This window comes from Ailuropoda melanoleuca, chromosome 2 (genome assembly GCF_002007445.2).
Source record: "Ailuropoda melanoleuca isolate Jingjing chromosome 2, ASM200744v2, whole genome shotgun sequence".
Lineage (NCBI taxonomy): Eukaryota > Metazoa > Chordata > Mammalia > Carnivora > Ursidae > Ailuropoda > Ailuropoda melanoleuca.
The window spans coordinates 31,327,166-31,455,979 of record NC_048219.1 but is presented as its reverse complement, the minus strand read 5'-3'; the positions used below and the strand labels follow the sequence as shown (position 1 = coordinate 31,455,979).

The window sequence follows — 128,814 nt, the reverse complement described above, 5'->3', positions numbered from 1 at the left end:
TTTCAATCCATGAATAATAAAGACTGTTTTGACAGGGTTATTACCGTTCTTACCAACAAGGCAAGATCAAAACAGGACTTCTCTACAAGTGCACAGGATCTCAAGTGAATAAAGACGTGACCCCTCCCCTTGAAAGAGCACACAGGTGGAGGAAGATGAAGGAACAGATCACTAAGGAGTTCCAGTCACAAATACTGTCCTAGAGATAGTGCTATGGGGCCAGAAGAGGAAGTGGTTTCTTTTCTTGGAATAGTCAGGGAAGGCTTTCCAAAGGAGATGACATTAGAGGTGGATCTTGAAAAAATGAACACGAGTTCCCCAGACAGAGAGTGAAGGTCTGAATAGAAAGTCCATCCAGACAGAAGGGACGACATGTACCGAGTAACACCAGTCAGGAGTAGGGCTTATCAACGGAGACGCAGGATTCAGGCCAGAAGATAATGCATTTTCTCATAGAAGGAAAGAAAGGGAGGGGCAGGAAAAAGCCCTTTGATGCTGGGGGTACATTCGGTTCTGTCTTACCTACATTGTTGAGTAACCTTCTGGAGCTGATACAGAAAGCCCTGGAAGAGCACGGCAATGGATTTCAGTTCTGGAGCACTAAAGCCGCAGAATGTGAGTTCTGGAAAAAACTTAGAAATCAGCCAAACTAACATTTCCTAACATAAGCATTTCTTCTTTCTTTTGTGCATCCTTCTCCTGCTGCCTTCTTCCCCCACCCTCATTTCTGAGATTGGAAATGCGGGTCTGGAATTTAAATAGTTTTTGGGGCTTTTTGGTTTTGTGGGGTTTTTTGTTTTTTGGTTTTTTTTTTAGTTTCCAGCTAAATTTGGGCTAGGAAACACAAATTACAGGTGAACGCTCTCATTTTAAACAGGAGAAAGCTGAGGCCGGCGTAAAGGAAATTACTTTCTCAAGGCCTCAGTACTAGTGAGTGGCAGGGCTAGGAAGAAAGCCTCAGTCCCTCCACTTATGATCCTCATAACTTCTCCAGGCTACAGTGAGAACCTCTGCATGCCCCATCAGCCTTTCATGAAGAAGGACACAGGTATGGGTAGGATGAGTCCAGGGTCTGGAACTGTACCACTGTGTGCCAGTTCCCTGACCATTGTCTGGAATCCTGCTCTAGAAAGATTCCAGGGTATTGCTGCCTATCCCGTGGCTCTTGTTCCTTACCCTCAGCACCAACGGAGACTTCCAGGTGTTTCCCTGAAGAGCCTTTGGTTTATCGTCATTCCCTGGGGTTTTAAAAGTTAGGGAAAGAAATGAGAGAGAAGAAAAGAAAAATCAGACTCTGATTTCCCTCCAGCAGAGAACTGAGGTTTGGCATAAAGCCCTTGGCTAAAATCCTACGTTTGTTATATTATTAATTTTATTGTTATTTTAATGGTAATAGCTAACATGTATTGATCCTCTCCTGGTGTCAGGTGCTATGCAGGTGGTTTACCCATATATTCTTTAAGCCTTACAAAATCCCAGGAAGGTTTCATCATCTCTGTTTTGTTTCTGAAGAAATGAATGGACCAGAGGTTGCTTAAATCCCTCAGCCAGAGTTATCCAGTGAACAACTTGGCCGCCTCAGGATTTGAGTACAGATCCCCTGACTCCAAACCTTATTTTTAAGAGTGGTGTGACCTTGAGCTATGCAGGTTCCTTCTCTGTGACACAGCGGGTAATAATAAAAAATTCATGTTGTGGAAAGACTCCCAGAATAAAAAAATCAAAATAAATAAAATAACTCCTACCTATCAGGATTGCTGTCGGAATTAAATGAGTTGATATGGGAAAGTGCTTTGTAAACTGCAATACACCATACAAATTTTATCATTATTATTATTTCAAAAAAATATGGCTGCTCCCATACAATAAAGCAGTCCGTGGCAAATATTTATGACAACATGCCCGAGAAACAATTTCCATTCTGATGGGTTGCCTCCCTATCATATTATTAAAAGGTTAAGGAAAATGAACAACGGAGGATTAAGATTAGATCTTTCACACATGAAACCACAAAATCAATAGAGCCCCCGTAATCCATCCGGTGATAGGAAGAAATATACCCGAGGCACCTGGAACGATTACTCAGAGAAATGTCAACAGGTATTGACAAGAAATCTGGCAAGACAGCCTTGGCCAGGGCGTAGCCGCTGCCTCCAACTCGAGTTCCAGAAGGGGGAGCAGTGAGGGAGCTGGGGGAGAGGGCAATTTTCCTTCTCCCAGAGTTCTTCACAGTTGGTTTTTCTGCAACTGGGTCAGAGCTGCTTGGGGAAAATGACAGCCTGAGAAGCACCGTGGGGACCATGTAATTACACCTTTTTGTGGTGGATGTGAAGCCTCGTTTTTGAAACCTGCTGTGATTATCCTTACGCTCTGATGGTCACTATCACTCTTATTCAGTATTTAGAGGAAACCAGCGCTCTTCCCGGACACCTGTGGTATTGGGGGCCATGGCTGGAAACTCAAAGCAGTGGGTTCTCCTCAGACGGTTTCTCCTTACTGCCCAGCTGGAAAGCGATGCCTGGAGATCTCAGGAGAAGACAGAGTTCTGGTGAGTGTTGTGGTCAGGTTTCTGTCTGAAGTCTGACCTTTGGCTGAATGGCTGGTCAAAGTCTGGCCCTGGGGTGCGCTAGCATAGAATGACCTGTTGATTGACTGTGTGGTTGTATGATTCCACATCCGTGTGAGTCCCCTCCCACCGTCCTGGTCATGGATAGGGCATGGTAGATGGTCATTGAGTTCCATTAGGAACAACAGCAGCATATACTGAATGCCTCCTATGTGTCAAACACTGCACTGGACATTTACATATATTGCCTCAATCCTTTCAACCCCATACAGGTACTGTCCTCTCTACTTTATAATGGAGAGGGTCAGAGAGGCAAAGATAGCTGCCCACAGTCACGTAACTAATGAGTGACAGATCTGCGATTCAAGCTGACTCTGTTGTTCCTTTGATGCCCACCTTCTGCCCACTCTTTGGTACTATCTCTCAAAAGCACAAATCCTCAAAACAGAACCAAGTGCTGTGATTGGGCTTCGAACATAGGGCAGAACCGACCTTTCAGCAAAGGGACAGTGAAGCGTATGTGCTCATGGGCAGTGGAAGTAACAGGAGCAGATGCCAAAAAAGAGCAAAGGCTCAGAGCAGATTGGAAAGACCTGGGATGTTTCTTGAGGGCTTGGAAAGAAGCCCCGCCAGCAAGGTCTGCATGGGAAGGACAGGGAAGACTTGGGGGCTCACTTATTATCCCTTAGAGCCCACTTGCAGTCTGTCCTCCCAGCCTCTGAGAACACAGGCTTTTGGATGTTGGAATACAAGTCAACCCAGACACTCGCTTCTGCAAGCCTCTGAGCACGAGACAGCTGGTGGCCAGCCTCTCTACGTCTTTGTGACCCCTGGGCCCCATTTCTAGTAGCTGGGCTCCAGGCCTCACCTACTTTCAGGTTTTTAAGGGAATCTGGGTGACTCTGGCTTGAATCCCTGGACACTGAGTCTTGCCCCACCTCAGTGAGTCTGCCTGGATCCGAAAAGCCCAGGTGTCCTGTCCGTAGGATGTGTTGTCCGTATTGCTCAGGTGAGAACCTGAGACTCAGAAGGGACACGCACAGGTGGTGTGCAAGTGGCAGGAATGAGTCCTGAGCCCCATCCTCTAGTGTGAATCCCAGGACTTTGGCTCCCACTCAGTTCTGCCTCACTGAAGGATCTCAAATGGGGCTGGCCTCTAGGCATCGAGTGGAACTCCACATCGGCAGAGGGCCCGCTCTCTGCCCCTTTCACACATCTCCAGGGAAGTCCTTGGAGCTCAAAGTCACGGTCCAGACAGGGGAGGCCAGGGGCCTGGAGTAAAGCCCTACATTTGAGGTGGAATTGAATAATAATAACGAATAATGTGTATAAAATGTATTCCTCACGTGCCGTGAGTTGTTCTAAATGTTTTGTGTAATGTTAACTCACTCACCTTCAGAAGGGCCCCATAGGTAGACCCCATTAGCCCCACTCTCCAGACAGGAGCACTGACGCTAAGAAGCATAGCTAGTAGGTGCAGAAGCCCACGGCCATAGACTGAATGTCGTGCCCCCCGCCACAAAGAGTNTAATGTTAACTCACTCACCTTCAGAAGGGCCCCATAGGTAGACCCCATTAGCCCCACTCTCCAGACAGGAGCACTGACGCTAAGAAGCATAGCTAGTAGGTGCAGAAGCCCACGGCCATAGACTGAATGTCGTGCCCCCCGCCACAAAGAGTTCTGTTCTGAAAGCTGGTCCTCAGTGTGATGGTATTTGGAGCCGGAGCCTTTGGGGTGTGATTAGGTCGTGAGGGCAGAGCCCTCGGGAATGAGATTAGTGCCCCTATAAAGGAGACCCCAGAGTGTTCCATCGTCCTTCCACCATGCGAGCACCCGTGAAGCTAGAATAGGGCTGTGTATGATCGAGGAAGGGCCCTCCTCAGACGCTGAGCCTGCGAACACTTGATCTCAGACCTCCAGCCTCCAGAACAGGGAGAAATAAATTTCTGGTTTTTATTAGCCACCCAGCCTGCGGTATCTTAGTTTTAGCAGCCCGAAGAGACCATAACCTGCCCCCCCCCACTTTTGCACCACGCTGCCTCCTGCGGACTCTGTGCATCCCACCGCCCCGTGGTTGCCCCCTCGGGAGACGCGGAATGCCCCCATACCTGGCTGACGTGTGGAAACTGTGACGTCAATGGCCAGGGTCCTGGGAGCCTCTGAGGAGGCTTGCACACCTCAGTGAATGCAGTTATTCAAATGCAGGTCCAAGCTAATAGACTAGTGTACTTAGAAACTTGCAAGATAGTATCTTGCCGTCTATCCTCATTCTCAAAGCCGTCTATCTACATTCACATAGAACTCCTAAAATATCTTGCTTGTACATCCGAACAACATAAAAAAAAAAAATGTCTCAGGTTAGTCAGTCAGTATGACTTAGATACCCAGATGATTCAGCCTTGACATTGACTCTGCTGTTTATCAACCCTGTGCAGGAAGCCAAGCTCACGTTTCCTCTTCAGTAAATGCTGCAAGGTTGCAGACTGGCTGCACGTTGACAGATATTAATGGTCCCTTCTGAAAAGAGGGCTATTATTCTGCTTTTGCCCCTCTGGATGCCAAAATTTTCACGTCAATAAGCAGATAGAGTAGCCCATCCCAGTCAGATATCTAGCTGGAAAGATGTATAAATTGGAAATTATGAAATTAACAATATGAGCAATAGCAATAATGATAGTAATAGTTAACATTTATCAAAATCCTGTTATATATGGTGCTGTGCTAAGCACCTTGGCAATCCTGAGCAGCAAAAGTAACTTGACACAAGGCCACTTATCCAGTGAGTACAAGAGGCCAACTTCACCATCAGACATTCTGGCCGCAGAACCTGTGCTCTTAACATATATAGAAGGGGGGCCTAGTGCCCCGTTTTTTGTCTAGCACACAGTTTAGCAAAAATTTGTAGAACCAACTATGGGGGTGCTAGGCTGGGGTTCTGATGTCAGAGCTGACATCTTCCTCAGCTGGGGGTACAGTCTCTGTCCAGGGGGGACTAGGTCTGCTTTGATTTGCTTTTAATCTGTTGACCCACTTCCGAATGTCCCTGCTCTTCTCTCTCATGCTCTGAATTGGCATCACTTCCATGGATCGGGGTCTTTAAACCCTTTGAAGGAATATCTTGGCCTTTACACCTGCCAGTTCTCAAGGTCCATTGTTAAATCCTGATCTCAAATGAGGCTGGAGACGGTGTTTCCCTGTGGGCGGTGCTATTGTGGTGTATCCAAATCTTGGATCAAAAAGCTCTGGCTATCTCCGTGAGCTGTATTTTTTTTTTAGCAGCAGTAGTTAAAGAAAGGTACTTCCAGACTCTTCTGGGGAGAAAGAGGCTCTTCCTGATTAAGACTTCTGTTTAAAAAAAAAAAAAACCCACCTCACTTTTTAAAAAAGATTTTATTTATTTATTTGAGAGAGGGAGAAAGAGAGAGAGGCAGAGGGAAAGGGGGCAGACTCCCCACTGAGCAGGGAGCCCAATGCAGGACTCGATCCAAGGACCCTGAGATCATGACCTGAGCTGAAGGCAGACACTTAACCGACTGAGCCACACCCCCAAAACCCACCTCGTTAAACAATGCCACTTCCTGAATATGGTAGCTGGTCTCCAAAGATGGTCCCCCGTGAACCACACCTCGTATCCACACCCTTGTATAGCTAGCTCCCTGACACTGAATCTGGGCTTGCCCCGTGTCTCACTTTAACCGGTAGAATGAGATGGAAGCGGTGCCACACCCAGCTCCAGGCTGGAGCCTCAAGAGGGTCTGGCACCTTCTGCGTTTATGCTCTAGGGAGCCCTGAGCTGCCATGGAAGAAGTCCAGCCAGGCTGAGGAGAGGCCTTGCTGAGTGACCGCCTGGGAAGGCTGAGCCCTGGGGAAGACTAGGGCCACTGTCACACTGGGCCAGCCCGCCCTGTGCTGCCCAGCTTCCCAGCGGAGTCAGCAAACATCTGAGTGGCCATCTCGACCACTCCTGTTGTGCCCTCTCCAACTTCTTGCCCTGCGGAACTGTGAGTCATAGTAACGTAATTGATGTTTGCAGCCACGAGTGTTGAGGCGGTTCTGTGTGCCGACACCAGAGAGCAGAAACGCGGAGCGACACTGTGTCACATCAGCAACTCAGAAGTCTGACAGTTCAGTCTCTTCACCCTTTGGTTTGGGGCTTCCAAGCACAGGGGAATTTCCCAGACTGCCTTCCCCTCCCCCAGCCACCACCCCCCGTGTCATCAGGAAAATCTACGTTACTACTTAAAGTTACTCACGCCATCATTACAGGGGCGGGATTCCTGGTGTGCATTTCCTCTACGAAACCGGAAGCTGCACGCGAGCGGGGAGCCAAGAGTTGTATTTCCTTCTGCATCTCCCGCGTTGTCACAGTCGGCAGTGAAAGTCTATATGTTCGAATGAATACATGAGTCGGTGCGAAGTTCAGAGCAGCCGAGGTACGCACGCTTGGAAATCATTCACTTGCCAGGCTGAGGAGTTCGCACGTGACCCACCAGCGAGTGAATGAACAGATGAACAGGGTGGCTTAAACGTCCTGTTTGCCACAGTTAATCCACAATATCAATGCAATTACATAATCCATCGAGTTGTCAAAAGTCCCCCAGGTAATTAGTTGCCTGGCACATTGCCAGGTGGAATCCCATTTCCCCTCCTCACACATCTCTAGCATTCCTGGAAACATCAGACTCAGAAAATGAGCACTCAACATTTTATTTTTAAAGAATTGCCTGCATTAATATCACAACATTTACAAAAATGGGCCGCTCTGAGTTGAACTCGAGATGTTTCCTTGCCTGTGCCAAGAGGTTAACGGGCGACATGAGGTCAGTAAAAGATCCTAAGACGGTGGGAACCATAAAAGGGTTTAATAGAAAATACAATGTGCTCTGCTCCTGTATTAAGCAGGTCATTATGTATAGACCCTGAGAACCACAGGTGACCTGCGACTCACCCACCTTGCCCACTGTGGCTTCATGGTGCATGTCTGAAAGTTTTCCCCAGTTTGGGGACTCTACTAAGAGCATGATTTTCACCACTGTCATGGCCCACCTGTCTTCTACCGTTTCTTCTTTACCGCTTCTCACACATGCTGTGGGGTCCTCTCTGATCAGCATTCTGGTCAATGACCAGGAGCCAAGCAACATGCCCACTCTAGGCCACAGTCACTAGCACCAAATCCAATAGCACCCAAAGTGCTCTCCTCCTGGTCTTCCCAACTGCACTTGGCAACTGCATCCCAAACGACAGAGGCAAAGCCTACAACATCACTTCTCTCAGCATGCTGGCCAACCCTCACCTCGGAGCACGCCACCAGCCTCTTCTGCCTACCTGCTCTTTACAGTGCTGGCCATCATCGTCGGTGCTGCTCAGCTGTTCTTGGCACACTTCCTTCATTTTCCTGAACTGCCTGGTCCACATTTAGTATCCTGTATCTATTCCTCCCTACTTACAGCCAGAGAGAAGTTTGTATCTATACCATAGACTGTATACATATGCATATGCAACAGGAAAAATACATATCCATCCTTACACAGAAAGATATGCATAACAGAGGACACAGAATTCCCATATCTGCTAAAACAAAGGACAGACAAAATCCTGGAAGAGACAGTGAGACCCTCTGCTAAGTAGACGCTGCCTTTCTGCTCCCACCAACACTGTTTCATAGCATTGGCTGCTTGGATGGCTGTCTAGAACCCACGACTCCTCCAGTGAATGCTGGGGTTCCTTGGGGTGGGGAATAGAGATTGTGAGAAGGAGGGTGTATCCATTTAGGTAGTGCTAGCCACTGTCACAGGGAAACACTGGAATGTCAGCAGCTGGAACACAGGAGAAGTTTCTCTCTCACTGAGGCATGCTGTACTGAGCAGGGAGTGTGGAGGATTCGGCTCCATGCGGTGACGCAGGAGCCCAGGCTGCCAGCTCGTCTGCTCTGTAGACATGGGCTTCCAAGGTCACCCTGGGATCCCCGTTCAGCGGGCAGACACGGGAAAGAGAGAGGGTCGGATTGCACATGGGAGGGTGTCATGGCACGCCTCGCTTCACTTCTCCCTATAGTCCACGTGGCTTTCATCACAGGGCCAAGTCAAATCACAAGGGGTGCCTCGCAGGAAGGGGCACAGATCCCTAAACGGTTGTTCTCTTTGCCACAAAACAAGGAGACTCTTCATTCATTTTGCTGTCTTTTTTTCATTCTTATTCTTCCCGTGGGAAATAGAGCCATCTTCTTTTCTGCTTCTGGTTATTCTCCCCCAGTGAGTCCTCCAGAGACCTCACTGCCCATGCAGCCCACCCACACGTCTTTCTGGTCCAGTTTTGAACCGCAGAGGTGCCCATGCCCTCCCATGCAGAAGGAGCGCCAGCACACATAACCTCTTCCAGCGACACGGTCATCACGGGAGTTCTGCCGTGGACTTTTTGAAATCAGGCCCCCAGGCCTAAGGAAAAGCCTGCGGTGAAAACCCTGGAGATCTGGGGATCCCAGACCCTGACTAGCACTCTGGAACAGTAGAACAGGATAAAGCCTTCCAGCCTCCCCCCACCTGGGGTCCAGAGAAGGTGAGCCTGGAAGACAAGGCACTTGAATCCACAGGACCCTGAGTGACAAAGAAGGAAGCTGGTGGCTTAGGAGTGGTGTCACTCCGAGCAACTGCTAAGCTCAGCCCTGGGGACTTCATACACCTTCCTTAACATGGAACCATAATCTCCATCACAATGACCCACCTCGGGCCAAACAGCGCTGTCTCCAAAGCCCTTTACAAATAGTGTGTTACTTACTTCTCTGGACAACAGAACGCAGACATGATGCATGCCCTTCCCTCTGACTCTGCTACCGTTGCCCCGGCTCAGACCCTTTGCTCCCTCGGTGGACTGTCCAAACCGCCTCCCAGCCGGGCTCTCTGCTCCAGTTCCCTCCCTCAAATCCATCCTCTGCCCTGCAGCAAGAAGCAAGAGTAACCTCTCTCCCAAAGAAAGCCGTCCCCTTCCCTCCCCTCCCGGAACCCTTCAGTAGCTGCCGGGGCACTTAGGATACAAATCCGTATCATGAGCACTGCCCATCGGGCCCCCAGTGCCCTGACGCCTGCCGGCCCCCAGTCTCATTTCCTCCCGCCGCTCAGGCTGAGCTCTGTGCTTCCACTTCCAAAACACCACGTGGCTGACGGTCCCCCAAACCCGCATATCGTGAATTTGCTGGCCCCTCTCCCTGTGAGTGCACGTGCCCTTACCCAGGTCCTTTGGTTTGCTGACTCCTCCTCACCCCTGAAGGGCCAGCTCAAACATCACTTCTGAGAAGCCTTTCCCAATGACCACACACATGCACGCACCCACACTCACATGCACACACACTCCCCCACTACCATGCACGTGCACGTCTGTGCCCACATTATACACGCAGGGCTCTAGCACCGCACTCATCACACTGTACTGCCCTGATGTATTACTGTGTCTATTTCTCTCGCCACGTTGTCAGCTCTTATGGGGAAGGTTTATTGCATATTCATCTTCCTACCCGGGCACCTAGCATTGTGCCTGACATGCAGTAGGCTTGCAATAAATGATTATTGAAGCATTATTTCAACAAGCCTGCATTTTAAACTACGGAAACTACTGCTCAGAGGGCTTAAGGGATTTGTCCAGGATATAAACTCATAAATGGGAGAAATGAAATGCTAATCTAGGTCTGTCTGATGCCTCCGACACTTCCAACTGCTCCACACTGCCTCCAAAGGGAACACATGATTCTGTGAGCTGAAAAAGCTATGTCTCTTGAGGGAATTTTTCCTTTTTGTTTTGTTCAGTTTTTACTTCTTTTGAATCTCGGATTTGTTTTTCCACAGAAAACTGTACGTACACACCAAATTTGGTGTGAAACATAGGAGTACAATCAGTCAGAATAGGGTAGTTCTTGCTGCAGTAACATACAAACCACACGGTGTCATTGACATGACGCAACAAAAGTTTAATTCTCAGTCCTAAAGTTCCCTGTGAGTCAGCAGGCGCTCCTCTCCATCCAGCGAGTCAGGGCTATAGGCTCCCTCCATCATAAGACACTTATCTCAGCACATGCTTCCAAATCACAAGGACAGGAGAAGAGAGAAATGAAGGAGGCACACTGGCTTTTAACTGCTCTAGTGTGAAAGTGGCACCTGTCCCTGGTAGACTGCAAAATATCCACAAATTCCTTCCAACCTGGTCTGCACACCCCTTTGCAAATTGACTCTGCTCTTTCTCCTATCAACAGATATGATCTTTGTCTCTGTCTCTTGAATGTGGATTTGGCCCTCACTTTGGCGAGTGGGACATTAAGAAACATAACTCAGGCAGAAGTTTACAAGTGCCTTGGAGCCTGTCCCTTCTTGCTCCTCTTTGAAACCATGAGATCACCATGAAGAAGCCTGAGTTAGTCTGTTTGGAGACCTGTGGCCCACCGACCCCATCCCTTCAGTCAACAGCCAGCACCAATAAACAGAATGAATCCTCAAGGAGGTAAGGCCCTCGCATGTCAGCCAGCCCCCTGCCAAAACACCAGCTGGCTGAGGTTGCATGAGTGAACCCAGCAAGACCAGCAGAACCACCCAGCTTAGCCCAGACCTACTTGATGACCCAAAGAATTTTGAGCTAGTCAATGACCATTGTTTTAAGGTACTAAGTTTAGGATTATTTGTTATGCAGCAAAAGCTAACTAATACAAAAATGGGTACTGGGGGTGGAGTACTGCCATAACAAAACCTAAAATATGTGGAATTGATTATGGGAATGGAGGGTAAAAATTAGTTATCAAAGACTGAAAAAAGCAATGTTCTGTTGGTGGATCCATAGACCTGAAACTCTGGATTTCTTCATACAATTTAAAGGCCTGGAGACCCATATCATTTTTGAAAGCTGTCTCTTGGTCAGAGAAGAGCGGTATGGCCAGAGAGTGGTGAGGTGTGGCCATTGTGCTGGGCCTAAATCCATCGTGGAACTTTCTAAGAGGAGGGGAAAGCCCTCGGAATTACAAACAGAAGAGTTCGGGAGTCAGAAAAAAAAAAAATTATATCTGACTGTAGATTTGCTACTTAGCAACCTTGGAATCAGTTCTGGAACCCCATCTCAGAGGTATAAAAGGTGACACTTAGTTTTTAGCTTATTGTCAAGATCAAACAAGATGATGTATGGGAAAAATTGTGAGATTGCTAAGAACTGCCCATGAAAAATGTTTTATCGCTGCAACCTGAGGCCACCGTCCTCCTGGCCTGACCGCAGGTAAGCAGTGCCTGAAACCACCAGGGGGCGCCATGAGGTAGGAAATCCAGGAGACCTGTTGGAGCCCGCTGGGAACCGGAGAACCCAGGAGAGTCACTTGGGGAGGATTTCTTGAGAAAGTGACATTAGTATGAAACATAAATAATGAGTCCTCTTTAGCCAGGTGGCCCCTATTCTGGGTGGAAGGAACAGCATGCGCAAAAAGTCTGGCGAGGGAGCACCTGAGTCATTCAATACCCGCTCCCTACAGCTTGCGGGTTCCTCTGCGAGCCCATCAGGTCGACGCGGTGGAAGGGGAGCCTTATCTTGTAAGGACGCGGCTTCTCTTATATGCAGGCGGGCATAGAAGAGGACATGGATCTTTCTTGAAATGCAATTTTCTGCTTGTTTACAAGTGATTAACTACCACAATCAATTGTGGCAAAGTTCAGGTCACTGCATCCTTCGGGACAAAGCAAGGTAGTGCCTTGTGCTTGGGGTAATGATAACTGGGATACACACAGGACGGTCTGACAGCAGAGTCTGTGTTCGGTGTTCCGGACCCAATGAATGGGAAGGCATGGCCGCCCTCTGTGGTTTTCCATCCGTCCCCTCGCTACTCTTCCTTGTCTGTGTTGCCAGCCCCAGCCGGGCCCCTCCAGCAGATGTGGTGGGAGGGGGAGCAGGCTGGCACTCAAGAGTACTCCAGCCTGTATCAGCAGGTAGGTTAAAGCCTTAATGCTTGATACACTCAGACCTCAAAACCTTATGAAGTAGATATGCATGAATTATTATCCCAGTTTTGCAGATTAGAAGACAGTCTTAGGGAAATTGGGTAGCTTGTGTAAGGAGATCAAATGCAGTCTCTCTCCCAGCCCATCCTCAAGCTGCCACTGCCTCCCCCCACCCCGAGTCCCCTCGTCTACACCTGCAATATTAACAGCAATGGGAGGGTCATCCACCATGTTTATCCAGCTCTTTACGGGCTGCAGATTGGTTTCGTAAATGCCAGGTCAGTGCAGTTTGGACTTTAATTTGTTGATTCTAAGGATTGGTGATGGTTTTCAGAGAGCTATGTTTGAGAGCCTTGGCCATTTACGCCTTGCCTCTGAGTTTGTGCCATGCTGCTCCCAACCCCACGGCCCCACTCCAGTGCCCCTCACCTCCAGCAGGGCAGGTGCCAGCTGAGAGCTGGGGCTGACCCTGTGTCCACGCTAGAACGGAACATGTGAGGACACCCATCCACATTGGGCCACAGGTCCTCTGGGAGTCATTTCTAGAGGTACCGAGATGCACTTTTGCTTGAATTAGACCATCGCAAGAGAGGCTTGGGTGACATTTTCCTTTAATCCCATTTAAGGTGGAGGCCACATAGAAATGACAGGGCAGTTGGTGTGCTATTCAGAATAAGGAAAAGTCAAAGGTGAAACACTCGTCTAGGCTCAAATCAAGCGGGTTGGTTCACCATACAGGAATGGCACCTGCCTTTGCTGTGTTCAACCCTAGAGGGGAGACAGTGGGTCCCCCTGACCTGTGATGTGGGAGAGGTCATCGGTGAAGGGCAGTAGTGTTTATGGAACTCTTTTCAGGTTGCTACTTCTTGTGTTTGTGTAGGGCTCCTGGCAAATATGGGAGACACGGGGGAAATCTACCAGTTACTAGTCATCTACTGCACTTCTCAGCGAGCTCAGGGAAGCTGTTTCCCCCTAACTACGGCGAAGTTCCATGTAGGTTATATAGTAACACCATGCATTTGGGTAATTATTCTCTTACAGTTATCATTTTTGTAATGCCTACTTGTGAAACATTTTCATATGCAGTATCCCATCTGGCTCCGCGAACTCTGACAAGCAAGCATGGCCCTCCAGGTCCTACAGGTGAGGAAACAGAATCAGAGACGGTCAATAAAAAATACCAGTTCACTCATAAAGAAGGCACAGAGAATATGCCAGGCACTGTTCAAAGTGTTGTAAATATTAAGATTTATTTTGTCTTCACAGCAACCTTGTGAGCTGGGTACTATTATCATTCTCATTTTACAGATGCGGTTAAGTCGGGCTCAAAGGGGTTAATGAATTGTCATGCATGGGGTCACACAGTTTCACATGGGAAACACACAGAGAGAATTGGAACTCAGGTCGACAGGTTCTAGAGCTCTCCAGCCTCTTGTTGACTTGGTCAAAGTCACAGAGCTGGAAAGAGGCAAAAGGCAAAGCTTGGCTGCACTTACAACCCCGCTTTCCACTTGGCAGTAATAGCTCACATACCTCAGGGTTGAGCGTGGGCCCCTTCCCCTCACTTTAGTTCTGTTACTTTACTTAAGCCTTCCCACGCTACAAGTGAGGAAACTGAGGCATAGAGGTAAAGTGACTTGCCCGAGGTGGCAAAGCGAGCAAGTGGCAGAGAAAGGATGTGAATCCAGGCAATCTGGACCTCAAGCCCCTAGTCCTCACTAACAGCCTGTCCTCCTGGCTGCCCCTACCTATAGAGTTTTCCATTGTTCTCCCTGGTGTCCAGAGTCATAGGTAAGTTTCTGTCCGCGCAAAGTCTAAGGGGTTTCCGGTCACTGCTGGCTTTCTGTTTACTTTGCTGAACTGTTTGCTCTATGGGGACAGAAGCTGCTGGCCGTGCTCCCTGTGCAGACCTTTCATGGCCCTAGGAGTCCCAGCAGAAGCTCCGTCACACACTGAAAATGAAGACATCTGGGCTGCAGGCTTGGGGGGCCCCGGCAGAACTGATTCTCCTCTGTGCTGCTCTAGGTTCTCTCGGCTTGCCTGGCTCCAGGTAAGTGACGGTTACAAATGATTCCCCGATCAATAATGTGACAGGGAGTATAAAGCCACATAATGCTGACCGCCTCTTTTTCGTGTGCCTATTGAATAAGGAACATCTCTCGAAGCAATTTGCATGCATTTGATAAAATAATATCAACAACTCTCTTCAAATTGTGGAACCAAGCATCTGACTTCAACAAAAGTTCCCAGAAGAAACTGACATGTTTAAATGTATTTTGTCACACTGAGAAGAATAGGATACTTGTTCTGTGTTCTGAACAAAGGCCTGGTGTGATTCTTTATGCAAAAGACGGTTTGTTATGTATGGAAAAAAGAACCAATTCACGTCAATGATTTTCGTTTATGAGAGGGACCCACTCTACCTGCTCATCAAGCCAAATTCTTTGGGTTCTCAGGTGCTCTTGCTCACTCGCTGGCTCTCTCTCTCTCTCTCTCACACACACACACACTCGGTATGTTCCCAGCAGATAAACGCTAACTGATTCGTTTCATCAGTTTTGTATTGTTAATAGGATATGAAACAGGCTAAAGGAAATATTTGAGTAGAAGTTCAAACTTGGGCTGCAGTAAAAGAAGTGCCAGGACCTGGCAATGGGGGGATCCTCCCCGTACATGACCCCCCCGAGCACGAATGCAGAAGTGCTCAGGTATCCCAGGCCACCGCGTGAGCAGCCTTCTGGGAAGAAGGACTATTAGTGCCATTCCTTTTGTTCATCCCGTAAATGCTGCCCGAGCTCACCTCCCACTTCGTGTGCAGAGCACCAGTACCCACTGGACACGCGCCTTGGTCTCAGCTCTGCTGAGCACTCAGCTGCCATCGGGCACTGCCCCTAAGACCAGGACGGCGACTGTTCACTGCCCATTGGGCACTTACAAATAATAGCTATTATGATTATCAAGAATCTCAACGTGGCCCCAAAAAGCCAAGCTACCCAGGCCTCCCTTATGTGCACGCACTATGTATATGCAGGGAGGGAATAAAGACCCAAGGAAATGCGTCTGGAATGGAGGGTGCCAGGGGCTCATAGCAACCCTACCCACAACAGTGACCCCTGCACAAGGCTCCTTGTCAGGCTCTGAGGATAGAGATGAGTCGGACACAGAGTTCGTGTTCTCATGGAGAAAGAGCCAACATGTGAGCACACGCTATATGTACTGTTGCAAGAGATGATACAGGGACAGCTGGGAACTGAGAGGGGGAGTGACCAGCCCTACTGGGCATGCAGGGGTCTGGAAAGGCTTCGAGAAGAGATAGTGTCTGAATATTTATATATGAATAGGTGTTTGCCAAATGGCCAAGGGGGTGGGGCGTGTTCCAGGCAGAGGAAGCACATTGACAACGGCATAGAAGTAGGAGGAACCTGGTGTGTTCCTGAAGCATCAAGTCTGTTTCAGGAGGCCTTGAGCACAGGCCAGTGTGGGGTACCACCAAAGACAGGATCAAGCGGGAGTAGGCAGGGTCGGAGCAGGGTGGAGTTGAAGAGCAGTAGGGTGCCGTCCAAGGAGCTTCAGCCATACCTTCTAGACAATAGGGAGTCGTTGGAGGGTTCTAAGCCAAGGAGCAACACCAGCAGGTTTATACATTAGAAAGTTCATTCTGACAAAGGATGTGGTGGTAGGAGTGGGTAAGTAGAGTGCCTTGTTTAATCCGCCAGGCATGTCCGAGGTGGATGTTAACCTCTTCTTCACGCTACGTAGAACGGCAAAATGATCCTCAAAGAGAAGATTCACTCCTGTTTCATCAGTCTCAATCCCATTCCCGGATTCAGGTTGGGCGTTCCCGCCTCTCCCCATGATTTCCACCGGGCAGTCCTGAACACAGCATGGATTTGAATTCCATGCTTGAAGTGGACGAATAGTCTTCAGTTCTAGAATGGGAGAAGCTGAGCCACCCCCCCCCCGCTCCTGTTAGCTAAGAAGGGTTTTTGTCTTTATTCTTCTTACGATCAAGTCCGATGGAATCATCACATTGCAGTAAGACCGGTTATTTATTTATTGCCCCTCTGGGCCAGGCACTTAGATACATTAGCTCTAATCCCTCACAGCTATTTGAGGTAAGTGCTATTGTTTACGGTTTTACAGAGAGGGAAACTAAGATTGAGAGACAGTGGAACTCACAAGGCTACTCACTTCATCTGGAACAGAATATGGATTCAAATCCATGTTTTTTCCAGTTCCAGAGCTCCTGTGTACCCTCATCATCCTACTCTCAGGTGCGTTGTTCCCTCTCTGGCTGCATTGTGTGTCTGGCTTGCTGGGCCCCCGTGCTGTTTCTCTATCTCTGGGCCACCCATCTGTTACCTTGAGATGTTGCTTTAAATTTTGTGCCTACAACCGCCACTGACAGAGAGAGAGAAATTGAAAAGCTGCCATCCAGAAGCTGCCCCTGCTAGCGAAGAGGAAGGATGCTAGTTGCAGAGGGGATGTAGCTGCCTAACAAATTGTGTGTGACAAGAAAGTTGTTGTGTCAGGGCATTTCTACAGAAAGCCAAAATATATTGACACACCCCATCTGTATAAGCTGATGGCTTGCAATTTACTGCTGACCTAATCCCGCATTACTCGATGGATCCATCTTTATTTTGAGCAGAGACTCCTGGTAGAAAGAGACTAGGAGACAGGGACCCTGTGAAATATGTCCTGATGTTGGCTGTAGCATTCCATACACTTCGAGCAAAGGCGCATCCCCCTCTAATGGAGAGGGGTATGTTCCAGGGGCTCGTAGGAGTGTGTTTATTGTAGCATTATTTGCAATTGCAAAACACTCGACAAATGTAAATTCCTTCAAAAAGAAAAAGAATAAATCGAATGCAATGTATGTCCTTTGATGGAACATCTAGGTAAAAGAAATGAACTAGATCTCTTTATGAATCTACAAGCATTGGGCTCAGACATAGAGTGTTGACTGCCAAAAGCAACTTGCACAATCCTATGCATAGAATGAGTAAAGCACACAAAAGCAGTGCTCTATGTTGCGCGTATGTATATATGTAAAAATATTTAATGGATCAAGGGATACATGTAAATTCCTGACAATAGTTCCCTCTGAAAAGGAGAAGGAAGTGGAGCTAAGGCTGGTATCACATGCAGATGTGAAACGTGTAGGGTTATTTTTTTATTAAACAAAAAAAAGACTAGGGGCACCTGGTTTGCTCTGTCGGTTAAGTGTCTGACTCTTGATATCGGCTCGGGTCATGATCTCAGGGTCGTGAGACGGAGCCCCGCATCAGGGCTCTGTGCTCAACACGGAGTCAGCTTGAGATTCTCTTTCTCCTCTCCCCGTGCCTCTCGTCCACTCATGCTCTCCCTTTCTCTCAAAGAAAGAAAGAAAGAAGACTTGAAGGTAATATACCAAAATGTTAATAATTGGCAATCCTGGGTTGTATGTGAGTGTTTATTATTTTACTTTCTGTACTTCCCTGGTCGTGTTTTAAGTTTTCAACATTAAAAACATACATTTTGAATGACAGAGTCGATTCAGCTGGTCAAAAGGTTCATCTGGTTTGTTTCTGTAAAAATCCATAGGCGTGAAAGGAATGTACTGTATCCACACACACAGGCTGGAATTTACAGATGCAACTTAATGCCAGCCTTTCTTTCAGATTTGCATTTTGCAGTACTAATAAACCACACACATCTTAACTGATGTAATTTACAAACATACTATTCATTCAGCTGATTACTTCATTATATTGCCACCTCCATAATGAAAATGGGGTGCAAAAATGAGAGATCTGGTGGCTATCACCACTTTTTAACCAAGTTCCTTCTGTAAACGATCATCTTGCCTATTAACAGGCTTTCAAATCTTAGAGAGGAAAATAATCGTAACTCTTAATAGTGTCTGTGCATGCATTACTTACCCACTCAGTCTCAACCGTGGCCCAGAATCAGGTTGATAGTTGCTGAAAACACAGTGTAACTGCTTCTGAGTTGAAACAGGAAGAGGATACCCTGCCGAGCTGTCAAATATATACTTAGCAGAAGCCGAATCGCAGACAATATTGTTTTGTCAAACGTGGGCAAATTAGTAGATAAGAGCACATTCTGAGGGGCGCCTGGGTGGCACAGCGGTTAAGCGTCTGCCTTCGGCTCAGGGCGTGATCCCGGCGTTCTGGGATCGAGCCCCACATCAGGCTCCTCCGCTATGAGCCTGCTTCTTCCTCTCCCACTCCCCCTGCTTGTGTTCCCTCTCTTGCTGGCTGTCTCTATCTCTGTCAAATAAATAAATAAAATATTTAAAAAAAAAAAAAAGAGCACATTCTGAGTCTCCCACTGGCGTGAGGCATCCTGCCTCAAGTAACCATTTTAAAGTATCCACCTGTGGTTTCCAGGGGAGTCTTTGACCTTTCGCTAAAGATCCAACTTTACTAGGCAATTGATTTTTGCTGGTCTCTGGGGCAGTTGTGGAGATGGATTTCACTGTAGTTAATATTATCTTCTTTTTAGGACTTTTGCCAAGTGAGAATGTATTGTTAATGACCTTGTCTGGAGTGATGTACTATGTATTTGAGTCAGTGGGAAATATGTGATGCTCTCCCTAATGACTCAATCTTGGAGACAGGGATGAAAGAAACTTTGCATAGAGAAGGAAGGCACCAGTGGAGAGGGTGCTGGCCAGGTTCCCTTGCAGGCGCCGTGGGGAAATGGATACAGAGGCTCTAGAGTCGAACAGACCTCAGCTCAGACCCCAAGACCACCGCATACCAGCTTTGTGACTCTTGGGCATTTCCCTCCTCTGACCAAGTGGCAGTGTCTTCCCACATTGCTGTGAGGACTCTGGCATGGGTAAAACACCTCTCACAGGGCTTGACATGTCCTGGGTGCTCAGCAAATCTGTTTTCTGTCTCATCTCTTGTGCCTTGAAAGGGAACACAGATTAAAAGGGATCGTACAGTGTTATATGCTTCTTCCGGTGGAAGAAAAGTAAAATCATAATACACCCATCATGTTATGTGTGGGGAAACGGGAGGCCTAGACAGATTCAATGACGTGGTCATTTATTCACCCTTTTACTGAAAGTCCCACTGAGTGCCAGGAACTCAACAGAAAGTGTTGCCTTACTTTCTAGACCTATATCAGGTCTCATGTCGCTTGACTGCTCTGCAGATGTGATACTATCTGCCTCCGTCCCCCACACCCTGGCCTCACCGACCCCCCACTCACTGCTCTGTGCTGCCCGTGCTCGGGACTGGCAGGACACTGGTCTTTCTTGGTCTGCTGGTGGTGCTAATGTTCCCCGAGGACTTATCTCTGGCCTGCCCCTCCTCTCAAGAACAGTATGACCGTCTGCCATAGCTTTGCATGATCAGATCTGTATCCCTGGTGAATATCTCTCTTCTCAGTATTCAACCCACATGGGAACTCGTGGCTGAATACTCTACGTAGGTGTTCCTTGAGCACCTGGAACTCAGCATGTCCCAACTGCATCTTCCCCAGCAAGCTCTTTTATGCCGGTGTTCCCCCCTCATGCGCACACTCTAACTGGGAACAAGCATCAGCCCGAACCCCTTCCCCTCTAACCCCTTCCTCTTACTTTCTATCCATTCCACCTGAGCCGTGCCTCATGTACCTGTCCTCTCCATGTGCTCTCCCCTAGACACTGCCAGAGTTCAAGTTCACATCACTCCGCGGCGCTACTGCACAAGCCTCCTGCCTGCGTGTCCTACATCCAGGCACTCCCCACCCCTGCCCAGGCACTCCCCACCCCTGCCCAGTCTCCACACTATGGCCCCCAAAGCACAGTTCTGGCCATGGAGCCTGTGTACTTAAAAACCTTGCCTACTGGATAAAGTCCCAAATTGCTAGACATGAGACATGTTTCTCTTTTCCTATCCTAAGACAAACTGTGAACTCCAGAAGGCAGAACCTGTGTTCTGTATTTCCCTGTGTCCCCTGTAGCACAGTACCCTGAATGTTGTTGGTTCTCAGCAAATGTTTCATGGACTCTTAACTTGAGAGGGTGCCTTATAGACCATCAAGTCCAGGGGCATCTGGGTGGCTCAGTCGGTTAAGCACCCAAATCTTGATTTTGGCTCAGGTCATGATCTTGGGGTTCTGAGATTAAGCGTGCCATCAGGCTCTGTGCTGGGCATGGAGCCTGCTTAAGATTCTCTCTCTCTCTCTCTCTCCCTCTGCCCCTCCCCTTCCTCTCTCTCTCTCAAAACAAAACAAAACAAAGCAACATCTAGTCCAAAGTCTCCATTCCCAGGACATAACACAGAGGCCCACAGTGAGGGGGGAATTGCTTAAAGTCCTGTATCCAGCTGTGGTTGTATTCCCTGCATATTTACAGCAGTTTAGAGTTTATAAAGTGTTTTTATATGTACTTTCTTAGTTAATCCTAGAAATAACCTTGTGAGACAGGTGTGATTCTCCCATTATATAGATGTGAAAAGTGAAATTCACACAGGTGGAAAAAGCAGACCAGGATCCCCCAGCTGCTGATGGACTGTCTTCTGCTCTGAGTGCAATGCTCTTTTGACCATAGCTAGCCAAAATGTAAGCCACTTATGGGTGTTCAATAACTTTGGTGGATGCATTAACCTATACTTGAATGAAAAACTACCAGCCTCGCACAATTGAGCAAATGTATATTTATTGAATGGGTAGGTGGGTGGTTGTATGTATACTTAATTCTCTTCTGACGCTTGACTCTGTTCTCTCATGATGACCCTTTAGAGGTGAAAGGCCACACTCTCTTGAGTCGAACGCAGTCAATGAGAGCCTTGCCAAGAGCAGACAGACGCGGAGTGTGGGTGTCACACTGATGCCTATTGATTGTGAACTGTCCAGCTGGTCCTCCTGGACCACCTGTGATCCCTGTCAGAAGAAAAGGGTAAGTACGCTGGCCTTGGGCGAGCTCTAAGCTTCCAGAAGCCCTAACCCTCAGTAAGATTGGTTGAGGCTGTGCTGACAGTACTTGGCACATAGTAGGACCACCGATAAATGTTGGCTTATTTAATTAATGAATTCTATTCCTCTGTGCTGCCAAGTAGTAGATCCTTTCTTCGATCTTCCAGTTATTTTCCTTGCGTATCTCTCCTTGCTCATGTTAACAGCTTCCTAATCCGACTTCCTGCCTCCAACTTTGCTCTTTCAGTCCATCTTCATGGTGCTACCAGGGAGCTATGAAAAATGCACGTCTGGCCTGTCTTTTTCCAGCTTGAAACCATTTGAAGTCCACACATGGCCCTTAGGCTCAAATCCAGACTCACGACATTCAGGGCTCCCATGATACAGACCTGGCCAATGTCTCCATAAAATACGCCCCACTCCAGCACACAGAACACCTGTCTCTCTCTGACCATTTCTTATTCTCTCTTTGCCTTTATTCATGCTGTTTTCTCAGGCTGGAGTGACCTTTCCCACTTCCATCACTGGCCACCAGCTCCTCATGATTTGAAACTCTGCTTATAAACCACCTCTTTTGAGCCCTCCCTTGACTTCTCAGCCCTCTGCACAGTGAAATGGGCAACGTTCTGCGAGCCATAATAGCTCTCTATTCTTCCTGTCATTTACTTTTCCTTAATGTTTTACCTTCCCATGAAATGGTAAGCTGTTGAAGGTTTATTCAATTCCATATCTTCAGTGTAGTCCAATCTCTAGCACATAATAGGTGCTCCATAAATCTGTGTTGTTTGAGCTCATGGTATTTTCTGACACCTCTGTAAGGAAGTGAAGACTGCTGTGCCACTTTGCATGAGGCAGGTGGGTAAACAGACTCAGAGCGGGTGGTGTATCAGATGCACCTGGCAGCAAGTCACAGGCCTTGAACTCAGGCTTCTGGCTTCTTGTCTAGTGTGCTCCCACAAAACAAAAAAAAGAAACGCATGGTCTCTGCAGTATTTATCCTTCAGGTTCCCTTGTCCTAAGAGGGCTGGCCCAGGATCTCAGCGCTAGCGCTGAGCAGAGCCGACGTGTCAGAGAAAAGAGAACGGCTGCCATTTCCCCAGCTCCTCGGGACATCAACGCAGCCATGGGCTAAGACCCGAACGAGGCTGTAAAAGTGGGCCCAGGATATTTACACAGTTAACTGGATCTTTGTGGAGAGCCACGCAGGATCCTTCAGTTCCCAAGTGAGCTTTATTGCTGAAGTTATCAACATCGATCCAATTATCTGTAGAATTGCTTCATCTGCACCATAAACCAGGACGACTCAGCATGAGCCAGCCAGCCAGAGCTCTTCACTTGGAGTTCGCTGTGCACTTGCCCTCAGAGGATGTCATCGCCCTCTGCGGGGTCACTGGCTGGGGGTTTATCAAAACCTTTCAACCAGAGTTTCGAGATGTCTCTCTTCCATCATTTCCACACTCCTCAAACCCATTTTGTCTTTGGTGCCTGGGGCTGGTCTTCTAGCAGTCTTCTTTACAGACTTCATCTCTGTCCTGCCAGCCTCTGCCTTGCAGCAGGAAAGACCCTCTGGAAATGCAAAGGAGCATGGGTGAATGGTTGTCTGTATTTTGCTGGGTGGTGGAGGGTGGATTTCCGGATGCCATGCAAGTCCAACTGTGGCTGGTGAACAGGGCATTCGTCAGAGGGCTGCTATCCTGGTTTGTGTTCTTTTATTGCACCAAACTCTCAGCCTACAGCTAAGATGTGAAAGCCACCAACTCTGAACATTTTCCCCCCAAAATTGTTTCTCATTGTATCATAGTAGAATACTAAATCTAACCTAACTGAGGCTTGGCATTACCTGCCCCCTGGCCATATCTCCCTCCAGCTCTGGCCATCTGCCCTCTTGTACTCTCCTCTCCTCTCCTTTCTGGAACCAGGCACACTCTAGTCTCTCAGGTTTGGTATAGCAATTTTTTCTGCCCAGATTACTCTTCTCTACCCTCCTCACACCGCCTCTTCCTGTTTGCCTGACATCTCTACTCATCTTTTGGGTCTCAGCTTAGTTGTGACTTCACCATCTCCTGAGTTTGCACCAGGGATGCCCCTGTCAACTTACAGAGCACGCCGTCCTTCCTCAATCATGGTGGCCATCACACCATGTTGTCACTGCCTGGTGCTTACCGTCACCATCACCACCATCTGCGATGACCTCCTTGAGGGCAGGCTAGAGGGCAGGACTATGATTAAAAACAGATAAGCAGTTATGAAATGAATGAGTCATGGGGATGAAGGCAGAGCATAGGGAATATAGTAAACGGTATTGTAATAGTGTTGTGTGGTGACTGATGGTAGCCACACTTGTGGTGAGCAGAACGTAATGTACAGCGTTGCGGAATCACTGTGTTCTAGCATAAACACCTATCTTTTTCAACATTGGGTGGCTCAATTAATGTTCTGGAAGTTAAGTATTTTATTATTTTATTTTTTTTAAGATTTTATTTATTTGACAGAGAGAGAGACAGCCAGTGAGAGCAGGAACACAAGCAGGGGGAGTGGAATCACTGTGTTCTAGCATAAACACCTATCTTTTTCAACATTGGGTGGCTCAATTAATGTTCTGGAAGTTAAGTATTTTATTATTTTATTTTTTTTAAGATTTTATTTATTTGACAGAGAGAGAGACAGCCAGTGAGAGCAGGAACACAAGCAGGGGGAGTGGGAGAGGAAGAAGCAGGCTCCCAGTGGAGCCCGATGTGGGGCTCGATCCCAGGACTCTGGGATCACGCCCTGAACCGAAGGCAGACGCTTAATGACTGAGCCACCCAGGTGCCCCTGGAAATTAAGTATTTTAGAAAAAACAAACAGGAAGTTAGAGAAATGTTGACTGCTAAAAATTATTAATAATAATAAAGAAAAATAAGTACAAGAATTTGTGTGCCAAACTAGGTACCAGACAACGTAATGAGATTTCATATAGAAATCATATATGTAATTGAAACGCCATCACTATACATGTAGGTAATTCATGACCCCTATTTTGTACACGAACAAACGGAGATCACAGAGGTAGATTAACGTGCCAATATCACATAACTACAAAGATTCAGAGGTGCACCTCCTTTTTCATTTGTAAGATACCGAGTAAATAAGAATACTTGAAACCACCCATTGGAGTAATCAAGCTGAGAGATTGTGGTTTTTTGTCATTGAAGTGGTTACATTAGTCTACTTACCTTTTGACTCTGAAGCCCAGGCTTTTCTCACATTCAGCAAATCTGCATGGATCCCTGCAGATGCAGACATCAAAGGCAAGGTCTCTGCCCTCAGAGAGCTCATGGTCTAGTTGAAACAGTCAAGCAAACAGCCAATTGCAACATGGACCCTTGAGTGTACCCTCAGTTGCTGAGGTCCCTGCGGCTGTGCCCTTGGTTCACCTTGCTCTCCTCTGCCATAGTACAGACACGCCTACTGGCTCCGGCCCTCTCAGTTCTACGGGGAACCATGTAACTTCTCCGACAAGGAAGTTGAAGACTGTGTTACCAGCAGACCCTGCAGAAGTCAAGTGCGATGTGAAGGCTTTGTGTGTGCACAGACAGGTATAAAGGGATGCAGGAGTGGGAGGGGAAATCTAGCACGTGAGGTGATGACCCCCAAGGATGGGGGAAATGGCCATTACCTAGTGCTCAAGGTCAGGGTTATGTGTCCGGCCGGGAGGCCTCCTCGTCCTCCTTGATCTCTGTTTACAAAAACAGCCCTATAGAATAGGTATTCATATGATCTGCTTTTAATGAATTAGGAACTTGGGACTTGGGGAAGTTACTTGCCCAGGATCAGACGGCAGGAATAGAAGAGCTTGGTTAGAAACTGGGGAATGCGAGTTCCGTTCGCTGGCATGAAGGACACCAAAAGCATGTGGGCTGGAATCGGTGATCCTGAGTCGAGGCTGCTTTTGACTTTGTGACCTAGGAGAAGTCGCTTAACCTTTCTGCGTGTTGGTCCTCTCAACAGAAAATTGGAAGTGATGTTAATACCTCATAAGCATGCTCTCAGCATCAAGTGACACAGTGGGTGTGAGCGCTCTTTGCAGACCGTGAGCCCGGCTGGCTCTCTCAGAGGCTGGGGCTCAGTACAGTGCGGAGAGCCTACAGCAGTTACGTAGGGTGGTTAGATCATTTATCTTGACTTTTGCATTTCTGCATAACCAAGTACAGCATAGCCCCTAATGTGTGATATAGTCAGTAAAAAATTTTGATTAAGGGAAAGAAGGCGAAAAAGGACAGATGGATGGAAGGAGGGAAGGAAGGAGCATACAAATGAATAATCATCTGCTGCAGAACTAAGTAAACACTTGTCTTTCCAACGTGTCCATCCCGTGAATTCAAGCAAACCCACGCCTCACTGTTTCTCCAAGTCTCCAGCAAAAATATAAGTATTTTGACCCAAATTATCTAGATGGGAGTTGCAACTCTTTACATTCACTGCACCCACATGGACTGTGCTTTGGGATTTTTCAAGAAAGAGTTAGAGATTTTTAGAGCCACTTCCAGGGCTTATTGCAAATGCAGAATTCTACGTAATAAATCTGAAAGACTTTTACAGTGTGTCCATGGACTCATTATGGCCAGTGTTCCATGATTCTGACCAAAGCCATAATGGTTATTCAGGCAGACTTCAGTTTAAGTGCCTTGTAAGAAACATTTGAAGACCAGATTGATATTCTTCTGCTTTTAATATTGGTTAAAAATGGTCAGACACATCTAAGGAAAGAGGGTCACCTGTCTTACAGGCTTTATCTCCCATGAATATACAAGTAAGAGAGGGAGTCAAGTTGGTGGCGGGGTAAGCATTTAAAGGAAACAAAAGTGCTGAACATAGAGTTCAAATATTTTTAGAGTTTAAAAATAATCTAAATGGCTATGGTGTTGAAGGCAGTGCTGTTTAGTGGGAAGAATTTGTGGTTAGAAAGTTAGTTTCCAGTCCTGCTGCAGATATTACCAGCTTTGTGCATTTGGCCCACCAAAACACTACTAAGAGTAGTAACACTTACCTAGCACTTACCATGAGCCCCTACTGTTCCGTTTATTCATTGAAACCCCCAAGAACCCTGGGTATGATGACCTCCCCATTTTACAGATGAGCAAATTGAGGCAGGGTGGTCAGGTAACCTGTGGAAGGTCACACAGCTAGCACTACTTGCAGGACCCACCAAACCCAACTCCCTTCACCAGCCTCAGGGAAAGAAGTCTAGACTTCTCTCCTGTCTGGCCACTTCAATCCCAGCCATGAAGACACTTTCCCTTTCCCCACCCTTAATAATCTCCCCTCCAAGTGCATTCAGAAATGCAACACTGGCTTCTTTGGGGGAATAAGCTGTTAATGCCATTACTGACCCACCCACCCTGACACACGATGACTAATCAAAATGGCCTTAAAGGCCCAGCAAAATGTCTGGCACACAGTAGGTGCTCACGCCATGTTTGTTCCCCTCTTGGCAGCCACGTGACTCTGGGTAACACCCTTTCTCCTTCCAGGGAGGTGTGTAAACCGCAGACTTCTCTGCAACGGGGACAATGACTGTGGAGACCAGTCCGATGAAGCAAACTGTAAGAGGATTTACAAAAAATGTCAGCATGAAATGGACCAATACTGGGCAATTGGCCGTCTGGCCAGTGGGTAAGTCACTGTCCTCCTGTTGTGTACATGGGAAGGCACGAAATTAAATGTTAAGTCTGGAGGAGAGGAAGGGAGCTGATATTAACAGAGTTGCTGCTCCTTTCTTCCTTTCTGAAAAGAGATTGTACAGAAAGTGGGTGCTTGTAGCTGCTCTCTGAAGAGGCTCCAGGGAGCTTCAGGAGCCCGTCCCGGGGACAGGTAGAGGCCACACGGAGGGCTGGGTTAGGAGCATCAGGGACGGAGCTGTGCATGGAGATCATACCGGCTTCACGCCAGGGCTGGGGGTGAACGTTTATTGAACACCTGCTACGTGACTGTGTTAGGTGCTTTCTAACCATTACCTCTGAATCCTATTGACGACTTGTGGGGGAGGCATTTTGTATGTTTTTTTCTAAGATGTATTTACTTACTTTAGAGAAAGAGAGCACATGCCGTGGAGAGGGGAAGAGAGGGGGGGGGAGAGAGAATCTTAAGCGGACTCTGTGTGGAGCCCAATGTGGGATCCGATCTTACAACCTTGAGATCATGACCTGAGCCAAAACTAAGAGTCAGACACTCAACTGACTGTGTCATCCTGACAACTTGCAGGGGAGGTCTTCTCTGTGTCTGTACCTCGAGGTCCAGCACAGGGTCTGGCCCAGCGGCTAGGCTCCTAGGGAGGTGGTGAAGAAATGGACTTCTGAGATGGGTCTGTGGTCAGTCTGTTTCAAGCTTCTGGGCACCTCTGAGTTGATCAGTCCTCTGGAGAGATCAGAGGGGCAAGGTCAGATGGGAGCAAACCAGCCTGGTGTTTGCTGTACCTGCCACATTCTGCAGCTGCTTAGCCCCCAGCAGGAAGAGTGAGAGCCTCCGCTCACACGCACTGGAAACCACTGTACAGGATCAGTGTGGGGAAGACATCACCCTGAGTGGGATTCACTTTCTTCCTAAACAAAAATCCCATCTTGCTGCTTAGAGGTTGTCGTCAGAGAGAGAGAGACTCCTCCTACGGGGAAGACCTGCTCTCAGGACCACCTTATAAGCTGGTTATTATAATCCCCACCTCCTCAGTAAGGAAACCGAGGCCTGGCAAAGTTGAGAGAGTTCCTAGGGGTCACGTGACAGAGGGTGATGGAGTGGACATTCCACCGGCAGTAGAGCCAGACTGGAGCATGTAGGAGGGGACAGAACGACAGCTCACTGGCCGTGGGACCTCGGGTGAGGACCTCGCGGGGCTTCGGTTTTGTCATCTGTAGAAGGAAGCCATTAATACCCTCCTCTCAGGTTCTGTGAGGATCAAATAAGCTAATGCGATTGTAGCAGACAAGTGAGAGGCAGCTTGCGTGGAGGGAAAGGTGCGGCCTGGCAGTGAGGCCTTGGGCAGGTCCCTCACCCTCTGTGCCTTACTTCCCTCCTCTGTAAAATGGGAATCATCATCATAATCACTACCTCTTAAGGGTTAATCCTTATGAGGAGACAATATGTGTCCGTTGATTACGACGGCAGCCTCCACAAAGCAAGCACCACGTTCTACTGGTTAAATAAAATAAACGTATAGACATTATTACGAGACATGAAACTGTCACAGGAAAGAGCACCTACGACAATTCTGCTAGGACTGGAACCGTGGCCAGTGCACAGAAGCTGAGGGAAGACAGAGCTTTCAGTAGTAGTGAGAGCTGGTCAGGAATGGAGGCCTGCCGTAGGAGGCAGTGGGAAACAAGGCTACGGACTCGATTTCTGTCCCTTCAAAACAGACGCAGTGATACCTGCTGCCCTGGGCTGGGACTCTATAAGGTGACCCGTACGTAGCGTCACCCACTGCTGTGTCTGTTTCTAGTTAGCGCCTCAGTAAATGATGATTGTGCGGTGTCTTGTGATGGCGATCGTACAGAATTTCAGAAGGAAACCTCCACCCCAAGGGCAAATTCAGTGTCATGGGACAGAAGACACACAGATAATATCGAAGATTAATCACAGACCGAGCAGTGTTCGAACACTTAACAAACATGGGCATATGCAATCCTCACAACAGCATGAAGCAGAAATTGTCCTTGTGCCCATTTTACAGATGAGGAGACCAAGGTACAAAGAGGTTAGCTGGTTTGCCTGAGGTCACATTACTAGGAAATGGCAGAACAGGGATTTGAGCCCAGGCATCTGGCCCCAGAGTCCCTGTCCTTACCTTTTTCTCATAAGGTAGCTATACAAGGACAGACTGATAACTGCTTGAGGGGGCAAGCACGGGGTCTTAGGAGGCCTCTAGTTTAGCTCCGCCAAGTGTTGGTCAAGGCTTCCCGTGAGGCAACGACAGAGCTCAATCTTGAAAGGCAAGGAAGAGATAAAACAGTGAGTGGCTGGAAGGGCATTCTGGGCACAAGGAACAGCACTTCCGCAATAGAGAAGGAGCAGAGAAGATTGGAGGACGAACAAGCATGTCCCAATGGCTGGGACTAGGGTATATGATCTTGGTCTGGAAGGGCCACAGATGAAGCCAGAAAGCTGGCTTGGACCAGAGACTGAGGACCTTGAATGCTGTACCAGAGAGTTTGGGTTTCCCTCATTAGGGTCTGCCAGTGAAGATGACCTAAACAGATGGCCCTAACCTCTCCCCGCTTTCCATGCCTTCCCTGCAGGATAAATCTGTTCACCAACAGGTTTGAGGGCCCGGTACTCGATCACAGGTATTATGCCGGTGGATGCTCCCCCCATTACATACTCAACACGAGATTTAGGAAGCCCTACAATGTGGACAGCTACGACCCACAGGTATGTGCCAGCCAGGAAGCCTCTGCAGGGCAACGGGGGGAGCACACACTAGGGAGCCCACCAGCCTGGAGCTGCGAGCTGGGGGAGCGGGGACGCATCACTCTTTCTCTTTGAGCTTCCATTCTTTATGTGTAAAGTGGACAGTTCCTTCCTCAGGACAGAGTGGCAGGGCTGGCGTGCCACGGGCCGTCACAGCGAGGGTCATAGTAGCAGAACTACGCGAGCGACGGCGTCAGAGCCTCCTTCCTTGGAAGATGGAAGTAAGCCGCAGACTTGGAGTCCCACAGACGGGGGGGCTCTGCAGCACAGCGTCTGAGTCAGCCTGGGTGCTCTGAGCCTCAGTTTCCCAGCCTTTCAGTGGGAGAGGATTAGTGAGACCACATGTGTCAATGCGGAACACAGACAGGAAGCACGTGGCTCCATGGGAGGGGACGGCGTCCTTGGGACGTAAACCACTTTCCTGTGGTTACTGCCAAGTCCCCGCCTACCAGAACCAGGCATTCTGCTAAGCTGTTTCGTCATCACATATTCCACCATGTGAGCCCATGTTCCTACAAACATGCCAACTTCCAAGCATAGCTCACAGAGGGTGGGGTTTGGGACAGGCTCTGACCGCGCGCGCGCACACACACACACACACACACACACACACACACACACANGTTCCACCATGTGAGCCCGTGTTCCTACAAACATGCCAACTTCCAAGCATAGCTCACGGAGGGTGGGGTTTGGGACAGGCTCTGACCGCGCGCGCGCGCGCGCACACACACACACACACACACACACACACACACACACACGAGATCCAGGGGAAGGACGTGGGGTCCAGGCCTGCTGTGCCCCACGTCCCAGTCTTACTTTAGGCTGAGGTCCTTCTCCATGCTGGGCCCCAGCTTCCTCATCTGCCACATGAGCGGGCTGGACTGCGTACGAGGGAGTAGTTGAGGAGAGTTTCTACTTTTAAAATTATGCTCTCCTGAGGGTTGGGTTACTACTTGCTCCTCCTCCCTCTCCTCTTCTCCCCGCACATCCTTATGGGCCAGAAAAGAGACATGGACAAGCACAGCCTGCCCCACCAGGCCCACGGCCACCCCCATGGGCTCTCCTTTCAGGGGAGCATCTCAGAGCAGCCATTTATCATCCTGGCTAAAATAGCCCCGACTCGGCAAGACACACGTCGTAAGTCTCCCCTCTGCAGAGCCAGTGCTTTCTGAGGGCCGTGTCGGGCACTGTACATGTCTTCTCCATGTGGACTCAGTCCTCAGAACAAACCCAGTGGGAGGAACAGCCATCGTCTCTGTGGGACACAGGAAGAAACTGAGGCATACGGAAGTCAAGTCGGTCATCCAAGGTTGCTCGACTGGAAAACACGTTCCACCTCAGGCCACACTGGGAATCCCTCTGCTCCCTTCCTCAGCAGCTGAGTGTTATGCGACCCGCAGGCAACCAGAAGCCGACGTGTGGGGGTGGAGACCACTGGGGACAGGTCCCTCCAAGGCCATCAAGGCAGTATCTTTGGCAGCTCCCCTATGCACAGAACAATGAGCACTGATTTTTGAGCAAATGGCTCTTCTCAGTCCTCTGGAAGGCACTTTCCCTCCGTGTCACTTCATCCCCACTGCACCAGCTTTGACCAGACCTGGTCAGAGGTCAGCTGCTCTCCCCTTAGAGCCTCCTCCCTGGCCTGCCTCTCTGACCCCAGATTCATCCCTTCCAGTCCAACCCCTGCGATGTCCCCAAATGATCTTCCAGAGGGTCAGCTGTGCCCATGTTGGCTCTCTCTGGATTGAATCCAGATTTCAGAGCCAGTAATGCCAACACCTCAGCATTTTGATGCCAGCACACTGTTGCATCTTCTGGGCCGACCGCACTGGAATCCCTGCACGTTGCCGAATACATTTCTGTTCTTTTCCACCTCTGCGCCTTTGCCTAAGCCGAGTCCCCAAGTCCCCAGCTGAGTCCAAGTCAAGTCCCCACCTCTGAGTTTTGCCCATAGTCTGTCTGTCCTCCTAGGTTGGGAGCTGAGGGGCTGGGGAACACAGTCGGCCCTGAGGTTCCTGTATCCAAAGCCTCTAGTCGAGAGCCCTACACACCGTACGAATACAGTGGATATCTGTTGACTTGTGTGGAACTGATGTGAGTCAGATAAAATTCGAAACATTTTCTTTTTTCCTCCTCTAGACCCAAGGCAAATACGAATTTGCACTGACAGAGTATGAATCGTACTCAGATTTCGAACATAACGTTACAGAGACAAGAGCAAGCGTGTCTAGTTTCGGCTTTGGTTTTAAAATACCTGGAATATTTGAACTTGGTTTCAACACGGCAAGTGGTAATGGCAAGCAGTTTATTAGCAGAACCAAACGATTCTCCCACACTGTAAGTACCCTTTGCTGGTCTTTGGTTTCTGCGTATCCATTTGAATTTTCATGCCCAGATGTGTCTGTGCACCCCGTTACTACCAGGCCTAGCAACCAGTTATATCTCTGTTGTCCTGAAAATCTTCTCGCAAAAACCAGCACGGTCTTACATGGACTTACTTCTTAGAAAGGCCAGGCAGTGGTACATACTTAGTTATTTTCTTCTTCTGTATTTATGTTCTCACACTTTCTAATGAGCTTTATCCCATAGTTTTCTTTTTTTTTAAGATTTTTAAAAAAAGATTTCCTTATTTGAGAGAGAGACAGCACAGAGGGGCAGAGGGAGAGGGGCAGCAGACTCCCCACCGGGCGTGGAGCCCCATGCGAGATCCTGACCTGAGCTTAAATGAGCCACCCAGGTGCCCCTCTCCTGGTTTTCATTATGCATGAGATCGTAGCTTTTCCAGACCCAATCATCTCTGGAGGCATTTCAGCCCCCAGCCGTTTAACTTCCCATCCTAAACATTGAGCTGAAGTTCCCCTCCAGAATGTCACCCAAGACCTCTTCTTCTCTGACTTCGTGGGACCTTGGGTGGAGTCGACCACCCCATCACACGCCTGTTCCTCCTGCTTGTTTGCCGCTCCTCATCGCTTCCCCTTCTGGATTCTAATCCCCCCACCAGCTCTTTATTTAATTTGTGGCCATCTTCTCTTCTTATCCCTCAACCACGCCGGGTGACCTCTTCTGTCCCCGCTGCCCCACTGCCACCAGGGCAAGCCACACGCCGTTGTCACTGCTTCGACCTTCTGCTATGCTCTGACCTGCATCGCACCCTCTTATGGGCATCATTACCTGACTGCCTCACGGACACTTCAGAGCAAGCTCTTTCTCCCCAGTTTTCTGTGTTAAATAGCATTTGTTTCCTTCTACTTTTCCAGGCGAAGCATTTCAGAATCATATTTTGCTCTCTCTCTCTTCTCCTCCTTTCCACATTATCTGGCCACCAAATCCTTCAGGGTCACTCTCCAATATTTCTTAATCTAACTTTGATTTTATCTTAAGTAGCCCGGACCCTGGCATCTGTTGCTTGGCCCCCCGAGGGGTCTCCTGTCTCCCGACTTGCCCCTTCAGACTTACGTGCTGCCAGAAAGACGTTTCTACGATACTAATCTAATCATGTCACCTGCTCCCCCTTGCCTGTGAGATGAAGGTCAAAGCCCGTGAGTTGGTGGAAGAGGAGTAATTGGACTGGGAAGTAATGGGATATGATGTTGGAGAAGCAGGTGACAGGCAGTCTTGAGGAACCTCAAATTCCTGAGCGAGGAAGGTGCATTTTATTCTCTCATCCCTGAGCATTTTCAGCATGAGTGCGATGTGTTTGAAAATTGCTCTGAGTGGAACACGGAGGAGATCAAGTCACCTATAATGATTCATATGAGGAAAAAGTGGTGAGGGGCTCAGAAAGGTCTCTGCTGCTGAAATACCGACCAGCAGAGAATTAGTAGTAAACGTTAGCGGTAATGTTACAGTCTTTGTGTGTTTTTCCTTATCTTCTAGGCTCTGAGCCACTTGGGGGCACAGGCTGTTTCTTTCATCTTCAGACTTAGGATGGCACTTAGTAGGTGCTTAAGGCTGAAATATAGTGATGAAGGGTGGGACTCATGAGAAGGAACGTACTTTGCTGGAGAGCAAACAAAGGGTGCCATCCATTTACTCCTTCCCTTTCTCCTGTTCCCCATCCCACCTCCACCTCCCTGATTCAAATAGCCGGTTATAGAGTGCTTACGGTGTTCTGGGCGCTATAGTAGACTTGGGGTCTAGAGACAAATACAGCCTGACTCTTGCCGTCAGACTCACAGTCTAGGAGGAGAGGCAAATGTGTATGCAGATAATTAATGCTTAGTTTTTTGTATCAGCTGGAATACAGCATGGTATGTGCTCTAAAGGCAATAGAAGCAAAGCGCAGTGCTATCCCGGAGAATGGAGTGGGTGTCTGGGAAATTCAGGGATGGTGTCACATAGGCAGCAGCAGCTAAGCAGGGGGTTAAAATATAAGTAGATGGGCATCAGGCAGAAAAGGGAGGGAAGAGCATTTAAGGCAGGAGGAACAGCATGTGCAAAATTGTATTATGAAGAGAAAGGCAGATTCGGGGAACAGTGAGAAGTTGGATTGATGCTGATGTGTGGTGTGGGTGGCGGGAAATAGGAAGGTATGGGGAGGACCACCTCACCACCAGGGGACGGAGTGTGAGTTCTTATGTTCACAGGAAGGGAACGGAGTTTATTCTGGAGACAGTAGAGGGCCAATGCAGGGTTTTGTTTGAAGCCCAGAGGGCCATCATAACACAGGCATGCCTCGGAGACACTGCAGGCTTGGTTCCGAACCACTGCAATGACGTGAATGTCACAATAAAGTGAGTTAAGTGAATTTTGTGGTTTCCCAGTGCACACACAAGTTACGTTTACACTATGCAGCAATCTCTTAAGTGTGCAATAGCATTATGTCTGAAGTAACAATGGACATACCTTAATTAAAAATTCTGCTAAAAATGCTAACCATCATCTGAGCTTTCAGCAAGTCATCGTCACTGATGACCATAACAAAAATAAGAAGAAGAAAATGTTGAAATATTACAAGAATTACCAGCGTGGGACACAGAGATACGAAGTGAGCCAGTGCTGTTGGGCAACGGTGCCAATAGCCTTCCTTGATACAGCTTGCCACAAACCTTCAATTTATAGAAAACACAGTATCTATGAAGCACAATGAGACAAGGCATGTGTGTAAGACTCTCAGAGTTTTAAGAAGTCAGCTCTAATTGGAACAGTGAAGGCAGGCTAGAGAAAGGAGGGAGATCAGTGGGAAGGCTTTTATCAGCATCCAAGCAAGAGAGGAAATGTACAATATTTAGAAAAATCACCAACAGAGCACTGCTTTGCTTGGAAGGGTAAGGAAGAAGGGAGAGTCATGAGTCTGTTGGACAGGACTAGAACGAGGTGAGCGTAAGGCAGGGAGCAATGAGAAGCCCGGGCAGTTGGCACCATGGGAGCTGGCATGGCCTTCTAGAACTGATAGGTCAAACTGGCTGTAAGTTTTAAGATTGGTGCAGAAAGTGCCTCGTGGACATTACCCACCCTCTTACCTTTTCCTCCGCCTACACGCCAGCATAGGAGCTTCTCGCCTCGGATTATACTAGTATCTCCTGGATGCTTGCAGTTCACCTGGCGTCACCCTTTTTCAGTCTGGCCCCTGCACTAGGGGTCCCCAAACATTATCTGTAAAGGGTCAGAGAGTAAATATTTTAGGCTTTGTAGGGCCCTAGGGTCTCTGTCACAGCTACTCTGCTCTGCCGTTGTGGGCGACAGCAGCTATGGAGAATGCATGAACGACAGGCCATGGCTGCATTCCAGTAAGACCCCATTTATAATACCAGGAACCTTATGCGGGTGCAGGCTGTAGTTTGCTGACTTGTCGTACGCTACAATGTGTCGCCTTCCTAAAGCACCACTTTGTCTCACTCTTGAGTGGCCTTCCTTCAGAATTCGAAAAGCATAAACAAAGAGACTGCCTTGGCAGGCAGGCAGGCCCCGTACCCTGCCAGAGCGGCCCCGGGTGCACCTGGGCTCCCTGCCACGTCTGCCTCTGGCTTCCTACCCTTCTCTTTCCTGCTTTGCCGCTCTGAGGAGGTGAGTTAAGAGCAAGTTCTCCCAAGCTGAAAGGACACTGGAATATTTATGAGAAATGAAAGCTTGTCAAGGAGGCCCGTCTTCCCTCAAGCATCCTCAAGGAATCATAAGAGTGATGACCCCAGGCCAAGAACGTCGGATGGTATTTGTAAAGTTCATCTTCTCGTTCCAGATTCCTAACTTTAAAGGTCTGGTTTTCCCGTGTTGGTATTTCATTTAGAAAAGCACATTTCTGCACGCGCGGTCTGACCTTGAAATAGCACGTTACAAGCTGAAACCCAGAAGCCTCATGCTCCATTACGAGTTCCTTCAGAGAGTCAAGGCGCTGCCCCTGGAGTACAGTTATGGGGAGTACAGGGATCTCTTCCGTGATTTCGGGACCCACTACATCACAGAGGCTGTGCTGGGGGGCGTTTACGAATACACGCTCGTCATGAACAAGGAGGCCATGGAGAGAGCAGGTACACAGCCCAGGGGACCGTGGCTTTCCCGCCGGGGCCCACGTGAGCTCTGTGAGGTGGTGGGGAGAGGCTTCTCTTCGTTGGTAGGAGAAGAGTTATAGGCTCTGTTCCTACTTCCTGTCTCCCTCCCTGGCTACAGTCTCACTTGCAGATCTCCCCTGTCCGTAACCTGTTAATGCGGGTCCCCCTCCACCCATCCCTCTGTCTGGGCGGTCCTCTTTTCTACAACTACTGTCTCTAGACAACAGCCCCCAAGCTCATGGCTTTAAATGCCCCCAACGTGTGGAGAAATTCCCATGTCTTTTTCCACCCTGGCTACTTCCCGGCACCCAAGAGCTTATGTCCAAATGGCTCCTTGACATCACCATTGGGATGTCCAACTTCCAGCCCCACCTTACACGCCCCAAAAGTCAACTTTCACTTTTCTTTCCCAAATTTGTGTCTTCCATAGCCACACACATCTCAGAATGGTTTCACCATCTAACCACTGGCTCAAGCCAAAAACCTAGGAGTCAACCTTGACTCTATTTCTTTCCTTCTAGTCGATTAGCAAGTCCCATCAGTAAGTTTGAGGTGAAACTCAGGATTCTGCATTTCAAACAAGCTTTGATATGATGTCCATGCTGCAGATCCCTAAACCACATTTTAAGTACGAGGTCACAGATTATTACAGTAGCCTCCCAACTAATATTCACCTCCCATTGCCCCCCCCCACACTCTCTTCTCCCTACACTGTAATTACAGGACTCTCGACCAACGGCAGGCCTAAGGTGTGACTCCTGCTTCCCAATCCCATGTTCTTTCCTCCAATGTGGCACTTGCCAGGTGACCTGCCCTGGGTCACATTGTTCACAGTGGCAGAGCCACGGCTTGATTATAAGTCCATTGTACTTGCAGGAGGACACATGGTTTGTGATGTATGTGGATTTAAGCCAGGGTGGCCTCAGTCTCACTAAGGTCGAGGAGAGCTTCCTCCATCCCACTAGTTTCAAAAGCGCTTTTTATATTTCCTCAAACCACTTCCTGCGAGGGACTCTGTTATCAAATAAATTGGGGAAACATATAATGGATCCCACTTTTAGCCTAGTCAGGAGCCTACTGCCATAAAATGACCTCTCCACGTCCTCTGACACAGCATTGGTCACACGTACTTGACCACAGAAGCACTTTTTCTTGTAATACTCACTAGTTCACATATTACAAGAAATGCTATTGTGAGATTTGTATTTCAGGGAACATGCTTTGGGGGAATACACTAACACCACTGGGACAGCCCAGGAATCAGAATTGTTCTCCTCTCCTTGCCTGGCCTCAAAGTGCCGACAAGTCACACCCGAGGTTTCAGCAAGCCCCGGAGGGGAGGCTGCCTTGAGGAGAATTAGGGAGGAACAAATGGGAAATGAGCCAAAAATGAAGAAAGAAAGAAGAGGAATTGGCCCCTTCTCTTTGCCAGGTCCTCGACCGACATTTTAAATGCATCACCTCAATCAATTAATGAATAAGCTTTCTTCTATCACCAAAATTAAAGAAGAGTGGGTCAGGGGAAGGGGGACACATGGCAGGAACCTCGACTGACGGGATCAATCCCTAGAGGTTTTTGATAAGGAGCCACATTTTTAGAAGGCGACTCTGAGCACTTCCTCTCTTTGGGGGGCAGCAAAGAGCCTTAGAGCCTCTGAGGACCCTCAGGGGAAGTTGCTGTCGATCTCTCACGAGGTCTCCACGCTGATGTCAGCAGCCACCCCTATTGCGGTCACCAGGCTGGCCACCCTTTTATCTGAACCTGAGTTCCTGGGGGACCCATGACATCCAGGAAGGGCAAGGCCTTTGGAATCGATGACGGGAAAAGGGACAGGGTGAATTACCTCCAGGTCATGGGTCTCTTTCTTGCTTCCTTCAGATTACTCTCTCAAGGATGTCCGAGCCTGTGCCCAGAATGGTTTTAGAATTGGCATCGGCATTGAGGTGGTCTATGTCAAGCTGGGTGTGTCGGTGGACATATGCCGGGGTATTCTGAACGAAATAGGAGGTGAGTGGTAGGGGCATGTGACTTCTGTGCTCATCATCTCTCCCTTCCTAGCATCCCCAAAACTGAGTCTCTCTTTGGGCCAAACACCGGATATTCTAAGGCATTTCAATTAAAAAACTAATTCATTCAATAAAAACTTATTTAGCTCCTACAATATGCTGGGCAAACAAAAATGAATAAAATTGTACTCCTATCCTCATGGTGCTCACACGAAACAGGCAGACAATTAAAGAAGCAATGACGAGGCAGTAATAAGCACCAAACCCTGTCTGGAGCATGGAGGGAGGGAACGTGGCGATTGCCGCTGGAGGAGTAAAGCAGCAAGGTTGTTTTTAAGGCAGGAGGAAAGTGACAATGGAAATTGACTCTGGGGGGTGAGAGTGGGCCCGGCTGGAGGTAGGGGGCCGGGGTTGGGGGCAGGTGGAGGAGGCTAGTCCGCATCTGAGACAATGGGTGGGACGGAGACTAGAAGAGCAGCCGAAGCCGTAAGTCATGTAGCGGAGCCCGGACGGGGAGACCAGACCGGAGGGGGTATGGAAGCCAGGATGTAGCTCCAAGTGTCTGGGAGCCGGAAACCTGGAGGTCATTCAAGGGAACTGGGAATCGCTGCAGCAAGTGGAGTAGGAGAGAGAGGCCGATCAGCAGGGACCCAGTCTGTGACCTCTGCGGCAGCCCACGCAGCAAGCCTCTACCTGCTTCACTTACTGAGCTTGAACCTGGGATGGGTGGAGAAAGAGTTCCCCAGCTGAAACACAACAGGAAAAAAAAAAAATGTAACTGCTGGTCTAGAACACTCTTGCACTTGTCACTGCTGTGTGGTTGATACTGTTTCTTTGTTCATTCTGGTGGCGCTGGGTTGCAAGATACATCCTGCAAGAGAGGCATGCGTAGAACATAAGTGCTCTTGGAAGAAGACTCATAGGGGCACCTGGCTGGCTCAGTCAGTGGAGCATGCGACTCTTTTTCTCAGGGTTGTAGAGAGATGACTTAAAAATAAAATCTTTAAAAAAATTTTTTTAAATTAAGAAGACTTATAAACTAACCCCCCATGCAGGTCACTTGATGGAACATTGCCCAGACCCTGGAACCCTTGCCAACTACAACTCCTCCCTTCCTTTGGGTGAAAACACCATCCTTACTTCTGTATTAAACACATCCCTCCTTTCTTAATAGCTTGACCACCATATGAATCACTAACCAATACAGCTTAGTGTTGTTTGCCTTTTTTTCGTATGTTTTAAAGATTTTATTTATTTATTTGACATAGAGAGAGAGAGACAGTGAGAGCACAAGCAGGGGAGGCAGCAGAGGGAGAGGGAGAAGTAGACTTCCTGCTGAGCAGGGAGCCTGATGTGGGGCTCCATTCCAGGACCCCGGGATCATGACCAGAGCTGAAGGAGACACTTAACCGACTGAGCCACCCAGGCGCCCCTGTTGCTTGTTTTTGAACTTTATATGGATGGAATGTAATCTATTCAGTTCTGGGTTTTGGTTGTTTTTCTTTCCATTCAACGTCATGTTTCTGTGTATAACTATAGTTAATTTCCGTCGCTGCACAGTATTTTATTGTATGAATGTAACACTTTGTCCATGCCGCTGTTGAATTTGGGTCACTTCCTGTTTTGAGCAAGTACAGTCACTGGGGCTGTGAACATTCTTACGCAGCCATCTGGTACACTCGTGCAAGGGGCTCTCAGGGAATGCACCAGGAGTGGGATTGTTGGGTTGTGGACTATGTACTTTTTCTGGACTAGTTCCTGCAAAGCTGTCTTCTGGAATGCTTGTACCTCTGAACCCCACTACCAGCACGTACAAAACTCCCTCTCCACAGTCCTCAGGTGTTGCAGGCTCAGGGCTGAGTGGTCACTTGACACCACCTGTTTTGGCATTTGGTACGTGGAGAGATTAGAATGAGAAGGACTTGTGATGTGATTGAGGGCTTTCTGGGAAGTTCCACGGGAAGTCAAAATAGTAATCATCTCATAGTAGACACACTTTAGTGGGTATCTATCCCATATGAAGCCCAGCTGTTACAAATGTTCCCACCTCTGTTATCCCACACAAAGAAGCACTATAGTCTAGAGCGTCAGCGGGGCTCCCCAGATAAACCTTTTCACCCTTAGCGCCTAAGATTTCTTATCTGCAAATAAGGGAGTTAATACATGTACAACAGATTACTGGCCGACACATTAATGATCAACAACTCATCTCCCTGTCAACCTATTTACCTATCTATGACTTATCTATCCACACACACACACACACACACATATATATATATTTATCTGTCCATCAGCTCTCTGTCTTCCATAGACTCAGTGATTGGCATTTATAGATGTCCCTTCCTCGTCCTGCCCCCAACTTGTGTCCAAAAGATTGAGAGAGCTGCCTTTCTCCCCTTGCGCCATGACTTCCTCACTGGCAGGAACCCATCTCGTCCCCTGGCACCTCCAGAATGACTTTAATAAATATTGTGGTAATTACGTTGTTGGTTGGGTGGCAGTAAATTCCAAGGTGCTGAAGTGGATCCCTTGACATGCCAGGTCTCTGTGTCCATTCCAGACCGAAACAAGAGAAACACCATGGTGGATGACTTGGTGGTCCTTGTGCGGGGAGGGGCAAGTGAGCACATCACCACCCTGGCATATAAGGAGTTGCCAACGGCGGACCTGATGCAGGAGTGGGGAGACGCGGTGCAGTACAACCCAGACATCATCAAAATTAAGGTACAGCTGGGGGGCGCCTGGGTGGCTCAGTCGTTTAAGTGTCTGCCTTCAGCTCAGTTCATGATCGTGGGGTCCCGGGATTGAGCCCCACATCAGGCTCCCTGCTCAGCGGGGATCCTGCTTCTCCCTCTGCCTCTGCCCCTCTCCCCCTGCTTGTTCAGTCTCTCTTTCTCTCTCTCTCTGACAAATAAATAAATAAAATCTTAAAAAAAAAAAAAAAAGATTGCCAGGGCGTGGGATACAGAGCTCAGTAAGACCCACGCCCTAATCTCCAGGCACACACATTATAGTGGATAATGTATCTGGAGTGGACTGATTACAACATACTGTTCAGCACCAGCTAGAGACCCTTGAGTCCCTCCCACTCAGGGCCCCCAAGTTGCTAAAGGAAATTCACCACAGCTTCTAATTCCAGCCTTCTTAAATAGATATCGTTTCCATTTCATCAGAGTATCTTTCCATTATTTATTTATTTTAGCTTTCATTCATTCAGCCAACAAATAGCAGTTAGGTTCCTGCAATGTGACAGGAATTAGGACACTGGAGGAAAACACAGGAAACTGTAAGGATCAAGCATANAATCACTCTTTCCATTACTTATTTCTTTTAGCTTTCATTCATTCAGCCAACAAATAATGGTTAGGTTCCTGCAATGTGACAGGAATTAGGACACTGGAGGAAAACACAGGAAACTGTAAGGATCAAGCATATGGTCTGTGCCGAGCAAGCAGTAAGACACACCCAGGCACGACCACCTTACAGGACAGGGTGAGGCCGCACGGTGACCACGAACGTTTCGAGCACCTACCATATTGCTGACACTCTGCCAGGGGCTCTAGGAGTGTTATTTCGTCGAGTCCTCCCAAGTCTGCAGATCGCAGATGCTGACCTCCATCTTGTGGCTGCTGAAAATCAAGGTCACGGAGGTCGCATCCATCCTGCTCAAGAGTCTCCGTGAGGTCTGGACCCGAGACCTGACCTCTTCCCTCTCCTCCGGATTTTCCTGTGGGCTTGGTGAATAAAAACTTATGATCCCAACCACCTGTCACCCACACAAGAGCAGTTTTGCAATCTTAAACTAAGAAGTTTGCTCGAACTGGACTGTCATACACATCAACAGTAGGGGGTCCTTGCCTGTGGGGACTTCTGCATGGTGTCCGCGTTCCATCCTCGGCCATCCTCTTCTCGCCATGGTCTGTACGTCATTGGTTGTCTGGCATCCACCCCCTCCCCCCGCTGCCCCCAGAGATTTAGTCTGGCCACCAAGGAGGGGCGATGAGGGACTGGAGCTCTTGACGGGAGGCTCTGCAGTTCCCAACCCCGGCAGCTTCCCACAGTGTCTTTACTGGTATGTCAAATGCATGGTTTCTGCAGAACAAGAAGGCTGCCATTCACATCCTCTCCTTGGCTTTGTGTTCAGTAGTGACACTGAGGGTACAGCTGTTGACAAGCACTGAGGAGACTAAAGTCAGCCGTAGGTTGTAGGTAGCTCCAGAGAAATCTGGGATTGGCTGATGGTGTGGTGACATTGCTTGGTATCACAGATGGGCATGGGAGTGAACAGAGCTCAAGGCAAAAATAGATCCCCAGCCTCTACTTGTCACTTATATTTTATCTGCATCTTTTTTCTAAAACTGAGAATTACTGGAATTTTCCTTGGTTGCCCACCTAAATAGGTTGGATGTGCCAGACTGGGCATGGGGAATGTCAAGTGCCAAGCATGTGATGTGATATGGTGTGTGTGATTGTGTGTGTGTGTGTGAAAGAGAGAGAGGGAGGGAGGAAGAGAGGGAGGGCAGGCTAGTACACTAAACATCTGAGTCCGGCCTGCAAATAACCTCAGTGGTACAGCAAAGGCCAGTGCTTCCCAGTCTGTGCGTGATGTCATGGAAAGCATCACATACGCTGTCAGCGTAGTGCTGTGAAGAGCTGTGTGGGCTGACAGGGGCAAAAGAGGAAAGACTCAGAGATGTTTTCAGGAGCTGGAGAGGCAAGAGATTACTGACAGTTCTTAAGCCCTTCCTTTGTAAGCCCCGGACCGGAGTTGGAAGCATACGTTCTGGGCATCCCACTCTTGCACGCACTCTCTCCGGCAAGAGAAGACTGCAGACGGCTTCACGTCAGCTCACCATAATTCTCTGCAGAGTCAGCTCACCAGGGAGTTGGAGCAGCGATTACTTTCCGGGACCGTGGAGGCCACTGGATCAGCAATTCCTAGACACAGAGGGCTGGCCGGGGGTTACACCCATAAACCATCCTTGAACATCGAGACCTGAAACACGATACCATAAGAGCCAGGTGGACAGGGAGGAGGAACACTGAAGAGCCTGCTTCCACTGTTTACTGGTAAAATCCAGACTCAGAGAAATGGCTCTTTCCGCAAAGAGCTAAGAAATAGCAGTGACATGTAAAGAGTGTCCCGAACACAAAAGGTTGAAATTACATTCAAGATACAGAAGACAAGCCTCCATGGAAAAGTGGAAAAACAGAAGTAAATTTTAGAATGCGTTTGCTTTGTGATGAGAAGATTTAAGGAGGAAGTCAAAAATAGGAGCTGAGCTCTTGCGTACTCATCAGATGAGAAAGGAAGTGGCTGACTCTGGGAAACCGCAGGAGCCGGTGAAAGCCTACATTGGAAGCTGTAAAGAACAGAATTGACACTGCAGAAAATTGAGTCGGTGATGTGGAAGGTGCCATAAAAATATTCTCGTGTAGAAGCAAAAGACCTAGGGATTAAAACGATGACGTAAGCGAAATAACGACGGGAAGAGAGTAGAGAGGGAGAGATCGAAAACTCAAGGACTTCTTCTGAGAAAGAGACAAGATTAAATTTGAAGATGCATTAATTGTGGACATGACAAGAGAGACTTCCCTGAGCTGATAACGCAAAATGGAGAACTCCTTGAAAAGTGGGCAAAAGTACTGAAAACAAGACAATACAATACTGAAACACATCCTAATATTTTTTTTTATTTTTAGAAACGTATCCTACAAAAATAAAAGTTGTCCTGGTGTTAGAATTCTTTGCAACACTAAGTGCCTGAAAGACAGTGGAGTGACAACCACAGTGTCTTGAAGGAAAAGCTCAGGGCCCAGCGAAATGGTCACTGATGGAGGAAAAATCCCAAAGACATTCTGAATGGATAAAGGAGTCACCTAAAGATTTGCCAGATTTGTCAAGTGAAGATGCAGGATGTCCAGCTAAATTTGAATTTCAGACAAATAATGGATAACTTTTTAGTATAAGCAGCCCCAAATATTTCATGGGACATCCTTATACTCACAGTCGTTTGTTGTTTATCTAAAATTCAACTTCAGCTGGGCATTCTGTATTTGGCAACCCTAGTCACCTACTCTACCAGCCGTGTACATTTCTATAAGCAGTCAGGGAGGCTAGGTTGTGGTCTGAGATCCAGGCTGATGGAGAAGCTATTATACAGAGCTCGGGCATTGCCCAGGGTAGAAGGAAAAGATAGAGTTGTGAATAGTGCCCACGTAGAGGCCAGGAAGGACTTGGTTATGCTGCAGTAAAAAAAAAAAAACCAAACCTTAGTGACTTGAGACAACAAAAGTTTATTTCTCAATCACACAGCATGTCCAAAGCATATTAAGGAGGGGGCTATTGGCAGTGCCCTACGGGGACCCAGGTGATGGAGGCCTTATGTGGTCATGTGCTTCCAAGATCACCAGAGCAGTGGTAAGGGAAGGGGAAATGTCACCTCACTCTGTCCTGAAATCTTCACCCTGGCAAGGACCCTCCCTCTGCTCACTCTCCACTGCTCGACACAAGTCACTTTGCAAACCTACCCTTAAGGATGTCAGGGGATTGCGGTCCTGCTATGTACTCAGAAAGAAAAGCAGCTGATCTGTTGGTAACCAGTGATAATCACACCTAACAGTGTGACCATCATCCCTTTCTAAAGCAGTATACTCGAAGATTATGGAAAAGCAAATGATTCTGACCAAGAGATACAGGGCTTGATCTCATGGCCCTGAGGTCCTGACCTGAGCCAAAATCAAGAGTCAGAAGCTTAACTGACTGAGCCACCCAGGCGCCCCAGGTGATCACCATTCTTAATGATAACAGATAATCATTGCACTGGCAGTAGTGATTAGGTGCTGAACCAAATACATACATGATCTGACTTAATCTTTACAGCAATCCTATGAAGCACGTGGTCTTCTGGAGCCCCATTTTACAGATGAAAAGGCTGAGGCACAGAAACGTTAAATGGACAGACCTGCACTGGGCTCCATGCTGGGTGTGGAGTTGGCTTGAGGAGTCACTCTCCCTCTCCCTCTGCCCCTCACCCCCTGGCTCTCTATCTCTAAAAAAAAAGGAAAAAAAAAGGAAGAAGGAGAAGAAGAAGATAAATGGTGATTATCATTATTAGGGTCCATTACGGGGAACTTCGTGGAGTTTAATAAATAGTGAGCACCATCCCTTTGCCGCAATACGATAAAAAAGAATTTTCACAAGAGCAAGTGTGCTTAGGACCCCAAGGTCAATATGAGTAGGTAAGACTGTATTTGGGGGAGAAATAAGAAAGAGGGAGGGAATAAGCAAGAGGAAGAAGAGAAAAGAGAGAAGAAGACCAGAGGAAAGGGCCAACACATGAAAGGGACAATGATGCCCTACCACCGTCGAACAAAAGGAGCTGTGGAGTCCAGGAGTCGCTGCTCAGTCCCAAGGCAAACTGCAGTCTGCAAAATTTGGAGAATACCGGCAGAGAAACTGGAAATGGGAATAATCAAGCCATTTCTATCAATAATTACCATGAACTAGTAAGAAAAACCAAAGCTTTTGGTTCAGAGTCCTGGCAGTACTATTTAACGAGTTCTTTGACATTGTTCAAGTCACTTAACCTCATCTGAAAGCAGGGCTAACAGTTGCTACCTCGTGAGGATGGAGTGCAATCACGTGCGTCCACCACCAGCCCCGCTTCTCGCGCGCGCGATACACGTCGGAGGTTTCTTCCAGTGCCGCCCCTGACTTGCTCTCTCTCCTGGAGCCGAGCTCAGCGCTGGTAGGAGAATGCCTGGGGGGTTAAAGGCAGCCTTTCAAGGTGTTCCGGCAGGGAAAGCAGATTGTTGGAGGAGCTCATACTGGTGAACAGCAAAGCCCCCACTTCCCTCCCATCCCTCCCCCACGTGTGGCCAGCAGGCTGGACTGTTCTGCAAACCGCCTCCGGATCAATTCATTGACCACAAAACGGTGAGACAATGGGACCACCAAGGGGCCTTGCTTTGCCCACTGGAGCAAAGGTCAGCATCAGATGCATTAAGAAATGGAAGCAATTTTCTTCCCACTGGAGGCTTCTATTAGGCATGATTGCCTGCATTTAGACAGACCCTAAACTCTCCAGAGCTGGATTAGGGCAGGATCACAAACAAAATCTGGAGAGGAACCTGGCCCTGGAGCTGAAACTAGGGCCAAGAGGCTCTGAACATTTTTAACTACTTCTTTGCACTTCGCCTCAGACTTTTCCTAGCCCGTCAGCACCATCACACTCTATGGCTTCCTCTTGTAAAACACTGCCATGCCCACGGGAGACCAGTGACTCTGTCCCAGACTGGGTCTCTGCTGTCCACCCCCTCTTCTCCGGGCCAGTTGCTATTGCGCTGATGAGGCCCCCCCATCCCCCATTCGTTCACCCATCCCCCCCTTTTTTTTTTAAGATTTTATTTATTTATTTGAGAGAGAGAGAGGGCGTGTACACGCATGAACATGAGCAGGGGGGAGCCTAATGCAGGACCCGATCCCAGGACCCTGGGGTCGTGACCTGAGCCGAAGGCAGATACTCAACCGACTGAGCCACCCAGGTGCCTCGCCTATCCACTTTTATTAGCTGTTCTCACGACACTTGGGGCTAGACCCCAGAGACACAGAGCTCACAATAAATATCCCTGATCTCCAGCAGCTTACCTTCTAACTCAAGAAGGAAAAAAAGGAGATTGCAACTCCAAAAAAAAATTAATGACTGCAAAGGAGCAAAGAGATAGAATTGGTCTTGGATGAGCACTAGACTGTTTGCTGAGCACTTCATGGTGGGAAGGTGCTCTGCGAGCTTTGGAGCTCAGGAAAGGCTTCATGATGGTGGCTTTTGCGTGACATGAATGATTTTGCCAGCTTTGGCGGGGGCAATGTTGGGACAAAGCTCCTATAAAGTTTCAAAGAGCGGCTTGAAAATCACCTCCTCTCCCCCACCAAAGACAGCTTAACCAGCTGCTCCTCCCCCATTCGCAGTTTGCACTCAGGCCTGTACCTGCTGTGTTTTAAGTACATGTAACTGTGCTGTAAGTGCATGTAACTATGTTGTAAGTACGTGTAACTGTGCTGTAAGTACATGTAACTGTGTCTGTAAGTACGTGTAACTGTGTAAGTACGTGTAACTGTGCTGTAAGTACGTGTAACTGTGTATGTGTAACTGTGTCTGTAAGTACGTGTAACTGTGTCTGTAAGTACATGTAACTGTCTGTAAGTACATGTAACTGTGTCTGTAAGTACGTGTAACTGTGTCTGTAAGTACGTGTAACTGTGTAAGTACGTGTAACTGTGCTGTAAGTACGTGTAACTGTGTAAGTATGTGTAACTGTGTCTGTAAGTACGTGTAACTGTGTAAGTACATGTAACTGTGTCTGTAAGTACATGTAACTGTGTCTGTAAGTACGTGTAACTGTGTAAGTACATGTAACTGTCTGTAAGTACATGTAACTGTGCCTGTAAGTACGTGTAACTGTGTCTGTAAGTACATGTAACTGTGTCTGTAAGTACGTGTAACTGTGTCTGTAAGTACATGTAACTGTCTCTCTCTCGGGCTTCCTGTGGATTTTATCTTACCCGTGACTTATGCTTAATGCTTGGCATGTAGGAGGCATTCAGTAGGAGTTGGCCTGAACTCGGATGAGTTTATTTGTGGACTTTGGGTAGGATGGGACAGACCGAGGATAGGGCATCCATCTACATACTGGGGCATCCAGCCAGGGTCAGATGAATCCACTTGTCTCATTCCAGGCCCCTTGCTCATCCCTGTGGAACCTTGCTTCTCCCTTCTGTTTGATGAATGTCTTCTGTTGAAACGCATGCCTTTCCGCTCCCCAGGCAGAGCCTCTGTATGAACTGGTGACGGCCACAGACTTTGCCTACTCCAGCACGATAAGGCAGAACATGAAGCAGGCTCTGGAGGAGTTCCAGAAAGAAGTCAGCCCTTGCCACTGTGCTCCCTGCCAAGGGAATGGAGTCCCTGTCCTGAAAGGTACCGTTTCCAGGCAGCTGGCGTCCCTGTGGAAGATATCCTCTGGAGGGGCTGGTGCTGGGGCCAGCACATCATCAGATCCACATAGCCTCCTGGGTATCTCAAGAAGAGTTGTAGGTCAATACCTAGTCCTCTTCCTGAGGCCCCAAGGACCATCATAAAGCCTCTTTATTTTCTCGGAGGGAAAAAAGAGCCCCCGAGGCATTTGGAGCCTCTTAAACTGAGCTTCTCCACCCTGACCAGGGATTAGAACTACCCCAGTGAAACTCGCCCCCTGGAGTTAGGGCGAGACCTATGTGGATAAAGCTGTTGCTCAGGCCCCCACCTGGATCATGTGACTGTCGAGAAGGTTCCTCATCAGGATGGGTAAACTCTCTCCAGGTAGTTCTAATCTGCAGCCGGGGTGGGACTCCCCACTGCTGAAATCCCCACCTCCCTGGAGCACACGAGGTGGGATTGGACGAAGGGGCCCCTACACTCAGGTGCAGCTCTGGGCAAAGAGCACCCTGTTCCTTTAAGGCAGATCGCAGCCCGGGCCCACGTGAGGGTCCTGAGCCTCAACCCGGAACAATTAAAGGGAATTGCTGGGATTGGCCTTTGAGAAAGCCTACCAGGTGATTGCACTGTGGAGTCAGGGCTGAGAAGCTGATCTACGGCTGAGTTCACTGGCACACAGGATCCATGGTTTCACTGGCTTACAGACTAGTGGGAGAGCTAGACGGGACCAAAGAGTTACACTGAAGTGCACCGAGCATTAGAACAAGTGTTAGTCTGACTATTTCCCAAGAAGTCAGAAAGTAGGCAACTAGGACATGCTACTCTGGCCCAGAATACCTAGGTTCCAGCAGCACAACACCGAAGGAGCTGGCTGAGAATGTGCCGTCTGCGGTAAGAGGTGGGGATGGGCTTGGGGAAACTCTCTGGACCAAATAAGAGGCCCTGGGCTCTGCACGTCCTGACCGATACATGCTAAGAAGATTGGGGGCTGGGGGAGCGGCAGCAAGGATGGGCCATTTGAATTTGATTCCTAACTTTAAGGGCCATATTTGGGGCCACTGCAACGGGCAGAGCAAATTTGGGTTTGGCTGAGGCCTGGGATCTTACACTCCTGCGGTGATGGCTGAGGAAAGGTCCAGTCCAGTGTGAAGCCAAAACAAGCTATCAGGAGCAATTGGGTACAGCAGATCCCCACCCAGGGTGGGAGCCCCCTGGAGTTAGGGCGAGACCTATGTGGATAGAGCCAGCTCAACAGAGGGGGCACAGGAGAAGACCCATTCCCAACTGAGACTGAGGAGTATGTATCTAGCTTCTCGGACAGGGTGGGTGGGAGCAAAGCAGAGATAAGTGAGAGCCTAAGGTGGGGAGTTCTGCCATCAGAATGGGGACACTTAAGTGGGGATGTGGTGAGCAAGAAGTGGGGTCAGCCCATCAGCTCAAGGTCTTGATCTAGGGCTGCTGAAATACCCTTGCCTTTGTGTGAAATTTGGACCTAGAAGCTGGGACCCACCTGAGGACGTGCACTGGTGTGAGGAGAATATGCAGCCAGGGACTGGGTGTGCCTGGGCCTGACTCAGGACAGCCCTGTGAAGGAGTTCTGTGTGATCCAGAGGAGAGTAACTCCAGGGTGATAAGTTACAAGTTAACATAAGAAATAACTCCCAAAGGTCAGAATTGGCCAAAAGTAGGATGAGACTTCTAAGGACAGTGAGTTCCCCATCACTAGGAGTGTTCAAGCACAGGCTGAACAAGTAAACCCCTTGGGGTGAAATGGAGCACCAATGACCAGTGACCTCAGTGACCAGTAATGTAGCCTCTAACACTGGAAATTTACGAGGCTGGGTCAAATGTCAGCTCACGAGTAATTTTCCTCAGGAATGCTGTGTGATTCCCCGTGATGGCAATAAACACTCTCATGAGCAAAAGGCCCTCGAGGGAGGAGTAGGTATTCTTGCTCCGGAACCTTCTTCTCTTAAATCGTTTGGCTACATGTTTCTCCTATTTAATCTAATGGCGAAGTGTCACCACTTTGATGTGGGGGGCTGAACTCAAGAGTTCTGTTTCACATGGTATGAGTCACACTCTCTCTGCATTGTCTTTCCAGAATCACGCTGTGACTGCATCTGTCCTATTGGATTCCAGGGCCCAGCCTGCGAGGTCACCCACAAGAAAGGTAAGGAGGCTTTGAGAGTTGGTCAGAAAAGGGAAATCTAGGGAATTTCGGAGGGTAATTCAAAATGGCAAGAAGAGCACTGGGGATGTCGGGCTGGGAGCTGGGCGCTATGCAATTTGAGGTCCATCCGGGCTCCTGATCTTGTATTTCATTGTTTTCACACCTTAGAGGGCTTCGTGTCACAGGACCATTCATGCATGGCATTTGCAAGTCATTTCTTTGAATCAATCTAGAATGCTTACCCTTTTTTTTTTTTAAACTGAACTTGTATTCAGCCCTCAAAATTCAGCACTTTTGTAAAAGTTTTAACCCTCCACCCCTGAGTAAAATTAAATAATTCCTCCTATGCGCTCCTATAGCACTTTGAACATATGCCTGTTCCAGCTCTTAGCATATTCTATTTTGAATTGCGTGTGTCTGTCTCCCCTACATGTGTAAGCAGAGATCATGTTCCGTATATCTCTGTCCCCATGGCACAGCATAGTTGCTGCTCTGTGGGAGGGAGTGAATTAACAAACAAAAGACTAGGCTTTCATCAAGATCATTTCCAGCTCTCAAATTCTTTGGCCAGTTTACTATCTGAGTTCTCAATATGCCCCCACCCCTGATTCCTCCTTCCCTTCCTTTGCTTTGCTTTGCTTTTCAGTGGTACCATTAAAAAAAGGAAATGACACATCCAGTAAAAACAATGTACTAATATGTATCGGGCACCTTGCTGAGTGCTCAGACTCAGCGTAGGTTTGAGTTTCATCTCTATCATTTAGTAACTGTGACCTTGAGCAACTTATGTGACCTCTTGGTGCCTCAGTTTCCGCATCTGTAAAATGGAGACAATGATATTAACTACCTCCTAGAGCTGCCTTGATTTTCTCATGAAACATATATAAAGCCCTTGGAACAATGCCTAACACATTGTAAGAGCAAAATAAATGTTAGTTTGTTTCAGAGCAAAATGAACAGTGTTACTGTGTCTTTTACATACATTAGATCCTTTGGTCCTCACCACATCACAAGGTAGGTACTATCAATATCCCCATCTTATTGATGAAGAAGCTGAGATGCTGTGGATCACTAACGAACTTGCCCAGTGGTCACACAGTAAGCGTGGGACCACAGGTTCAGGTCCAGTGTGTCTGCCGCAGCCTTTGCTCTTGACTCCTGCCTGCACTATTATTCTCCCCAGTGAAATGCTCAGGGTGGTTCTTACCCCCTCCACCCCCTGCCACATTGCAGCCGGGCCCCGCACAGTGCTGTGCCCCCAGCATGTAGTGCACAACCACAGGATTTCTCCTGGTTGGAGGAGACCGTGGACACCTCCTACTGGAGCCTTCTCGTTTTATGAGTGGGCAGGCCCAGAGATACTGAGAAATGCATGTGGAATGAAACCGCCCATCAGAGACTCAGCCAGACACCTGATATATCGTGGTGGATGGAATCAATTACTTGTCAATCTCATCAACAACCAAAAAATCCTCAAGGGAAAAGCAAATGTCAGGGAGGGGAGAGTGCTTTGTTTGTTACTATTTCATGTAACACACAGTGCTCACAGATCACAGAGCTCCTCGTTATACGCTGACCTGACGGGAAGTAAATTACTCAGCATTGTGTAGGTGGGAAGTGACTAAGCTGAGAGCCAGTCATTCACCAGATGTGTACAACGGCCTCTTAACGTGCCAGCTTGGGTGCGAGGGTTCAGTGGTGAGCAAAGCAGGTATAGATCCTGTCATCATGGAGACTGCTGTTTAGCAAGAAAGACCTACATCATTTGAATTGTCCCAGAAATACATTTAAAGTTTCAGTTATAACTGCTATAAAATGCCCCCAAGAGCTTAAAATATAAAGAATTGGTGGGGAGTTAGAGGTCAGGGAAGTTTCCCTGCAGAAACAAACCTTAAATGGAGATCTGAAGGGTGAATGGGATTGACCAGTTGAATAGAAAAGGAAAGAGTATTCCGGGCCAGGGAAACAGCATCTGCAAAGGCCCTGTGGTAGAAGGGAGCATGGCAAGTACAATGGTGTGCAAGAAAGACAGCTGACTAGAGGGAGGAGATAAGAGCAGACTCCCAAAGCCTTTTGGCTTATACACCCCACCCCTCCATAGGGCACCCAGTATGACAAGGGCTAATTCATGTTTGCTGACCTTCTTTCTTCTAGATGTCCCCATTGACGGGAGGTGGAATTGCTGGTCAAACTGGTCTCCGTGTTCTGGAGGACATAAAACAAGACAAAGGCAGTGCAACAATCCGCCTCCTCAAAATGGAGGCAGCCCCTGCTCGGGCCCGGCTTCAGAAACACTTAGCTGTTAAGGAAGAAGCACTTCTAGTAGGTACTAATGTGGGCTGCTCATTGCAAGATCTCTGAGCCCTTAGGAACTCAGGCCCAGTTACTCACACCAGCTCCCACCTGGGGCCAGCCCAAGGGTAGAGGGTGTGCCATTCAGGGTGTTTGAAATAAAGATGATATTTGCAAAATGGACATTGATTGAACAAAGACCGAGTTCAACGTAAACCACAAGTTCCTTAAGGGCTTCAGAATCTTGGTAACGCTCACTTTGCACACCTGTCTAGTTTTATTCCACTCACTCACACTACCAGCCAGGAACCGTGTTAGAAGTCGTTCACAGGGAAGTCCTACCGTCTAGCAGTGATGGGCGCAGAGTAGGTGCCCGGTAATGAATCAGTGAGTAGACGCTAAGTTGTTCCTCCCTTAAGGACGACATGGTCTCATTCGGTGACAGTCGCGGTGAATACGTATTGATGACGATGCCAACTGTGGTGCTCAGTGTGTTCATTCATCCCAGCTCATGACGGCCTTACAAGGCGGATGCCACATCAGCCCTCCCAACAGCCGCCGGAGCTGGGGCTGAGAACGGTGACGGGACTTGTGCGGGGTTGCGCCGTCAGGAGGTGGCCGAGCTGGGCTGCAGACCGGCGCACTTGGGCCCCAGGGCTTTAGGCTCTTAACTGTCATGTTCCCTTCCTCTCAGTAGATGGGCATTTATTTTACGAAGAATTTTTTATGAAATAAAATGTAGAACATGGGTGTGTGTGTGTGTGTGTGTGTGCGCGCGCGCGCGCATGTGTGTGGTATGGACGGTCTCTACCCACTGCATCCTGAGGAGAGTGGATCCCAGTTCCTCAGCTCCCTTTGATGCTGAGCAAAGGAAGGGCGAGGCTGTGCATGTCAGAAGCAGGAGTTCTGGGGCAGAGCTGAATTATAGTGACATGAGTGGGTGCCCAGAGAAGGTCCTGAGCTGGAGAAAAGAGCAAGGGAAACTGATCACTGAGTGAGAGACAGGAAGGAAAGAAGGAAGGAAGGGAAGGAAAGGAGAGAAGGAAAAAAGAAAAGGGAAGGAAGGGGGGAGGGAGAGAGGAAGGAGGGGGGAGGGAGAGAGAAGGAGGGCGGGAGAAAGGGGGAAAGGAAGATGTAGTGGCTGGAAGAGGAGACATAATGAAGTTCAAGTTGACAGCTCTGGGGCAAAGTGCAATGTGTCCCTTCCCCTGCCTCTGTACGTTCCACTTTGCTCACTCGTGCTTTCATCCAAATCCCACCTGGGTGAGGAAGGTGCTTGAGGAGGGAGAATAGTTGATCTTAAGGTTACTAAAAACCAAAATATTTTGATTTTGTAGATTGAGTCAAGTCATCATTCAGGCTTTAGGGCTTTCATTCATTCTGTCACATTGAAAAAGCCCTTCGGACTTCGTTTGCTCTTGGACGCTCCCCGTCTAGTTGCAGAACTTCATGTGAATTTGTTGAAATCAGGTTGGCGGGGGAAAATGGTTGAAGGTGAATTGGTTAATCCTGTTCATTTCCCACCAATTTGTTCTCAGCCGCATCATCTGCTTCTGTTTGCCTCTGGGCTAGATGCTGGGGCCTGAGACCTTCACACACCCACGATGCCACAGCGTGGGCACCGCCACCCACCCGTGTGGCCGGCCCAGCCATCTGGAATGGGGTTGGTAGCACAACGCCGGGAAGGAGCCGATGCGGGCGGCTGGGGGTTGTCAGAGCAGGCGTGCTGGCTCGGCCTGCCCTCGCTCGTGCCCATGGCCCTGCCGCTGAGCTGAAGGCCGGCCCTTGTTTGCCCTGATATTATTGCTTTGCCGTCTGCTGTTATTCCAACAGGCTAATCCAATAATGTTTTATCTCTTTCATTATACCAAAGCTGTATAATTTTCTTGAGTTATAATCTATCTTCTTTTAAGTTTCCCCAGAGACGAGAAAGAGTGGTTCTGTCTTTGGTTGATGGGAGGCTCCCAGGAAGCCCGCGCTAGCACGTGGAAGCCAGCGCCACCAAATTAAATTCCGAATCTCAATCACAGCCACCGCTTCTAATGGGAAATTTAAGTTGATTATGGAGATGACAGCCCAGGTTCACGTTTATTGCATTTAGCAGAAATTGTTTATCCTATTAAATACGGTCTTGAAGGAGAAACAATTGAATTTCAGAGCACCGGTGAATACCCAGGTGACGCCCAGGTACCTCTAAACTGTGTAATAATTATATTCTTATTTGTGGGCTGACTTCCCCTCGTGGCTCTTTCTGCAAACAAATGCATTTAGGAGGAGGCTGAAACATAGTGTAAGAATTAAACAAAATAAATGCAAGCTGTGTTTTTGGCACACCTCGGTAGCTCACACCGGCATACCTGGGAAGGAGCGGGATGTCCGTGGGGTGCAGTCCAGGTGGTGTCGTTTGGCAGTGGTCCTGGAAGTTCGAAGACGCCCCGAGATACCTGGACATGGGAGGGTTTTGCATCCAAGAGCATGAATCTCTGAAATGCCGGGAGCTCTGCTGCTGTGCGTCTGATGTGGGAGCAGGGGTCCCCGCATCTCCGCTTCCTCCCCGCGTGACCTTGGGCTAATCACGTGCCTTCTATGGGAATAATAAATAATGATTTTAACAATAGTAATACTAATAACAGCTGCCAATTAGAGAGTGCTACTCAGTTTATGGAGTCTTTTAACGGACATGATCTCAGTTCCTCTTTATCTGAATGTGATGGGGTAGCGATATTCATACACTCATCGGGTGATGTGTAGAGAAAGGCTTTTATATCCCTTACCGCGAAAGGGCTCACTGTGGAAATCAAGGTGGGATGCCAAGGCTGGGAGAAAGAGCATCTGCTGGCACAGAATCCAGAGGAAAATGCCATCTTTGTTTTAAAGAAGAGATCTTTGGCTTGTTCCCAGGCATTTATTTGAAAAGCCCTCGGGAAGGAGTGGGCCTGCAGCAGAAAGCCCTTGGGACACCAGCCAGATCTCCCTGGGGACCTTCTGATTAGCGTCTTGATGGAAAACTATTTTGTTGTATGGACTGAAGATGTCCTTAATGACATATGTCTACTTGCCAGCATTTCTAGGCTTTGAGGGCATTGTGTTATAATTTACTCATTGACCATCTCCTCTTCCTTCTCACCTATCATGTCCCAGAAGGAGGGAGAGTGTCTACTGCACTTTTCTATCCCGAGGCCCCAGTGCACGGCCTGGCCCAGCAGGCACCAACAGATAACCGTGGCATGAATTCATTACCTAACGAAAAGGAACGTGAATGGGAAGGGCAGGACCTTCCCAGGCCGGTGAGAAACTCGAGTGAATTAGTGGCCCATGATGGTAGCATCGTGAAATTTGGGGTACACCAACCCGGAGTAGTAGGTAACCCCCAAAGCGGTGGTACCTTCAGCCAGCTTTGTGGGCAGCATTAGAAATCAGAATGAAACAAAAGAGAGAGGAAAGACAGCCAGTGTCAGATGGGGGCTGATGGTCCTCGGGGAGGGTGTCAGTGACACCCACTAGGGACCACCAGAAATCTTCAGGGACACTTTATAGAGGAAGAGAGCAGAAAACTCTGCAACCACTGGTGGGGGAACCCTGAGAAGCACATTTACGAGTGGACGCCCAAGCCAAGGCTGCAGAGGGTTAAAAGCCAGCCCAGTCTGTGGCAGAGGTAGGAAAGGAACAAAGAGGAGCCCCCTCCCCCCAAAATATTGTCTTCTGGCATTCTGCTTCCACCCCATTTTTCCATCTGTAGCTTCATTTGCAGCCTGGAATGCCCACCTAAGAACTTAACAACAGCACACTGGAATAGTACGAGGGTAAGCCTTCGAGGCTCCCTGTTTATTCAGTGTTGCCGTCGCAAAATCAGATTCTTCTGTAGAGTGTTTTCCTCTTGGAGTTCTCTTTCTTGAACGATAAGCCAAGTGCCATACTGAGGCATTCAGAAGTTGTGGGGTTTACTGAGCACCCAGGGAAAGTCACAACCTCGGAGGCCGACCTGGAAACACGGATGAAGAGAAGCAGAGTGGTGTGTTCTTAGAAGTGTGTGCTCTGGGGCCACCCTGCCTGCGTTTGTGACGTTGTCTGGCTCTGGGGATTATTAGTGTTGTGGCTGTACGCGAGCGCCACACCCATCTGTGCCTTCACTTCTTCCTCCGCGAGATGAGGGTGGTCACAGTAGCAGCCTCCTGGGGTTTGGGGAGGACGCCGTCACTGTGTCGCTGAGTCGCTGACGTTGTGCCCGGGGATTCTCAAAACATCAACAGGAGCGGTGGTCAGTTGGTTTGTTTGTTGGCTTGTTTTTTAAAAGTCGTTTAAGACTACTTTAAAAATATTTCAGTGTTAAACCCACTATAACCACGAGAACAAGGAAGACTTATAAAATAGCTTAGCTCCTAGGAGATGTCTTCATAAAGGACATGGAAGGCTTTTATATCCCAAGCTCTGGGTTATTAAGGGAAAATGTAACAGCATAATAACTAATATTTGCAGAGGGCATTACCAGCTACAAAGAACTTTCACATACCTAATCCAGCTTAATCCTCTCAATGGCTACAGAGGAAGGATTTATTATCTGCCTTTGACAAGTGATGAGAAGGCGCCTCGGAGAGACTGACCCATTTGCCCAAGACCACACAGCTGGATAGGGGCAGCACCGCTTCAGTCCCAGGGCTGCATCCCAGTTTGCTGCTATAGCAGAAGCAGATCCAGCTTCGTCACACAGCAGACGCCTGCCCGCCTGCCCACTTGCATAGAAGAGGCAGAGAGAGGCCCCCAGTCTGGCATCTGTGCCGCAGGGACGCAGAGCTGTTCCAAAGGGCTTGCAGGCAGACGGATAGAGGTGTAAGACCCAAGGCCACCACTTCCTAGCTGAGTGGTCTTGATCAAGTCACTGATCCTCTTTGAGCCTTGGTGGCCTCATCAGAATATGGAGCCAATCGTCCTCACGGCACAGTGTGAGGATCGAATGACAAGACACATGCAGACGGACTGCTGTCACCCCAAGTGCCTGGCACATGGTAGCTGCTCGACTGTCTTTCCATTCTTGGGTGTTAAACGAACCAACCCTGTCTACCATCTGCTTCTTCTCACCCTGCCTAGCATCTCTCTCTTTCGGGGCATGTAGATTGCATTTTACAGAAAGGAAAAGGAGAAGAGATGGGGATTGCATTTGCAGTGGGGAATTCTTGGAGGATTGTCAAAGAGAGGCAAGTGGCTGGTCTGACATTCACCTCTGTGCAGGAGACCGCCCCAGAGCCCGGGCACTGCCATTATCCGTGGCGGCATCCACCGGTTATCTCACGTCTCCACCTTGCAACCCCAGGTGTTCCTTCATCCATCACTGGCCCTTGTCCGGTATCCACTCCTCCTTCCCCCTGCCGCCTCCTGCCTGACGGGCCTCCTTGTTAATAAGCCAGTTTGTTCGTATCCTGAAAACTATCTGATTCTGGTCCCTTTTATCCCAAACACCATCCATCCATCAACAGCTTGCTCTACATGCTTGGTTAGGAAAATGGGAATGGGGGAGGGAGGCATATAATAGATAAAACTTCTTAGCTGCTATCTCTAAAGAAATAGAATGGATAAATAGATCCATCAGACATGTATCACGCCACTGGACAGCGAAGTCCATTTGTTAAAAACCAGTTAGGCGGGAGGATTTATCTCACATTTTGAGCTGCTAATATAGAAGGGAAACAGTTTCCTTTATCTCTCCCAGAGGAGGAGGGGGAAAACCCCAAAGCCACTAATGCAGAATTTTTAACTGGATTTGATGGGCTTTCCTTCACAAAGGTGGAAAAGGTGGTCTCTCCCTCTTAAGTTTACACAGCCTCTTGGAAGGGTGTGGGCTCTCCGCTGGTGCTCCAGAAATGTTGCAGAATCTGGAAGTTCTGTGAAAATATCTTCCGTGGGGTTCTGTCTCACAGATTTCTGACCCTACGTGTGAAGGCCATTTCACAGCCTTTGCGTCTAGCACAGAGGGACCAGAGAGAAAACAGCATCCCACAAACTTTTACTAGGAAGCTCCTCTGTCTGGGTGCTGTGCTCGGTACTCCAAGCTCGGGGCTCCAAGCGTGAAGATGTGCTTCTGCTGCTCTGCAAAAGTCCTTAGGTGAGGGAGGTAGACAAGTAAGCTACAGTGCTAGGCTGGGAAGTGCTGGAACACAGAGCCGTATGAAGGAGTGGCACCTGACGAACTGTGAGCTAATGGGAGGGGTCAGGGTTGACACCTCATCTCTAGCCTGAAGATGACTGGCAAAGAGCTAGGAGAGAGGGAGCTGGCAGGCAGGGCGCTTCTGGGTAGTATGTGCAAAGACCTGGAGGGGACAAAAAGCCTGACCTATTTGAGGAACTAAATTGGAAATCATTCTTTCAACAGATATTTGTTGACCCCCTATTAAGACCCAATAGTATTCTAGGCACTGGGGATCTAGCCATGAAGAAGTTTGCATATAAATGGGGGGAGGCATACCAAGAAAAATAGAAGAATAAATGAATCTAACATCTCCAGTAGTGCTAAGGGCCATACAAGAAAACTAAATGGGAGTAAGGTCCTCGGAGGAGTAACATTTGAGCAAAGACTTGAATGAAACAAAGGCGGGAGTCTTGGACGAGCTCATTTAAGGGATGAGCATTTCAGGCAGCGGGGACAGCAGACGCAAAGGTCCTGAGGCATGAGAGAGCTCGGCATGTGTAAGCAAGCACAAATAGCTTCTCCTGGCTAGAGCAACATGATTGAAGGAAGGAGTGAATGGAAGGAAATGAAGTCAGAGAGCCAAAGGCTGGACATAAGGCTTTGTACATCCTGTAAGGGCAACAGATTTCTAGTACAAGTGGCTCATAGAACCTAAGAAAGGAGCTGAAAATGGAGTGGCACATTGGCATCGGATCCTAGAGAACCGTGTGAATCCAGTTTAAAACGCTTGGGCTTTCTAACAATGGCTGTGGGGTGTTGAACCACCAGGAGCATCTGAGGTGAGCAGGGAACTAGCATCTAGAGAAATTTCCCCAGGACCAAGCACCAGCTGCCCGCAGGAAAGGCTCAGGGACCAGACCAAAGGTCTGAACTCAGCAGTCCCCAGCCTGAGAAGGACCAGCACCCACACCAGGGTGAGCAGTAAATTGCCACCTGTACGACCTCACGCCCCATGCAGCTTCCTCTGCGTTATCCTGCCCCTTCTCTACCTTTCCTTGCTTGTCTAACTTCCACTCACTTCCTAGACTCCATCCTCTCCTCCTCTGGGCTGTTCTCCCTCCTCCCCCAGCTGGGCCAGCCCCCCAGACCTATGGGCTTCCTGCTGGCATGCACGGGACCTTTGGCCATCCCCGGCCCCGGCATTCTCGCAGGGTCAGAAGCACGTCTGATTCATCTCTGTATCTCTGACACCTGACACAGGAGCTCCCCAGGGGGCCTTGCCCATTTCCCAAGTGAAGGGGTGGCAGCCCCCGTTGCCTTTATGGAAGAGAAGTGTCCTCCCACTAATTCACATCATATCCCCTTCCTGTCATGACCCCCAACAGCTCCGTTCTGCCGTCTCTCATTTCTGCAGCGTGGTTTTGAAGCCTCCCCTTTCTCTCCATCCATTCTCTTCACCCTAAAGGCATATAGAGTTCAGAAGAGATTCATTGAGTGAACTCTTTAGATCTTCCTCTATCTCAAGAGAAAAAGCAAAAAGCCTCTCCTTTTTGCTTTCCGTTCTGTCGTTAATTTACTTTCCGAAAGACACCTTGTCAAGCTGAAGATTATATCTTTAAGCCGTGTTTTTACACCCACTACTTATAAAGCCTTAGATTACAGGTCTCCTGAAAGGACCTGAGGGAGAATACATTTGACGAGCTTTATGCCCTTTGCTTAGTGAGAGCCAGACGTTCTTGAAGAAGGAAAGGCGCTGATCTGGGGAAGGATTGCTGCTTCTAAAACTGCTCCAGCCACTGTACTGTGATTTCCGAAACTGCTGGGGAGGCCGTGGGGAGGAAGTGTCCTCGGAGGAGCGGGGCAGACGCTGGCTTTGGTTCTCTGGCTCTGGCGACAGGAAGACGACCACATGGCTCAGCCGGTGGTTTGGGCTCACAGGTGATCCAGGCAGTTGTTTAACCCCAAAGTTCTCATCTCCTGCCTAGATGACTAGGTTTACCCCGAAAGGAGCTTCCTCGCCTCCCCCCTGCAGCCCACACCCCATTCTGCAGGTCCCTGCACTGGTAGACAGCATAGAGCAAAGGTGGGGAGCCTGGGCTTCATGGACTGCCTTCAAACCCTGCCCATGAGGCTGTACCTTGCCAAGCCTCAGTGTCCTTAGCCGTGACGTGGGGCTCATAAAGCGAACCTGAAGAGGTCCTTGATAAGGCTGAATGAGACAACACAGATAAACCCTACTGTGGCTACCCTTTTGTTCTGTTACACACCTATTCCCGTGAACACGTGATGACTCCCCGCGCTCAAGGGTTCTCAGCCTTGGCTGCTTGTTTTATTGAAGTATAGTTGATAACAGCTTTAAAGCTACTGATGTCTGGCTTGTACCTCCAGACATTTGGATTTCATGGGTCTGGGGTGCAGCCTCTGGACATCAAGGTTTTTAAACAATCCCCCCCTACCCCGATTCTACTGTGCAACTGAGTTTGAGAACTACCACTTTCATGAAGACCAAGCTTGAATGTCCTGTGTAAATTGCATACTCGGCCTCCATCAGTTACTGGCATGTAACTACCGCTCCCTATTAAACAATGAATGGAAATTAATTACTGACGTGAATTAACCTTAAAAGGAAAACGCAAATGAAGGACAGGATGGGAAGCAGTAAAGGAGTCTTCTTCTTTCAGATGGACGATCTAATGAGCTCAGAAATGAAACTTCCAAACTATAAGTTTTAATTAATAATAGTAACAATAGTAATAATAAGGGTGATGCTAATAATTCCACGTGCAACAGGCACTGTGCTGTTTTATATGACATATTTACTTTCACCTTCTTCCCCACTCTCCATTCCCAACACGTGCACCTGCACGCCCCCCCCCCCAAGGTTCTTTCTCACCTTCAAATTTTGTTACATGTTGAATTTCTGTCTTAAAGGCCTCCTCCCTCTTTACCTAGTTTGTAATCCTTCAAGGTCTGGGTCAAGCCCCATTCCATATATAAAATACACACATGGGAAGGTAAATCTCTCTCCCACCTGGCCTCCTTTGGCACTTGCTTTGGCATTAACTCAGCAATTAATTCCCGGTGTTCCTAAAACCCATTCTAATTTTTTCATGTTTATATGTCTTATGATTACTGTAAAAAGATTGAGGATTCTTAAAAGATAGGGAACACCAGTATATATCAATTCAACAGATTTTTTTTTGTCCCTATTGGAAATGTAGATTCCACCACCAAGGAGCTACCAACCTATGGGAGAAACTTAGAGGCAAACAGAAAAGTCAGTGCAACACAACACATTCTCTATTTGAGGCATGACTGGAGTGCTGTGCGGATACTGAGGCAGGCTGGTGTGATTGGCTCTCCCACAGGTGGCAGGGAAGGTACACTGATCAGCATTGGTTGGCCTCTCGGATCCATGCTGCAGTCTCTGGAGCTGACCAATATGGACCACATTTTTGAGCTGACTCTTGAGTTCAGTCCCTCACTTTATCCAAGGATGCTTATTAGGTCCCTCCCAATTCAAAGCACAGCGCCGGCCTCCTCAGATACGGTGCTGAACCAAACAAAGGTAATCTCTCACGATTACCGTCTCAGGGCAGACAGGTCATAAATAGTCACATGACATATGGCAGTCAATCTAGAATTATTAATTGTGAAAAATGCAATGAAGGAAAAGGTAGTGTGCCGTGAGATGATAACTGGGGGAAATGTGTTATTTGTGATAAGAACTAAGAGAGATTGAGGAAATAAAGGAAAATATTGTTGAATCCAGGTGAAGGAAAATTGAAGGAACCCAAGTCAGTCTTCATTTTTTTCCTCATTATTTCAGTGTGTCTGCTTTTTCTACCAACTAGTCATGGTTCTATGAATGAACAAATATTATACTCAAAGAACTGAAATAATTCTCATCACACTTTGTTTTATTGGCCATTGACTGTTCCAATAGCATCTGTTTGCCTCATACCTTTAACATCCTATAAATCTCTCTAAAGCATGGATTGAGATTTCTCTCTTGGGTTTTGGCTTTTTTGGATGATCTGAAGTGCTGTGAATAGGACCGAGCCCCTAGTTAACGCCCAGCACCCAGTTGTTGAATGACTCGAGAATAGGGCAGTTAGTTAGTTGGTGGTAGATGGCACAGGCTCGTCCTGGGCCCAGGAGCTGGCAGGACAGAGAAAAAGTCCATGTCCATTTGCATTTTCCCTCATCTGAAAGAAGTCTTTATCCAGCGGTCAGTACAGGGGGTGACATCCGCAGCATCGGTGCCCAGAAGCTCTCAGCAAGCCCGCGTCTGCGCTTTCCACCCTGGACACGAGGCGCCTCCATGCTGGGGTGCGGGGTTATTGCACTCTCTCCTCCTCTCCTGGGTGCCTGCTCTGCAAGCAGACCAGGAGCTCCAGCAGCTCCAGCGACCATCTGCCTTGGCTCCTGCACAGATAATTTCCCAGGGGAGGAGGAGGTTAGCGTATAAGAAGCAGCTCGGACTATCAGCAGGGAGGCCTGTTCCGTTGCCCTGGAGTGGTGCCCAATCTCTCCTTGGGGAGACGCCTGGTGTAGCCAACCAAGACCTCTGTGCTTGCCGGCTTACACTTAATTTGAAACTCTGGATGGAGTGAGAAGAGGCCACTGAGAGCCCATCTCATGAAATTGGACTGCGCAGTTCCATGGAAGATAGATAGATAGAGTACAGCGGGAAGGCACGCTCCTCCGGAAGAACGACACAGAGCCACCGGAGGCTGTGAAGAGCCCGGAGCACAGCCCGGCCAGGGAGTCATGGACAAGGGCCAGCCTGACAGCCCTGTAGACAGGCTTGCTGGGCTTTTGTGAGGGTTTGCAAATCAGACCCCCTCCAACTCTGATAGTGGGACCATAGTGGGTGACAGAGTCTCTGCACAGAGCATGAGAACCCACTGATCATGGGTTGCCTCTGGAAATCCAGTTCCTGCAGCCCCCTGGGCTGGGGCTGCTGCCTCCTACTGGCTCTGTGCCTTGGGGCAGACCCTCTCTTAGCCTGAGTTTTCACCTCTGTAAATGAAACAGCTGGACTAATCTGGTGGGGTTTTTCCATCACTTTTTCATTACTGTTTTTTCCCTCTTAAATGAAATCTTACATGAGCCCCAATATGGCAGCCAGATGAAAGTTAGGCTGTGTTATTTAAAGCTGGGGTGTCTGTCAGGTTTGCCCTGCTCCCCTGGGGCAGAGCCTAAGACTGCAAGTTTCTTTAGATCCCAGTGTGAATATCACTGGATTAGGTTATCTTCAGGTCCCTTCCAGCTCTGTAATTATACTCCCTGGTGGGACAGCCACAGCGGGCTTCTCTGTCTCTATTTTTCTCACTTCATGACTTGGTCCCCATAGGCCAAGGTTTGTAGGGAAAATCCTCAGGGAGCGATGTCAGTGGGTCTCCATGGTAGCTGACTTCCCAGTCTTAGATTTCCTTACCAAATTAATCTTTGTCAGGCTGAACTTCAGTCTGATGTCCCCAAGGCTACCTGATATCCACACGGTGCCTGTAACATGGTTAATGGAATACCTGTGTGCTCCCTGCAATTGACTGAATGTAATCTTGCAGGAAAAATGGGCTGTGAGGAGGAGGACCCATCCTCTGTGCCCTGCCACCACCCCTGGATCATTGGCATCATGTCCCCCTTCCCCAGGGCCCATTGTGTGCACATAGGTTTCAGCATGTCTGCGACTGAACCCAGCATTGGACCATTGAAGAGGCATAACTAGGTAACCCACACTCCCTATTCCTCTCTAGCTCTGTGGTCTTGTCCAGGGATCCAAGGGATCCAAGCAAGTCACTAGTACTGTGGGCCCATACCATAAGTGTAATTACTAAGGCAGGGCTCTTTAAGTCAGGTTAGACTGATAACCATGGTCTGGGATATACCTTCCCTTCCCACTCTCCCAAACAATAGTCAATGCAATCATCTCAGACCCTCTGCCCTCATTTCTGAAATTCCCTGACTCTTAGGATGTACATCAGTAGAATGTAAGTTAAGAGCTTGGGTCCTAGCATGGGTGTAACCCCCTGGGTCCAAATCCTGGCTCCGACCCTCCCCAGCTGGATGACTTTGGATGTCACCTTTCTCCTCCCCCAATTCCTCAGCTGTGGATTGGGGCTAATAACAGTGTTTACAACATTCTTGGGGAAGAGATGAGTTCATGCACAGGGAGTGTTGAGATAGTGCCTGGCACAGAATAAGGGTGAGTTATTCTTTCTGTTCACTGACCTATGGTCCCTCTGGAAAAGCTTCCTGGCCAATGGGGTGAATGAGGGCTGAAACCGAGTCCACACTCTGCTTGAAAAGTCAAGAAATCCCAGGGCCTAGGAGCTGGTCTGTATCAGCCCTGAGAAGTTTCTTTGTTTCTCCCCATTTACCCACCATCAGGCAGTGCCTTTATTCAGTTTACCTGAGGATACTGTGCCAATCTTTGCCCTGGTAATGAGTCTACCTGTTTTTTATTCTCTGTGTCCTCCTTCCTAAGGACCCTGGGATTCACTCACCATCTTGGCTCACCCTTCTCAGAATTCCTCCTACAGGATACAAGGCAGCTTATCGGGATTTAATTTGCACTCCCTTCAGCTAGCAAAGGAGGGATTTAGACAAGGTAGCAAACCAAGATAGACCCTTTGCCGGTAGAGCAATCTCTTCCTCTTACGTATTATGATGGAGCCTGCCATGTGTGTTAGCTGGTGTCACATCAACACAACCTGTGAGGAAGGTACTGATACCATCCCCATTTTTCAGGGGTTATTCAGATGAAACATTGGCAACATTGGTATTCAGAGGTCTATCTGCCACCAGAGCTCTGCCATCTTGCTTCCCGTCAAGAACTTCTCCCCCAGTGAGGGAATTATAACCCAGCATCAGCTCATTTTCAAACCAGGCTCCATCTACCATGGGCATCCCCAGTTCATTTTATTGACCTAAGAGTAGTACTTTAGAAAGACCTATCCAGATTTCCTTTTTATTTTTTTCCCCTTTACGTTATCTTCATTGCTCTTGCCAGTTAAGACCAATTTATACATTGGTTTGGCAGCCCATGTGTTTTTGCCATCATCCCATGTACAATATAAGCAGCTTTTTATGTGCAAAAAACTGAAAGCTTAGGGATTTGGGCTAAATTCTTGGGCTAGAGATTCTTGAAGCTCAGAGGAAACTTAAATGAGAGAGATGAGCCCCAGAAAAAAGAAATGGTTCGCCAGTGTCTCACGGGAAGTTAGTGGAGTACTGGGGCTCACATCCAGGTCCTCAGACTTGCTCATCTTTGAGGGATATAGATTTCTAATCCTTGTTTGGGAGCCTTCTTCCTTGGGACCAGTCAGTTCATGCTGTACCACAATACATTGAAACCTGACTTGCTCCAGCCCTTTTGAGTTTTGGTCATAACTCCTTGCAATGTAATGCCAACCATCTATTTAACTCTTGTCATGAGTTGAATTGTGGGCCCTCAAAAATGTATTCAAGTCCAAACACCTATCACCTGTAAATGTGACCTTATTTGGAAATAGGGTCTTTGCAGTTTACATCATATTAAAATGCAGTCATTATGGATTAGGGTGGGTCCTAATCCAACGACTAGCTTTCTTATAAGAAGAGAAAACAGAGATGAACACCATGTGAAGACAGGCAGAGATTGGAATGACACACCTACAAGCCAAGGAAAGCCAGCGATCACCAACAACCCCCAGAAAGGAGAGAGGCATAGAACAGGTCTACCTTTGGAGCCTCTGGAAGAAACCAACCTGGCCAATATGTCTGAATTTCGGACTTCTAACTTCCAGAAGCATCAGACAGTAAATTTCTGTTGCTTTAAGCCACCCAACTTGTAATTTGTTATGGCAACACTAGGAAAATAATATATCCCTCCAGAAATGAATTCTGTCCATACACACCTTGGCAAACAACAGATCTCATCTGAGAGAGGGTCTTGATGGCAAGGAGAAAGCAGAAGAACCATTAAAGCAGGGAGGGAGAGTCAGCCATAAAGCACGAGGTCACAGAAAGAAGAGGCTAGGAACCTTGAAGGTCCTTTCCGTGCTGGCCTCTCTGAGCTGGGCCGGGCTGGCAACTGAGTAAGGATGCATGGGACTTACCCTCTTGCTCCATTTGCTCGCAGGCGAAGCCCTTGCGACCCAGGGGGCACTGGCATCTGCAGCTGGTGCCCTCAAGGATGGGCTCCCCATTGTTGAAGCAGGGCCCACAGCGGCAGGCGTTGAATTCCATCAGGTACTGGTCCAAGGCCCGGTGCAGGTTCTGGCGTTTGGTCTCCAGGGGCCCCAGGGTCGTATGCCTCAGCACCTCATGGATGGGCTGCATCTGCGGGTGCAGAAAGAACAGAGAGCCCCTCCCTGGGCCTCCAGCTTCCCAGAGCCCAAGAACTGGCCATCAAGCCTCTGGAAGGCCTGCTACGTGCCAGGCACAGAACTAGGCACCCAACTCTATCCCATGTATCAGATCTTCACCGTCACTCAACCCCAGAGACTCCAAGTGTTTGAGTGACTCGCTCAGAGATCACATAATTAAGTGCAAGAGCTACTCTGGACGTGGGCCTGCTCAGCTCTGAAAGCTGTGGTCCCCCTATCCCAGAGAAGAGAGCTGAGCAGCAATCTATGCCAGCTCATCTGCTCCCGTCGGGCACTTTAGGAGGCAGGAAGAGGATAAAGTACGTGTATTTATGTGTTTTTTTTTTCTTGATCGCTAACCTTCAATGCAGGAATTATTAAAGTCCTTGATAGGTAGTTGTGTCGGCAGTGCTGAACACCCCAATTGGTATCAGCGTGGAGAGGTGCAGGGAAAGGGGTCATTTGCATTTGAGGCCACTGCCCATTCCAGGAATGACTATAACTCAGGGTTCCCCAACCTCAGCATGACTGCATTTCCAGCTGGATAATTCTTTTTTGGCAGGGGAGGGCAGTCCCGCACATTGTCGGATGCTTAGAAGTATCTCTGGCCTCTATCCACGAGGTGCTGGTAATAACTTCTGGTTGTGAAAACCAAACCCGTCTCCTGACGTTGCCACATGTCCCCTGGGGGCAGGGGGGGGGGGCGAAATCGATCAGTGGTTGGGAAACGGTAGATGTGGTAGAGAGCACTGAATCTGGAACCAGAAAATCTGGCTTCCGATTTCAGCCCTTCTAGTTCCAGCTGTGTGATCTGTCAGGTTGCACAGGGAGCCTGACTTCTTCAACTCTAAAATGAGAACAGTCCTCTTACCTTTCTGTGAGGATGAAGGCTGATAGATGGGAAAGGCCTTCACAGAGTAGAAGTTCAAAAAATGCTGCTCCCGTCCTAGTTCTGTGGTCTTTCCTGTCTGTCTCTGAACCTCAGCCTTGTTTTCTATAAAATGGGAATAATAGCCTACTTCCTAGAATTCTTATGAGGGTCTAAAGAAGTAATGAATGAGAGATACCACTGCAGACAGGAAGAACAATATAAAGTAAAGCACCATTTTTATTAGCTAAATGTGATGACGGGGGAAAAAGCCGAAATTCTTCAAATTGCATGTGCATATGGCCGTCTTCGGCATGCTTTTAAGGCTCTATATTTTAATGCACAGTCATACAATGAAAGCTCCTTTACAGATCTCTCATTTTATAGGACAGTAACGTGAGGACCTGAGATGAGAGTGATTTGCCAAGGTTACAGGGCAATTCAGAGATAGGACTGAGCCACACTCGGGCAATCTCACTGCGCCAGAGTCAGAAGTCAATAGAGGGCACTCACAATAGCCTTGAGGGGGTTCCTGGAAATGTGTACAGAAAGGCCCGTGACAGACAGACCTTGGCCTGTGGTCACAGGTTGCAGCGGAGGTCACCAGCTTGGTCATTTCAGGACTGGCTGGGCTGCCAGCCAAGGGCAGACGACCACTTACTGGAAGTTCAGAAAATCTGGCCCCATTGTTAGGAAGTCAGCACAGGATGGGCTGCCCTGTGACCCTGGTGAAAGATGACTCTTAATTCCAAGGGAGGTCGGGACCATTGGGCAACTTCCCGTGACCTTCCGGTGGGGCTTAGCACCCAGTCCCTTGCCTCTCATTCCTGAATCCCAGAACCCACAGGAAGTGGGTAGGGAGCATTCCTTGGGAAGGGCAGGTAGGGACTTAACGGAGGGAGGAGGGGTGGAGAAAAAGAATCTTAGGGCTTAAAAGGATATTGGCCATGGTTTTGTTCCCATTCTAAAGATAAGAAAACAGATTCAGAGAAGGCAAGTGGTATGATATTAGCAACATGATGCAACCTAGCACATAATAATATACAACATAGCACAGCATCATAACATAACATGATTCCTATATTCACTCAGTCTCCGTACCTGCCATAAATCAGCACTGCTCAGCTATGGGGACATGCAAGTGAGTAAGACATGGTTTCCGCTCTGAGCGTCAGGTTCCAAATAACCCCCTGGCTGGACTCCTTGTCCATTGTCTGTCTGTCTGTCTGTCTCTCTCCCCAGCGCTTCAAATCATCCTTCATATATCTGTAAGCAACCTTTTTTAAAACACAGCACTAGCTGTGTCACCTTCCTGCTCTGCCCCCTGACAGCACCTTAATGCACCAGATCCAAACTTCCCGGGGGGCGGGGAGCAGCCTGTATTGTGAAGAGATCACAGGTATTAGAGTCTGCCAGAGCTCAAGCTGGGCTCTGCCATTCACCAGCTACGGTATCTGGCCAGCTTCCTTAGCTTCCATCAACCTGTTTCTTCAGCTGACATTCACTAAGTACCCACTGCTCTCTCCCTAACCTTGTGATATAACATTTTATTATCCCCATGTTATAGACCAGGAAACTAGGGCTCAGAAAACAAAGTGACTTGCCCAAGGTTATACACTAAAAAGGTGGCGAGCCATGATCCAAATTATATCTTTCTCACCCCAAACCTAGGCTCTCTTTCCCTAAAGACAGTATTTGGCCTCCTCCAAATCATTAATACCAGACTTCCCCTTAGAAGCTTTGCTCATGGCAAACACAAAGTGCACCTCTTGCCCATGAAAGTTTATATATTGCTCCTGATATCAATTTTACACTTTTTGCCCAAATGACTAATAGCTTGATGATAGCAATTTTCAGACCCTATGTGAATTACAGGTGCGTGAAAATGGTCCCTTACTTATTGGAGAAGAAATGAGATCAGGGTTAATCCATCTGACCTCTTTCTTCATAGAGAGCAGGGTATTATAGTAGACTTTTAGGTTCAATTGTTGGTATATATTTTAAGAAGAGGAATGTATCCATACCTGGGATTTTAAATATATGTAGAAAATGGACAAGAGTCAAGAGAAAATGGGCAAGAAAACATTAGTTTATTTAAAAGCCCAAAATCCAACTCTTTCCTTAATGGACTACCCTTTCCTATGAATAGAAATAGTTTGACGACTGGCAGAACAATCCATTTCCTTTGCACTTTGAATACACTCTTACTGCCTTTGTGAGGTTAGAGATTTAGGGCAGGGTTTCTCAGCTTCAGCACTATTGATGTTTGAGGTCAGACATTTCTTTGTCGTGGGGGCTGTCCTGTGCCTTGGGAGATGTTTAGCAGCGCCAATGGTCTCTACTCCGTAGATGCCAGGAGCACCTTCCTAGCTGTGACAACCAAATACATCTCCAGAAGCTGCCAGATTTCGCCTGGGGAGCAAGGTATCTGCTCCCACTTCCCCCCATGGTTGAGAGCCATGGCTTTCAGGAAGGTGCTAGGGTAGAGGGAAGTGAGAACTGGTTATGAAGACTGAAGGTCTGAAATCCAGGCAGCCACATAGGAGCTCTGGGACTGTAGATGGCTCACTGGTGACCTGGAGCCTCAGGTCTGTAATCTTTTCCATGGTGAGACTCACATCTGGACCAGAGGTTCATTGTGATGAGGGAATGGGATCCCTTAGAGCAAAGGCAACAAATACAGCTTGGGACCACAGCTCATTCTTGCATGGCCTTTGAGCTAAGAATGGTATTACATTTGTAAAAGTTGGTTTAAAAAAAAAAAAGGAGGGGCGCCTGGGTAGCGCAGTTGTTAAGCGTCTGCCTTTGGCTCAGGGCGCGATCCCAGCGTTCTGGGATCGAGCCCCACATTAGGCCCCTCCGCTGGGAGCCTGCTTCTTCTTCTCCCACTCCCCCTGCTTGTGTTCCCTCTCTTGCTGGCTGTCTCTCTCTCAAATAAATAAAATCTTAAAAATATAAAATAAAATAAAAAATAAATAAATTTTAAAAAAAAGGAGAATTTGTATGACAGAGATTGTATGTGGCCCACAAAGCCAAAAATATTTACTATCAGCTCCTTTACAGAGAAAGTTTTCTTTTTTTTTTAAAAGATTTTATTTATTTATTTGACAGAGATAGAGACAGCCAGCGAGAGAGGGAACACAAGCAGGGGGAGTGGGAGAGGAAGAAGCAGGCTCATAGCAGAGGAGCCTGATGTGGGGCTCGAGCCCATAACGCTGGGATCACGCCCTGAGCCGAAGGCAGACACTTAACCACTGTGCCACCCAGGCGCCCCTACAGAGAAAGTTTTCTAACCCCCACTTGAACAAATGTGATTTTAAAGTCTTTTCTATACAAATGCAAGTTCCTATTTTTTAACGTGGCCTAATGCTGAAGAAATTCTGGGACTACTCGTGTCAAACTAGGCTCTGCCCAGATAGTAAGCTTCTGCTCCCTGTGGTCCTGTGGCCGGGTTTAAAGTCATGCACTCCCTACAGTCAGGCATGGGGAAGGCCACCAAATCAGTGTGCCGTTACATTTCATCTTGTTCTTTGATGGGCTCATAATAAGAAATATGAAATGATCTGGTCTGCTTCACTTTCATTCCTCATGGACGTGGAGTTTCTTCAAGTGCGAAAAGACTTACCTCAAAATCAATAACAACGGGATTATACTTTAATGACCTCCCCCAGGAACGATATGTAATGGTGCTTCTGTTCTGAGTCAAGCCACCGCCCCAGCCAGAACTGCCACCTCGCACCCGAGAAATGATGTCCACCACAGCCATGGCCAGCATGTCGCTTTCTGCCATCAAGAACATAACCGCATTAGTTCGTTTTCCAAAAAGCCAAACAAAGGACTGGTTGGCAAGCCCCACTAATGAGATCTGGGACAGAGTTTATGTGCTCCCCTTAGAGCTGTCTCCCATTCTACCTTGCTCAGTTAACTTGTAGGACAAAGCAGAAGAGAAGGACCAGAGCCTAGAAATAGACCCATCCTCTGAATTAGAGCAGACGCTGGGAGGACAGCCCAGCCCAGCATAGCAGAGGGAGAGGCTGGGAAAGTGGATGAGGATTCATTCGTGCATACATTTATTCATTCATCTGTCCAATGCCTGCTACCTGCCAGCTAGGCTCCATTCACTATCATAAGTGCTGTGACAGATGTCTCTACAGGGCTCAGAAGGGATATGGAGAAAGATCTACAGTAGAGGAGGGAGGGTGGTCAGGGTGAAAGGTGAGCTGTCTAGAAAAGTGAGTGAATTTTTGTAGGTAAATGGAGAGAGGAGGGAAGGGCATCACAGAGAAGAAGTCATTTGACTTAAGGCCCTAAGGCATTAGTAGCCTCACACAGTGGGAGTAACGTGAACCTATTTCATATCTACCTCTTCCACCGTTCTGTAAGCTGTTTCATTATCCCTGCATCCTCTTTGTCTCCTGAAAGCAAATACCCAATGCATTTGATGAATGAATGCATGCATGAGTACTCACACTGACTTATTCAGGAAATGCCACAGAATATCTGTGTACGGTCTTTCTCTAATAATTGTTCTTTGACCTCGGTAACTATATTCTCTCTCTCGGAAGACTCGTCTCCTCCCTCTGGACTGTAACCTGAGGGGCCTTCATCTCAGCAGTCAACTACCCAGTTCTGTCTACACATTCCTTTCATCTCAGTTCTTTCTTAGATCTTTGTCTAGTGTTTGAAATCTGGGAGGGGGCACTTTCCCAAATCATGTGTTTCTAAAGTGATCTCAGCCCATGGTGAATTCAAATTAGAACCACAACTGGTCATTGGTTTGGGGTATTTAGCACCCATACAGCATGACCATTGACTGAAATGGAATCAACTGAGGGGGAAAATCGTGTTCATGCCCGGAGTGTGCGTCCAAGGAAAAGTCTAGCTTCTCTTTGGGAGACCCATTACTCAATACTTACTAGTATCGCCACCTCCAGACTTTTTACAATGATCCCCTGATAACTTTCCTCCAATTGTTATGCTCTCTGAATAGTCATATTCAATGCCTACCAAACCTCCAAAGCATGACTTGATATCTCTGCTGGTAATACCTGCAACAGGGAGAGAGACACACACAGAATGCTGAGATGCTTCAAGACAGTGACTGTGGAACAACAAACTCACAGCAGTGGTAGCTAGCTTCGGCTTTGGAGTCTAAGAGATCTGGGTTGAGATCCCAGTCCTTTGACCCAATTTCAGTGTTCTCTTCTGTGTGGTTCAAACCCAAATAATTCTGAAAATGAGAAGGAAGGTGTACTGCACTGCTAGTTGCTCCGAAGTGCTAGCTCCCTTTCCTTTGCACGTTCTGATGAGGGATTCTGCCTCACCCATCTCCGCATACCCCTGAGCCTCGCACAGTACCTGGCTCGTGATTGGCGCCATTTTCACTCCGCCATTTTGCACACATTGCCCCTTCCTCTCTCCCCTTTCACCATTGTTCCAAAGCCTCCTCAAGCTCAAGTTCAAGTGCCATGTCCTCCACGAAGCAGACTTGGATCAGAACACTTGAACTTCCTTCAGAGCTACCAGCGTGCTTGGTTCAGCAGGAATGATCGTGTTTGTGCAGTTCTTTTCACCCAGGTCCTCTTTGTGGCCCGGAGAGGCCAGAGTGCTATTGGAAGATGGATAGGTCTCCATGGGGGGTCTGCCTGCCTTCTGGCCCCGTGATCACTTAGTCCCGCATTAGCTGTCCCTATGTTTGTCCACATCTGGGGACCCATGGAGGAGCCTGCATCTTGTAGATGAGGAGCGTAATTTCCAAAGCAGTGAAGTCATTTTGTCCCAACCGCTCACTCTGTAAGTGAACAGAGCTGGGTTTCCAGCCCTTCATTGGGCTGGAAAGGTAAGACTAGAAAAGTGGACTAGAGCGAGGTACTGACCATTGCTACAGAGTCCAGCTTTATCTGTGGCTCAGGTTTTCCGAAGGTTGTGAACTAGAGTTTGTACTTTTGGAATATCATTACCTTTTTTAAAATTTAAATTCAATTAGCCAACACATAGTACCTCATTAGTTTCAGATGCAGTGTTCAACAATTCATCAGTTGCCTACAATACCCAGTGCTCATCACATCTCGTGCCTTCCTTAATGCCCATCACCTAGTTACCTCACCCCCCCACCCACCTCCCTTCAGCAACTCCGTTTATTTCCCATAGTTAAGAGTCTCTCATGGTTTGTCTATCTCTCTCTCTCTGATTTCTTCCCATCCAGGTTCTCCTCCCTTCCCTTATGGTATTCTGTGCTGTTTCTTAAGTTCCAAAAATGAGTGAAACCATATGATCATTGTCTTTCTCTGATTGACTTTTTTCACTCAGCATAATACCCTCCAGTTCCATCCATGTCAGTGTAAACAGTAAGTATGCATCATTTCTGATGGCTGAGTAATATTCCATTGTATACGTGGACCACATCTTCTTTATCCATTCATCTGTCAAAGGGCATCTTGGCTCCTTCTACAGTTTAGCTATTCTGGACAGTGCTGCTGTGAACACTGGGGTGCATATGGCCCTTCTCTTCACTACATCTGTATCCTTGGGGTACATACCTAGTAGTGCAATTGCTGGATCATAGGGTAGCTCTATTTTTAACTTTTAGAGGAACCTAAATCCAGAGTGGCTGCACCAGCTTACATTTCCACCAACAGTGTGAGGGTTCCCCTTTCTCTGCATCCTCGCCAACATTCATTGTTACCTCTCTTGTTCATTTTAGCCATTCTGATTGGTGGGAGGTACTTTTAACTTTAACTATACAATAATTATTACCAGTCCTTGTATTATTATGGCAACCACAAAGGAAAAATAATTGCAGTCAGCTATTTGATTAAGGATTAGATTTAATATTTTCAAGGGAGTATCGAGCAACCAAGTTTACTTGCCTGCGTCCCCATCAAACTACAAACTCTGTGGGGTCAAAAACTTATGCCTTATTCACTACTCTCTTGTCAGCATGGCAGCTCAGTGGCTGCTGTGGAGGAGGCACTCAGGAACCATTTTTAGAATAAGTGGTTGATGAATGAAACAAGTGAGCAAATAAATATACACCAGGAGTCCTGTGGTACGGGCTTCTGACAGAAACAAATCTCAGAAGTCAGGAATCCTGAATTCCAATTCCAGTCACTTGGATAAATGGATGAAGAGGTTATGGTGTGTGTGAGTATATGTATGTGTAGGTGTGCGTGACTGTTTTATATATATATATATATATACACGTATATGATTATTCAGCCTTAAAAAAGAGGGATCCTGCCGTTTGCAACAGTGTGGATGAACCTGGAGGACATCCTGCTACAGGAAGTAAGCCAGACACAAAAAGAAAAAAGTGGCATGATCTCACTTATAAGTAGCCTCCAAAAAATCCAAGTAAATATCTGGAAGCAAAGAGTAGAAAGGTGGTTGCCAGGGGTGCAGAGGTGGGGGAAGTGGGCAGATGCTGGGCAAACGGCACAAAGTTGCAGGTCTGTAGGCTGAGCAAGCAGGGACCTGTAACGTGCCACCCGATGACTACAGTCCCTCCTGTCGCATGGAGAACTGAACATTCGTAAAGAGAGTAGCTTCCAGGGGCTCTCATCCCATACACGAAGGAAAGGGAACTATGTGAGAAGCTATGTTAATTAGCTTCACTGTAGTAATCATTTCCCTTTGTATACGTACATCAAGTCATCATGCTTATGCCTTAACTGTGTACCCATGTTATGGTTTTAAAAAGTAAAACTCAACAAATCCCAGTCACAGGCACCCTGTATGAGCAGAGAAAAGGCCTGTGGTCACACTGGGCTGCAGTTCCCTGATTGCGGAGAGAGGGGCTGGATTTGTCTGTCTCCAGGCCCCCCAGAGCCTCAGCCTTCCCACCGTGGTGGCTGCGTGTGTGGGTTTCTGAATCACTCCCGAGCTGGGAGCGCCTGGGAGGCGCGACGCTGTGAGGCTGTGAGCACCAGGGCTTCTCCTGCCACTTCTGTTCGAGTACTTTGAATTGTTAATGCATTACTAATTGAGGAAGATTTAGCATATTTAATTGTTTTGATTAAAAAATGCTTCACTGGTGATAAACAAAAGTGGGGAGAAGGCATTCACAGGCAGAAGCCAGAGTGATTACAAGGGGAATGGTGGTGGAGGGCTGCCGGCTTACGGTGACAGGGCAGGCTGATTACAGGGGTGCGGGGTGGCTGGAGGGCGCCTGCAGAGCCCTTATGCTCTTGCGGGGTCTGCCACAGCATGTCATGTGCAGCAGGGGGAGGAGAATTCTAGTTCGATTTGAGCAGCACCGCTCGGGCTGCAAAGATTTGCCTTCCAAGGACACCAAAGTAGGGTACCAGCCAGCAAGGGAAAGTCTGTGACTTCAGATGTCAGAGCTGAAAGCACCCTTGGACACCCACCCCGCCCTTCTCATTCATAGTTGAGATGCCCTCGGTTTGTACGGGTGAATTATCTTGCCTAAGGTCATACAGCTAAGAAATGGTGAAGCTGAGATTCAAACTCAAGCCTATCTCGCTTAGAAGCCTGTGGTTTTTTCATTAATTCCAGTTATCACATTGGACTGAAGAATTCTGCTCTCAGAGAGAAAAATTTAGTAATTTTGTGTGTACCATCCCCATCACACTGTGAATTAAATAGGAATATGATGCAAATGTGAGTAAGTAAGGTCTTGTCCTGAGAAGCTAGCAGGTTTGGGACAATATGCTAAACAAAAACTAAGGTGTATCCGGAGAGTTGCATGTTTCAATATAGGAGGGTTAGAAGAGGAGTCTCTCATCAGAAGCTGTAGGGGAGGCCAAATCAGAGCTGTGTGCTGAGCACCCCTGGGAAACCAAGACCAGTAAGCTGGGGCAGGGAAGGGGGTGCAGAGGAGGTCAAACGTAGTGGCAAAATCCAACACTTGAAACTGGTATTGGAAGCCAAGACACAGAACCAGACACATCTTGCTTCCATCAAGTAAAGAGCAGGGGAGGGAGAGGGGAGAGAGAGCAGAGAAAGGTCTGGAGCAACTGTGTGGCACTTGCTCAGGTGGGTGTGTTGTATGGGTGGTAGACTGCCTACACAGCTGACCTTTGAACAACACGGGGGTTCACGGCGCTGACCCTCCACACAGTTGAAATCCAAGTATAGCTTTTGACTCCCCCAAAACTTAACTACTGTTGACGGGAGTCCTTACAGTTAACATAAACAGTTGATAGATACATATTTTATATATTATATGTCTTATATACTGTATTCTGACAACAAAGTAAGCTAGAGAAAAGAAACTTATTATGAAATCATAAGAGAAAATATATTTACTGCACTGTATTTATAGAAAAAAATCCACATATAAGTGGACCCACACATTTCAAATCCATGTTGTTCATAGGTCACCTGTATTTATAGAACCAAAGAATGATCTGCCATGGCTCCACCCCAACCCATCAAGGCTGGACTCCTTAGATGTCAGCTTTGGAATATCATACTGGTATTTGTTTGGAGGTCTTGAGCTCAGTGAATTCTGAAGTTGATGTTTCCCAAACCTGGTTACACAGTGAGATCATCTGGAGTGCTTATTAAAAAGACACGTTCCTGGGGCGCCTGGGTGGCGCAGCCGTCAAGCGTCTGCCTTCGGCTCAGGGAGTGATCCCAGCTTTCTGGGATCGAGCCCCATGTCAGGCTCCTCTGCTGGGAGCCTGCTTCTTCCTCTCCCACTCCCCCTGCTTGTGTTCCCTCTCTCGGTGGCTGTCTCTCTCTGTCAAATAAATAAATAAAATCTTTTTAAAAAAATACACATTCCTGTGTCCCACCTCTATCAGTTCTAATTCTGTATTTCTGAGTCACCAGCCATCTGCATTTAAACAGACAACCCAGATGATTCCTCGTCAGTGCTTCTGGGACCAGATATTGAGTAGCATGGTACTACGGAGAACTCCAGAGGCCTGTCACAGAGCACTGGCCTCTGCCCTCTCTCAGTCAATGCTTTTGTCAATGCCTTGGATATGGACTTAGCAGCCAGGCTCATCATATCCACCCAAAAGAAGTAACTAGGAAAAGCCAAGGATCATTCAGATAAAGAATCAGGATTCAAAAAGCCCTCAGAAGGTTTGGAAGGATAGACAGACCAAGCATGGCAAAATGAGGCTCATTTGGGAAAGCCGTAACCTCCTTCCCTGGGGAGAAAATACATGCACGAGCACAGTAGGAAATGGGCACAGCTTAGAAAGCAAGAGAAAAGGCTGTGGAGTTTTGGATAACTTCGAGCTCAGGAAGACAATGAAGCCAGGTGAAAAACCAGGGGAAAATTATAATCAATAAAGTAAAGGAAGAGTTAATCTCACTCTCTCTGTGTAGCTTAGAGAAACCCAGAATCTGGGGTCCACATTTTTAAAAGGAAATAAGAAAAAAGGACTTTGACTCATCATTGTTTAGCCTTAAAAAAAGAAGGAAATCCTTCATATGCAACAACATAGGTGAATGTGGAGGACATTACGCTAGATGAAATAATCACGGAAGGACAAACCAGCACGATTCCAGTTATATGAAGTATTAAAGATAACCCAACTATCAGAGTGTAGAATGGCAATTTGCGGGAGGTGGGAGAGGGGAAATGAGTAGTGGCTAATCAATGGGCATAATGTCTCCATTACGTCAGTTCTAGAGATCTGTTGTCCAACATTGTCTCTACAGTTAAAAAGACTGTATTGTACACTTACAAATTTGTGAAAAGAGTAGATTTCGCGTCAAAAAAAGATTATTTGAGAGAGAGAGCACATGCAAGCAGGGGGAGGGGACGGGGGAGAGGCGGAGAGAGAATCTCAAGCGGATGCCCCACAGAGTGCGGAGCCCTAAGCAGGGCTTGATCCTAGGACTCTGAGTTCACAACCTGAGTTGAAACCAAGACTTGGATGCATAACCAAATTTGCCACCCAGGCACCCCTAATGTTAAGTGTTCTTATCACAATAAAACTAGAGTGAGAAAAGCAAGTAGGGAATGATTGGAGAAGAGTAGCATGGGGGTGAAGAAATTCAAACCATATCCTTTGGGAATGTTTGAAGGGATGGGGGATGTTCACCTGAGAAAAAGAGGAAAGATCTCTCTCTAAGAGAGATCAGTGGAACTAGACTCAGCTCTCCAGAGGGTTGTCTTGAGGAAGAGGAATGAGGCTTACTTGTGTGGTTGCAAGGGCAAGAACTAGGACCCAAAGGGCAGAAGCTATAGGAAGACAGATTTAAGCTCAACATAAGATAAATCATCCTGATGGTCACAGGCCAAGGAGATCTGAGTTGTTTCATAAGGGCAGTGAGCTCCCCATACTGGAAGGGTACCAAGCAGAGGCTGACTATTTGCCTATAAGCACAGTGGAAGGGTTTGAAGAGTTGATCCATGGTCTTTTAAGGTTTTTTCTAAAGCCACGATTCTGAAACTTTAAGAACACACCAGAACACCTGAAGAATATTTGAAACAAGTGTGATAAGTGCTTAATAATGTCTGAATGTGTGCCAAACATTTGGGAAATAAGGACTAAAGACCATTTGCTCTCCGTGAGTTCACAGGCAAGTGTGAAGAAATGGAAGGGAATGAAACTGCCCTGTGCGAGGAGAGCTGTGAAAGAGGCCAGCAGAGTTGGGGGAGTCTTCCTTGGAAGTCAGATAAAGGATATGAGAGGCAAGTCTGAAAAGATGAGTAGGGATTAGCCAGACAAAGCAGATGCTGGGAGCAGAGGGAGACCATGTGGAGGCCTTGTGTCCCTAGCAGCAAGATTCTGCTCAGAAAGCCCAACCTGACCTACACTCAAAAGTAGAAAAGAGGGAGATGCCAATCAGTGGAAGGAGTACTGGGAGCCTCCGGGTTCCTTCCCACTCTAGCCTAAACCCGAGAAGAGCTGTTGGGTTGCCCACCTGGTAGGCCAGGAGCCCAGAGGACATGTCTCTGCCCACCATGTCTGGTGCTTCTTTCCCACCTGGTCTTGGCGAGGTGTTGAGAGCTGTTCTCGCGCCTCTTTGGAGAGGCCGGATCAATGTGACTTGGAGGCAGAACCAAGCAGTTTGACTTCTGAGGCGCCAGAACGCAGCAAGTCTGTCACTCCTCAGATGAAAAGCATCAGGTGGAAAATAGCAGGTGTAATACATTATTTATCTCTTTGCAACAAACAAATGCCATTCGGGTTGCTGTGATCTGACTGCTGTGTTGTTTTGCTATGTTGGTTGCCCCCAAAGATAGCTTCAGAAGGAAAGGAAAGACTCACATAGGCTATTTCGTGCCATAACATTGGAAAAGATGATTGTTTAGCTGGGAAGTGTAGACTAACTTTACCTGCCCCCTCTGTGCTGTTGTTTATCCATTGAAACTGATGCTTCTTCTCCACTGCCTGAGAACAATAGTATAAGTAGCTCTATGCCTTTCATATGCTGTTTCCTCTCCCACTCAATTCTAGAAAGCCTTTCTTCTCTCCCAAGGGCCCAAGTCTGTGTCTCCATGGAATCCTTGTGTGTCCCCCAGGGTATCCCTGTGCTTCTCTCCAGCATGGTATTTAGCATACTCTAACAATTGTCAGTTTCTTGGTCTGTTCTTCCAATTATCCTGCAAACTTATAAAATTGTCTCTTGGGTTTACAGGTCTTGGCACAGAGCCTGGCATGTGACAAGCCCCCAGGAGTGCTCAGGGATGGGCTGATTCCAACCAATCTAGACAATGCCTCTAAAATGTTTTGTAGTCCCAGATCTCCTTTTGGTTGATGATACAAATCACATCTTTGTAATATGTCACACCTGATTAAGAGATGATATCTTATAAAGCACTTTCGTCTGCATTCTCTCATTGGAGGCTCACAACAATCTTAGGGAGCCAGGAGGATTTATCTATTTTGTAGGCTCAGTGGTTAGAAAAAGCAGTAATAGGGGCGCCTGGGTGGCACAGTGGTTAAGCATCTGCCTTCGGCTCAGGGCGTGATCCCGGCGTTATGGGATCGAGCCCCACATCAGGCTCCTCTGCTATGAGCCTGCTTCTTCCTCTCCCACTCCCCTGCTTGTGTTCCCTCTCTCGCTGGCTGTCTCTATCTCTGTCAAATAAATAAATAAAATCTTTAAATAAAATAAAATAAAATAAAATAAAATGGGAGTGATAGTTTCCACACATGGGTCCCTAAAAACAGTGTTTGACACAATCCAGTGTTCAACAAATCTTAGCTGTTAGTAAGTCTCTTGCCCAAAATGCCCTAACACACAGGCCCAAGAGTCAGGGTTCGATGTGTGGTGTGTTACACCCAAAGGCAGTGCGTGCTTCTTTGCGGCACATCAGTGTTAACAGTGCAGGGAAATGCGTCTCGTGTGACACAAGGAACAGCGGCCTTCCCAAGCTCCTGGTTCCATGATCACCTCGTTCCACAAAGTGGCTCCCAATGGGCAATGCTGGGACAGCAGTCTCAGGTCTCCCTCCTGACTGGTAACAGGTGTCTGCAGGGACTCTGGCCCTTCTAGATAGATGATTTTGGCCGAACACACACACACACACACACACACACACACACACACACACACAGATTATATATATATATATATGAGGCAGTATAGCTGAGGGGGCTGATGTGGCCATGACAAGAGTCAGAATAGCAGAGATCCTCAGTCTTTCTGGAATGGAGACTGCCTGAGCTAAAAATCACCTCTGCACACTTACTATCTGTGTGCGACAGTGTTCTCATCGACGGGTGGCGGCTTTCATGGTGTCTACCTCACATGGTTGTCTGGGGTGGTGAAGGGAGTTAAGCTGTAGTGTGTACAATGCTCGGGATGGAGCCTGGCTCAGAACCAGCAAAACCAGCAATAATGGTCAAGTGTTACTGTTATTTCTACTGCCACGAATGTTACAGCATACATGGACTGAGCTAGTGGTCCCTGATGCTGAGCCTGGAAAATCAGGGAACGACGGAGGCCGAGGAGTTTGTCAAAACAGATTTTTTTTAACAGATTTTATTTATTTATGTGACAGAGGGAGAGAAAGCACACAAGCAGGGGGAGAGGCAGAGGGAGAAGCAGGATTCCCCACTGAGCAGGGAGCCCGATGCAGGGCTCAGTCCCCGGACCCCGAGATCATGACCTGACCGGAGGCAGATGCTTAACCAACTGAGCCACTGAGGCACCCCCCAAAATAGATTTTCTTAATCCACGTTTCTGTAGTGGGCCACGAATGAGTGAAGATTGAGAAAAAACCGACATTTGGTAAGTACATATTATGTGCTGGGTAAAGCCTTCCCATGTGCTATCTCATTTCATATTCACACATCTCTTCACAACAAGTACAATCATTCCCATTTTTGAGACTAGTAAACAGAGGCTTAAACCGTTTAAGTCACTTGCCCAAAATTATACAATAAGTAAGTAGAACGGGGATTGAACCAAGGTCTGTGTCAAAAGCCCATCTCCTCCATGCCACATTATGTCACCTATGGGAAAGAGGCTAAGAGTGGCTCTGGGGGTAATTTTGACATCATCACCCCTTTTTCTCCTTAAAGGCTGGGGCTATTTCAGTGACAGAGGTGGCAATTCAAAATCAGGGCAAGATCAGGAGAATGGTGCCTGAGAGTGTCTCAGTTCCATGTATATGCAAATGACTTAGGGGGCATGGGGACAAAGCCAAGACACCAGGAGTCTGTCAGTCAATCAATACCATCCATCACTCTGAAGCCTGGTTGTCATGGTAACTGGGGATAAAGCCTGGAGCCCCTTAGAATCTAGTGCCTGTCTGTTCAGGGTGACTGGTTAGTTAGCAGGCACAGCAAAAGACCCTCTGGGCCAGGCCAGACTGCTTAGTAAATATAAGACCTTTCGCAATCAGATTCCTGCCCAGCTTACCCTCTGCACTGTCCAATCCAGCCCAGACTCTTTAGGAATCTACTCCGACTCTGCAGAGTGTAGGAAAGCTCCCGAGGAGGCCCAGCAGAGATGGGCTTGGATTTTGAGCCTCTCTTGCTAGGAAGACACCGAGCCCCTTCTGTGGACCAGCCGCAGCCTATGCGCAAGACTCTGGGAACACATCATTAACAAGGTGCGTGATGGAGACAGGCAGCTGCAAATTGTGCTCTATCAAGCTAAATCCCAGGTGCACTGAAGCACCTAAGAAGGCTCCCAACCCAAAACTATGGAGACAGAAAAGCTGCCTGGAAGGGTCCTATCTAAGCAGAGACCAAGGATGAATAAGCACTAACCAGGTGAAGAAGACAGCGTATAGGGAGGGAAGCAGAAATCCAGGTAGAAGAAACAGCACGTCCCTTCTTACAAAGCCCTAGGGAGAAAAGGGGTAGGATTAAGTTGAGGGACCAGCAAAAGCACAGTACAGCACAGCCCAATGCTGAGTAATGGGGCTAGAGGGCTGAGCAGGGCCAGAGCATGCTCCCTTGAATGCTTGCCATCTTATCCAGGGCCAGGAACACTCCTGTTCTCAATGGTCACCTTCGCTTGGCTCCAGCAACTTGCCATGCTGCAAATTGTCATCCTCTCTGTGGCTCTCTGGAGGCCAACACTGACTCCATTTCCAGGTTACTGATGTTATCACTCTTCCTGCCATAACTCAGCCACAGGATTTCTCTCATTAATGCACTGGCCTCGGGGGCAAGCCCTCCGCAACAGAGTGTGGCCTTCAGGTGAACCTGAACACTTGTCTCCTACCACTTACTCTCGCCCATTTGCTGCTTCAGCCACGCTCATGAGACTCCCTCCACCCAAAAACCCTAGCTCCCTTTTCCATTAGGCAAGCTCCTACTCCTAATTTTTGGAAGTTCAAGTTTGAATGTCTTTGGAGTCTAGAAAAGGAGAGGGTAGGAAAGGGTGGGTTGCTCCCTCCCTTGTGCATCTACCGTATTTATTTCTATTTGAGCATTTTCACATTGTATTATTCTTAGTCCCCAACTCACTGCACATTTCTCCAGGGCATGGAGCTGTGTGTTTCATCACTTTGTCCCTGGAGATCATGGGTTCTCATTGGCTGGATGAGTGGTTGGAAGGATGAATGGAGGGAGGGAGGGAAGGAGGGAGGGATGCAGATTAGATTAGGAAAAGGGTTCTCCTCAGAGAGTAAGTGTTTCCTGCCTCTTATTTTGGGTAACAAGGAAAAATGTTGTTTTCTACTCAGCACCTTCCTGAAAGGGAATTATAAGCAAGCAACAGCAATAATATATAAATGTGATGGAAAAAATGAGAATTCGAGGGACTTAAATTACACATTCATCCTATCGCCATGACTCCCCATACACAGCTTAATCATCTAGGCTGCCTTTGTCTCATTCTCTTAAAGGAATAAAAATGCACAGCCCACTTTCCCTCATTCCCCCATTCTGCTGCCTCTGACAGACATCACTAATTGATCATAGCACTGTCGGGCTGAGTGTTTGTCCTGTGTCGTAATCCTGCTAGCATTTGCTATTGAAGCCAGCTGATATTATTTGCTTAGACCCTTTTTCTGGTCATCAAGGCTCTGAGGCTCACCTCTTTGAGTGCCCTCAAGTGCCAGCACACCGCGCTTGTTCCCAGCCCTGTGACTGTACCTAAGCTCAGAACAGACTACCTCGAGCTGGGCAATGTAACCCTTCACAATTCTGCCAGTAACAGTTCCTGATCAGCAAATCAAACTGATCCAAAACTGCATTTAAGAAAGTGTATTGAGTATAAACCTCCCTTAGTCATTTTTAAAACCTGATTTAACCACTTTCAAAGCTATCACAATCTGTTTGATGTTTTTTAAAAAGGAGAGAAGTGAAAAAATAAAAATAAAAAAGTAAATGAAATAAAATATCCAGATGGACCCCAAGAAGCATAGAGCTGGGAATTAGAAGTCCTCATGTCAAACATCATCTTGCTCCTAGCCAGTGGTTTCAGCTTGGACATGGCATTCTACTTTTCAGTGCCTGGTTTTCCTTGTTTGTGAAATGGGAACAGGCATAAGACAGCTCAAAGCATAGCTGGGAGGCTTGAGTGAGATGATATTCATGGAAGCACTCAGCACTGCCGGCCACAGAGCTCAGTTAGAACTCCCATCTTTCATTGCCATTTGGATAAACTGTTTCATTAGATGAGACTTCCCAGGCCTGTCTTGGCAGTGATTACTTACATCTCCCTCTAGGTTTCTACCTTGTCTGCCTTCCTGGGATGCTCAATTTTATAGGTTGGTTTGACTGGCCCGTGGTTGTGTCCCCATATTGCGTTGAACATTATTCTGAGTGTTTCTGGGAAGGTATTTTTGGTGAGATCAAAAAGCAGATTGTTCTCCCTAATGTGGGTGGGCCTCACCCAATCAGTAGACGTCCCAAACAGAACAAAAATGCTGAACCTCTCCTGAGTAAGAAAGGATTCTTGCTGTCTGATTGCCTTCAAGCTGGGACTTCAGCTTTTTTCCTGCCTATGACTCATACTGAAACATCAGCTCCTCCTGGGTCTCAAGCCTGCCAACCTTTGGACTAGAACTAAACCATCAGCTCTCCTGGGTCTTCAGCTTGCCAATCACAAATCTAGGGACTTGTCAGACCCCATAATTGTGTGAGCCAATTCCTTAGAATAAAGCTGTATATCTTATTGGTTCTCTGAAACCAGTTAGTTAGAACCTCAACTAATATACCTCCTAATGCCTTCCTTATGGCTACTGATTATTTTTCCTTTGTTTAAAGTAATGAGATACGTATCTATAGTCAGTGGAACATACTAGATGGTATTTTTAATGCTTTTTTTTTTTTTTACTACCCTGAAAACTAAGCAATACACTTGACTCCATGATCCAGGCCACACACATCCGGATAAAATAAGTTTCAATATTTCATCATACTTTGATGCACTCTGATATTTTCCATCCTATTTTATTCTATTTCATTTTATTAAATGCTGATCATGACCCACTAACTTTCTTTTACAATCTACTAATGGACTATGACCTGCAGTTTGAAAAATCCTTCAAAAAACATCTCTGAGACATTATATCATGTCGGTTAATAACACAGGTTCTTGGGTTTGACTCCTGGCTCCACCAGATAATAATAGCACCATGACCTTGGGCAAGTTATTTAACATCACTGAGCTTCAGTTCTTAATTTGTAAATTGGGGGTTATAGTATCTTCATCCCAGGTCTTTCTTGAGGATTAAATGAGATAGTACATTTAAAGCGTTTGACTCAGTGTCTGCCGCATAGTGAAATGCTCAGTAAATGTTGACTGGCCACCTCTGCTACAGCCTAAGCCTCTGATATACAGTATCAGAATGAATGATAGAATGTGTGAGAAAAAGTTGGGGGGATAAATACTTGGACAGTCTACAAACTACATCAGAAGATGTTGATTCAGTACTGACTGAATCCTGTTGAGTGATTCACTTAGGCGTTTTGGACCTCAGCTTTCTCTCTAGAAAATTGAGGAGAATACTAACATACCTCCTCGTAAGATATTAGGAAGATTATCTGTAATATTAGATGTGACTATGTTCGACTTTACCAATATTAGGAGTTACTATATGTAAATATATTTTATTTAAAACCAAATATTTCAGGTAGCTCTAAGTACAGTGAAGTTTGAAAATTAATGCATTTTACGTGGTAACCAATTTGGTTGTCCACACAATAAATCATTCCTGACAATAATGAGATGATTATGACAAAGAGAAACCCCATTACTTCTATGCACCCTCAATGAGAGGAACCATGTTGGTATCTAGACAGTGCTTACTATGCTTGTGTGCTTTAATACATGTTTGTTGAATGAAAAGCTAAAGGAATGAGTCAGTAAAGGAAGGGAAGGGGCAGGGAGGAAGAACATGTGAAATTATAATTGACATCAACTTTAGTGCTCACTTTGGCATCACATATACTAAAATTGACATTAACCTTAGTGAGTTTTAATTGTGTTTCTGTAGCTTTTTCTACCCTGTGAGTTAGGTGGTAGACCAGCTGGTCCAGGGCCCCTAGCTGGAAGGTGATGATCAATGACAGGCAGAATGTATTGTGCTCTTGCTGGAAGGGTCTTTCCCAGGGTCACTGTTATCTGGCATCCATCAAGGGGAGGAATGATGGAACACAAGCACTGATTTGGGCAGAGTTGTTAACACTTTGAAAGATAGTGATGAGAATTCAAAGTGATCTTGATGAATGGGAGAAGCAGTCCCTCCAAAACCGGATGGAGTTCCAGGGACAGAAATGAATGACCTTGATCAAAAAAATGGGCAGGTGGAAGAGAAGGCATGATTGCTGAGGCTCCAAGCCTACAGCAAAAGCATCGGCCACTGCACGCTGGACACAATGATAATGATTTCCTTTCTATTTGAACTGCGTTTCAGAGCTGCCCAATTGCAGTGCCCTATGAGACCGGTTATCTCGTTATTCTCACTTTACAGAGGAGAGGGCAGTTAATATTATAGGGTTAATAACTGAAAAGCTGGGAATAAACTAAAGCATGTGGTAATAATAAAACCTCCATAGTACAGCAGCAACAGGTAATGTTTTTTAACTCTTACTATATGCCGGGCACTGGTCCACGTGCTCACATACACAGTTTCATTTCATATTCACAAGAATCCTATGAAGTATGTACTATCATTGTCTCATTAGAAGAACAGAAAACTGAGGCATGAGGAGGATAACCAATTTGCCTGAAGGTCACTTGGCTAATAAATGGTGGAAATGATTTGAATCCAGGCAATCTGATTTAGAACCTCTTCCAGAAATTGATATTTATTGGGTGCTTGTTAGAGGCTGAGCACTGTACTAAATATCTTCTGTGGATATGTTCATTCATTCCTCATAACTACTCTGTGAGAGAAATGCCATTAATACTTCTAGCTTAACAGGTTAAGAAATTGTGACTTAAAATGATTAAATAACCTTCCCACGGTCACACAGCTAGTAAGTGACAGAGCCCATGTGCTCAACCACTGTGCTATGCTACTATTATCCTGCACTCGAGGGGGAAACATATCTAAACACTTACATGGAAGATGCGGTTAGAATTATTCAAACAAACCTTGGTTATCATTCCTATTTGGGTCTTGAGAAGCTGGGGTTTAGAGAAATTACCCTCATCAAGGTCATGCAGCTACTAACCGGTGGAACCAAGATGCACAGCCAGATGTGCCTGACTCCTAGGTTCCTTGTTACTATGTCACTAGCAGATGTTTTCCTTCCATAGTCCTTGATCACATGACTTTACAACCTACTGACCCCACCTACAACTGTAATCCTAAATAGTAACTACTATTTGGACAGTGTTTACTTATCACAGTGCTTTAAAAAAATATTTTCTTGGGTAATTCTTCTAACAGCCTTTGAAAGTAGTTTATTGTCCATATATTAGTGACATGAAAACTGAGACTCAGAGACATAAAGGAGTAGCTTTCAGATGGCAGCGTCTACATGAAAAGCAACGATAATTTAGTTGGAAAATATATTTTTACTACCACACTGCCTGCTGGCTTTCACGGGGCCAGGCAGTGCTGCTGGTTTCCCTCACAGGCAAAGCATCAATAGAAGTCGTTTTCTGTAAGGTCTCTGCAGAGTCCTTTCAAATGGCCAAAATCCATATAATCATGAACCTTTAGAGACTTGAGGACCATTCATTTACTTTCTGTTCCATGCATGGTTTCCGTTACAGCATCCCTGATAAAGGTATCCAATCAGATTTACTTAGATTCTTAGATGCTGATAGGACACTATTTCCTGTTACGTTTTGAGAGACGAAGGGCACAGAAGCTGAAACAGATGTGTTAGGACCTATCTACATTAGCCACAAAACAGGAGTCCAGAGCAGACCTCTACCATCTTTGTCCTAAGGGTATTTATGGAATATCCACTAACCTCTGATACTTTTCTCATTTTACATGTCGACATGGATGGAGAGAGCTGGCAGAGAAAACACAGCATAACCTGGTGAGCAATAGTTATGGGAATGGAGAGGAAGGCCTAGAGTGTAGGTACTGAGGTGACTAATGAGACACGTGAGAAGAGAGGGAAGAAGTCAGAATTATTCCCAGATTGTGAGTCTGGACAAAGGCAGCTGGGATAAAAGGGAAAGAAGCCTGGACTATAACTCAGAATAACTTGTATATTTCTCACTTACTAGTCATAAAGCTTTTCAGCCTTGTTTCCTTCATCTTAGAAGTAAGGAAACCTTTCCTCTTACAGATCTTTGGGAGATTAAGTAAGAAGATACGCCAACAGCCAACAGACATGAAAAGATGCTTAACATCACTGATCATCAGGGAGATGCAAATCAAAGCCACAGTGAGGTCTCACCTCACACCTGTTAGGATATCTATTATCAAAAAGACAAGTGATCACAAATGCGGTTGAGGATGTGGAATAAAGGGAACCCTGTGAGCTGTTGGTGGGAACGTAAACTCGTACAGACACCATGGAAAAAAGAATGCAGGCGCCTCAAGAAATTAAAAATACAACTATCTGTATGATCCAGCCATCCGACTTTTGTGAATACATGCAAAGGAAATGAAATCATTATCTGGAAAAGATATCTATACTCCCATGTTCATAGCAGCATTATTCAGATTAGCCAAGGTACAGAAACAATGTAAGTCAACAGATGAATGGGAATGGAAAGAAAATGTGGTACAGATACAGACGGGAATATTATCCAGCCTTTAAAAAGAAGGAGATCTTGTCATTTGGGACAAATACATGAACCTGGAAGACATTATGATAGGTGGAATAAGGCAGACACAGACAGACAAATTCTGCATGGGTGGAACCAAAAAAAAAAAAAAATCAACTTCATAGAAACCGAGAACAGAAAAGTGATTACCAGAGCTGAGGGTGGGAGAAATAGGGAGAAGTTGTTGAAAGGGTACAGACTTTTAGTTATAAAATGAGTAAGTTCTGATGTATCACATGGTGACTGTAGTTGATAACACTGTATCACATAATTGAAATGCTAAGAGAATAAAACTGAAATGTTCTCACAAAAAAAAAGTGAATATGCAAAAACAGTATGGAGGTTCCTCAAAAAATAAAGTTACCACATGATCCAGCAATTCCACAACTCAGTATCTATACAGAGAAAATGAAAATACTAATTAAAAAAGATAGAGGTGATGGGTAGTAAGGAGGGCACATATTGCAAGGTGCACTGGGTGTTATACGCAACTAATGAATCATTGAGCTTTACATCGGAAGCCGGGGATGTACTGTATGGTGACTAACATAATATAATAAAAAATCATTAAAAAAAAAAAAAAGGTAGAGGCCCCCGTATGTCTTTTTGACAGGAGCCATTCTGACAGCTGTAAGGTGATATCTCATTGTGATTTTGATTTGAATTTCCCTAACAATTAGTGGTGTCAAGCATCTTTTCATGTGCCTGTTGGTCATCTGTATGTCTTCTCTAGAAAAATGTCCTTGGGTTTTTCTGCCCACTTTTTAATTGGATTGTTTATTTTTTTTTCTTAAGTTGTACCAGTTCTTTATACACTTTGAGTATGAACCCCTTCTCAGATATATCATTTGCAAATATCTTCTTCCATTTCATAGGTTGCCTTTTCATTTTGTCGATGGTTTCTTCACTGAACTGAAGCTTTTTAGTTTGGCCTAGTCCCAATTGTTTATTTTTGCATTTCTTTCCCTGCCTTTAAGATCCAAAATTTGCCAAGACCAATTGCTTGCTGCCTATGTTTTCTTCTTGATGTGTTAGGGTTCAAGTCTTACACTCAAGTCTTTAAACCATTTCAGTTGATTTTTTTTATAATAATTTTTTTGATATAGTGTAAAATACTGGTCCAGTTTTCCCAACACTGTTTATTAAAGAGAATTTTCTCTCTCCATTGGATATTCTTGCCTCCTCTGACATAAATTAATTGTCCATATATGTGTGGGTTTATTTCTGGGCTCTCTATTCTGTTCCATTGACCAGTGTGTCTGTTTTTATGCCAGTACCATACTGTTTTTATTACTTTAGCTTTGTAGTGTAGTTTGAAATCAGGGAGTGTGATGTCTCCAGCTTTGGTCTTTTTTCTCAAGAATATTTTGACTATTTGAGGTCTTTTGTGGTTCTGCCCAGTTTTTAGAACCATTCGTTCTAGTTCTCTGAAAAAAAATGTCATTGGAATGTTGATAGGGATTGCATTGTATCTGTAGATTGCTTCAGGTGGTATGGACATTTTAACAATATTCTTCCAGTTGGTTGGCACAGAATAGCTGTCCATTTATTTGTATCTTCTTCAATTTCTTTCATCAATGTCCTGCCATATCAGAGACTTTTACAAGACCTGTACACTGAAAACTATAAGACATCCTTTTATTTTTGATGCATGGTTGCATGCTGTCTTTGAGGGAGAAGCGTTTTATCTAAAGGATACATTAGAAGAAAACAGCCTTGTGCATCCTCTAGGGTGAACCCAGAGAGGATCTGAGGCAAACCCAAGGACAAAAGATTCCTCCAGAGCAAACCAGCCGGTGTGTTCACTTAAATCGTTCCATACCAAGCTCATCTCTTTGAGGACATGAACGTACACCACACGGGGTGTTTCTTAGAAACAAGCACTTTGTAAAATATAAATATTATTTGATATGGATCAAAGATACACAGAAAAAGACAGTAACAAAGAGGAAAGACAGATAGAAAGAAACAAAGGCACCTAAAGAGAAAGGGAGAGACGGAGGATGACAGAGACAAAGAAGAAACTAGACAAATATCAAACGTGGAGAGAAGGGTGTGCGTGATTCTATTTGTCAAAAGGAGAGAAGGTAGATATTTTTGTTCTTTGTAGGTTAATATGTAAATGGAATTCTGATTTATTAACGGTCTCCAGCAGATGAGGTGATGATTAGCACATTTCCATATTTATAGAAAAGCAACACTAACTTTCCGGATTTATAGAAAATCAGCTCTTCACAAATAGCAAATTGTGCTATTATCGACATATGGTTTTCTATAAACAGAGCTGAGGTAATTATCCCTGGGACAATTTGTTGGTGGGCTCCTTTTGAATATTAACCACATTGGAAGCCCATTTCTGCCTCACAGATTTTAAAGAGGAGGGGCCATGAGACACCCCAGGCGATTAATTAGTAATCCAACACCAAAGACAGAGCCCAAATGAAAGGCTCTACCCAGGACCACATGATGGAAAGATCATAGGTCCAGGGCTCTGACGCCAGCTTCCTGCAGCCCTGGGCGAAGTAATTAATGTCCCTGAGGAGCCTCAGCATTTATGGGCTAAAACTGGGATAATAGCAACCTCCAAATGTTGTTAAGAAAACGAAATGAGAATGTATGCAACAGCACCTGGAACCTAGTAGGTCCTCAACCAAGTTAACCATGTTTCCTTCCTTACATTTTTCAATGATTCTAAAAAGACCCTCTTGAATTAACTTTTTCAAACTCCTTTTTTATATTGACCTGTCATAAACTGTTTTGTATCCTGACTCCATACGTGTATGGATGTCTTCATTTAATAGGAAAGAAATTTCTTGAAGCAATCTTATATTCACTACCTATAATCCTTTATGCTGTTTTCTATTCTCTCCTTTGTTGTTGTTTAAAACATTGTTTGTGATCCATACATTGATTTGAAGACCTGCTATCAGGAAGGAAATTCTCTGCTGCAGGAGGGCGGGGACCGTATTTAGATTTGCTCACCATTGTAACTCCAGCACAAATACATAATAGAGAGTCAAGAGATATTTGAATTATAAAAGAATGAATACATGGATAGATGGATGGACTAATGATCGACCCTAACCAGGAATCTAAATTAATGCCCCCTTTCCAATTCCATGTCTTGTTTTATACACTCTCTACGTACTGAGTGCGGAGCTGAGTGCTAAGGAGATAAAGAAGTGTCAGACATAATCCTTGCTTTCAAAGATCTTGCTATCTAGATGAGAAAAATATTACAATTTGGAAAATTATCTTTTGAAGATTAAAGAGTGTGGAATTTACATAAGTGTGCTGAAGGAAAGAAATGGACAGCCTGGGCTGGTGCAGTCGGGGAAACTTCTCGAAACTGGGAGTTTGAATTTAGCTTTGAAATATGGATGGATCTTTCAGCCATCTACTCACTAATCGACTAGGTCCATCGTTCTCAAACTGTAGTGAACATCAGAATCACCTGGAGGCCTTGTCAAAATACAGACCGCTGGGTCCTCTACCAGTTTCTGATTTAGTAGGATTGGATGGGAGCCTGAGAATTTACATTTCTAACAGGTTCCCAAGCGATGCTGATGCCGCAGTTGGAAGCCACACTTCGAGAATCACTGTTCTAGCCATTCGGAGTGAGACCAGGAAGGCTCTTGACGCCATGCTAAGGAGTTTAACCGTTCAGGATTTTAGGCAAAGAGGTGATATCAATGTATGCGTAAAGTAGAAAGATCATTCTGGGAGCAGTTGTTGAGAATGGATTGCAGAGGCGAGCCCTCCCCTAGATTCAGGAGCCGCTGAGGTGATAACTGACAGGTGGGAACCCAGCCTACCACTGCGGGAGTCAAGGTGGAGACGAGGGGCGGGTGAGGGCTGTTCCAGAGCCAGAACGGAAGGTTCTTGGAGATCTACAGGGATAAAGGATGAGGAGGCATGTGGGGTGACTCCAGGTTTCTAGCACCATGGACTGATTATATGGCAGTTCCGTTCACTAAGAATCTATATTGAGAAGTTATAACATTTTAAATAACAAAATCCCAAATATTGTTTGTTATCTAAGAGGTAACTGTAGTGCCATAGAAAACACAGTTTTGGGGAACCAGACAAGTCTGAGTCCAAATCCTGTTTGTGATGCTTCCTAGCAAGTCGTTTCACCCTTCTGGACCTCAGTTCCCTGTAAATAATAGTATCCTCAGCTGGGGTGGTTACTACAACATGCTTCTTGGGGCTCCTCCTCCTGTTGTGTCCCCAGTCCATTGTCAGCTCCACAGGTCTCCCTGCTCTAATCACAGCACTGCACTAGGTCACCTCCCACACAAGTGTTAGGTATGTTACCTTACACGGTTGTGCCCAGCGAGATCACACATGGCTCATAGTCAGTGCTCAGAAAATGGCAAACCACATCCTGGCGTGTGCATTGACCGCTGTGTGTGGAAAGCTTCTGTTCCACTTACCAAGTGATTCCATTTTTTCTCTGTCGAGCACCAGGATATATTCATAAACGCCACCCATTGATCCAGACGTTATGTAGTGAGTGCCGTAGTCATTGATGAACTTGGCATACACGCCGTAGTTGTACTGCTCCGGGAGCTCCATTAATGACTGCAGCATGCCTTCATCCAGCACAATCTTGTCCCTCCTCATCTTAAAATGAGCAGTCTGCACCTTTGTGAAAATTCTCATGAAGTTGTATTTCTGCCAGCAACCACCACCACGGAATAAGGGAAAAGAAGAGAGTATACATTTTACTACATGAAATAACACGGAAGGTAGTATTTAGTAGCTGCGGAAAATACATGTATCTACATATAAACACATGAGCATAAGTGCATTCGTATTATTCTGTTTTACAGGCATAATAGCCTGGCTGCTCTCCCATGCCTGCATCTCTGTTCGCACCGCCCCTGTTCAGGTCCCCTTCTCCTCAACTCCACTGGGCTGGTTCCTGCAGGGTGCTTCATGGTGCTGCTCACTCTGTTCTGCCCCCAGCCCATTGTGACCTCCACACGTCTCCCTGCTCTAATTACAACACTGCGTGATGCAACCTAGTATTATACTAGCAATATACTAGTATTCGGTATTCATTCACAATTATGCTTAGGAATATTTTTGATGACATGAAATGCCAACCTTATCTGTTGATGTAACTTACTGAACAAATATCTGTAAGAGCCTGTAGTCACTTGCATTATGCTAGGAGCAGAGGACATAATCTTGAATGAGATAGGCCCCTGCCATCATGGAGCTTATGTTCTAGTTGTAATTTGTACTGTTAAGTAATGAAGTAAAGCAGGCTCCTAAGATAATAAAAAGAGACAGGACTGGGGTTATATTGGCTTGGTTTAAGAGGAAGGAGATTGGAGCGCCTGGGTGGCTCAGTCAGTTAAGTGTCTGATTCTTGGTTTGGGCTCAGGTCGTGGTCTCAGGGTCATGAGATAGATCCCCAGGTTGGGCTCCATGCTGGACGTGGAGCCTGCTTAAGATTCTCTCTCTTTCTCTCTGCCCCTTCCCTGCTCAGGCTTTCTTGCACTCTCTCTCTCTCTCTCCCTCTCTCTTAAAAATAATAAGAGGAAGAGGATTGTATATGGGCATTACTTCCAAGTAAACCTTGATCCAAAGTGATAGTGAAATTTTGGAAAGGCCATCCGCTTTGAGAAAAGTCCACATAGCCATGTGATGGCCAGATCTCAAAACAGTACTTTCCCTTCAGGGCGATTGCTAACTTGTGGCAAAGCTCCAGAATGTAATTTATATTTGTTGATCAGTTAATTTTCATAACTGTATTTTCATCATGCAGAATAATTTTTGAGCCCCAACTAAATCCATAGTGCTGACATCAATATTGTTGAGGCTTTTTGGTAAACTTTGAATCAATTCAGTAAATATCTCTCTGGCCCCTGACGATTTCTCCACCCTCACTGCTCCCTACGCTCCCTTCCCACCCTGTGCGTCAGCTGGTTGAAGTCCTTGCAATCCCAAATTAGCGTGCGGCAACCTGTCATCTCCAGCCCTTTGCACACTGCCGGTGCCCAGGCCCAGAATACCCTTCACTGACTTCTACCGCCTTCATCGGGACAACCTGGACTAGTCTTTAAACCCTGGTTTAGGTGGATGTCCCTTCCTCAAGGAAGCATTGCCTGATCGCTCAGGTTAACAGGAAGTTAGTGATGAAAGTTTGATGAATCAATGAATGATTGATGGAGCATACCACTCCTCCAATCTATTCCGAAAAGCCAGGCTTGCTTTCCAATTCTTCCCAACCTAGTTTACAGGGCCTGGCTGTTTCTCTTTAAGACATTACTATTCTAAGTAGTTCCCTGTTTGCTCCAGGTAACCATGAAAAAGAATGGGGCGAGGCGATAAGAGTTCTACTCTTATCACTCAATTTTATTCCCTTTGTGATGATTCTGTGTGCAAAAACATAATAAGGAAAACAAACATGATTACCACTGATCAGGCATTTCCAATTACACAAGAAAATGCAGGTTCAATTACTACTGTACTTTTTAATGCCATTAAGGTAACACGTGTTCAGTACAGATTATGGAATACTGTTTGACACAGGCATTATGCTTTAATACCTTCTCATTATACTTGTTTAACTCATTCGAGAGCGAAGAGTCTCGTGACCCGGATACACCCACGCCCACTGTTACAGGGATGCCTGCGGGGCCCACACCAACAGACACTCCGGCCGACACAGACTTGTCATTTTTTACTTTAGAAAGAAGGCCACGTGCATCATCGTACAACTCCGAGGAGAGTCTAGTGTCTGCCAGGGCCTGAAAAGGAGCAAACAGATGTTAGCTTTGTGCACATAGAGTTATATTCCAATTTGTGCTTAATATTTAAATCTTTGCTCTGTAAAATATCACAGAGCAGATTCTCTTAATTATTTTAAAAGGCTACTCCAGGCATTGGATTGATGCTCACTCACTAAAATACCAAACATAACAGCAGTTAGTTTAGTTATTGCTTAACAGCCGTGCTGAAATAGTTATTTAAATATGCACACACACTCATGATTCTGATAAAATGCTGTATTCTGAGTACGGGTTTTTTCCAGCTGACTTATCCTTCCTGTAGAGAAGGTCGCCTGTCTCTGCAATGGAGACATCCAGAAAGCCACGTCTGGGTGCGGGTCTGGGAGGAAAGGGGCAAGGAAGCCAAGCAGAGGGTGGGACCTCCAGGCAGAGGTCTGCTCGCGTGCCGCCCGCAAACGCGGGATGACTTCACTCCAGGCACACGGTGGGGCCGCGTGTCTCTGCCAGCTTGAACCGAGGCGCGGTCCCGGTCCTGGCCTGAGCTGAGGAAGCGAGGCTCAAGAGCGCGTGAGTGGTTCGCTCGGCAATCACAACAGCTTGTGTGGAGATGGAGCCTCCGTGAGTTTGGGTCCCGAGTGTCTGTGATGACGAGCCCCCCTTCCGCCTTGGGATGGACGCATAGCACAGGGAGCTGTGGCTTTAAAGCGCAGAGATTTCGGAATCCTTTGTTGCCGCAGCATAGCCTAGGCTGTCTTGCTGGACACGTAAGCCCCAGACCACCTTCGAGGTTAGGGAAATGGCCTTGTCTGTCTTCCAGCTCAGCTTACCATAGGCTTGCCAGCAGCGGTGGAAGCCAGGTGGGGGCGGGGGGAGGTGCCATAAGCCTGGCCTTGTCCTGCCATCCCTAGTCTTCTGTTGAGAAAGTTGGGGGAGGGGCGATGGGACTAATTGTTCAGAATCTTTGGATCCTACCATTTCTCTGTAAAGATGGAATGCGTATGACTATATGCGTATAATGTGTATAATCTGTCTTCCCTTCTAATCGACATAGGGCCGGGCTCCGTTGAGCTAGATCTGGGTTTGAATCTTGTCCCTGCCACCTACTGCAGTAGACCTTTGGGCCTGACACTATCCCTCTAAGTCTCTCGGCCTTTTTCCCATCTAAAATGGGGCAATGATAATATCTACCTCATTGTGTTGTTGCGAGGATTAAAGGAGAGGATTTGCATGGGAATATAAATCTGACACCCGGTGAGTATCCAGTGAAGCTGTCTGCGTGGACATCTCCCCCAGAGGGAGAGCCATGCGGTGCTCCAGTGCCCAGCAAAGCACAGAATTTTAGAGATGGAGAGAATTGAGGGATCATCAGCGTTTTGCAAGCCCTTCTTAGCAGCAGAAACCTTCCTGTAAACAAAATCACATATGGAAAACCAAGATAGGAAAGTTATCAGAGAAAGACAAATACCATGTGATTTTGCTCGTATGTGGTATTTAAGAAACAAAACAAATGAGCACAGGAAAAAAGAGACAAAAAAAGATTCTTAAATGTGGAGAACAAACAGGTGGTTGCCAGAGGGGACGTGGGGGGGGATGGGTGAAGCCGGTGAAGAGAATTAAGAGTACACTTATCACAACGAGCACAGGGTGTTGTGTGGAGGTGCTGAATCACTATATCGTACCCCGAAACTAATATAACACTGTAGGTTAACTCTACTGGATTTTTTAAAAAAACAGGAAGAAAGGAGATGATCAGTGGACAGCTGTTCTTGGTGAAACGGGGGCCCGGGGCTCAGAGCCCTGCCCAGTTACCTCCTGTCCTGACCGCCAGTTTACATGGTGGGAAACTGGGCCCAGGGAGGGGCAGTGAGCCGCTCAAGGTCTCAACTACTCATATTCTAACAGAGCACAATTGGAAATAGGCCTTCTGACTAGCAGCCCAGAGGACTGGACCTCGAATCTGTTTCATTGACTATGGAATGGAGCCAAGATGTGGTAGGCGGATGGTCACACTTCTGTTCTGCCTCTTTTTGGCCGTGCCCTTGCCTGTCAGTGCCCTTCAGCACCGAGCGTGTGTAGGGGCAGATATAAAGGGACCTTCAGCCACCAGCAAGCTCTACAGGAAACAGAATCTTCCAAAGCTAGGAGTCCATCTCCAGCAACAGGCCTCTCTCCCTCCCCACCCCCACCTACAGTGACCTGTGAGCGGCCTGTGCAGATTACCTCAAAGTGGTACTTGAGGAAGTTGTAGGGTTTCCGGAAGTACTTCTCATCCTCTCCGTAGTAGAGACGCTCACAGGCAGGGTCATATCGAAGCTCCCTCCATTCCCCGTTGTATACCGTCTCACACTGGCCCCCATAATACCTGGCGTCGTACACACTCTGAGTTTCTTCCTGGGTCAGAATGTTGTACCTAAATCAAAAAGGCAGAGAGAGAAAACACTGGAAAGGCAAAGATAGCCTCCTCTGGAAGATGTTATTGCTGGGCCAAGCGGTGGCTTCTCAAACTGTGTTCCGTGGACCCCTAGGGTTCCTCAAAGTACCTTAGATTCCACTTTGGGTAACACGAAATCTGAGTGGGCTCAGCCAGGCCCCCAGGTTCCCTTTGACCAGAGCAGCTGACAGCTCCATCCGCATTTAGAACAGTGCACCCACGAGAAGGCACTCCCAAAAATGTGTTGTGTGAGTTACAGAGGAATGTGTACAATTATCAAAACTCCAAGCACAGAGCCCGACAGTCTGAGCTCATTTCCCAGCTCTGCTGCACCTAGCTGTGCAACCTTGGGCAAGTCATTTAACCTCTCTGTGCCTCAGTTTAGTTATTTGTAAAAAGCAGTTAATACTACTGCCCTCAGAGAGTTAAATGCAAGTTACAACATGGAAAGGAACCAGAAAGTACTTAGCATATACTAAGTACTGAATAAACGTTACTGTTGATGGTTTTGTTTGTACTGTTTCAGGAAAAGGCTCTGTGGGTAAAAAACAGATTTGACATGTCGACTGTCAGTGCTAAGTTGCAGTACATATTAGGCACTCCACAAACGGTACTTCCTCTCCCCTAGCCCAGTGCCCTTCCAGAAATACTTTCCCTTGCTTTCCAAACCCTCTGGGGCATTTTGCATCCATCTGCCCAGGTTCTGCATTTTAGGCTACAGATGGTTGAACCATATTTAGGCACAAACAGTGGTACACAGGTGAAATACGGCTTTCATTTTCTAAAATAGAGGTTAACTCAACAGACGCATTTCGATTTGGTTAAGAGATCCAAGGCCTAACAATCAAAGCCTCTTATGGAATAGATAATACAATGATTGCTTGCCTCTGCCTCTTCAACTCCTATTCAGCCTTTAAAACCCAACTCAAACATTGCCCCCTCTATCTGACTTTCTTTGATTATCCCAGACAGACAGTTGTTCCTTCCTCTGTATTCCCATGGCATTCAGTGATTACCTTTGGCATAGCATTTGTCATATTTGCTCATTTCCTCCGTGAAAAGGCACAAAGGCAGAAGATGAGCAGGGGGTTAACTATGAATAAAACCTGCCTTGAAGGAATAAATGGATAATTATAGAGCACCTGGCCTATAGTAGAAATTCAAGGTATGTTACCTTCCTTCTTCACCTTCTCTCTCCATCTCTTTCTTCGTATTAATGGAAATGATGCAGTAATAGCTATGGTGAATTGAATACATACTCTACCAGACATTTAGCATACATTAACTTTCAACCTCATGACAATCTTGCAAATGCAGAAATTGAAGCTCAGAAAAATGAGGTAATTTGCCTATAGTCACAGCTAAATTTTTTTGACGCCAAAATCTGGGCTCCTTCCCTTTACTTTGCCCCTTACTTTTCTGTCTTCTTGCCCATTCAACACGTTTCTGCCTTTGGCTTATAAATATAGGCTCTCTGGTGGGCCAAACAAAAACTCAAAGGAATGATCAGTCCTTAGATTATACTATAACCTCTAAGCATAAAAGGTTACTAAGCCTATGTATGTATCTTTAGAAAAGCTGATTGTGGAAGCCCCAGTGAAAATGAAAAGACAGAGAGAAATTCCACTTTTTGGAAATCTGTGCAGAAATACATGTACAAAAATAATGTACAAGGATGTTCGTTGCAGCATTGTTTATAAGAGGATATGATGGGAACAATCTATCTTTCAATAGGAAGTAGTCAGATTTTCATGTAGTTATACCTTGGGAGAAGAGTCAGCAACTTTTTTTTTTATAAAAGGCCAGATATTAAATATGTTAGTCTTTACAGGCCATAGGTCTTTGTTGCATATAGTCAACTCCCATCATTCCAGGGTGAAAGCTGTATCCCAATAAAACTTTCATTACAAAAACAGGCAACAGGCTGAATTTGGCCTTCGGGCCCTAGTGTGCTGACCCCTGGTATAGAACACTACGTTGCTTAGAAAAAGAATAGAAAATGTGGGAGGAAATCTTCAAAGTATATTATTAAGAAAGAAAAGCAAGTTAACACACAAAATGTGTAGTGTGATCCCATGTATGTAAAATACACTTAAGTCTATCGCGCACAATACATATAGGCATATCTTCCATACAATGTACATTGTTAGTGCGTTGTTTCCATGGTCTGAAAGTCCTACACCAAACTGTTGACAGGGGTCCGTCCCAGGAAGGGAAGTGAGAGGAGGTGACTGGGTGGGGTGCAAGTTGGGCAGGGCAAAGGAAGACTTTGGGTTTTTACCTCAAACATGTATTCTTTTTTTTTAAAAGATTTTATTCATTTATTTGACAGAGAGAGCACAAGCAGGGGGAGTGGCAGGCAGAGGGACAGGTAGAAGCAGGCTCCCCGCTGACCTGGGAGCCCGACGTGGGGCTCGATCCCAGGAAGCTGGCATCATGCATGACCCGAGCCAAAGGCAGCTGCTTAACCAGCTGAGCCACCCAGGTGCCCCAACATGTATTACTTCTGTAGCAATAAACAAAAATTTAAAAACTGGAACATGCTTAAATTAAAAAAAAAAAAAGGACATCAGGAAAGGCTTCTGAGCTCTTGAGCAGAATGAAAAACAGTCAAAGTGTCAGCTATTGGGAGTGGAGGAGGGGCCATCCTGCTGGTGTCAGTGTTCAGTGTGGGCAAAGCACACTTGGGAAGTGTATTTAAATGTTCCTTTGAATCACATCAGAGCAAGGTCATGGTCTGCGATCTTTTTGCCAATAAGGAGGGAATTCTTTTTCTCAATTTAACACCTCACTGTTTCATGCTTCTACTGTGTTTATCCCACCGTCACTTTCAAAATCAACAAAATCTCCTTTCATTAGTATTAGGGGCTGAATTGTGTCCCCTTAACATTTAGATGTTGAAGTCCTGGACCCCAAAACCTCAGAATTTGTATTTTGGTGAGAGGGTCTTTGTGTGGGTAATCGAGTTAAAATGGGGCCATTAGGGTGGGCCCTAATCTAATGTGACTGCTGTCCTTATAAGAAGAGATTAGGGGGCACCTGGGTGGCTCCGTAAGTTAAGCATCTGACTCTGGATTTTGGCTCAGGTCATGATCTCAGGGTCCTGTGGGGCTCTGTGCTCAGAAAGAAATCTGCTTGAGATTCTCTCTCTCCCTCTCCCTCTCAAATAAATAAAATCTTTAAAAAACAAAAAGAGATTAGGACCCAGACACACAGAAGGAAGGCCACTGACAAGCCAAGTAGAGTGGCTCAGAAGCAGCCAACCCCACCATCCCCTTGACCTCAGACTTCCAGCCTCTAGAACTATGAGAAATAAGTTTCTGTTGCTTACAAGCCACTCAGTGTGTAGCATTTTCTCATAGTAGCCCGAGGGGACCAATGTTCCACCTCAGGGGACAGTGAGAGCAGCCTCACCGGACGCACTGCAGACAGACCCTCTTCTGTCCTCAAAATAATACTCAGGATTGAAGAGCAACCATTCCCTGCGCCCAAACAGCGCGAGAGCAGGACTCACCCCAAGGCAGCATTCTCCGACCCTGGAATGGGCTCATACAGGCTGCAGTCATCTTCAGGGACCCTGACATCTTCACAGTCATCCTCGTCAGAGCCATCAAGACAATCTTTGTCTCCATTACACACCAGGTGGCGTTTCAGGCAGCGACCTGACAGAGACGAGGCTGTGGATGTTTCCAGAGCCTCCCAGGCTCCTCCCTCTTCCCATGACCTACATCCGGAATCACCAAATCTGTCCCACTTCCGAAACAGCCCCTCACCCCTCTCCATGATCATCTCTCTATCCTCCCTGCCCCTGCCCTCCTTCCAGCCCCTCTGTCTCCCACCTGAACCCCCCCCTCCCCCAGCTCAGGCCCTGCAGCAGGCTCCCCTCTAAAATTCGTCCTCCACGTGGCCGCTCCTGTGATGTTTCTAAAATGTCCGTGTGGCCATGTTATGCCCCTGCCCTTCTGTGGATCCCATTCCCTTTCTTCCAAATGCCACGGTCTGGTCCCCAGTGCCCTACTGGACCCACCCCCTGCCTTTCTTCCCAAAGCCCTGTCCTGCAGTCGTTCCGCATGTATTGCCAGTCCCTAAATCCCTGTGTGTGTTTGCACATTCTTTCTCCTAGCAATTTCATTGCTACTTTCTAAGTCTCCGCTCAAGTGCCATTTTAAAACCTGACCTGACTCCCCAACACAGATGTGGGCATCCCCTGCCAGAAAGGGCCATTACACTGGCTCTCCCACACTATTGTCACCGACTCCTTGTAGGTCTCTCTCCCAAAGAGATGAGGAGTACCTCGAGGTCAGGCACATTATCTTTTCACCTTCATGTCACCAGCAGCTAGCACGCTGCCTGGCACGTACCCACTCAGTCGATATTCACTCAATGAACGGATGAATGAGTACATTGTACCTTTTCTAAATGAATCAACAGATATTCCTACAAACACTAAATTTACTTGGGCTACTGGGTTGGCTTAAAATGCAGTTTCCTGAGCCTCATCCCAAACGTACAGAAAGACAGCTTCTAGGGGAAAAGCTGAGGAGTCGGCATTCTCACAAGCTCCTGGGTGACTGTTTTGCACATTCCGTTTGACAGGGCGCAGCTGTTATCCCACTGGAATGCTACTCACCTGTCTCCTTACACTGGAAATCCTGTCCACACTGTGCTTGCCTTAGACAAGCTGTGGGACTGTGACAGCTGGCTTGATCCCAGACATCGCCACTGCAGATGGCTCCCCCAAACTTGCTTGGCTGCAGGAGGCTCCGGTATCGGTACTAAATCGGATTTGAACCAGACACATTCATGTCTATCAATCAAACAAGATTTGTGCCAGCAGGTCTCAACTCAACATAAGGACTAACTGTCTAATGATTGAGAGCTGCCTAAAAAGCTGTCTTGTGAGGGGATGAGTGTTCCTAAATGGTGTTCAGCCAGAGGTGGCATAATTACCAGCAGGAATATTGCATAGGGCCTCCAAAGATCAAATGAAAGACTTGAACAAAGTATTTCTTTTTCCTCGCTAGGAAGGACCTTCCCCACCCCCTTCAACCAGTGAGTACCTGTTCATCGTTGATGATTCATAGCCCACTTCCTTTACTTGTCCTAGAGTTCCCTGCGCCTCCTTCTCGCCTCCCACTTGTCATACGAGGTTGTGATCCCTGTCTACTTATTTACCTACCTTTCTCACTAGTTTAAGAACAGTTTGCCTATAGGGGGAAGAGCGGGGGAGGAGGACCGTGTCTTATTGGGCTTCATACATTTGACACTTGATCTATGGTCTCTGCAGGAGGCACTTTTGTAACAGTTTATTGCTTTCCCTCTGTACCGTTTCTTCTGGTCATGGCATCCTCTCTTTCCTTGGGACACATTTCATATGCTTCAGGTGGGGATGATCTCAACCCCCCCCCCCAAGTCATGGGAATCCGTGGGGATGTACCATGGCCAGGCCAACCAGGGCACCATATCCGCCAAGTTGCAATGATTGGTTTAGGGATTGGTTCATGACAGCGTTAGGGCAATCATTGTTCTTTCTGAAGATTTTCTTTCAGAACCTATTAGAAAAGATAGTTTCTTTCTGCTGAAGTTGCTGGGAACTATGGGCATCAAGTGGTCATCTAGTATGTAGAAAGAGCCCATCCAAGAGACAGAGACGTCATCTGAGTCCCTGGATCCAGCTTTGACAGCGCATGAACAAATATTTGTTCAAGGAAGGACAGGAAGAATAAAAATGCATACCAGTCTTGGAGCTCTACGGTTTCGTGATACTGCTTTCTATATGCTGTACGGCTTCGGACACTAGTGTAGAAGGAGGAGGCTGCACGCTAGGGTATTTGGAGAAATAGGAGGGTCCATTCCCACCTTCAAGAAGCTTAGAGTCTACTTGAGAAAAAATAGGTAACAGTAGGAAACATGCTGTATGGAGAGCTCCATGCAGAGTGTGCAAGAAGGGAATTTGCAGCGCCTTATTTTCTGCTTCCTCTTGCCTTGGCTCAGCCTTGTCCTTCAAGATTGTTTGTAATGAAGTAGGAAAGCAATGGTTTGAGCAATAAGGAACACGAGTTCTTAGCCTAACTCTCTTTTTACTTTTCTTTTCTTTTCCTTTCTTTTTCTCTCTTTGTATAGTTGGTGCACAATATTACATTAATTTCAGATGTACGACGGAGTGATTCAACTTGTCTGTGTTATAATATGTTCACAAGCATAGCTACCATCGATCACCATGCAATGCTATTACAATACCATTGACTACATTCCCTGTGCTGTACTTTTCATCCCTGTGACCTACTTATTCCATAACTGGAACCCTGTATCTCCCACTCCCCTTACCCATTTTGCCCATCTCCCCCCCCCCACCCTCACCCTTCTGGCAACCAGCAGTTTGTTCTCTATACTTAGAGGTCTGGTTCTGCTTTTTGTTTGTTTGTTTATTCCTGAATCTATTTCTTGCTTGCTGTTTAAAGTATCAGTGGCCGGTACATTGTGCCTCAGTTTCTAAATCTGTAAAATGAGGTGGTTAACTGAGATGACCTCACTAATTACAGGTGCTAATGATTCTTTCACCTGTGTCCTGTAGGTGCAAAAGCATGAGCGTGAGAATTTAGACCGACTGCGTTCAGATGCCAGAGCCACTTACTAACTCACCGCGAGCGAGCCACTTAACGTTTTCTGCATTCCTGTTTTCTGATATATGAAGTAGATATGACGACCCCTCACTTTGACAGGGTGTTGCGAGAACTAAGTGAGAGAACGTATGAGGAAAGCACGTAGCCCTGTGTCTGGAACAGCACTGGCGCTCAGTAAACAGAAGTGGTGTCCGCGTCACCATCAACGGAGTCTTTGTCACTGATTGCAGTGGGTGCGTGTGGAGCAGCGCAGCTTCCCTCTCCCTCCTCTTGCCTGCTTCTGCCTCCTCGACTGCTCATTAGTAAATGACAGAAAGGTCTGCAAAAAAGGTGAAGAGCAAACCTGTCCATTTGCTTTTCCTGCCTCCCAGTTAATAAGATTGTAAACTCCATGGGAAGAGATTATAATTAACGATCAGTTTGGGACTACTGGGATATTTTCATTCTCTTCCCACATCTTGCCAAGATGCGGTACATAAAGGAGTGCTCAGCATACCAACGTAGAGCCGGATCTTCTCACTCTTCATTAAGCTCGCAGAGTTTTGAGACCTGCAGTCACCAACACAACAGTGGTGATGGTAGCTACCATTTGAGTGCTTGCTACTGGCCGGATGCGTGACATTCTTTATCTCATTTAATTTTCCCAAGTTGAGGAGGTTAAGTACTATTCTGAATCCTATTTTAAGCTGGGTTGGAATACCAGTTCTGCTACTCACTGTCTGTGCATCACGGAGTAAATAACTTAACGTCTCTGACCATCAGTTTTCTCATCTGGAGAAGGAGAGATCTGAGAGTCTTGCAAAGATTAGTCATAAGACATGTGAAGAAGTCAGCACTTGGCCTGGTTCCTGGCGTGTACTCAGTAATAATAGTTATCAACATCAACGTCGTTTTTGGAGCCAGCTGTTGGTCTATTCCAGAAGGATTTATGACTGAGCGGGGATTGGACTAGACAGCCACTAAGATCACTTATGACTCTCCACAGAGTTCAGGGGGGAGGCAGTAGAGTGAAGTGGTCAGGCGCATGGACGTTTTGGAATCAGACTGACCAAGTGTTAAGTCTAGGCTATGCCTCTTTCTTTATGCGTGACCTAGCCAAAGGGACAATGGTATCTATCGATCACTTACAGTTGGCTATGAAAGTCAACTAAGACAATTTATTAAAGCATTAGCACAGTGCCTGATATATAGAAATTATTTAATAAATGGTAACTATAAATGCCATTATCATCCTTCTTGCGGTCTCTGAATTGGAACGCTGGTGCAGACATGAGGTTCATGCACACGGACTCCCCATTTTCTCGGTTGTTATCAAATAATGAAGACATTGCGCTGCAGAGAGGTTGGTGCAGATACTCCCTTAGGGACGTCTCTGTGCTGGTGCCTGTGTTGGTATCATTAAGACATAATTTTCTTTTCTAGCTAGTCGATGATGTTTCTTTCCAGAAATGCACATCTTTGGGTGATTTTGGGAGGGGGGAAAAACATATTAATAAGAAGAAATTAGGGGTGTTCTTTCACTTAAGTAATTAACAGAATTTCATGATTTTAAGGATTATTTTAAAGACACGTGTGTCTTTCCGAGTCATGAAGGGAGTAATCCAGTTCTGGTTTAAATAGTAAGCCATTCAGCTGTGCTATCTGCTATCTGAACTGCAACACATGAGGAAAAATAGATATAGTTTAGGATGTGTAGTAAGTTAATGGCCATGCAAAGAAATCAAGTCTTAGCCCTTGCAAGTTGTAAATGTTACCTTATTTGGAAAAAAGGTCTTTGCAGATATTATTAAGAAATAATTGAAATGAGGAGATTATACTGGATTATCCAGGTAGGCCTTACATATCATCACAGTGTCCTTATAAGGGAAAGGCAGAGGGAGATTTAACACAGACACACAAAGGAGACACACAGAAGAGGAGGGGTAACGTGGCTGCAGAGACAGAGAGTGGCCACAAACCAAGGATTGCCGATGGCCACCAGAAGCCAGAAGCGGCAAAGAACAGATTCTGCCCTAGCGCCTCCAGAGGGAGCGTGGTCCTGCCAAACTTCTGGCCTCTAGAGCTGCGAGAGAATACATTTCTGTTGTTTTAAACAGCCCAGTTTGCGGCAATTTGTTACAACAGATTTAGAAAACTAACATCGGCTATCCAAGCAGGATGAGATCCAGGAGCTAGATATTTTTGCACAGTGCAGTCTAGGATTCCTTGGCATATCTCAGAAACAGGAGAGGCAGAATAAATAATTTCAGGCTTAGAAGCTGAATAGACTCAGTCTAAATTGTGTTTCCATCTGTAATGATTTTGAATTCCACGTGATTCTGAACAGCACATCAGACCTACACAGAGTAGCCCGGCATCTAACCGAGGAGTGGGTCTGGAGGCAGGAGAACCACCAGCATGCTCTGCTCCGCAGAAGCTCAGCTGAGAGAAAAGCAGGTCTTGATTCAGGCAGTGGGAGTTGGTTGGAGAGGGGGACACAGATAGTAATTATAAAAACAGCTAAGATTTATTGAACACTTATTGCATTCCAGGTGCCATGAAAAGCACTTTGCATAACTTATTTAATGCTCATAATAACTCTATGCTATAAGTATTATTACTACTTGCATTTATAGATAAGGAATCAGAGGCACGGAGAGGATAAACTGTATGCCCAAAGTAACACAGCAAATAAGGTGCAAAGCCAGAATCTAAACTGAAGAATCAGAGCTTAAACACTTAGACTTGACAGTCATGTGCCAATACACATGGTTTAGGCAGTGGTCTACCAACCGGGAGAGGTGGGAGCCTGGACGCATCCCACCCTGGGTGCATCCAGTAAAGGCATGTGTTGTCTATAGAGATTTTAGAATAGCAACAAAATAGAACAGAAGTTATTGTGCCCTGAATCATCACCATGAGCCAGTGGTCCTGAACAAGATCAGAATTTTAATACTCCTCTCTAACAGAGTAGGCGCTCCCCAAGTCCTTCTTCCCTTGAGATGCCACTAGGTTTAGTGACCATTTTGGACTATTCAAAACCATGTCAGCAGGCAAGATAGACTCATGTCTGTTCCTTGGGTATGTCCGTCTTTTTAATCCATGAAGGTAGAATCCTCCGGAACATTCTCTGGCTTATCTCAGCTCCCCACAGGTCATTAGCCCCTCTCGATGGCCATCACTGGAGGGCAACAGATTGACCAGGACCCAGAGAGACTACAGGGATCAGTGTGCCCATGTCTGAATGGCCACCTCTCTGCAGACAAGCCTTAACATACATATCTTTTGCAGCCTCGCCCAATAATGGCTTATAAACAAAATCAGAAAAAGTTCCACCATCCATGTGCCCATGGCTTCCAAATATCTATTTCTAGACCTGCTGTTTCCCCAGACCTCAAATTTATAGACCTGTGTATCTTCACGTAAATGCCTGGTACACCGTTCCATTATTAATGCTCCCAAACCGGTCACGCATGTCTTACCTTTTTGTCCTGGCAGGGAAAGCAGTCTGTCCACTCCGACCAGTTGCTGAGCTGACAGCTAACTGCCGAGGCACTGGAGCTCGGAGCGGCCCGACTTACTCTCCTAGAAAGAGGAGAGAACTCTGCTTCAGTTTTTAAAATTCTTATTATGATAATTTTTAGTTTTGTTATAAATTCTAAAAGGTCTTTTAATATGAAGGTACCTTATTAATATGAAAGCAGATGATTTTTCCCCCAGCTTTGTTGAGGCATATAAATGACACAAATTATATATGGTGTAGGTGTACGATGTTATGGTTTCACAGACACTGTGAAATGATGACCACAATCAAGCTACTTAATACAGCTATTCCTTCACCCGGTTACGTGTGTGTGTGTGTGTGTGGTGAGATCTAGAGAGCTACTCTCTTGGCTCATGTCAAGTACACAGTACGATGCTATTAACTGTAGTCACCATACTGTACATTAGATCCCTGAGCGTATTCATCTTAGAACTGAAAATGGGTGCGCCTTGACCAGCCCCTCCCATGCCCCCCTTTGTAGCCACCATCCTACTCTAGCTCTGTGAGTTATGCTTCTTTAGATAAGAGAGATCATGCAACATTGGCTTTCTCTGTCTGCCTTACTTCACTCAGCATAACGTCCTCCAGCTTCACCCATGTTGTTACAAAAGGCAGGAGTTCTTTCTTCTTTAGGGCCAATCAGATGTTGAATTTTTTATCCTTTTTTTTAATTTTTAAAAAAATTTTTAAATTCAAGTATAATTAACATACAGTGTTATATTAGTTTTAGGTGTACAATAGAATGATTCAATAATTCTGTACGTTACTCAGTGCTTATCAAGATAAATGTGCTTTTAATCCCCTTTATCTGTTTCACTCCTCCTCCCACCACCTCCCCTCTGGCAACCACCAGTTTGTTCTTTGTATTTAAGAGTCTGTTCTTTTCCCTTTTCCTTTTTTTTTCTTTGTTCATTTGTTTTGTTCCTTATATTTCACCCATCAGTCAAATCAATAGTATTTGTCTGGCTGGCTTATTTCACTTAGCATTATCCTCTCTAGCTCCATCCTTGTTGTTGCAAATGGCAAGATTTCATTCTTTCTTATGGCTGAGTAATAATCTGTTCTTTTATATATTTGTGTATATATATATATACACACACACACACGCACACACACACACACACATATATATACACACAACATCTTTATCCATTCATCTGTTGATGGACACTTGGGCTGCTTCCATATCTAGGCTATTATGCTGCAATAAACGTAGGGGTGCATATATCTTTTCAAATCAGTGTTTTCGTTTTCTTTGGGTAGATACTAGTGGAATTACTGGATCATATGGTAATTCTATTTTTAATTTTTTGAAGAACCTCCATACTATTTTCCACAGCAGCTACACCAGCTTGCATTCCCACCAACAGTGCACAAGGGTTCTTTTTCCTCCATATCCTCGCCAACACCTGTTGTTTCTTGTGTTTTTTATTTCAGCCATTCTGACTGCTGTGCGGTGCTATCTCGTTGTGGTTTTGATCTGCGTTTCCTTGTTGATGAGTGATATTGAGCATCTATTCATGTGCCTGCATGTCTTCTTTGAGAAAACATCTATTCATATCCTCTATCCACTTTTAATTAGATTATTTAGTTTTTTGGTGTTGAGTTGGTGTTCGATATTGACTCCTTATCCGATATAAAATTTGCAAATATCTTCTCCCATTCAGTAGATTGTCTTTTTTGTTTTCTTGACAATTTCCTTCGCTGTGCAAACACTTTTTATTTTGGTGTGGTCCCAGTGGTTTTATTTTGCTTTTGTTTCTCTTGCCAAAAGAGACATATCTAGAAAAATGTTTCTACAGCTGATGTCAAAGGGATTGCTGCCTATTTTTTCTTCCAGGAATTTTATGGTTTCAGGACTGACATTTAGGTCTTTAATCCACTTGAGTTTATTCTTGTGTATGGTATAAGAAAGTAGTCCAGTTTTATTCTTTTGCATGTAGCTGTCCAGCCTTCTTAGCACCATTTGTTGAAGAGACTGTCTTTTTTCCATTGTATATTCTTGCCTCCTTTGTTGTGGATTGATTGACCGTAAAAGTGTGGGTTTATTTCTGGGCTTTCTATTCCATTCTGTTGATGTAGGTGTCCATTTTTGTGCTAGTACCATACTGTTTGATTACTATAGCTTCATAGTATATCTTGATACCTGGGATTATGATATCTCCAGTTTTGTTATTCTTTTTCAAGATTGGTTTGGCTATTTGGGGTCTTCTGTGGTTCCATACAAATTTTAGGATTATTTGTTCTAGCTCTGTGAAAAATTATCTTTGTATTTTGATAAGGATTGCATTAAATCTGTAGGTTGCTCTGGGTAGTAGGAACATTTTAACAACACATTTAACAATTTAACAACACTGTATGCCAGTGTGATGCTGATGGGTTTATACAAATTATCTCTTTTAATTCTGTATCAATCCTATTGTGGATCAAGTTATTCTAATTTTAGAGACACAATTACAGAGGAGAGCTAACATTTTTTGTACATTAATTTTGTATCCTATAACTACTGAATTTATTCCTTTTAATAGTTTTCTGGTAGAGTCTTCGTATCATGTCATCTGCAAATAGTGACCGTTTTACTTCTTTCTTACCAATTTGGATATGTTTTATTTCTTTCTCTTGACAGATTGCTCTGATTAGGACTTCTAGGACTGTGTTGAATAAAAGTGATGAGAGTGGACATCCCACCAGTGAGTATGATGTTAACTGTGGGCTTGATATATATGGCCTTTATTATGTTGAGGTATGTTCCCTCTACACCCACTTTGTTGAGAGTTTTTATCATTAATGGATATTGAGTTTTGTCAAATGCCTTTTCTGCATCTGTTGAAATGGTCATATGATTTTTATCTTTCATTTTCTTAATGTGGTATAGCATGTTGATTGATTTGTGAATATTGAACTGTCCTTGCATCCCTGGAATAAACCCCACCAGGTCATGGTGAATGATCATTTTAATGTGTTGTTGGATGTGGTTTGCTAATATTTTGTTGAGGATTTTTGCATCTGTGTTCATCAGAGATGGCTTGTACTTTTCTTCTTTTGTGCTGTCTTTGTCTGGTTTTGGTATCAGAGTAATGCTGGCCTTGTAGAATGTATTTGGAAGCTCTCCTTCCCCTTCTATTTTTTGAAATAGTTTGAGGAGAATAGGTATTAACTCTTCTTTAATTGTTTGGTGGGATTCACCTGTGAGTCTGTCTGGTCCTGGACTTTTGTTGGAGTTTTCTGGTAACTGGTTCAAGTTTGTTAGTAATCGGTCTGTTCAGATTTTCTGTTTGTTCCTGATTCGGTTTTGGAAGATGGTTGATTTCTAGGAATTTATCCATGTCTGCTAGCTTGTTCAATTTGTCGGCATGTAATTTTGTGTAGTAGTCTTTTATAATCCTTTGTATTTCTGTGGTGTTAGTTGTTACTTCTCTTCTTTCACTTCTGATTTTATCTATTTTGGTTCTCTCTCTTTTTTTCTTAATGAGTCCAGCTAAAAGTTGGTCAATTTTGTTTATCTTTTTAAAGAATCAGGAGCACTAACAATTTTTTTGGAAGAGTGAGAGTTGCAGAAAGCAGTGGTTAAGAACATGGGGTTCAGGGTGAGAGGACTAACTTCAAATCTTGTCACCTCTTGACCTTGAAAACTGGATCAAGTTACTCAACACCTCTGAGCTGCAGCTTTCCCATCTATTGGGGAAATTTTTAACTATGTTCAAAACAACATTACCTAATAGGGTTATTGAAAATATGTTAAAATGCTCATGAAGTATTTGTGAAAGTTTGGCTTTTGTTATTTCATGTTAGAATATTCCATGGATTATCTCATCATTTAAACCCTACAATGATCCTAGGGGGTAAATACCATTTGCCCCATTTATATATAAGAACTCTGAGATTCCTAAGAGCTAAGTAACCCCAGAAGCCAGAGCCCAAGGGTGACAAAGGCAGAATTTGACTTAGTTGGTTTGATGGCAGAACCCATGTTCATTTCCTCATCAGGCTGCTGCTTCCTCGTTTTACAAGTCAGCCAACAGAACTGAGAGTTTTTGAGAGCCTTGCCCACCGTAGCACAGGTAGAAGGTAGAAACTGGCCTGTCTCCAAGGCCTTGCTCTTCCTGTTACCCCATGCTGCCTTCTCAGAGGTTAAAGAGCTTGTCCAGGTCACACAGAGTGAGGTGGACAAGCCACAAGCTTGCCTGGCTCCAAGGCTGAGCTTCTTCCCACAGCATCACTGCTGCTACTGCAGTGTCAGAGCCTGGTCAGCCCACTGAGCAAAGACTGTAGGAAGACTGTCTGTAACCACCAATATCACCATAACTTCCGAGAGCCAGGCAGCCTCTGCTGTGACCAATGGCACAATTATCACCCTAGTGTAGGAAAAGGGGTGCTTCAAATCTCATGCTAATAATTCCATGAGCTACTGGTCGTGATGAATGATGACATCCAGGCTGAAACCCAAGACAAGGAGCCATGGGGAAAGCAGTGTTCATCTTTAACACTGGTTTTCAAACTTGGGTGCCAGGACTCTTTTTACACTCTAACATATTACCGAGGACTCTGAAGAGCCTCTGTTTAAGGGGGCTATATCTACGGATACTCACAAAATTCAAAATCAAAACAGAAATTTTAGCAATATGTATTTATCTATTTAAAATTTTAATATCAAACTCATTTCATGTTACAATATATGCCATAATTTTATTTGAAAACAGATTTCCAAGAAAAATAATTAGTGAAAAGTGTGTCATTGTTTTACATGTTTGCAACTGTCTTTAATGTTTGGGTTAGTAGAACACAGATTCTCATTTCTGCTTCTTCATTCAATCTGTTGCTTTTGTTGAGGTCTTTGAAGAAGTCTTTGAAGAATTCTTTGAAGAAAATCACCCTCATAGATTTATGTGGTTGAAAATGTTACATAGTTGAGGGGAATTTTAGTAGTCTTTTCAGATAACTATGGGTATTCTTCTCTGATACTACTCCACAACTTGACAATTGGTAATTTCTTAAATGTTAGCTGCAATGTGGAATCTGAAAGCACGTCAAAGAATTTTTTTGCACCCTGTTACATTTACGTCCACTGGTCTATGTGTACTTTGAATGGATCTGGCACTCCTACATGACTTTTGCAGCACCAGGCATTGGAAATTTGGAAAACAATGGTTCACTATGCATATCTTAACAATATTAACACATTTCACTTTCCAATATAAAAAAGTCAAATTTATTAATATCATCAGTGACCTCATCAAGCCTGATCAGTGGATATATTTTCCAAAATTTCAATTTTTGTTTGAAAGCTCAAAAATTATATCATAGTAACAAGTGATATTATTTGGTTTTCTCGGAGTGATGGGTTCCTTGTTCATTTTTGAGACTATGTCTGCCAAATAAGCCCTAATAACCATAGCTTGACAGCCGTCTTGTCAAGTAAAAACAATGCTCCGGGGGAAAAAGTGACTAATGTTTTTTTCTTAAGACAACCGTCATACTTCAGTGCAGTGGAAGTTCATAATGCGTTCTTCCCATTTTGTCATATAGAATATTTTAAAAACTTGTATTCAAAGATTGAGGTGCTTTTTTTTTTCTCAAAGATTGAGGTCTAATAGAATTAGTGATTTTTACTGTCACAAGAGGGACTTTCTTAAGTCACACTTAACTTCCTTCCTGTGAGTTTGATGCCACTGCCTTCATTTGTACCAAGACTACGGTATTCTTTTTTATCCACCGTAACTTTTGCCCCATCAGTGAAAGTACTAACACAGTGGAAAGGGCAAATGTCTCAGTGTTACTGTGATATTGTTTTGAACCCCCAGAGCCCCTCTGAAAAGATCTCGGGGACTTCCTGGGTTCTGCAGACCACACTTTGAGAAACTCGGATCTATAAAATGATGTTAGTATGAATACCAGTGTTACTGTCCCTCTAAAGAAAACTTCAGCGCTCAGCTCACAAATTTCGTCTCTATTCCAATTCCTTCCATCACCCTGGGAAACGCCGTCAGCCCCATAAATGAGCTATCCAACACTTGCCCCTCAATCACTCCTTTTCCTGACCTCCAGGGACATTTTTCCTCACTCCATTATCTTCTATGGTCACGTTCTCGTCCTTCTCACTCTCTGAAACAGCTCCCCCTCCAAATCAGTAATTTGTGAGTCACCTTGGGGGCTCTTCTCCTTCTGTGTTATATGCTCAAGGATTCCCAGTGCACTTCTATTAGGACGTCTTTGGGGCTTTTACTGTCTTGATGCTTAAGTTTTCTATCAATAAGATTCCCTCCTATTTTCATTCCCCTTTATAACCAGTTTTGATTCCATGATCTGTCATTTAAAAATCATACTTATGTCCTACATTTCTGAATTCCACTGTTCCCTTAATCACGCCTACCTTATAAAACCCAATCCTGAACGAATCCAACTATCTACCTCTTTACCTGGTTAACTCCTAGGTATCTTTCAATGTCATCCTAAACGTCATTTCTCTAGGGAAATAGTTTTCCTTCCTTCATATGATTTGGTCAATCTCTGCACATCTTCCCAACACTTAATTATCACACTTGTAATATTTGTCTAATTTCTGTCTTTACCAGATTGTAAGCTCTCAGAAGATAGATTCTGTATGTTTGTTTCCTGGAGTTATCATGGTGCCAGACCCAAGGAAAGCATTCAGTGAATATTTAGGAAAGAAAAAAAAAAGAATGAAGGGAGGAAAGCAGGGAGGGTGAGGGACAAAAAGGGAAGAGAGGAGGGAATGGGGGAGAGAGGAAGAGGAAGGAAGGAAGGAAGGAAAGAAAAGAAGGGAAAGAATGAAACCAGTTTACAGGAAATAGAATGACATTGTTTAGAGACTTATTTGAACCTAATTTCCGGTTAGAAGCTAATTAATTCTGGTAACTAGATATTCAGTGGCTCAAGATTCTGTCCATATGTCATTTTTCTGATAGACTGTCCTAATAATAAAAGTTTGAAGTATAGGAACATGGAGAAAGAAAGGGTTCTAATCATCTAAAGGTGAGTAGAAGATACAGGGTGAAGGTTTAGGAACAGAAAATGACTCCAGGATTAGTTTTGCATCTCACTATGGAATTGTCAAGATAATGTCAATGTAAGCCCACAGAGACTACATTATGATGTCAAAATGGAAGGAAACAGTATTAATGGATGGAAGCAAAACCCCAGACAGAGCAGTTCTGTGTTGCTGTAGTTTTAAAAGCTTTGTGACATGACGTCTAGACAGAAGCACACATAGTAATGCTATAACTGAAGCAAGAGTACAGAAAGTACACAAGGACCGTTCATTAAGTCATTACAGGGCTCCAGCCTTTTAGCCAATATCAGTATGTGCAGCATTTTCTTGTATCATTCCAATGAATCTTTAAATGTGGTTTATTTTTTGCTTATTATAAAAGTAATACATTCTCCTTCAAGAGACCATAAAAGAAAAAAATGCCTCCAACCCTCCCACCATTAATATTTTGTTATATTTCCTTTCGTTCCATTTTCATAATGTAACTGAGGTCATACTGAGTATTACATTTTACATCCTGATTTTCCACTTAATACCATAGCAGATAATGTAAACTAGTTATGATGGCTACACGTGGTTCCACTCCTCTAACATCAAAAAATTAGATTATTGAGCACCCAGTGTTTCCGTATTCTAAATTCTTTCCTGAGGATGTAGCCTGTAGAATGTAGAATGGGTTGAAGGATACAGGTGATTTTAAGGCTTATAACACCTGTGGCCAATGGCTTTCCAGAAGAATTGTATCATTTTTTTTCATTTACTTAGGAAATAATGGATAAATCTGTGATCTAGTAAATCTTGGCAAATAGTTTTAAAGCATCTCCAAAAAGTAAAAAATAACAAAACATCTCCTAGCTACTGAGTATCCACTCCAGCAATAACACATTTAATACAGAGCACTAAGACTCAGGAGTCTTTGATTATAATTTTTAGTTTATATCTGCTTTGTTATGCTACTATGAGCAAGTTTCTTTACCTAACTGGCTTTTGATTTTCTTATCTATAGAATCGCCACAAGTCAATGTAGTGCTATGGCAGGATTTCTCAAGGTGTGCTCTGTCGAGTGCTCAAACTGGGATTGGGAAGGAAGAGAAGAAAACTTACGTGGTCAAATTTGGATAAATTACACACAACATGCTACTCTTGGAAATTTAAAATGCATTATATTAAAGGCCCTGAGAAGTCCTGCATTCTAATTTGCACAACCGAGCATTTCCCCAGTTTTTTGAACACATCATTTCTTTTTTCATGAAACATCTGTAAGATTGTGTAACACAGTTGAGGACACACTGATACAACACAAAGTGGTTTGGAGTCCACCAAACATGCATTGCAATCCCGTTTCTGCCACCTACTGAACTTTGCTTTCCGTATAAGTGAAAAACAGAATAATAATAACTTGTGAGACTGTTTTGAATATGGGCTAAGATCGTGTTTGTAGAGCCCCAAGCACAAGCCTGATGTACATGTCAGTTCCTTCTCTCTAACCTTCTCAACCCCCTACATGCTCATCAAAACTCTCCATCTTCATCAAAAAGGTGTTGAATGCCTATGCTGTACAGGGCCGGGGATTCGTGAGATGAAACCCACTTGACTTTTTAAATAGGGTGGCACATAGGGCAAAGGGCCTAAAACCTGGACTTGAACATGCAACCTGCGAGTCAAGTGCTTGACCCCCACATGTGGCTGCCTCAGCAACTGAGATCACAAAATAATTAATTGGCTAGAAGGTTAGAAGGCCTAACCCTGATTATTGCCAGGGAATCGTCCTAATAAGTTGGCTCAGCTTGTATTTACAACTGATTGTCACTAATTATATCATCTTGAGGCAGATCCATTCAGTTATTACGTGGAAATTACGTCATGAAACTGAGGTATTTTAAATTGACTTTGAAAGTTGGCTGAGTCTCCGGTGACCTCCATGTTGCTAAATCCAGTGGAAAGTTTCTGACTTGGGCTTAATTCCTTCTGTTAGCCATTGTTCCCTTCTTGAAATTAGCCTGTCTTAGCTTCAGCACCACACTTCCTGGCTCCCTCCCCACGTCTAGGGACAGTTCTTTTTGAATTTTCTACAAACTAGAATGCCTCAGGGTGTAGTGTTGTCTTTCTTTTCACTTTCTGCTTCTCTCACTCTTAGGAAGGTGGTGCGATCCATTTCCTGGGCTTCCCGTGACTCTATGCTAATGCCTCCTCGCTTTAGGTCTTCAACCTAGACCACTCCTCTGAAATCCTGTTTTCTCTATCCAACTGCCCCATTTTAGATCTCCACCAGGTTGGTGCCTCTGAGACAGGGAAAACTGAATGACTCCAAATCTCAACTCTTAATTTTCTTCTAACCAGCTTCTCTCTCAGTTTTACCCACATCCAAAAGTGGAACCAGCGTAACACACAGTTGCTCAAGGCGGATACCCGGCAGTGGTCTTTAATTCCTTCTTTCCCCTCATCTCCATATCCAGTCCTTTGGAAATGTCTGCCATTTTACTTTCAAGGTATATGTCAAATACCTTCCCTTCCAGCTACATCTACTGCCACACCTCTCATTTAAGGCACCATTATCTCTCACCCAGATCGCTGCCTTGGCCTCCTGTGGGACCTCCCACTGCAGCTTCCTCCCATTCCTTCCCTGCACAGACACCAGAACGATTTTTTTTTTATTGGAAATCAGATAATCCCTCCCCCTCCTCCCCTTTATAAGACCCTCCAGTGTTTTTTTGGCTGGCTGGTTGTTTGGTTTTGAGTACACATAGATTGAAGTCCAACTTCCTTATCATGATGCCAAAGTCCTCTGTGATCTGGTCTCTGCCCAAGTTTTTAACATCCTCTCAGGGCATAATCCCCTCCTCTCATGCTGTTCCCATCCTTCAGGGCCAGAAGCATGATGGGCCATTTCCCACTGGAGGGCCTTCACACATGCTGATCTCTCCATTCTCTCCTGTTCTTCACACGGCTTCTCCTTACCATCCAATATCTATCAGCTTAAATGCCACCTCTAGAGAAACCCCACCAGCCAGCCTGTCTTTAGATTGCTCTAATATCCTCTATCAAAAGGCCCTATTTGTTTCCTTCCTAGAACTTATCACAGTTTTTTACTATAATGTTTTATTTACATGTTTATCAACTCCATTGCTACACTGTAAATTCCATGACGGTAGGAACATTATCTGTTTAGTTAACCACCCAGCACCTAGTGTACGTGGAGTATGTACTGAATGAATGAATGAACGAACGAACGAACGAATGAAGGAATGAATGGATGAAATGAACAAATGAAAAGTATCAACTGTGTGCTGGGTATACACAGAATTCCACACAGAACTTCTGGTTCTAGGCATGTGCCAGGCTTTCCTGCAGTACGTGTATAATGCTGTTTCCTCCACATAGAATAATCACACCTCATTCATCTGGCTGAAACTTCCCAGTTCCGTTAAGCCTCTCTTCTTCTAGACAGAGAAGAGCTGCCTGCCCTATGTTAACATTATGCCATATACGTAGAGCTTGTCATACTTTACCTCCATCCCTACATGGCATGTTCTACAAGGTAGAGGTTACGACTATGTTGTTCACTGTTGCAGCCTAGTGCTAAGTGTAGGACTTTGCATATAGTAGGAACTCAGTACAAACGTTGGGTATGAATATATTACTTCATTCATTCTTGTATTATTTCATTTAAATGTCTTAAGAACCCTGTGGGGTGGGAATTATTACACCCATTTTATAGGTAAGGAAAACAGATTCATAGAGAGAAGAGATAAACTTGCTTAAAGTTACACAGATAGTAAAATGGCAAAGCAAGGATTTAAATGAAGGCTGTTTGACACTAAAACGTGTGCATTGTTTTAGCATTCCAAGATATACTACGAAGGATTTCTGACAAAAGGGAAAGAGAGTAATAAAAGTAATATTCTAACAGCTTACCACATGCCAAGTTTTGTGCTAAGTACTTTATATGAACTCTCTTAACTCCTGAGAGCGCTCAGTGAAATGTGTATCTCTGTTTTAGAGTTGAGGAAGTTGGGTCTTAGTTTAACTTGCCCAAACTCTGGAGCCACTAAGTGGTGAAGTGAGGACTTAAACCCAGGTTGATCTCACTCGAAAGCCCATACCTAATGCCACTTGAAGTACAGCTAACAATTCGTTAGATTAGTTCCCCTGAACAAAGGTGTGCACATTCAGAAGACTCACTTCTGAGTCACACCCACTACCCCGGCTGTTCATATTAGTTAAAAATTCACGTAGCTTGAATACATACTGATTTCCAGTTATCTGGACAACCTTTGAAAATAGTCACATGGCCCTGGCCTAAGGTACTTTGGTAAACACACTCTGATGTCTATGAAATAAATAAAATAGAGAAGAATCATGATTTAAACTTCTCAGGGTCCACTACCTCTGTGTCCTATTTAATAAAACAGAGAAACAAACCTTTGTGGTCATCCTCCATGTTTGAGGTTCTCCACTCGTGTTTCCATCAGTCCCTCTAAAGGAATTTTGTTCATTCTCCATCAGTGGAAATTTTTGGTTGAAAATGTTGCATTTGCATTACTTATCAAAATGTATGCTTAGTTTTGAAAAAAAAAATATATATATATATATTTTTTTCCAGTGAGTGAGGGTAGCAGAAATGGTGGAGATAACACTGATCCAGCAATTAGAAGACCTGATTGTGCCACTAGGTGACCAAGTGATTTAGAACCTATCAGACTGCTTTGTTTCCTCTCTGGCCCTTAATCAGGGGATAATAATTACAACAATATTAGAGGGACATAATGAGGATTAATTGGCCAGTATTCTAGAGGTCTGGTTGTTATGTAATATGCCCCTTCTCTCTCTCTCTCTGGGGCTCAAGTTCTTTACCTGCCACAGGAGTAATGGATTAAACCAGATGTTGTCTGTGTCAGTCCACATTCCAAAGACCTGTGATATAGAAATGATGGAAGCAGCAGACAAGAACTTTAGAAGAGTTATTGTACATATATCCAAGTATGTAAGGAGAATCATGAACATGATGATAAGTGGAAGATAAAGGAATACCAAATTAAACCTTAAAAGCTAAAAATCATTGCAACAGAAATGAAAAATTCATTGAACAGGTTAACAACAGATTAAATACCGCAGTAGGAAAGATTAGCAAACTTGAAGATACAGTGACAGAAGCCGTCCAAAATGGAACAAAGAGATAAAAAAGACTGCCACCAACAACAAAAAGAAAGAGCAGAGCCTCAGTGGACTGTGGGATATTGAGCAGTCGAACCTATCTGCAATTGTACTATCAGAAGGAAACTAGATTATGGAGCAGAGAACATATTTAAATTAATAACGGCATAATTTTTTTCCATATTTGGTGAGAACTATGAACCTACAGAACCATACCAAGGTGCATCATAATCAAATTGCGGAAAATCAATAATAAAGAGAAAACCGTAGAAGCAGTCAGTTTTTTAAAAATGATGTATTACACGAAGAGGAAAGCAGATTTTTCCTCAGAGACTATGTAAGCAAAGATAAATGGAATGATCTCCTTAAAGTGATGTGGCCAGAAAAAAAAAAAAAAAAACCTCAGGACTTCATACTCAACAGATACCCTTCAAAATAAAGGCAAAATAAAGACTTTTTCAGACCACTGAAAATAGAGAGTTCATCACCTAAAATCATTCTGCATTGCAAGAAATGTCAAAGGAAGTCACTCAGAGAGAATAAAAATGATACCAGAAATGGTATCATATTATTTGAAAGTAAGCTGTGATAAATTAATGATATATATTGTAAATCTGAGAACAATAACAACAGCAACAAGAAAGCAGAATAGCTAATAAATCATTTGGAATTAGGAAAAAATATTAAATATAAAAGATAAGAACAAAAATAAAGAACAAATGGGACAAGTAGAAAACAAAAAGGTGATAAACAAATGCAAAGTTATCAGTAATTACATTTTATATAAATGATATAAATACTCTGATTAAAAGACAGAGATTGTTAGACTAGATACTAAACCAAAATTCATCTCCGTGCTATCTGAAGCATACTTTAAAGTATGAAGAGTCAGATAAGTCAAAATAAAATATTGGAAAAAAACCTCACCATGCAAACAATAATCATAAGAAAGCAAGAATAGTTATATTAATAATAGACTACAGAACAAAAGCAGTTGCTATGAATAATGAAAGCCTTTCATAATGATAAGGAGGCAAGTCATCAAGGAGACATAATAATTCTAAATATAGATAGATGATAGGTACGTAGATAGGTAACATAGTTTGAAAACACATGAAGTTAAAACTGCAGGAACTGAAAGGAGAGACAGATCTACAAATACAGCTGGAGACTGCAACATCCCTCCCTCGGGAATAAATAGAACAAGGAGATGAAATCTTGAGCAACATTGACAACCAGCTTGATTTAATGACTTAACATTACACCCAACAACACAGAAATAGACACTTTTGTGTGCACACAGTATATTCGCTGAAAGATCATATTTATCATAAAACGATCTCGATAAATTAGAAGGATTGAAAATTGTTTAAACTTTTTAAAACAACACACTGGCTAAAATGTATTATTTATATAAATTACGTAATGGAGAACCGTTGATATTTGAGACTGGATATTACAACTGGTTTTCATCATCATTTTATTTTTTTAAGATTTATATATTTATTCATCAGAGAGAGAGAGAAAGAGAGAGCACACACAAGCAAGGGGAATGGCAGGCAGAGGGAGAAGCAGGCTCCTCGCTGAGCAAGGAACACAATGCCAGGGCCCCAGGATTATGATCTGAGCCAAAACCAGATGCTTAACTGACTGAGCCACGTAGGCATCCCTCATCACCATTATTTTTTAATGTTTTTCTTAAGAGTTTATACTAATCAAATAGTAAAGAAGAGCTTATAAAAATAAAAATGTACTAAAAAATTTAAAAATTTTAAAAAATTTAAAAATTAAAGTGTACCATTAAAAACGTAAATGTATATCATCTGTTTTTCTCACTGTTAGTTTTCATGTAAGATTTTATTTGGGGCAAAAAGAGTGCCACTGTTCAATTTTGTAAATGTTTGAAATAATTGACCAAACTTGATGATCCATGCCAACTGGCACATTATACATGTGTTCTGCCTAATTTTTGTCAACCATCAGAGAGAAGGGAAAGACCAAAATATGACAATAACAATCACACAAACCCGCTGGCAGTAGCTTCCACTGCACGCTTACTAAGTACCAAGCATTGTCCTAAGTACTTTCATCCATTTGTTTCCTGAATTTCCTCCCATTTTACAGCTCCGAACACTTCTGTAACTTGCCGGAGGTCACACTAATGGTAAATGCCAGGGCCATAATTTGAACTCAGTAAAATTATTTCACCATGCGGTTCTCCATTTTCAAAGCCAGGGTCAGGTAAACTGGCATTAGATACAAAGACCTCATGATTTCCTACTTCAGCACTTTGTGAAGTATTTAATTGGTTCTCTTTTGCCTTGACTTCAAATTTGCCTCTTCACTGGTCTGTCTTATTTGATAAGTTCATCAAACATCAAGGCTCTTTGTTCATTTTCAAAAAGGATTACAATGATAAGCTTTTATAATTAAGAGTATTTCAGCAGAGATTTCCTTTACCGCCATTCTCTTGCCTTTATCTTCTAATTATTAGAGGTGAATTTTCTGATTTTTCAAAAGTGTATTTGCTTTAAATACAAGTTGCAAATTAACTGCTTGTAAAAATGCCTTTCCTCTTTTGAACTGTTATGTACAGGAAATCTCTCATGGTCTAGCATTTAAGAGCAATAATGATCCAAAATTAAATCACTTAACAAGAACTTGAATAAAATAGCTCAACTTAAAATCTTCAGTGTTTGGGAGACGAGGACTGCTTTCACATTACCCCAAAGCTAAAATAAGGGGCTCTTTAAGCACCACAACATACTTGATGTTAAGATGTAAAAACCTGAAGCCAGGTTGGACAATTCAAGGAAATGAAATGGGTAAAATTGCAATGTACATATGAAAATATCACTTGCATTCATCACCCTACAGCAAAAGGTAAACTCATTTTAAGAATGAGATGACCCAGCATCTCTACAGTCTCTTGCCTTTCCCTAGATGATGCTATTAGCATTACCTAACTGTATCCTCCCTCAAACTATGAGATGGGAATTTGCAAGATTCACAAACAGAGAAGAAGAGGTTAGCTGTCGAACATTACTCAAGATAACTATTTTTTATTAAACGGAGTATACTTTATATCTAGGACCTTATTTCACATTCATTAGCTCTTATAGACAAGGCATTATTATTCTCGTTTCCATAGGGAATCTGAAGCTCAGAGATTAAGTGGTCCACTCCAGATTACCCAACTCTTGAGTATTAGATCTGTGATTTGTATGCAGGTCCATCTGACTCCAAGGGCAGTCCTTCACTGGATTGGTGATAACATGAAAGAGGTCACACGCCATCCTAAAATAACCTGTTGCAAACATGAAAGTGACCTAGCTCCCCACTAGGTGATCCCTATGTGCAAATTTTGCAGATTTATGGCCAACTCACCGGTTCACCTTCTCCTGAATGGTTACCCCAGGCTGACAAGTCATCAAAGACAAGATGAAGAAAGCAGCAGCAAACATCTCATCCGCTGTATATTACTTAGAACGAATACAATTATTCAGAGAGTTGGAGTTAAAGATGTCTTCAGGCTGGGACCTGTAAGATCAGTCGAATGTTTGGAACCAACAGAACTCACTCAATTCTCATGGAGAGGTGGTTAATTAGTGACTAGGGTATTGATTAGCCAAACACCCTCAAATCTCAGGCACCAAAGGCCACTGTCCTTCAGACCTTTCAGAAAGTAATATCCATATGGTTGAGGAAAGGAGGATTTGTAGGCAATACCAGTCTAGCAAAGAGATCTTATTTTCAGAATGAGGCAAAGCCAAATCAAGAGACGGTTGCAGAATTCATTCAGTCTTTCTGAGTGGCTCTTGGAACTTCTGAAGTCAGATCGATTGGCTTTGTAAGACTGAGACAGGGCTAATACTGGTGAGCTCCATCAAAAACAGCTGCACAAACATAAGAAATGCTAATCGTTACATAAAGTTTCCACAGTGTATTGCCGCACATCTGGAGCCTGAGAGCTGTGGTAAACGAATGGACTTTCCGCCTTTCATCCAGACATTGGATATCGTTAAGACCCAGCATATTTGTGTCTTGAGGGGACCAGATGTCTTCCATAGACATCTCCAGAAGCGTTCTCTAGAATTACAATGACAGCCACATGTCTGCACTGATGATATCATGCCTACATACATTCTCTTACTCTTCCAGACATATTCATAAATTAATTAAATAAGTAGAGACGGAAAGACAGGAATAACTCAACATGGGGCAAGCATGTCATATGTCTTACTTTACTGAACGCTCACAAGTCAATGAGATAGAAATGATTTTTTTTCATTTCGCACTTGAAGAAATGGAGGTTCAGAGAAGTGAAGTAACTTGCCCAAAGGATGTACAGCTGCCTTGAACTCTTTGGGAATATTTAGATTCTCTCATTAGCAGGGTTAGCCAGTAGTATCATTATTCATCTCAAATACAGTTATGAAAATTTTAACGACCAACTTGTATGCTTAAGAAAGCTATGTCTGATTTGAATGTGGAGATTTTAATAAGGCACCCAGTTGTTACTGCCTCTATTTTTTCCAGACATTTTGTTAGGTAAACATTCGACAGAAGTGGAGACTGATTCTGGGTCCTAAAAAGCCCCTGCAGTCCCTGATTTCTGTGTCTCTCTCCCCCTATAACAGTGGTCTCAAGTAGGAGTGATTTTGCCCTTGAGAGGAAATGTCCAGAGACCTTTATGGTTGTCACAACTTTGGAGGCTGTGCTCCTGGCATCCAGAGGGTGCTAAGCACCCTATAATGCACAGGACGGCACCCCCTGTCCCCGACAAAGAATTATCTGGCCCCAAATGTCAATAGTGTCAAAGCTGGGAAACACCGCCCTCCCCTGATGCCTGGGATTCTGGTGAATTAATTTTCTTCTCTTTTCTTCTCTTTACATATAGATAATACTGTCTTCCTTCCCAGACCAGCTCCTTCTTGAGATTTCCCTGATGCCTTTTCTCCTCACCCAAGATGTTAGTGGCTTTCAGGACTCCTCAACCACTGCTCAGCTCTCTCACCCTCCACCCCCCAACATGGTCCCTTAAATTCTGTCATATTTCCTCTGTCATGTTTTCTCTCCAAAGCTTCTCTCCTTCGTTCTCACCCTTGGATCCATTTCAGGGCCTGGGCTCTTCTTGAAACTATCACGACAGACTCCTAGTGGGCCTCTATTTTTCTCCTCAGACCAGATCTGCCTGTGCGTTACCACAGGACTCATCGTCAAGAAAACAGCTTCTGACAACATAAGTCTCCTTCTCAGAAACCTTCAGTGGCTCCTCCATTGTCTGTAAAATTCAAAGTCCAAATTCCTCCGCACATGGGTCCAAAGCCATCTTTGCAACCTTCATCAACACTCACCCTCAAATTATCCCCGACATTATAGGCTAGGTTCTCCTCACCTTCCTCACACTTTCTCACCGCTGCGACTTCGGCCATGCTGGATGCTTACCTCAACTACCTTTATCCCTCCTCTTCTGCCAAGTGTCTTCTCAAATAGCATGTCCATCATGGATCCCTGGCTCATGGTCCCATCTGGAAGGTGCTTCCATGTTATCTTTGAACCTTGCAAATACATACCAGCACTTTTCAGTTTTGACTCATACTATGTTTTTCTAGGGGCGTGGGGTACATCTCAGTAAGGAAAGTTTCTCTAAGGTAAATCCTATGTCTGAATCTTCTCTATAATCACCCATATCACTTAACACAGAATCTTTAGTAAGAAATATTATTTGATTGAGTGAATCTGTAAGTGAGTCAACTAGAGATAGCTTACTATTCATAATACTTTCAGGTATATTTTCTCATTTAATCTTCAAAATAATCTTGTGAGGTAAATATTATCCTCAAGAGAATCCTGACAGAGAGACAGTGATTAAGAGGGAAAATGGAAACAAGGTAGATTGAGTACCAAGCCCTATACCTACCATTTTACACGTGTTGGGGTTTTTTTATAATCTTTTTCAATCTATTTAATCTTCACAGTGATCTTGCAAGGCCAGTAGTCATGGTGTTATTTTGAAAATGAGGGTATTGAGTTCAGCCTGCAGTCACACAGCTGGTGAGTCTCAGAGTCATGAATTGATAATCTGCCCAACTTCAAAACCTGAGCCCTTTTTTGGTCTGGTCACACAACTACCAAGTGACATATCAGGACAGGGCCTGGGTCTTCTAGCAGCAGGTCCTATTCTCTGTCCATTATGCCTTAGCTCTGAGAATGAGTATCATTTCCCAGGGACAAAGAAAGCAAGCTAGAGTGAATGGAGGGGTAATCACAGAATAGAAGCAAGAGAGAAGCTAAGTCAAATGGGATCATGTCATGCCTCTCTGACTCTGTGTGTGTGTGTGTGTGTGTGTGTGTGTGTGTGTGTGTGTGTCGGGCAGGACACTCATCTGCTTTCAGCCAAAATGTTCTAAGATGAATTGGAAGCACCAAAAAATTGTTCAGTTTGCATATGTAGATTTCACCTTAATTGCAGTGTTCTGTTATCAAAGATAGATAGTTATAAAATACCAGGCAGAAGAGAGAGCAAGATGGCAATTCATTTTGAAGATGCATTGCTTGTCTCGGGGAATCTAGATTGGCCTGTGATTATATATAGCCTTAGAGTGGCACCTGTCCCGTGTTGGCCCAGACTGCCCCTCCAGGGCAACAACTAGGTCAGTGCTCTTTGAAGAGCCTTAGACGTTCTGTGCCTCATTCCCCCATGCTGGTCTGCGGCTTGCCCCGTGCACTCAGCAGATCAAAACTCCGCACATCTAATGCAATTGGAGTGAGTTTACTAGAATGGAAAGAACACAATTGTAGGTCAGATCAGTTATTGTCACCCAGCCTCAATTTCTTCATCTGTAAAATGGGTAAAACAATAACCTATCAGGCTTGTATTGCATCATAGAAGACTGAAGAAGGAAATCTAGCCTCAACTGGGAACTCTGAATAGTTGCTGCTCCTCTGTGTGAACAGTGCTTCTTCTCCGCAGTATCCGTCTCCTCTCATAGACATGGGCGCCTTCACCTGAGTGCCAGACAAGGAGAAGAATGGAGGAGGAAGAAGGTGGGGCGTTCCTGTTCAGGTGCCGGGGGCTGATTCCGCAGCCTCCTGGAGGGAGGGCCCAGGTGACACGAGGGTAGAAAGACCTGCTTCGGCGTCTCTGCCCAGGCTCACATACCATGCCAGCACCTCAAATGTTGAAAACTTGGGGGGCACCTCCAAGTAGCAACTTTAGCTTGGAAATGCCCAATCTTGAGATGGCCAGAGGCAAAAACGAAGCTTCTCCAAGCAGCTTATTGATTGACGTGGGTGGCGGAGCAGTTTTGTATTTGTTTGAGGTGTCTCTCCAGAAGCGTGTGTGTGTGTGGTGTGTGTGTGTGGTGTGTGTGTGGTGTGTGTGTGGTGTGTGTGTGTGGTGTGGGTGTGTAGTGTATGTGTGGTGTGTGTGTGTGGTGTGTGTGTGTGTGTGTGGTGTGTGTGTGTGTGTGTGTGGTGTGGGTGTGTGTGGTGTATGTGTATTGTATGTGTGTGTGTGGTGTGTGTGGTGTGTGTGTGTGGTGTGTGTGTGTGGTGTGTGTGTGGGGGGTGTGTG

At 45.7% G+C, this 128,814-nt stretch overlaps 2 protein-coding genes across 2 annotated transcripts; one reads left to right on the top strand and one right to left on the bottom strand.

The window, feature by feature from the left end:
* The first annotated feature begins 14,416 nt into the window (after positions 1-14,416).
* On the top strand, positions 14,417-53,010 carry C8B (complement C8 beta chain). Its single transcript, XM_034653269.1, has 12 exons — positions 14,417-14,573; positions 21,266-21,422; positions 24,876-25,017; positions 26,953-27,094; positions 29,710-29,842; positions 32,027-32,224; positions 36,114-36,354; positions 38,255-38,383; positions 40,946-41,109; positions 48,212-48,365; positions 50,467-50,535; positions 52,690-53,010. The coding sequence occupies exons 1-12, from the start codon at positions 14,482-14,484 to the stop codon at positions 52,839-52,841; spliced, it is 1,773 nt and encodes a 590-aa protein (XP_034509160.1). The 5' UTR covers positions 14,417-14,481; the 3' UTR covers positions 52,842-53,010.
* An 8,802-nt stretch (positions 53,011-61,812) lies between these two features.
* On the bottom strand, positions 61,813-124,787 carry C8A (complement C8 alpha chain). The gene is made up of 11 exons (XM_002930328.4): positions 124,623-124,787; positions 109,011-109,113; positions 103,557-103,701; positions 102,441-102,588; positions 98,716-98,905; positions 96,313-96,513; positions 94,186-94,426; positions 73,087-73,218; positions 71,796-71,953; positions 67,054-67,276; positions 61,813-63,376 (listed from the first exon to the last, which is right to left on the bottom strand). Exons 1-11 carry the CDS (start codon positions 124,697-124,699, stop codon positions 63,225-63,227), a joined length of 1,770 nt encoding a protein of 589 aa, XP_002930374.1. The 5' UTR covers positions 124,700-124,787; the 3' UTR covers positions 61,813-63,224.
* Positions 124,788-128,814: the final 4,027 nt, after the last annotated feature.

Bases quoted from the DNA above. Each gene is read 5' to 3' on its own strand.
- C8B (XM_034653269.1), top strand. From the start codon at position 14,482: ATGAAGACATCTGGGCTGCAGGCTTGGGGGGCCCCGGCAGAACTGATT. The intron at 25,018-26,952 runs GTATAAAGGGAT...TTCTCCTTCCAG, and splicing joins CTTTGTGTGTGCACAGACAG to GGAGGTGTGTAAACCGCAGA. The intron at 32,225-36,113 runs GTAAGTACCCTT...TATTTCATTTAG, and splicing joins CCAAACGATTCTCCCACACT to AAAAGCACATTTCTGCACGC.
- C8A (XM_002930328.4), bottom strand. From the start codon at position 124,699: ATGTTTGCTGCTGCTTTCTTCATCTTGTCTTTGATGACTTGTCAGCCT. The intron at 96,514-98,715 runs GTAATCTGCACA...GCTCCTTTTCAG, and splicing joins TCCTCAAGTACCACTTTGAG to GCCCTGGCAGACACTAGACT. The intron at 67,277-71,795 runs GTAAGTCTTTTC...CTGCACCCGCAG, and splicing joins CCGTTGTTATTGATTTTGAG to ATGCAGCCCATCCATGAGGT.